General features: G+C 46.5%; 4 protein-coding genes and 1 long non-coding RNA gene across 5 annotated transcripts; 2 read left to right on the top strand and 3 right to left on the bottom strand.

The window, feature by feature from the left end:
• Positions 1-2,639: 2,639 nt before the first annotated feature.
• Positions 2,640-30,801, bottom strand: rassf2a (Ras association domain family member 2a). Its single transcript, XM_055662158.1, has 11 exons — positions 30,645-30,801; positions 25,005-25,078; positions 20,464-20,539; positions 16,894-17,045; positions 15,839-15,933; positions 15,111-15,271; positions 10,444-10,545; positions 8,340-8,391; positions 6,480-6,601; positions 5,486-5,583; positions 2,640-4,960 (listed from the first exon to the last, which is right to left on the bottom strand). Exons 2-11 carry the CDS (start codon positions 25,064-25,066, stop codon positions 4,891-4,893), a joined length of 990 nt encoding a protein of 329 aa, XP_055518133.1. The 5' UTR covers positions 25,067-25,078; positions 30,645-30,801; the 3' UTR covers positions 2,640-4,890.
• Positions 30,802-37,991: 7,190 nt separating this feature from the next.
• Positions 37,992-44,903, top strand: LOC129713231 (uncharacterized). Its single transcript, XR_008726198.1, has 4 exons — positions 37,992-39,034; positions 42,168-42,253; positions 42,963-43,070; positions 44,628-44,903. It is a non-coding gene; the product is annotated as an uncharacterized LOC129713231 (long non-coding RNA).
• A 7,654-nt stretch (positions 44,904-52,557) lies between these two features.
• Positions 52,558-55,405, top strand: LOC129713275 (beta-microseminoprotein-like; the record flags this gene model as incomplete). The annotated part of the gene is made up of 3 exons (XM_055662212.1): positions 52,558-52,696; positions 53,358-53,493; positions 55,169-55,405. Coding segments are annotated over 3 exons (405 nt in total), but the record flags the coding sequence as incomplete, so codon positions are not given.
• A 9,769-nt stretch (positions 55,406-65,174) lies between these two features.
• On the bottom strand, positions 65,175-68,479 carry LOC129713230 (beta-microseminoprotein-like). The gene is made up of 4 exons (XM_055662164.1): positions 68,311-68,479; positions 68,046-68,130; positions 66,273-66,390; positions 65,175-65,736 (listed from the first exon to the last, which is right to left on the bottom strand). Exons 1-4 carry the CDS (start codon positions 68,311-68,313, stop codon positions 65,607-65,609), a joined length of 336 nt encoding a protein of 111 aa, XP_055518139.1. The 5' UTR covers positions 68,314-68,479; the 3' UTR covers positions 65,175-65,606.
• A 9,666-nt stretch (positions 68,480-78,145) lies between these two features.
• Positions 78,146-104,729, bottom strand: LOC129713273 (deleted in malignant brain tumors 1 protein-like). The gene is made up of 16 exons (XM_055662209.1): positions 104,417-104,729; positions 99,422-99,454; positions 98,326-98,640; positions 97,282-97,568; positions 92,572-92,950; positions 89,243-89,557; positions 87,343-87,657; positions 85,954-86,268; positions 85,159-85,476; positions 85,007-85,081; positions 84,058-84,369; positions 82,075-82,206; positions 81,068-81,169; positions 79,720-79,830; positions 79,060-79,191; positions 78,146-78,640 (listed from the first exon to the last, which is right to left on the bottom strand). The coding sequence occupies exons 1-16, from the start codon at positions 104,712-104,714 to the stop codon at positions 78,600-78,602; spliced, it is 3,480 nt and encodes a 1,159-aa protein (XP_055518184.1). The 5' UTR covers positions 104,715-104,729; the 3' UTR covers positions 78,146-78,599.
• Between the last annotated feature and the right edge of the window lie 9,654 nt (positions 104,730-114,383).

Raw genomic sequence — 114,383 nt, 5'->3', positions numbered from 1 at the left:
GAATTCGAAACATAGACACACTAATAGGTGCAGGAGCAGGCCATTCGGCATCTTCAAGCCAGTCCTCCTTTCTCCCCATATCCCTTGATTCCGTAAAGGGGCTGTCCCACTTGGGCCACCTAATCTGCGAGTTCAGGAGAGTGCCTTCGACCTTCAAACTCGCAGCATGGTCGACACGTAGTCCTAGGAGGTCGCTGGAACTCTCCTTCATGCTCGAGGGAAGTTCCCGAATACTCGCGGCCTCAACTAGGTCGGAAAATTTTTCAGCATGTTGAAAAAATATCCGCAAGTAAAATTTGGTCGCCATGGGTCTTTTTAACTCGTAGTGCAGTGGAGTGGGGTTGCTATTTAGTTACAGGCAGTCGAGGGCAGCCGTAAGCCATCTCCTTCGCTGACCGGGCATTTTGATTGTCTCATTGGAGTTTTCAGGACCAAGGAAGACTGCTAAATCCCCACTAAACTTTATTATACTTCTTTAAAGTGTCCACTCCTTCTCCCCCATTCTCTACACCCCACCCCCCACCCCCCCGCGCTGCCGTTTTACCTTCTTCATTGCGGGTGTGAGTTTCAGACAGTGCTCACGCGCTTTCCCTGGCTCCCACCTTTGCGATGTGTGTGCGTGCGCGCAGTCGACCCAGCTTGCAGTTTCAACGCGGATGGTCGATCCAGCTCGAGGCTTTCCACGCGAGTGCCCTCGAGCTTGAAGGTCGAAGACACTCTTCTGGACTTGTGGTCTAGGTCTCCCAAGTGGGACAGCCCCTTTAGAGCTACTGTGTAATTCTCTCTTGAAATTAATTGATTGAAAGACATAGCATGAAAACATGACCTTCAGCCCACCCATCCACATCACTTATATTTTATTCCACTTTCACATCCTACACGCTAGGTTTAATTTAGGGGCTAATTAACCTAAAAATCTACGGGATGTGGGAGGGAACTGGAGCATCCGGATGAAACCCATGCTGTCACAGGGAGAACGTACAAACCTCACACATACAGCACCCGAGATCAGGATTGAAATTAGGTCTCTGGTGCTGTGAGGCAGCAGCTCTACTCCACACCACTGTACCATTCCGGTAATAGTTTGTTAATCTGGAGGTTACAACAGCGAGTAGAAGGGAAGCTGGAATAGTTTTGAAACTAACGTATATATAATTAAGGTTGAGGCATTGCTTAATGATAAACTGATGCAGGTGAACAAGTCCAAGAGTGATGGGTGAATTGGGCTTGGTCTGCATTTGGATACGACCCTGTCATATTGGACGTGCTCACTTCGGGGCTGTGGCGGCATTCCGGCTGCTGCGGCCCGACTTCGGAGGCTCGGCCACGGGCCCAGTGGAACATCGGAAGCCTTGATCGCCTCAGCACAGAGGGAGAACAAGGAGGGAAGAGAAAAATACTTTAGCCTTCCATCACAGTGAGGAGATGCCTGGAGAACGCACTGTTGTGGATGTTAAATTTGTGTTTGTGTGGTTTTGTTATTTTTATTATATGTATGACTGCAAGGCACGAAATTTCGTTCAGACCGAACGGTCTGAATGACAATAAAGGATACTTTGACTTTGTAAGATGGAAGCTGGGAGGCACTGGGAAAATCAAGATGAAACAAAAGCATGAATATGTGTAAGGAGGAACTGCAGATACTTTTTAACTGAAGACACACAAAAAGCTGGAGTAACTCAGCAGGTCAGGCAGCATCTCTGCAGAATTCCCCAAAAATTAATCTGCAAGTCAAATCGGTAGTTAAGAAAACAAATGCAATGCTAGCATTTATTTCGAGAGGGCTAGTATACAAAAACAGGCATGGAATACCAAGCGGAATCCGAGGTGCTGCACCTCCAATTTCTGGTGGTCCTCACTCTGACCATGGAGGCCCAGGTCAGATTCGGAATGGGAGGGGGAGTTGAAGTGCTGAGCCACCGGGAGATCAGGTTTGTTATTGCAAACCGAGCGGAGGTGTTCGGTGAAGCGATCGGCAAACCTACGCTTGGTCTCACCGATTGCACTCCTGTATGGTATTATTTCACTGGATAGCATACAAAGTTTTTGACTATCTTGATCCTGGATGGTAAAGATGGCAAATGCTGCCTGGGTTTTGAGGGTTTCAGCTACAGGGAGGGTTTGTCGTACTTGTATTGTTTTCTGTGGAACCACTCAGAGGTTGAGTGGAGAATTAATAGAAGTATATAAAATTATGAGAGGCATAGATAAGGTAGACAGTCAGAATTTTAATCCCGAGTGGAAATATCCAATACTAGAGGACATAGCTCAATAGATGAGGAGGGGGGGCGGGGAGACTGTTTGATGGAGATATGCAGAGCAAGATTTTTAAAATTATAAGCAAAGGGTGGTAGAGACAGATGCACATTTAAGAGATTTTTTAAGATAGGCACATGGCAGTGCAGGACAGAAGGATATGAATCACATGGCAGGTAGATGTGACCAGTTCGGTAATCATAATGTTTGGCAAAATAAAAGTGGGCTGAAGGGCCCTTTCCTGTGTTTACTGTTCTATTTTCAGCTATTTAAATCAAAATCCATTAGTTCACTATTTATCTTGTTGCTTGCCACAAGGGCCGCAAAATTGTGCGTTCATGACCAAACCCCAACCCATCACAAAGAAGTCAGAGTCACATTGATTAATGTTAATTCATGAAGACTTTATTCAGCTGCATTCTTTTAAAAAATAGCTCCACAGGTTTTAGCTACTGAAATGTGTGTGGAATAGCAAGACAGAAAAATAGATTTTATTCATTTTAAACACCATTTCAACTCGAATAGAATCACTGCCCAGGGACTGAGTCAGCACCAAGACTAGGGCAAATGGCCAATTAATTTGTTCATTCAGGATTAAACATGACACCACTTCAAGACAAGGAACGCAACAATGAAGGAACACAATTACTGAAGTGCAACTACAGCAACTTCTGAAACGGGTACAGCAAAAAAAAAAACGTCAGTCTGCAAGTTTTATACATCCAACTGGGACTTTAGCGCGACACCTTTTTTTTCCCCGCCGGACCAGTGGTGCAAACTCCCTTCACCTCAGGAGCAACTTTGGCCGTTTACATCTGTGCTTTCCGGAATCATCAATGGCAAGACTCAGTGTTTGCCTTGCGAACCTGCACCCTGATAATACAACTGTACCAAAAATTTACCACGGTCATTCTTCAGAATCATACTGCTTCGTTAATGAACTAAAACACGAGCCTGAATATACCTTGCAAATAAAAAAAAAAAATAATGTCCCAAAAAAAGAGGAAATAACCTGACTATTTGCAACCATTTTGTTTTTGAAAATCAGTTTCTGGCTAATTGTGATCAGTTCAGACCCGAATACTTCAAGAACATTTGTTTGTAATCAGATTTCTCCATCTCAAGTCAAACACTGGATCACAAACATCAAAAGTGCAATTGTATTCAGAATGAGACATTGGTGTGCTTTTTACGTGAAGACAGCAATTGGCCGATATCTTAACACTCATATCACTGGCGAAAACCTGTTTACTCTCTATTATACATGGGCACTGAGAGCCAGTGGTACTGAACAGGGCTGTCATCCATTAAATCCATCCCTGCGTCTATAATAATATGAATGAGTGGTAAAGAAGGTGTACAACAGTTATTGGGAGGAGCAAGCCTGTCTTGGGTAATTATTTTACATTACCACAAATGAGAAAAACAAATGCTCATGTACAAGAGAGACAATATGCAAACTTAATGATTCGTTACAAGACCCAAAACCATTTGACTTAGTCGAAATACAGCAACTAACTTAACTCCAACTCCTACCAACAATGGAATAATGATCAGATAACGTTGGTGACCTCGAGTAAGAGATAAAGACTGACCTAGTACACAATAGAGCTCCCATGCTCTTCACAACCATGGAATTTACCTGAGAGAAAGAGAGAGACAAGACCTCATCCAAATGACAATTGGTGCTGGCTCAAAGGGCCAAATGGCCTACTCCTGCACCTATTGTCTATTGACAACACCATCTGATGTGGGACGGGCCCATGGCCTTATGAACCAGGGGTGAGGAAGCAAAGGTCAACTGGACAATATGTAACAATAAAGAATGAAAAGAGCAGGGAGGGCAGACAGATCAACTAGATTTCTTTCATCGATAGTTACAACTTAAACATTTCAAATGCAAGACCAAGAGCATTCTGTCACCACAAGCTGTCGTTGCTGCAAATAATCCTCCAATCTCACTTGTGCTTCCATTTCAATAAAACATTTTTGCTTTTGTAACAGGGATTCACAAATGGTCGTGTTCCAGAGATTCCCAGGCATCTCGCCTGCCCTTAATTATTAAAAATAAACAAATAATTTGTGGGAGGAAAATCCTGGGAAGATTCAGAACTAGAGTTGCCAGCAACAATTGAGATATCTCCTTGGAGGTTCCATCACTGAGAGAGAGCGCTGAAGACCAAATTATCCCACCCTCTTCATGCCACCATTTGGTTACTTGATACATCCATCATCAGGTCTCCCTAGGTTCCCATCTCAATTTGAAACAAGCAGTTTATCTATTCTTTAGTATTTTGTCTGCCCCCAGCTTCTATATTTCTCCAACTAATAAACAAAAATGTGTTAAGAGAAAATTGGAAAAATATTTTAAATGTTTTTTCCTCCCGAGTTTCACTCAGAAGAGTCCTGAAGGTTGTTCATCCAATTTCTTCATCTCCAGGGCAATCCAAGAGGGTTAGCAATGTTATTCTGGAGTCCTTGCACATTATTTTGCCGCAGGGGAGGCTGTGAATGGGGTATGAATACCTCGTTTGAGGGTAGGCATAGTCTCTGTGTGATCACCCAGGTGCCAACAACAATGAACATTGGCCCAAAGCTACTTTGTGGCAATTGTTCCATCGGCTAGAACAAATCTCATATCTGCGCCCAGGACTCAGTCAGCTCCTGTACACGAGTCTCGAGGACTGCTCGCAACACCGAGTATCTGTAAAAGAAAACATCTTAGTCTCCATCTTAGAAACATTGAAAATAGGTGCAGGAGGCGGCCATTTGGCCCATCGAGCCAGCACCGCCATTCATTGTGATCATGGCTGATCGTCCTCAATCAAGAACCCGTGCCTGCCTTCTCCCCATATCCATTGATTTCACTCACCCCTAGAGGTCTATCTAACTCTCTTAAATCCATCCAGTGATTTGGCCTCCACTGCCCTCTGTGGCAGGGAATTCCACAAGTTCACACTTCCTGGGTGAAAAAGATTTTTCTCACCTCAGTCTTAAATGGCCTCCTCTTTATTCTAAGACTGCGGCCCCTGGTACTGGACTCGCCCAACATTGGGAACATTTTTTGCTGCTTGTCCAGTCCTTTTTAGCTTGTCCAGTCCTTTTATACATTTCTATAAGATTCCCCCTCATCCTTCATCCTATGCAAAGACAGTGTCGATAAAAAGATTCCCTGGTGCAGAGGCAACGCTCGATTAATAGAATGCCAGAAAACTTGCATGGAACTCACTTGCGCGTTAACTTTTTTACTTCACGGTCTTCTTCTTCCTTCAGCTTCACGATAAAACTTTGAAGAACTGGCATTTCAAACTTGATGTACTGAGCAACCTGAATAAGAGTGGAGAAGAGGGAAAACTTCAAACCACTGGTCCAGTTAAACAGCTTTCACACCCACCACTCGCCACATCTTCCCATCTCCCCCCATATCTGCCTTCCGCAAAGACCGCTCCCTCCATAACTCCCTTGTCAATTCTTCCCTTCCCTCTCGGTCCACCCCCTCCCCGGGCACTTTCCGTTGCAACCGCAAGAGATGCAACACTTGTCCCTTTACCTCCCCCCTCGACTCCGTTCAAGGACCCAAGCAATCGTTCCAGGTGCGACAGAGGTGTACCTGCATCTCTACCAACCTCATCTATTGCGTCCGCTGCTCTAGATGTCAGCAGATCTATATCGGTGAGACCAAGCGGAGGTTGGGAGATCGTTTCGCCGAACACCTCCGCTCGGTCCGCAATAACCAAGCTGACCTCCCGGTGGCTCAGCACTTCAACTCCCCCTCCCACTCCGTCTCCGACCTCTCTGTCCTGGGTCTCCTCCATGGCCACAGCGAGCAGCACCGGAAATTGGAGGAACAGCACCTCATATTCCGTTTGGGGAGTCTGCACCCCGGGGGCATGAACATCGAATTCTCCCAATTTTGTTAGTCCTTGCTGTCTCCTCCCCTTCCTCAGCCCCCCTGCTGTCTCCTCCCATCCCCCAGCCTTCGGGCTACTCCTCCTTTTCCCTTTCTTGTCCCCACCCACCCCCGCCCCCGATCAGTCTGAAGAAGGGTTTCGGCCCGAAACGTTGCCTATTTCCTTCGCTCCATAGATGCTGCTGCACCCGCTGAGTTTCTCCAGCTTTTTTGTGTAGCTTTCACAATGGGATAGCTGAGGTAATTGCACATGTTCAACTCCAGAGGGCCCCCTTGAGCACAAATTACAGTTCAGGTTGTTGAAGTAACGTACATCATACGTGACCTCTTCTCCCAGGTCCTTCTCCATCAGAAATATTTTGGATATCGCCTCGCACGGCCCCTGAAGAATGCGGGCAATGAGGGGATAGTCCGAATCCTTCAATTTTGTTCTCTCTGCAAAATTCATGAATAGACAAGGTAGAAAAATTACTGAGGCTTTGAGATATTTTTTCCCCCTCAAAAATAATAAAATCTGGTCACAAACATTTATAATGGAAGTACCAGTTAATCAATACATTCCTTCTGCCATCAAAACAATATTCTATTTCTAATGCTTTAATACTCCCAGGAAGTGAATGGGCAGCTGTCACACAGAACTCAGCCCTCAAGCCCAGTGACTGCAGGATATCAGACCTGGTGCTTACAATGCTCAGAATCATACTACATTGAAACAAACCACTCGCACCCATTTTCCACTCCAGCTATCCAGTACTCATTCACACTAATCCAATTTTATTTGTCCACATAACCATTAACCACCAATTTCCACACTTGGGGGGTGATTTACAGCCACTAGTATCTATGTTTCTAAGATGGAGACTAAGATGTTTTATTTTACAGATTGCACTAAGAGGCAGCATTTGTCCTAACTGCACCACTCTCGACTGAAAGCTCATAGAAACATAGAAATTAGGTGCAGGAGTAGGCCATTCGGCCCTTCGAGCCTGCACCGCCATTCAATATGATCATGGCTGATCATCCAACTCAGTATCCCGTACCTGCCTTCTCTCCATACCCTCTGATCCCCTTAGCCACAAGGGCCACATCTAACTCCCTCTTAAATATAGCCAATGAACTGGCCTCGACTGCCCTCTGCGGCAGAGAGTTCCAGAGATTCACTACTCTGTGTGAAAAAAGTTCTCCTCATCTCGGTTTTAAAGGATTTCCCCCTTATCCTTAAGCTGTGACCCCTTGTCCTGGACTTCCCCCAACATCAGGAACAATCTTCCTGCATCTAGCCTGTCCAACCCCTTAAGAATTTTGTAGGTTTCTATAAGATACCCTCTCAATCTCCTAAATTCTAGAGAGTATAAACCAAGTCTATCCAGTCTTTCTTCATAAGACAGTCATGACATCCCAGGAATCAGTCTGGTGAACCTTCTCTGCACTCCCTCTATGGCAATAATGTCCTTCCTCAGATTTGGAGACCAAAACTGTATGCAATACTCCAGGTGTGGTCTCACCAAGACCCTGTACAACTGCAGTAGAACCTCCCTGCTCCTATACTCAAATCATCTTGCTATGAAAGCCAACATACCATTCGCTTTGTTTACTGCCTGCTGCACCTGCATGCCTACCTTCAATGATTGGTGTACCATGACACCCAGGTCTCGCTGCATCTCCCCCATTCCCAATCGGCCACCATTTAGATAATAGTCTGCTTTCCTGTTTTTGCCACCAAAATGGATAACCTCACATTTATCCACATTGTACTGCATCTGCCAAACATTTGCCCACTCACCCAGCCTATCCAAGTCACCTTGCAGTCTCCTAGCATCCTCCTCACAGCTAACACTGCCCCCCAGCTTAGTGTCATCCGCAAACTTGGAGATATTGCCTTCAATTCCCTCATCCAGATCATTAATATATATTGTAAATAGCTGGGGTCCCAGCACTGAGCCTTGCGGTACCCCACTAGTCACTGCCTGCCATTGTGAAAAGGACCCGTTTACTCCTACTCTTTGCTTCCTGTTTGCCAGCCAGTTCTCTATCCACATCAATACTGAACCCCCTATGTATATTCTACATAATAACCACCACTTCAGTCTCTGGGAATGTGTTTACCAGCATAAATACTTGTGCTATTAGAAGACATTTGTTCAGACGGCACAAACATCATCCACCTACTCACCTTCACTGGCGTGAACAACATAAAGTGCAAACTCATCAGAGCTGTTTTCAATCTGAAAACAAATAGAGAGACTGTTGTTTCCAACCAAAATCATTTTCTTCGTCACATTCATAAATATTTGCATTTGTAGAGGGTCTACAAGACTAACTGGAGCTGTTTTTATTTTCTTACTTGGAGGCAAGAGTGTTTTATGGTCATATGCAATGGAAATGAAACAGAATGACTGCAGTTTCACAAGTTATAAGAGTAGAATATATTAAGCCATTCGGCCCATAGAGTCTACTCTGCCATTCTATCATGGCTGATCTCTGCCTCCAAATCGCATTTTCCTGCCTTCTCCCCATAACCCTTGACATCCGTTCTAATCCTGATCACATTAGATGCAACAGCACCAAAATAAATACATTAAATGATTAGTTATTCTAGTGATCTGGACTGTGTTAGTGCAAAAACCAAAGTATGTAGAGCAACTAAAGCAGTGCAAAGTCTGTAGTGGTTTGATGTTGAGATAAGGTTGCGCAGGCTGGTTTAGGAACCTGATGCTTTCAATGAAAGAAGTTATTATTCTGGAGGTAGCAGTTCTCAGACTCTTCCATCTTAGTTCTGATGGTTGTGGTGAGAAGAGAGCGTGGCCATGGTGATGTGGGTCTTACACAATATTGGCCGCCTTTCCTGTAGATCGCCTTAATGGTGGAAGTAATTTGCCATCTTTATATATTCCTCAAAGGATATACTGTTTTTGTTGCGAGTGCATTGAAGGTTCACCAAACTGGCTCCTGGCCGGTAGCTCGTCATGGAGGAGAACAGATGCCTGTATTCTCCAGATTTTAAAAAGAATGAGAAAGATTGAAGTGCAAGTTACAAAATCAAAGGATCACTATGCCACGTGCAGTAGAGATGGTTCCCTGGTTGAGGAACAGGACAAAGAAAAGTTTCAAAATAAAAAGGTAGCCATTTAAGAGTGAAGCATCCTACCACAGCCAGAGAGCAGTGCTGAACCACAATTTACTTCTGTGATAACCCTCAGACTATCCTTGATCAGAGGTACATAAAAATGCTGGAGAAACTCAGCGGGTGCAGCAGCATCTATGGAGTGAAAGATATAGGTGACGTTTCGGGCCAAAACCCTTCTTCAGACTGATGGGGGGGGGGGGGGGGGGGGGGGGGGGGGGGGGGGGGGGGGGGGGGGGGGGGGAAAAAGTAGGAAAGCCCGAGGAGGAGCCCGAGGGCTGAGGGAGGGATAGGAAAGGTGGGGGGGCAGCAAGGCCTAACTAAATTGGGAGAATTCAATATTCATGCCTCCAGGATGCAGACTTCCCAAGCGGAATACAAGGTGCTGTTCCCCCAATTTCCGGTGGTGCTTGCTCTGGCCATGGAAGAGATCCGGGACAGAGAGGTCAGATACGGAATGGGACGGGGAGTTTTAAGTGCTGAGCCACCGGGAGGTTAAGTTGGGTAATGCGGACCGAGCGGAGGTGTTCGGCGAAACAATCGCCAAGCCTCCGCTTGATCTCACCAATGTAGATCAGCTGACATCTAGAGCAGCGGATGCAAGAACTTGATCAGACTTTGTTGACTTTACCTTGCATGTAAAGAGAATGACAGTGCATCTACACATTGCAAATAGATAGATTGTAATCATGTATTGTCTTTCCACTGGCTGGTTAGCATGCAACAAAAAGCGTTTTACTGTACATCGGTGCACGTGATAATAAACTGACCAATCATGTCTTGGAATCACACAGCACACCTTTGCCCACTATGTCCATGATCACCATAAATATACTTTATATGCCAATCCCACTAATCAATACTTGGTCTGTTGTCTATGCATGGAAAATTGTGGTGTTGTCTATAGACAATTGTAAGGGAAGTGTACGCACTGCTTGGTTGTTCCCCACTCGTCAGGAAATTAGCAGGATTAAGAAAACAAATAGGATTGGATACAAGCAGTGGGGTACAGAATAGGCAAGAGTTCATGGAGAATGGAGGCAGATGATGTTAAACAGCCAGCAGTGGCTTCAGGAGTCTCAGGAAAAAAGGGAATAGTGCGTCTCGCCAATATAGACAAAGTCTCAGTTTACAGCCTGATCAACGAGCTTACCTTAAACTTGTTGAGGAGGAGGTTGAGAACCTGAACAGTGCTCATGGTGCTGTTGACACGGACGTTGGTTATAGAGCCAAAAGCCGGGGTGAAGACAGACGTCTGCAAAAGAAAAGTTCCAAGAGAGGCTTTGTGAAGGAGACGCACACTTCCAGCTGGCAGATCACACTATGCCAACCCTGTCTGAGCATCAGTTACCACTTGCACACTTAAGGGACATACAACACAAACTTCAGCCCACCTAATCTGCGCCAACCAACAATCCCCAAACACCAGCACTATCTTTCACACTAGGGACAATTTACTATTTTACTGAAGCTAATTAACCTACAAACCCTTACGTCTTGAGTGTGGGAGGAACCTGGAGCAAACCCCATGCAGTCAGAGAGAATGTACAAATTCGGCAAGGACAGCACCAAAACTAGATCAAACAACACCAAATCAGGATCAAACCTAGGTCTCTGGTGCAGTAAAACAACCCTACCGCTGTGCTGCCCCACAAAGCACCTAGTTACAGACGAGCCTGCTGGAATCATCATGAATGATGAGTATAGAAGTTGGGATGTAATGTTAAAATTGCACAAGGCATTGGTGAGGCCAATTCTGGAGTATGGTGTACAATTTTGGTCGCCTAATTATAGGGAGGATGTCAACAAAATAGAGAGGGTACAGAGGAGATTTACTAGAATGTTGCCTGGGTTTCAGCAACTAAGTTACAGAGAAAGGTTGAACAAGTTAGGTCTTTATTCTTTGGAGCGCAGAAGGTTGAGGGGGGCGGGGGACTTGATAGAGGTCTTTAAAATGATGAGAGGGATAGACAGAGTTGAGATGGATAAGCTTTTCCCACTGAGAGTAGGGAAGATTCAAACAAGAAGACATGACTTGAGAATTAAGGGACAGAAGTTTAGGGGCAACACGAGGGGGAACTTCTTTACTCAGAGAGTGGTAGCTGTGTGGAATGAGCTTCCAGTGGAGGTGGTGGAGGCAGGTTCGATTTTATCATTTAAAAATAAATTGGATAGGTATATGGACAGGAAAGGAATGGAAGGTCACTAAGGAAGACATAAATAATTTGCCGGAAATAGCAGGGGACCGCGGGTCAAAGGAGTTGGGGGAATTGAGTGAAATCCAGGTTAGCTGGGAAGTGGTGTTGGGTAAATTGAATGGATTAAAGGCCGATAAATCCCCAGGCCAGATAGGCTGCATCCCAGAGTACTTAAGGAAGTAGCTCCAGAAATAGTGGATGCATTAGTAATAATCTTTCAAAACTCTTTAGATTCTGGAGTAGTTCCTGAAGATTGGCGGGTAGCAAATGTAACCCCACTTTTTAAGAAGGTAGGGAGAGAGAAAATGGGGAATTACAGACCAGTTAGTCTAACATCGGTAGTGGGGAAACTGCTAGAGTCAGTTATTAAAGATGGGATAGCAGCACATTTGGAAAGTGGTGAAATCATTGGACAAAGTCAGCATGGATTTACGAAAGGTAAATCATGTCTGACGAATCTTATAGATTTTTTCGAGGATGTAACTAGTAGTGTGGATAGGGGAGAACCAGTGGATGTGGTGTATCTGGACTTCCAGAAGGCTTTCGACAAGGTCCCACATAAGAGATTAGTATACAAACTTCAAGCACAAGGCATTGGGGGTTCAGTATTGATGTGGATAGAGAACTGGCTGGCAAACAGGAAGCAAAGAGTAGGAGTAAACGGGTCCTTTTCACAATGGCAGGTAGTGACTAGTGGGGTACCGCAAGGCTCAGTACTGGGACCCCAGCTATTTACAATACATATTAATGATCTGAATGAGGGAATTGAAGGCAATATCTCCAAGTTTGCGGATGACACTAAGCTGGGGGGCAGTGTTAGCTGTGAGGAGGATGCTAGGAGACTGCAGGGTGACTTGGATAGGCTGGGTGAGTGGGCAAATGTTTGGCAGATGCAGTATAATGTGGATAAATGTGAGGTTATCCATTTTGGTGGCAAAAACAGGAAAGCAGACTATTATCTAAATGGTGGCCGATTGGGAACGGGGGAGATGCAGCGAGACCTGGGTGTCATGGTACACCAGTCATTGAAGGTAGGCATGCAGGGGCAGCAGGCAGTAAAGAAAGCGAATGGTATGTTAGCTTTCATTGCAAAAGGATTTGAGTATAGGAGCAGAGAGGTTCTACTGCAGTTGTACAGGGTCTTGGTGAGACCACACCTGGAGTATTGCGTACAGTTTTGGTCTCCAAATCTGAGGAAGGACATTATTGCCATAGAGGGAGTGCAGAGACGGTTCACCAGGCTGATTCCTGGGATGTCAGGACTGTCTTATGAAGAAAGACTGGATAGACTTGGTTTATACTCTCTAGAATTTAGAAGATTGAGAGGGGATCTTATAGAAACTTACAAAATTCTTAAGGGGTTGGACAGGCTAGATGCAGGAAGATTGTTCCCGATGTTGGGGAAGTCCAGGACAAGGGGGTCACAGCTTAAGAATAAAGGGGAAATCCTTTAAAACCGAGATTAGAAGAACTTTTCACACAGAGTGGTGAATCTCTGGAACTCTCTGCCACAGAGGGTAGTTGAGGCCAGTTCATTGGCTATATTTAAGAGGGAGTTAGATGTGGCCCTTGTGGCTAAGGGGATCAGGGGGTATGGAGAGAAGGCAGGTACGGGATACTGAGTTGGATGATCAGCCATGATCATATTGAATGGCGGTGCAGGCTCGAAGGGCCGAATGGCCTACTCCTGCACCTAATTTCTATGTTTCTATGTTATGGTCTGAGTGCAGGTACATGGGACTAGAGGAGAATACGTGTTCGGCACGGACTAGAAGGGCCGAGGTGGCCTGTTTCCGTGCTGTAATTGTTATATGGTGTGGATGCAGTCAGATAGTGTGCCCAAGAGCAATGCAGAAGAGCCTTCAACATCTCAAACTAAAACAATAGCTTGCATTTACTGTATATTGTCAAGCAAAAACTGCAGAAGCCAGTTATCTGAAATGAAATAGGTTGCCAGAACTACTCAGCTGATTAGACTGCATCTGTGAAGTGGCAAACAGTTAACATTTCAGGTCAGAAACCAGGAACTGCGGGTCCTAGTTACAATGGGTGCTGGAGTAACTCAGCGAGTCTGGAGCGAGTCTCTGGAGAGGTGCAGCCTGACCCGCTGAATTATTCGACTTTGTGCCAACATTTCAGTTCAATTACTTTTCAGACTCAAACATTCTCCCAGCTTCTCTCCATCAATGTGTAGAGTCCTAGACTCTGCCCCTGAGAGAAAACACCTGTGGTTCCTCTTCCAGGTCAAGAAGTGTCTGAAGTGAAAAACAATTCAGTCTCTAACCCAGTTCCAATGCCTTACATGTACTAGTTTCCTCCAGAGGGTGGCAGCACTTGCCAGGATTAACCACTCCGGTGAAGCACATGCCCTTCATAAACTGATGGCAATCAATGGTGACTGGCGCACTTCCCCATTGGCTGGCACCAGAACAATGCAGCACAGTAGAACAAAAATATTCACAGAAGTGGTTAGGAAACAGAGGGTGGTGGAAATGTGGAACTCTTCCACGGCTACTCGGAGTTGACAGACTGGAAACTTGCCCACACCAGCCAACATGTCCCATCTGCACTAGTCCCACCTTCCTGCGTTTGGCCCATACCCCTCTAAACCTGTGGTATCCAAATACCCGTCTAAATGTTTTAAACGTTGCGATAGTACGTGCCTCAACTATGTCATCTGGCATCTTGATCCATATACCCATCACCCTTTGTGTTATAATGTTACCCCTCAGGTTCCTACTAAATCTCTTCCACAGCTTCCACCCCCCACCACCCTCCCCTTACAACTGTGTCCCCTCAGGTTCCCCCTAATGTTATCCCTTCAGGTTCCTATTAAATCTCCCCCCCCTAACATTTATGTCCTGTGGTTCTTTATTCTGGGCCTTTGATTCTTGAATCCCCTACTATAGCTAAAACATCTTAATCCATTGCAATTTTATCATCAATACCAGCACAAAGTTGTCAGTTGCTAAGGGGTGAAAGTTAGGGCATGCATGGTACAGCTGGCTGGAGGAGGTATGGAGGGTCAAATTGCCTCATCCTGTTCCAATATCACCAAGACCGTACACCACTCCAGGTGGACTTTCTTCATGGAATAGTGAGCATAAGCAAGTGCCATGTCACAATTTTAATTTGGAGACCCAAGGAATCGCAGATGTTGGAATCTTGAGCAAATCAACCTGCTGGAGGAACTCAGCGGGTCAGGTAGCATCTGTGGAGACACCTTAAACTTCTAACACATTCGGCACATCTAATGTTTCCCCATCAAGGCAGCCCAGTAATTGAGCTGGAGACTTCATCTATGTATGATGTGCTGTAATCTCCCAAGATCTGCAAATTAGTTGGCAGGACCCTACAATGAGGGCCAAAAAAAGTGTAATGAAACAGACAAGGGTTTAAAAAGAAAGCAAACACAAATAGAAAACCATCGCAACACTCAGCACCTGTAGAAAAAAAAAGAAAAGTTAATGTATCATGTCAAAGACTTTCTCAGAAGGATGATATTTGCAGACAGGCTAAAGACTCCAAGAACTCACAAGTCAAGAGGCAGCTCAGTTTCAGATGGCCCTGTGCTCAGTGAACAATGAGGGACAGCTGTAATTGCAGGGAGAGGCACCGTTACCTTGTGGTTGTAGAAGTGGCCGTTGATGGAGAACCGGTGGCGTCTGATCCTCCGCTGGTCACCCGCCGTCCGTAACTTGTCCCTCCGGAGGACGCCAGCGTCGCTCTTTGTCCGCATGAGCTGCGAGCTGCACAGGTCAGTGGAGCCGCTGTCTTGCGCATCTGGTGAAGCAACAGAGTCGGCTTTCACTGGCTCAGAGTGTACAGAGCGTTTTCATCCGTCAGAGTAGAGAAGTCGTGTTGCAGTCCAAGACATTGGTGAGGCCACATTTAGAGTATGGAGTTCAGTTTTGGTCACCACCTCACCAGTGATATTCAGCATGGAACCAGGCCCTCTGCTGGCCCGCATGGGTTGGCAGGTTAAATTACCACCAGCGTGTAGGGTGTGGATCAGATAGGGGATAATAGAGAACAAGTGTCAATTGGTGATTAATGGTCAGTGTGGACTTGGTGGGTTGAAAGACTCGTTTACATGCTGCATCTCTAAACCAAATTTAACTGCAGGAACCAGATTAAACATCAAGGACATCGCAGGTGTCAGAGGTTATGGGGAGAAGGCAGGAGAATGGGGTTAGGAGGGAGGGATATGTCAGCCATGGTTCAATGGCAGAGTTGATTTAATGGGCCAAATGGCCTATTTCTGTTCCCATCACTTATGATCACTCATGATGTCCAGGGTGTGAATGGCAAGTTGACCCAATGCATCCGCTGCATGGCGAGCAGGCTTACCAGCATCATCAGGTGCAGTAGAACCACTGGTCTCAGGTGGACTCTCAGACTCGTCCACCTTGATGTCTGGCAGCACCCACGTCAACTTAGTTGGCCTGAGGGACAGGAAAGCAAAGAGAAGGAAACCAATGATTCAAACAGCCGGCCAGGATCTGGAGTTCAATAAACCACAAAACCAACCCACACCTTCTGTTGCTGCCCTTCCAGGCCCAGAAAGGAACAGACTCTTCTCCTACCACCCCCCACCCCACCTTAGAGATACAGCACGGAAACAGGCCCTTCGGATCACCAATTCAATGCCAACCAGCGATCGAATTGTACCATCCTAAACACTAGGGTCAATTTCCAGAAGCCAATTAACGTCTTTGGAGTGCGGGAGGAAACCCAAGCACCCGGAGAAAACGCACGTGGTCCCAGGGAGAATGTACAAACTGCGTACAGACAGCACCCACAGTCCGGATTGAACCCAGGTCTCCCAGGAGGGACATTATTGCCATAGAGGGAGTGCAGAGAAGGTTCACCAGACTGATTCCTGGGATGTCAGGACTGTCTTATGAAGAAAGACTGGATAGACTTGGTTTATACTCTCTAGAATTTAGGAGATTGAGAGGGGGTCTTATAGAAACGTACAAAATTCTTAAGGGGTTGGACAGGCTAGATGCAGGAAGATTGTTCCCGATGTTGGGGAAGTCCAGGATAAGGGGTCACAGCTTAAGGATAAGGGGGAAATCCTTTAAAACCGAGATGAGAAGAACTTTTTTCACACAGAGAGTGGTGAATCTCTGGAACTCTCTGCTGCAGAGGGTAGTCGAGGCCAGTTCATTGGCTATATTTAAGAGGGAGTTAGATGTGGCCCTTGTGGCTAAGGGGATCAGAGGGTATGGAGAGAAGGCAGGTACGGGATACCGAGTTGGATGATCAGCCATGATCATATTGAATGGCGGCGCAGGCTCGAAGGGGAATGGCCTACTCCTGCACCTAGTTTCTATGTTTCTATGTCTCCAGCTCTGTGGGGCAGCAACTCTACAACTGCGCCACCGTTGTTGAACACCTACCTCTGCGTTTCCACGCTGCACCCAGAGTGCCAGGAGGTTGAAGAGGGCGGGGGCCGGATTCGCTCGTTGTCGTCCTGCATCTGTAACCGGATTGGCCTCCGCAGGCCCCACGAGATATTCAGGAGACCCTCAATGATCAGCTCCTCCTCCTCCTGATGGTGAAGAGCACATTCTTTGTTTCCACAATACTCATTTTCAGAGAATCACCAACTGGACTGAGGCACTAGGAGCATTTGATGCTCTGGGCCTGTACTCACTGGATTTAGGATGACGGGTCTAGTACCAGAGGGCACAGCCTCAGATTAAAAGGGCACCTTTAGAATGGAGAGGAGGAATTTATTTTGCCAGAGGGTGGTGAAACTGTGGAATTCATTGCTACTGACAGTGGTGGAGGCCAAGTCAGAGGGTATTTTTGGCGGAGATTGATAGGTTCATGATTAGCAAGGGTGTTGAAGGTTACAGGGAGAAGGCATGAGAATAGTGTTGACACATTGTCTCCAGCAGCCCCTGGAAGATTTTGCAAGAATAAGAGAGTGTCTCAGTTTTCTTAATTCAATGCATAGACGGAGGTTAGATATAGTGTGAAAACAAGCCCTTTGGTCCAGCAAGTCCACATTGACTATTCACACTATGCTATCCCACTTTTTCCATCCACTCCCCAAACAGCAAATGCAATTTAGAGGTCAATTGACCTACAAAGCTGCACGTCTTTAAGATGTAGGAGGAAACTGGAGCACCCGAAGAAAACCCAATCTAGTCACAGGGGAGAACGTGCAAACTCCACACAGGCAGCAGTTGTGGTCATGATCGAACCTGGGTCTCCAGTGCTGTGAGGTAGCAGCTTTACCACTGAGCTGCCGACTTGAATTGTTAAAGTTACCATCATAGGTAGTAATTTGAGAAGGGGGTGAGAGATGGGGGGGGGGGGGGGGGGGGGGGGGGGGGGGGGGGGGGGGGGGGGGGGGGGGAGAAGGGGGGGGGGGGGGGTGGGGGGGGGGGGGGGGGGGGGGGGGGGGGGGGGGGGGGGAAGAGAGAAAGGGGGAGAGAGGCAAGGAAAATCTGGTAGACAAAAGTGCTGGAGAAACTCAGCGGGTGCAGCAGCATCTATGGAGCGAAGGAGATAGGTAATGGGAATATATATATATATTCCCATTACCTATCTCCTTCGTATATATATATATACACACACATATACACACACACACATATATACATAGGGAAAATCTGGTGCCAGGGAGACTGCCCAGGATGGGAGAGTTGGTATTTAAGAAGGAACTGCAGATGCTGGAAAATCAAAGGTAGACAAAAATGCTGGAGAAACTCAGTGGATGCAGCAGCATCTATGGAGCAATGGAAATAGGCAATGTTTCGGGCCGAAATCCTTCTTCAGACTGATGGGGGAGGAGGGAGGGGGGGGGAAAGAAGAAAGGAAAAAGGAGGATGAGAAGCCCGATTCCTGAGGGAGAGATAGGAAGGGAAGGAGACAGCAGGGGCTAACAAAATTGGGAGAATTCAATGTTCAGTTTTTCACAGGAATGGGGAGGGAGGGGTGCAGTTAGATAGGACGTTGGTAGCCTGGTTTGTACCCATAGTAGGCGAGGCAGCATGGATCTGAGAGGTTTGGGCAAAGTCGTCAGTGGCTTGAAGCTGCTTGTTCTGCTTTTCACCGCAGGCAGCATGTTTAAAATAGAAACCACCACAAATTCACAAGATGCATGTCAGCAGCACAGTGAACAGGAAGCCTTTTTTTTTGCTCAGTTCATCAATTAATTGGCCAAGCTTTGTAACCCTTTCCTTGGATCCTGGCTTAACACTGAAGGAGGCCAAGTGTGGTGCCCTGAACTGGGCACAATACCCCAGTTGAAGCCAAACCAGCATTTCATAAAGGATGGCCATGACTCACTTGCGTTTGCCACTATTCCCAAAGCCAAGGTGCTCTTTCACCTACTTTCTATATGTAGAGTGGTTAAAAATAAATAAAAACACATTTTCAATAATCAAAGTGTTCAGGAACACAGCAGGCAAGGCAGCATCTGTGGAGGGAATGGACTGTTGACTGAAGAGTAATCTGTCTATTACCTCCACAGATGCTACCTAACCCACCGAGTTTCTCCAGCACTTTAGTTTTGCTGAAGATCCTAACATCTGCAGCTTTGCCTCCTCTATATCCCACGACCTCTCTTGTACCTCCATTTGGAATTGGGCCATTTAGTTTCTCCCCCTTCTATGCTTCCCGAAGAATTAAATTAACACCATATTTATATGCATTAAATTTCATTACCGTCCCTCACCCAACCCCCATTCCACCAGCGTGCCGATTTTCTCTTCTATATCCATTCACACTGTGTGCGCAGTTCCCTCTGAACCACTGAGACAGTTAGGAGTCACTCACTCACTTTGAGAGGTGCCCGTGGGAGGACTATGTTCATCGTCTTCATTAACCAAAATTTCAAGGGAATTTAAGAATTGGTCATACTAGGCACTGCTGACAAGGCCAATAGGCAGCATGGTGGTGTGGTCGGGTTCCTGCCTTACACGCGGATTCGATCCCGACTAAGGGTGCTGTCTATACAGAGTTAGTACGTTCTCCCCATGACCCGTGTGAGTTTTCTCCAGGTGCTCTGGTTTCTTCCCATACTCCAAAGATGTACAGGTTTGAAGGCTCATTGGCTTGGTAAAATTGTAAATTGTCCCTAGTGTGTAAGATAATGTTAGTGGATGGGGATTGTTCATCGGCGCTGACCCGGAGAGTCTGTTTCCACTCTGTATCTCTAAACTAAATGAATGAAGTGCAAAGATTCACCAAGTGTGCAAATGCAGGTTAAATACCACACCTCACGGTCATCAATCCAGTCCCCCTTGCATTTAAAGATAGACACTAAATGCTGGAGTAACTCAGCGGGACAGGCAGCATCTCTGGATAAAAGGAACGGGTGACGTTTCGGGTCGAGACGCGTCTTTCGGGTCGAGACTGATTCCTGGGATGTCAGGACTGTTATGAAGAAAGACTGGATAGACTTGGTTTATACTCTCTAGAATTTAGGAGATTGAGAGGGGATCTTATAGAAACTTACAAAATTCTTAAGGGATTGGACAGGCTAGATGCAGGAAGATTGTTCCCGATGTTAGGGAAGTCCAGGACAAGGGGTCACAGCTTAAGGATAAGAGGGAAATCCTTTAAAACTGAGATGAGAAGAACTTTTTTCACACAGAGTGGTGAATCTCTGGAACTCTCTGCCACAGAGGGTAGTTGAGGCCAGTTCATTGGCTATATTTAAGAGGGAGTTAGATGTGGCCCTTGTGGCTAAGGGGATCAGGGGGTATGGAGAGAAGGCAGGTACGGGATACCGAGTTGGATGATCAGCCATGATCATATTGAATGGCGGTGCAGGCTGGAAGGGCCGAATGGCCTACTCCTGCACCTAATTTCTATGTTTCTATGTCTTCAAACTGAATTCAGGGGAGAGGGAGTTGGAGATAAAGTGTAAAAGATAAAAAGAGATGCAATGAAGGAAAATGTAGAATAGACCATTATTAGCTGGGAGAGGGCGAACCGTGCTGAGAGCTTACCTCCCTGTGACGGAGCTGAGCTGTCTGTCCCTCATGGTAATAGTTGTACATCTTCAAGTGGCCCAGGAGCTCCTTCCTAGGAATGAGAAGAAATAGTAACCTTATTTGCTTATTAACTTAGGTTCTAAATTACAGTCCCAGATCTTGTGGTTATATCCCCGTGACCACGATTGTCGTATTGGATGTACACCTTGTGAGGCACAGAGAGAAGGAGGGGGTGGTGAAGAGAGTTACCCAAAGTTGGAGAATTCAGTGTTCATACCATTGGGCACAACCACCGTCTCCCAGCAGCGGTGTCAGCAAATGCCAGCCTCCCTACCAAGAGTAACGTTACTCTCCAGAGACCAGGCATTAACTGTGCAGAACAGAGGGAGTGCAACACCATCAGCAGTGCCTCCGAGGAGCAAAGTTGTGGCCCTGGTGTGCATCTCAGAACAAAGTAAATGAATCATAACACTTCCACGGAACACATCTAGAGTACACCCTGGTGCCCTGGCTAATATTTGTCCAACCGGCACCACAATTAAAAAATAAAGCTTGCCATTATTGAATTATTATGTAAATGCTTGCTCTGTGCAACTTGGGTGGTGTATTACATTATAACAAGAAGTGTCAGTGCTTGGATAGTACTTTGGGACAACCAGAGGCTTGGATAGAGACAGCATCATTGGAAATGTATGTACCCCTTTAATTGTCAGTGTCAGACCCATTTCCCCATGGACCCTGGGTCTCCAGATGACACCAAATACAGTCGAGGAAATGCTTCTATTTCAACATTCACCCCCAATTTTAAAACTGTTCATACCATCATCTCAACAACACGCCAACATTATTCCACACTGTTAGTTCTTTTGTCTTTCGCATCCCAAAGTATAGCAGCACACATCCCAGCTTCACTACTAACCATATGAAGCACAATGTAACCGACTGCAGAAGTGAACAAACAGGTAGATAGAAAATGCTGGATTAACTCAAAACAGGAAGCGTCACTGGAGAGAAGGGAACAGAAGATTTGTACATCCAGCACATACTGCTCTGCACCCAATTATTTAGCCTGGAGAGTTGACAGGGTAGTTTTGTTCACGCATAGACAATAACACATTGTATTCATGTGGTGCCTTGAATGCAGCAAGAGCAAACAAATTGCCAGCCCATTGAAAAAAAAAAAGAATAACTCAGCAGATCAGGCAGCATCTCTGGAATAGTAAAGTTTTGGGTCAGAACATGCATCCAGAAAAAAACCCATGCCAGCTGGAGGAAGGATCTATGTGTGAGCATCATTTGTGGAGGGGGATGGACGGACAACATGTTGGGTCCTGGGCCTTAATGTGGACTGAAAAAGCCGAGGGGAGATGGCCAGTATAAAGTAGTAAGGGGAGGTGCAAATGGATCCCAGCTGAGGGACTGATAGGAGGGATGGGTGGACATAGTAACAGAGGTTGGGTGATAGGTGGAAGCAACAAAGTGCTGTAGATGATGGCATGCAAGAAAGGCAATGCAATGGGTAGACTGGGAAGATCAAGTTGGTATTGGACCCCAAGAAAAGGAATTTGCACAGTGCCTCCACGGTGGTTTCTTTGAGCAGCTTGTAGTGAAGTCGACCAGGGGAAAGGCAATTCTGAGTGTAATGTTGTGTAATTAACCACATTTGACAAGGGAACTCGAGGTAAAGAACCACTAGGAGATTGTGACCACAATACAAGATTTAACCTGCAATTTGAGAGCAGGAGAAGATTAAATTAAATGTGTCAGTATTTTGCAGCTGAGCATGGGGACCTTAGAGGCATGAGGGACGAGCTGGCCAAAGTTGACTGGAAAGGGACCCTAGCAGGGATGATGGTGGAACAGCAATGGCAGCAAAAACAGCACCCATTGTTTTTCTTCAGAGATGCTGTCCAACCTGCTGAGTTATACCAAAGATAGCCACAAAGTGCTGGTGTAATCTAGCACCTGCAGTTCTTTGCTTCTGAATGTTAAACATATCTTTACTCTAGCTGAGCTACAAACAGTTGTGGTCTTCCCACCACAGCAAGGCCACTAATTCCCAGTGTTCTTCTGCACCCATTCACACCACTCATTCCTGTCACACAGCAAATGTTATTCTACTCCACGATTCCCAGTTCAAACAGCAACAATGCATCGAAAACATTTCACATGGGCAGAATCAGATACCAAGGAAATATTAGGAAAGCTGCCATGGTTTTTGGAGACAGTTTCAAAGCTTGGTGTACAGGAGCAGTAAAGACACAGCCACCAGTGGTACAACAATTTAAAATGGGCATGCAAAAAAAAAAAGTCAGGATTACAAGGCATGAATATCAAATGGTTTGTGGTTTCAAGAATTTGTTAAAAGAAGAAACGGTCAAGTCTTTGATGTCAACTGTTGCCATGGAGTCAGGGACCAGACAAAGGGCAGCCTATGGAGTTGCTCGATCAGTTTTCAGTCTGTACTTTGCAAAGGCTTGTCACACGGAGCTCATGATTCAAAAGCACGGGCCTGTGATTACAGATGCCACTGTGAGCTCAGAATGAAAAGGGGAACTGCAAACTCTGCTTTAAGGAACTGGTCCTCACTGTCACAGAAAACAAGTCCCAGAGCAGAGAACCTTGAACAATGACATTAACCCGGTTATAATTAAACAAAGAGCCAGCTGTTCCCCTCCGCTTCAGTGTTCACTGCCTGGGAGAGGTCACACTCCACACGGTCAGAGCTCCAACCTACAAACACCAGAGACCCAGGTTCAATCCCGAATACAGGTGCTCTCTGCACGGAGTTTGCATGTTCCCCCTGTTCTCCCTGGCTGATCCGGTTTCCTCCCACATTCCAAAGATGTGCAGGTTCGTAGGTTAATTGGCTTCAATAAAATTGTAAGTAACCCCTACAGTATGTATGAAAGTGCTAGTACACAGGGATGGCTGATCAGTGTGGACTCAGTGGGCCGAATGGCCTTTTACTGCACTGTATCTAAAGGAAAGTCGTTAAACAGTAGCATGCCCGCCAGAATTTTGTAGATAGTAAGACTAGTGGGATAACTGGGAAGGGGGAGGGGATGGAGAGAGAAAGCACAGGCTATCTGAAGTTAGAGAAGTCCATGTTCATACTCTGGGGTGTAAACTACTCAAGCAAAATACGAGGTGATGTTCCTCCAATTTGCCCACTAGTCTTACTGTGCCCAACTAGGTTCTATCTTTGTCCTGCCCCCTCCCGACATCAGTCCGAGGAAGGGCCTCGACCCGAAACATCACCCATTCCTTCTCTCCAGAGATGATGCCTAACCCGCTGAGCATTTTGTGTCTACCTTCGATTTAACCAGCATCTGCAGTTCTGTCCAAGATAATTGATTTTTGAAAATCTTGCTGGAATTTGTTTTTTGTTATTTTGAATCAGATAGTCCAGCCCCAACTTTCCTGTCAACCCCCCACCCCACCCATTGTCTTCATAATACACTTTTCTATAAGACGTTTCTTAAGATTGCAAACAAGGCATTATAAGAAACAGAGGGGTTTCTCTTCATTGCAACTGTGAGGGACACATCTTTCTCAGTGAGAGACCGAGACCTCATCTCTTAATCCCTCCAATCCAAGGAAACAACTTTACAGTAGCTGGGGCTGAGATGATTCCCAGCTATGGATGTCCATCCAGATACTTGGTAAGGGCAACTGTCACATTCAGGCTCAGCTCAACACCACCCAGGGTAAAGCAAACCTGTTAATTAGGTTCAAGTTTACATTCATTGTCACATGCATCAATTGGTACAGTGAGATTTGAGTTACCATACAGACATACAAATAAAAAACACTACACACGATAGAACATCCCCCATTCAGCAGAATCAACGGTTCCCCCTGTGAGGGAAGGCAATAAACTTCAGTCATCTTCCTCATTGTTCACCCGTGGTCAGGGTCTTTTGAGTCCACCGCAGTCGTTGTTACGGCAGCCCGATGTTCAGGCCCTCTCGCTGGGATGATCAGAACTCCGACGTCAGAATGCAAGAATATTTTCAGCGGCTTGGAGTTTCCGAAACGGCCACTTCTTATGGAAGACCGCGGCTCTCGAAGTCTACAGGCTGAGCTGGGTGGAGATTCAACACTGGCGGCCCTCAGCAAAGGGACCCCAGGACTCTGCAATGTTAAAGTCTCTGGCAGCGCCGTCTCTGGCAGGAAAGGTCGTGCCAATCCGGATGGTAGGCCACGGGGGGGGGGGGGGGGGGGGGGGGGGGGGGGGAGGGGAAACGTAGACTTGACTCGGAGAATGGACGTATCCTCGACCAGGAAGTGACTGAGAAACTTTTTCCCCTTACCCTCCCCATCTCCCCCACATAAAAAGACTAAGAAACCTCCTAAAACATACTTTGCAAACACTCCAAAAATAACAAAAAGACAAAACAGACAGATTGTTGACAGAGGCTGCCATCGTATGACACCCCTGGTGATTAACATTCCATCTATAGCCTCTGTTCGTTCCACCACCCACGCATATACAAATGGCTGCAACACATGGTCAGTAAGCATCGAGCCAACTCTCTGGCCAGGGGACTCACTTGGGAATGTACTTGTCCTCCCCTATCCGCACAGGGTCCTCCATCATGGGTGGGACTGTCATTACGAGCAGGCTCTAGGGAGAAAGACACAAAAGATGGCACTTTGAGAAGTTGGAAACAATGGTGGGCACAGAGCCCCCTGGTCTCTGCCAGTGTGACTTTTCTCTACGAATATCACAACTCTGAATGAGTCTTCCAGGAGCCGATACCATTGTTGAAGATCTCCATTTTAGCAAGCACCAACCTTTCCTTTCACCCTCAGCCCTACATTGTACTGCTCAATGGACCAATGACATTATCAGTGGAGTTTGCACATTCAACCTCTGCCAAACATGATATCACAATCAACACTCATCTCTCTGCATGCAATCCATTTCCCTCCATATCTAAAATGTCCCTTAAATAATGCCAGTCACCATGAATGCATATATCTGCAGATAGGATGTCAAACATAGTATCTCTGGATGGGTGAAATTTCGGTTTGAGACCCTTTTTCAGAAGGGTCTCGACCCGAAATATCACCCACTCCTTCTACCCGGGGATGTTGCCTGTCCCGCTGTGTCTATCTTCGATGCAAACCAGCATCTGCAGTTCTTTCCTACACAACACAGTATCTCTTACACTGCAGCCACCCCTTTCTATCATGGCCAGGTTTGGGTGCTCAAGTGCTGTGAGCAGGACTTGATCCTGCAAACTTGGGTCAGAAGCAAGAAACTAGACATTGTCAGATTGGGGGCAACAGAATGCTGGAAGCACCCTGTAGGTCAGGCGGTACTTATGGAAAGGACAAAGTGCGCTCAGCCAGGAATAATAACTATTTCTCATTCCACAGGTGCTGCTCGACATGCCATTTTCAGTTTGGTTTCAGATTTCCAGCAGCTGTTGTTTGGGATTTTGAGAGCAATTTGCCATAGTCATAAACCTCACAAGAAAAATGATCCAGGCTAGTTACCTCTCCACAATGGCTTTGCACTTCCCGTTGCCTATAGATCTTTGTCAAGGGGACATTTCACTGCATGACCAGCAACTGGGTTCGATCCTGACCACAGGTGGTGTCTGTACAGAGTTTGTGCATTCTCCCCGTGACCATGTGTGGTTTCTCCGGGAGTTCTGCTTTGCTCCCACTCGCCAAAGTCTGAAGAAGGGTTTCCGCCCGAAACGTTGCCCATTTCCTTCGCTCCATAGATGCTGCTGCACCCGCTGAGTTTCCCCAGCTTTGTGTACCTCCAAAGATGTGCAGGTTAATGGGTTAATTGTCTTCTGTAAATTGTGTAGGACGGAACTAATGCGTGGGGTAACGCTGGTCAGTGCGGCCTCGGTGGGCGGAAGGGCCTGTTTCCATGCTGCATTTCTAAACTCAACCAAGTATAATAGCAATCTGTGGCCTTAATATTGACTTTGGCTTAAATGTATTGTTTTTCCTTCTTCCACTCCTCTCCCATTGGGCTGTAGATACAAAAGCTTGTAGACATACCACCAGATGACAGAACAGCTTTTCTCCTACTAGCAACACCCCTCTCTAAGCTTAGGGATGTAGTCTTGATCTTTCAACCTACCTCAAAGTGGCCCTTGTGATTTTGTTTTTAATCTGCTCTTTGCAGTAACTGTAAAACTACAATGTTCGAGCACTATATTCTGCACTCTGGTATTTCTCTTTGTTCCCATGCAAGGCAAAAGTATTGACACAAGTTGGTTCAGCCCCCTGTCCCTTGCCACAGCAAGAGCAGTTCTTTGAATGTTGCAAAAGTTGGGTGTTGACCAAGAAGCCATCCCATGACAGGACCTCGTCAAAATCCACACGAACGATAAACGCAGAGCAGCCTAACCTGCAGACAGCTACGTGTGAAAGGGAAGTAGACATTGCCAACCAGCCCAGCTCTTATTGTCCCTCCTCTGTCTGAGGAAGGGTTTCGACCCGAAGAGTCACCCATTCCTTTTTTCATCATCATCATCCTTTATTGTCATCTTCCAAAGCAACAGTTGTACAGTGCAAAATGAGAAGAAATTTCCCAGGGAATATCGGAACATCCCACATGAAGCTTAAACATTTCACGCATAACATAAAAACGATAAAAAAACAATCCCGTTCCAGATAAAACAATACGAATAGTTTAAAAACAGGTAACAACAGCAACATTAAAATAAAAGTTAAAACAGTAATAAAATGTTCAGGGCAGCTGATTTAAGTGGCCAGAGCCAGTGCCAGAGTTATTACTCAGTGCCATCCTTCTCTCCAGAGATGCTGCCTGTCCTGCTGCGTTCCTCCAGCATGTTGTGTGCATCTTCAGCTCTTATTGACTGTCCCCAAGTCCCTTGAACAGAACGAGTTGCCAGGACCCATTACATTGCTCTGGGCCTGCAGTCACATCAAAGGAATAGCGGATTTTCTTCCATGAAGGACATGTGCAAACCAGATGTATACTGAAGATGATCTAGTTGTCTCATGGCTACTGTTACTGATATTCCAGATTGTGTGTTTCTATTTAAAAAAAAATGTTTTTTTAAACTATCTGAATTTTCCAGCTTTTGTGGAGATTTAAACACTGGCTTAAATTTGCCCAACCCCCTGCAAATCAAGTGACAGAGACACTTTGCTCCCCTGTGCTGCCGTGGCTGGAAGTGTTATGCAGACCACACAACCCAGACTAAAGGAAAGATAAATTAGTTTGGAAAAAGAAAGAACAAAAGGCAAGGGGGCAGGGGGCAGGGGGGGGGGGGGGGGGGGAGGGGAGGGGGGGGGAGAGGGGGGGGGGGGGGCTCAAAACCAGTGGCAGCCTTGCAGTTGGTTTGAGATGGACAAACACTCGAGGCTTTCAGATCCTCATTTGCCAACCATCTTCCGATAATTTAAGGGAAACGGTCGACCTTGCCTCACTGCTGTCGCTCGACTGCTGTTGTAATCCGTTGTCCCAGCTGCGTCTGGCATTCGAGCCAAGGCACGTCCTCCACAGACTCTGAGAACAAGCCTATCTTAGCAGTGCTGACTCCCAGCCCCAATCTGCCAGGGACTTTCAGAGGACTGTGTTCTTCTCCTTAAAGCAGAATCACTACCACCCACCCCCACAAAAAAACCTCCTGCTCAAGTCAGCTCAGTGGAACAGAATTAATTGAGCAAACACTGCCTATCAGACGACATTGAAATGGGACAGCAAGAGTCACGAGGGTGGGGGAGTGGGACCGACTGATGGCTGGAATCCCCAAAGTCATTTGTCATTTCTTGCCTGACATTGAAGTCCTGGCCTGAACACAAGGCATCATTATACGTAGCAGGCAGCCTGTCTTTTTCTGCTGTTTTGTCCCTATTGATTAGTGTGGACTTGCATTCAGTGTGTGTGTGTGTGTGTGTGTGTGTGCATGTGTGCGTGTGCGTGTGCGTGCGTGTGTGCGTGTGTGTCTGATTCTGTGATCTTCCTATGTTTTTTTTAACCTGCTTCCAGACAGAACAAAGTCAGTATTTACTACCCACCCCTCATTGCCCTTGAGAAGGCGAGCCATTGTTGGTGCTACATCCCACACCTTGGGGATGTAGCACAGAGGTGAACAATATGACTACAACCACAGTTGGTAGACAAAAGTGCTGGAGAAACTCAGCGGGTACAGCAGCATCTATGGAGCAAGGTCGGATTCGGAATGGGAGGTGGAGTTGAAGGGCTGAGCCACCGGGAGGTCAGGTTGGTTAAAGCGGACCAAGCGGAGGTTTTCGGCGAAACGATCGCCAAGCCTATGCTTGGTCTCACCAATGTAGATCAGCTGACATCTAGAGCAGCAGATGCATTAGATGAGGTTGGAGGAGATGCAGGTGTATCTCGTCAAGTGTAGCATCTCTTGCGGTTGCATGGGAAAGTGCCCGGGGAGGGAGGGGAGGGTAGAATTGACAAGGGAGTTACGGAGGGAGCGGTCTTTGCGGAAAGCAGACGGGGAGGAGATGGGAGGATGTGGCGAGTGATGGGGTCACGTAGGGTCAGGAAAGCTCACTTGATCCTTCAGTCTGAAGAACCCCGACCTAAAATGTCACCTATGCATGTTGTCCAGGGGTGCTGCCTGATCCATCAAGTTACACCAGCAATATTGGGATCCTCAGTGCAGAGGTGGGGACGGAAGGAACTACAAGTGAAACGTTGGAAAACCCAACACTTCAGATGCTGGAATCATGAAAAAAAGAGCAAAGTGCAGGAGGAACTTGGTGAGGAATTTTTCTGGAGGAAATGGACAGAGGACCGGTTAGGGTCAGACTTATTTAGACTCATTAGAAACATCAGTGTAGAAATAGATAAGAGACAACAGGTGCAGGAGTAGGCCATTCGGCCCTTCGAGCCAGCACCGCTATTCAATGTGATCATCCCCAATCAGTACCCCGCTCCTACCTTTACAAATAAAGGTAATGTATTTAACATAAAGTGCTGGAGTAACTCAGCGGGTCAGGCAGCATCTCTGGAGGACAAGGATCGGTGACGATTCGGTTCGGGCCCCTTCTTTACACTATCCATCAATCGATATCCGAATGCGGCTTCCAACCCTTTTATAAACCAACACCAACCACGGGTCAGGAACGGGACTCGAACGTGCAGATGCAGGCAGATTAAAAAAAGACACAAAGTGCTGGAGTAACTCGCCACCTTTCAAGGGCGCAGTGGGCTGGATGTTTTGGGTGGCTTATCTTTCAATCAACAGAGGCCCTTCTGTGCCCGAAGTACTGGCTCACAATCTCAGGGGCCGCCGCTCAGCTGTCACCACAATGCACCCCCCTCCCCTCCCCTCCCCACGGGAGTCAGTGGGATCTAAGGCGGACAGCAGGCAAGATGCAAATATGCAGCTGCTGCTTTGGGGATAGGGGTTGGGGTTGGGGGTTGGGGGTGGGGGGGGGGGGGGGGGGGGGGGGGGGGGGGGGGGGGTAAATTTCACAGCGCCACCAAAACACAAACAGCCAGTTAGTTCATTTTAATTTATTTTTAAAACAGCGACAGCACTTTTATTTATTTTTAAACTGGGACCAATGCAACATTGGTGGGCTCAACGAATGTTCCCTTAAAATCTCCATGTGCCTAGATTCCCAATTCTCTGCCTCTTCGCCCCAGCGCAGGGGGGCAGTTTTTGTTTGTTTGGCACCAGTAGGTTGCTTGATTTTTTTTTTCTTTAGAATTACTACATATATTATTTGTGCGAGTTCTTGTGTTGCGGGTGTCGCGGGCCTGGTTAAGCCGCAGCAAGCAAGAGCTGCATGGTTCCGCCGCTGCCTGTACTATGCAACCCTTGGGCAACGGACAACCTCCGTTAACCTCAGCTCCACAAAGCAAGAGAGGAGAGAGCATCAGCATCGGGACTGGTTACTGAACGGTTAACTCTTCCTCCCTTCCTCCCAAACCAAAATTAAAACCACCCTTGGTATTTACTGCAGAGCCAGTCAGCTGCAGTTGCTTAACATACAATTTTCAGAAAGCAATAAGTGTTTTTGCAACGGGAGATCTCCTCTTTCCCGAGACCAACGTGAACCAGAGACACACAGAGATGTTAATTTCACAGGGAAACCCGTGACATTAATGCGCGTTCACTTTTTCTCCCTGGGTCCAGACTTCAGCTAAAGACACATCAGTCCTACAGTTAAATCCCAGCGTCAGCAGGGAGACCCCCGTCTTTTATTACCTGGTTGGAAGCCTCTTTATTCTTTCGATGCGCCGAGCCAGCAGTCGCACCTCGATTGATAAGTTGTTTCAAGAATGCCAAGGCACCGCTCCGGCTCCTTTTAAACAGACAGCGGGGGCCGGGCGCGTTGTAGGTGATTGATGAGCAAGGCGAGCAATCAATGCAGCAGACACTGCCTGTAACGGTGACGCCGAGCGACCAATGAACGAGGACTAGAGGAGGGCACCGTTGAGACAGGATGTGTCAGCTGCTATTTAAAGGCACACACTCTCTGTCGAAAATGTGTATAACACGCACACTTAAATATGCACTCAAGAATATGTATTATGTACATTGATGGAAGCATATATACATACAGATACAAGCACGATTGCAGGAATTAATCGGTTAGCATATCATAAAAACATACAAACATCGAAAACTAGGTGCAGGAGTAGGCCATTCGGTCCTTCGAACCAGCACCGCCATTAAATATGATCATGGCTGATCATTTAAAATCAGTATCCCGTTCCTGCTTTTTCCTCATATCCCTTGATTCCTTTAGCCCTAAGGACTAAATCTAACTCCCTCGTGAAAACAGGGATGAGCGTTTGACAGCACTGGAGTTTAGAAGGTTGGAGGGGGGGACCTCATTGAAACTCACAGAATAATGAAAGGCATAGATAGAGTGGATGTGGAGAGGATGTTCCCACTGGTGAAAGAGTCTAAGAATTAAAGGGCGCTCTTTTATAAAGGAGGTGAGGAGGAACTTCTTTAGTCAGAGTGTAGTTAATCTGTGGAACTCATCGCCACAGAGGGACTGTGGGGGCCAAGTCAGTGGATATTTTTAAGGCAAAGATAGACAAATTCTTGATGGGTGTCAAGGAGAAGGCAGGAAAATGGGATTAGGAGGCAGAGATCAGCCATGACTCGATGGACCAAATGGCCGTGAACTTGTGAGCAATAGTCTTCCAGCATGGCCCTTTTCCCCAACTTGCCAAAACCGACCAAGATGCCCCATCTCAATCTGTCCGACCTGCCCATGTTTGGCCCATATCCATCTAATCCATTTCTGTGCATGTTACTGGCCAAATGTTTTTTAAATGTCTGATTTATACTTTATACTTTTATATTATATGCACAAACATATTTATACACGTGCAGTTAGAAATAAATATCTGGAGTAATTCAGCGGGCCAGGCAGCATTTCTGGAGAAAAGGAATAGGTGAAGTTTCAGGTCGAGACCCTTCTTCAGACTGAGAGTTGGGAGAGAGGGAATTGAGAGATATATCAGGTACATAGAACAAATGAATGAAGGATATGCAAAAAGCAACGGTGATCAAGGAAAGGTGGAGCCCACAATGGTCCATTGTTGGCAGTGGTGAAGGTGATAATGAGTGATACAAACAGTGAAACTAGTAGTACAAGTGACTAGACTAGGGGGGGGGGGGGGGGGGGGGATGGACGGAGAGGCAATGCAAGGGTGACTTGAAGTTAGAGAAATCAATATTTATACCGCTGGGTTGTAAGTTGCCCAAGTGAAATATGAGGTGCTGTTCCTCCAATTTGGGTTAGGCCTCACTCTGACAATGAAGGAACCCCAGCACAGAAATGTCAGTCTCTTAAAAAACTGAAAGATTATCCATCAATGTACTGGATTAAAAATGCGGTCCACATGTAAAAGTAAATCATTACTTTGTTTTTTTTTTACAATATACTTTAACTCCTAAAAAGGGGTATAACTTGAGTTAGAATGTTTTTGCAAACTGAATTGCATTTTGGGGAGCAAAGTTTAGCACCCCTGCGTCACTTTCACGTGTTCCTCCGGATTGTATTGTAAACAGCTGTAAACAGCTGCAAGGGTCTGTTGCGAGAGTCATCAGTCACTTCCAGAGGTGGGCACAAAAAATAGACACAAAATGCTGGAGTAACTCAGCGGGACAGGCAGCATCTCTGGAGAGAAGGGACGGGCGACGTTTCGGGTCGAGACCCTTCTTCACACCTTGTGCAGACATGAGCCTTGAGAGAGTCGAGGGCCCTTTGATATTGGACAAGGTGCAACGGGTTAACAGCAAACCCTCACTTAAATTACTATTTAAAAGCCATCGTTCAGTGTTTAACACAAAGCAACACGTGCTCTGCACCGCCCCAGGGGAGGGCGTGGATTATACAGGGAATCTTGTCCATCTGTCTGCCCATCTGTATCAATTTCAGACTGGCACAATACACCAAATATTTCCATAATGGTTGAGCAGTTAGATCTTCCCGGGATCTCACAGGGTGGAGATCCCCTCTGAAGGCCATTACTACAAGAAAACAAATGGAGAGAGCTGCCCCCTGCTGCCGCCCTGTAGTATTGCGGCCCTAAGAAAACCGACACTGTTTCTGAGCTGTATCTCTAATAAAAAAAACTTCAATATTAGAATCTTTTCATGGTCAGCATCCAAGACATTGAAATGAATTGTTGATCAACTTTGGAACCGTGGAGCAACTATCGAAATATCTAGTGTCTATTTGCCATATGAGATTCAACTAAATGATCAGCACTGCATCAACATTTCAGCTCTGCCTGTTCCAGCACCCAAGGCCTCTGAGTTGTTGCATTAGAGAAGCACATTTCGTCCTTCATGACCTGTCAAGTGCACTGCTATTATTCACAATTAGTTCTGATAAAAGATCACTGACATGAAAGTTAAAAGCATCTATCCTGTCACAAATGCATTTCGTTGTCTCTGTACTGTACACTGACAATTAAAATTGAATCTGAATCTGAAATGCTGCCTGACCAGCTGCGTAATTCTGTTTATATTTCACTCAGAGGGTGGTAGGTATATGGGACGAGCTTCTCGAGACCACAGGAAATTGCAGAGAATTGCTGTCACCCCCCAGAGCATCACACAAACCAACCTCCCTTCCAATGACTCCATTTACACCTCACGCTGCCTCGGCAAGGCCACCAGCATAATCAAGGACGTGTCACACCCTCTTCTCCCCTCTCCCATCAGGCAAGAGGTACAGAAGTGTGAAAATGTACACCTCCAGATTCAAGGACAGTTTCTTACCAGCTGTTATCAGGCACTCAACCAACCTACCAACTAGAGCTACCAGTCCTGAGCTGCTATCTACCCCATTGGAGATCCCTGGACTCTATTTAATTGGACTTTATATGACTTTACCCTGTCCTAAACATTATCCACGTTATTCCTTAACACGGATCTGTACACTGTGGATGGCTCTCTTATAACCTTGTGTTGTCTTTCTGCTGACTGGTCAGCATGCAACAGAAGCTATTCGCTGCATCTCAGTATACATGACAATAAATTAATCTCAATTAAACAGAATGTAAAATACATTTGGACAGGTACATGGATAGGAAAGGTTCAGAGGGATATGGGCCAAATATGGGCAAATGGGACTAGCGTTGATGGGGCATCTTAGTCGGCATGGGCAAGGTGGGATAAAGGGCCTGTTTCAATGCTGTATGACTAACTTCTGGCATCTGCGGCATCTTGGGTGTTAAAACTCCACAAGTAGCTTTAATAAGACATTATCTTTTATTTTACACAGCCTATTAGGGAAATAAGGGGTTACACAGAAGCAGCTGAATGCTAGTGTTATTGGATGCAGAGAGACAGTGCATGTGACACCAACACACAGACTAGCTTGAGCTAATTGGCAACAAAGGAGGCCCTGTTATTGTAACGGGGAGACAGGCTGCCCTGTCGACTCGCAAAGAACGCTTGCCTTTTAATGTGAATCAACAACATCCTTGACAAAGTAAAACTAGCACAGAATGCCGTCCATTGAAAGAACCCCTCCAAAACGAGGAACATCCGAAACACAATTGCAACAGATTTATCGTCTGACAGAACGGATCCTCAGCCCAACTGACACAATCCGTGCTTATAAAGCAGCGAAAAGTACATCACGGGAATGTCATCAAAATTTGGAATGAATGAACAAAACTCGAGTCAAGGAAGTAAAGTCTTTCTCAAGGGAGGAGGGAGGCAAAGATATTATTGTATTCATGAGGTACAGTGAAGTAGGTCGTAACCCAAAGAGGCCATGTTCCACATAGGAAGTACGTTCAGCCCATTGCATCTCAAAGAGCAATCTTTAGACTAGAGATACAGCATGGAAACAGGCCCTTCAGCCCTTCAAGTCTGTGCCGACCAGCAATCACCCCGTACAACCATCCCACACACCAGGGAAAATTTTCCAATTTTTCCAAATTACCAAAGCCAATTATCATACAAACCTGTACATCTTTGGAGTGTGAGAGGAAACCAGAGCACCAGGAGAGAACCCACAGGGTCACAGGGAGAATGTACAAAGAACGTGCAGACATCATCCATAGGCAGGATCGAACCTGGGTCTCTGTCTCTGTAAGGCAGCAACTCTACTGTTGCACCACTACGCCCCCTATTACAATCATCACTTCATTTTATTGATTCTCCCCGCAATCTCACAAAGCCTTGCAAATTTTACCATCACGTTAGACAATAGGCAATAGGTGCAGGAGTAGGCCAATTGGCCCTTCGTGCCAGCACCGCCATTCAATGTGGTCATGGCTGATCATCCCCAATCAGTACCCCGTTCCTGCCTTTTCCCCACATCCCCCGACTCCGCTATTTTTAAGAGCCCTATCTAGCTCTCTCTTGAAAACATCCAGAGAACCTGCCTCCACCACCCTCTGAGGCAGATAATTCCACCACTCTCTGTGAGAAAAAGTGCTTCCTCGTCTCCGTTCTAAATGGGTTACTCCTTATTCTTAAACTGTGTACGCAGGGCAATTAACAACATCCAAAGATAACTTTGGACTATAGGAGGAAACGAGAGAATCCGAATGAAATCTACATAGTTACAGGGACAACATACAAACTCCAAACAGGCAGCACTGGAGATCAGGATTGAACCTGGGACGCTGGTGATATGAGGCAGCAATTCCATGAGCTGTCCCATCGGCTAAAGTTTTACAGAAGCTTAAATCACATCATGGCAACCAACTCATTTATGCATCTGGTATAAAAGGCTAGTGTCAGAAATAAAAATACCAGATCGTCATAAAAATACAACTCGCTTTTGCAGATTTGCAAGAAAATCTGTGGGAGGCGCAGTCATTCTGCAGGTGCGTGAACAAATCACGAGAGAGAATTGCAGAACTCATCTGAAGTCACAGCCTCTGAGACTGCTGGGGCAATTCTGTTTTGGAACATTAAGTACAGTACTTGAAAATATTATGTTTGTTTTACATTCACCATTTTGGCTTCCAGCTCAATCAACACAGCAACAGGATGTAGATGAGATTACGAGGTAGATATGAATTGTAGACATTTTGCAGTGGTGGGGGAGTCCATTAAGAATGGCCATCTAGGTATCTTTGGAGGGTATGGGCAGATGTCTTTTTAGGTCAAAACCTTCATATAACATATAACATATAACAATTACAGCACGAAAACAGGCCATCTCGGCCCTTCTAGTCCGTGCCGAACACTTACTCTCACCTAGTCCCATCTACCTGCACTCAGACCATAACCCTCCATTCCTTTCCCATCCATATACCTATCCAATTCATTTTTAAATGATAAAATCGAACCTGCCTCCACCACTTCCACTGGAAGCTCATTTTCAGTTTGTGGAATACACTGGTGTCATGAGTGGAGGAGATAAATTTGTGGAATACTTACGGGTAGGCTGTATGACATTCTTTGGAGCGCAAAAAGGTTAGGGGGACTTGATGGATGGAGGGTGATGAGTGGGAAACGCTTTTCCCACTGAGATATCAAACAGATAATCTGTGAGAATTAAGGGACTGTAGTTGGAACTTCTTTTCAGAAGTCGGCTTCCAGTGAATATCATATAAAATAAATAGATGGATAGAAGCAGAAAGATGCCAATATGGGACTAGGGGAGATTATGTGTTCGGCCCAGGGTCGAGTCTGCTCCGCCATTTGATCATGGTTGATCTATTTTTCCTTCTCAAACCCATTCTCCTGCCTTCTTCGCATAACCTTTGACATTGTTACTATTCAGGGACCTATCACTTTAAAAATACCCTGAAACCTGGCCTCCACAACTGTCCTTGGCAATAAATTCCACAGGTTCACCGCCCACTAACTAAAGAAATTCCTCCTCGTCTCCTTTACTAAAAGATGCCCTTTTATTCTGAGGCCACGCCCTATGGTCCTAGACTCTCCCTCCAATGGAAACATCCTCTCTGCATGCACTCCAGGCCACTTTCCATGTTATGTCTGAAGGTTAATTTTCAAACATTATATTTGAACATTAACCTTGTATGTTTGAACAACTGTGTATGTTTGAAGGCTGACATAAATGCTGGAGAAACTCAGCGGGTGCAGCAGCATCTATGGAGCGAAGGAAAAGGGCAACGTGTCGGGCCGAAACCCTTCTTCAGACCCTTCTTCATGTTTGAAGGCTAATTGGTCTCAGTAGAATTCCCCGTGAATTTGTGGGGAGTGGATGAGAAAGTGGGGTAAGATAGAATTGGCATGAATGGGTGATCACAAGTCGGTGTGGGCTTGATGGGATGAAGGGCTTGTTTCCATGCTGTATCTTTCACTCAAAATCCTAGTTTCAGTCTTCCTTAGTGCAGTTAACAAGAACCAGGTTGTTAATTCAGCTTTCAAGTCCCACTCTCCTTCAGAGCTCGGGACACTCCCTGAGTGGATAGATATATCTGATCTCCCGGTAAGTGTAGAAGCACTAGATAGTCACTAATTCCCATGCTGTGTTTGTATCTGGCACATTACAAAGTTAACAGAAGAATGATAAGGAGGCACAGAGCAGTTTTAGCAGCTCAGACCATCAGAAAGAGCAGATAGACACAAAATGCTGGAGTTACTCAGCGGGACAGGCAGCATCTTTGGAGAGGTGACGTTTTGGATTGAGACTGAAGTCTAAAGAAGGGTCCCGACCCGAAACGCCATCCATTCCTTCTCTCCAGAGATTCTGCCTGTCCCGCTGAGTTACTCCAGCTTTTTGTGCCTGTCTTCGATTTAAACCAGCATCTGCAATTCTTCCCTAGACAATGAGAAAGAGCAGGCTGGGCGGGCATCTGGAACAGTTCATCTGGAAGAGACAGTTCCGTCTACACGATGAGCTATGTAGGAATTTAATTCAAATACAAAAACCCTTGCACTAAGCTGAGTTGAGGCGTCAATCTCTATCCCCCTGCCACTTCACCAGAGGAAGAGCATCACCAAAAAGCCTTTCTCAGTCTGTTGTCAGCGACTCAAACCTTTGATGCTCCTGTGAGCAACAATATCAAGGAACAGCATCTCATATTTTGCTTGGGCTGCTTACAACCTAGCATTAGAAATCTTGATTTCTCTAATTTCAACTAACCCTAGGGACTCTCTATGTCCCTCCCCCACCCTATTCATCCTAATAGTTTCTCCATGATCATGCTTAGTTTCACTGTTTGTATCTAGTCTTTATCTACTTTTCCACAGTCAACAATGGACCATTGTGGACTCCAGCTCTCCTTGATCACTTTGCACCCTTTGATTTGTTATCTGATATTTCTGATTGTCTAGGGAAGAATTGCAGATGCTAGTTTAAATCGAAGACTGCCACAGAAGGTAGTTGAGACCACAGTTCATTGGCTATATTTAAGAGGGAGTTAGATGTGGCCCTTGTGGCTAAAGGGATCAGGGGGTATGGAGTGAAGGCAGGTACAGGATACTGAGTTGGATGATCAGCCATGATCATATTGAATGGCGGTGCAGGCTCGAAGGGCCGAATGGCCTACTCCTGCACCTATTTTCAAACCTTTCATTCATTTGTTCTTTGTACCGTTTCATGCCTGTAGTTTCTCTCTCCCCTCACTCTCAGTCTGAAGGTGAAAAGTCCTGACCCAAAACGTCCCCTGTTCCTTTTCTCGAGAGATGCTGCCTGACCCATTGAGTTGAGTTACCCCAGCATTTCATGTCTACCTTCGGAAAGATTTCTGCCTGACTGACCTTACTGCAGAGATTACAATGTGGGCTGTGTTCCAAACAGGACCTAGGGCAGGCTAAGGCCAGGGAAGATGGTGGGACTGATTGCAACTTTGCTTCTCGGTTCTTTACAGCGCTAATATTCATATCAATTTTGTCATGGATCGAGTCACTCAGCGACTATCTCCTGTCTACATCTGTGGCTGTTGTGGTAAATAGAGTGGTGAGAAGCGGGAACCAGGTTCAGTGTTTAAAAGATCACATCCTGTGTATGTTTTTGGTATTTATGGTCACTGCGTTCGGCTAATCAACCATCAGTCAGCTGCCTGTCCTCCTCTGAACACAGTCCCCTGCTCGTCCAAACCAGCCAGAAGTGAAGCTGAGGTCAGTTCACACACACAAGGCACCAGCTCTCCTTTCAACTGAGCACCGGACACCCTGCTGCAATTATGGTACGTACATCAAATTTAATTGTCAGTGTTGATTTAAATTGAATTGCTTGGGAATTATAGAATGTGATTACTTTTCCATTTGCATTCTTGGCATGCTCCAGCTTTTTCGTAGAGCTTTTCCAGAGAGATTGGCTGAGACCTTGATAGAGTGGATGTTTCCACTAGTGGGAGAGTCTAGGACCAGAGGGCACTGCCTCAGAATAAAAGGACATATCTTTAGAAAGGGAGGAATTTCTGCATTCAGAGGGTGGTGAATCTGTGGAATCTTTTGCCAGAGACAGTGGAGGCCAAGTCATTGGGTATTTTTAAAGTGGCGATTGATAGATTCTTGATTAGTAAGGGTGTCAGGGGTTATGGGAATAAGACAGGAGAATAAGGTTGAAGGAAAGATAGATCAGTCTTGATTGAATGGCGGGGTAGGCTCAATGGGCCGACTGGCCTATTCTGCTCTTATGACGAACTTTAGCTTTTTAAGGCAGTTTTCACAAGGTCCCCTTTCAGCCAAGGGAGGCTGTTTAAAGCACGGGCCATGTAGACAGTGCAATACACATCAGGAGCCCATAGAGAGCAACATGAGAAAGATCACATCATGCTTGTGATTGAGAGATGAAATATCGGCTGGTACACAAGCAAGAGTCACAGGGAGAACATGCAAACTCCCCACAGACAGCTACCAGCTGCTGCACTCTATCAGCTGCTGCACTGTGCTGCCACCACATCCTTCGTACTCTGCTTCTGGGTGTCCTGGTCTCTAATCCATAACCCCCCAAGTCCTTTCCCTTGCTGTTCCAGGTGTACTAGGCTGCAAAGGGTGAACCTCCCTGCCATCATTGAACTCCTGGCAGGCTTGAGCTGTCCATTTCACAGGAGATATTCAAGTCTTCATCAATGCAAATGGAAGGTCACAATGACCACGTCTCCCACAGAATGATGATGTGGTTTCCAAACTTATCACCACAACCCCAACTTGCATTTCGCACCAATGTCTTGCACCAATGTTGCCATTGAGCCTGGTCATGGATGGAGGAAGTTTGATTTGCAAGGGAAAAAAGGAGGATTTGTTCCTCGACAGCATTCCCCGCATCCCTTTCAGAATATCTCATCATGTTTCACAGTCATCTAAATATTTGAGAAGGGTATTCACTGGGAATTTGTCAGAATAAGAAAGCCTAGCTGAGATATACAAACTATCGTTGGACACAAATGAGGTGCCGGATGTCTGGAGGGTGGCTAATGTTGTGCCTCTATTTAAGAAGAACTGCAATGAAAAACCTGGAACCATAGTCCTGTGAGCCGTACATCTGTGGTAGGTGTGTTACAGTAGAAGAATCTGAGGGATAAAACAAACAGGGCAGACATAGAAGGGAATTTTAACTTCGCCAATATAGACTGAGACTGTCATAGTGCCAAGGGCTTAAATGGGGTAGAAATTTTCAAATGTGTTCATGAAAGTTTCCTCAGGCAATTTGTAGAGGGCGTTACAAGGGAGAGGGGCAAGGTTTGGTCTACTCTTAGGAAATTGGGAAAAGCAAATGACTGAAATATCAATGGGCGAGCCTTTTGGGTCCAGCGACCACTGTTCTATTAGCTTTAAAATAGTTATGGAAATAGACAGGGCTTGGCCCATGTTGAAATTCTGAATTGGTAAAGACCAATTTTTATGGTATTAGACAACAACTTCCTAAATTTGATTGGAGTAGGTTGTTTGGGGGCAAAGGGACTTCCAGAAAGTGGGATACTTTTATAAGTGTGATGGCAAGATTTCAAGGCATGCAAGTTCCTGTTAGAGTGAAAGGCAAGGCAGGTGTGAGTCAGGAAGTTTGGATGATGAGTGGCTCTCATTAAAAAAGAGAAGGCATGGGACAGGGATAGGCAGCTGGCATTAAGTATATCCTTAGAGGAGTTTTAGCAACTGAGGAACATTCGTAAGAAGGAAATCGTGTGGGCAGAAAGGGAACAGGAGATAGCTCTGGCAGATAATAGAGGAAATTCCTGAGATGTTGTGTACATTAAGGTCAAGGTGGTTATTAGTGAGAAAGCAGGACCCCACAGAAACCCAAGTGGCTCTATGGAGCCGCAGGAGATGGACAAGGTCCTCAATGAGTATGTATCTTCTTTTTATTTATCTTCTTTTCTTCCTCTGCAAAAAGGCATGAAGACTAGGGAACCTGAGGCAGTTAACGGAGATGTCTTGAGGACACTCGAGGAGGTGCTGGATGTCCTAAGGCATGTGAAGGTAGATTAATATCCTGGACCTGATCAGATATTTCCAAGGACACTGTGGGAAGCTAGAGAAGAAATAACAAGGCCTCTGGCTGTGATATATGAATCATCATTCAACGTGGGTGAGGTGCAGATGTTGACTATGTGGACCTCTGCAAGGTCTTTGATGAGATTCCAACAGGAGGTTGGCTAATGTTATATCTCTGTTTAAGAAGGACCACATTGAAAAAACCTAGGAATTATAGATCAGTGAGCCTAATATCTATGGTAGTTAAGTTATTAGGGAGGATTCTGTAGAATACCTGGACAGACAAGGGTTGATTAGGGATGGTTAGTATGGTTTTGTTTGTGGAAGATTAGGTCCTACGAATTTGATTGAGTTTTTTGAAGAAGTAACCAATTTGATGTGGGCAATGCTGCAGATGTTGACTATGTGGACTTCTGCAAGGTCTTTGATAAGATTCCACGTGGTATGCTGCTCTGGAAGTTTAGATCACATGGGATCCCGGGAGAGGTAGCTGACTGGATTCATGGAGGGAAGCAGAGGGTCATGGTCGAAGGTTGTTTTGGACTGGAGGCCTGTGACTAATGATGCTGCTCAGGGATCACGTCTGGGCCCATTACTGTTTGTGATATATATCAATGATTTGGTTGGGAATGTACATGGCATGATTAGTAAGTTTGCAGATGAGACTAAAGTAGATGGTACAGTGGACGATGAACATGGTTATTGAGAATTACGGCAGGACCTTGATCAACTGCGCAATTGGGCTGAGGAATGGCATTGGAGTTAATATGCATACTGTAAGTATGAAGTGTTACACATTGGATAGTCAAACCAGGGCAGGACTTTCTTCCGTTAATATCTGTTATGACCAAGTGCCCTTAATACATGGTGTGTCCATTTCAGAAGCTCATCATCTGCCTTGCATTGCTCCTGACATCCCTCACAAACGTTGAATCAGCGGTCGTAATCTACAGGAAAGATTCAGGTAGGTTGTTCTCGGGCTATAAACTTCAATTAATTCTGAGGTCTGCGAGAGGACTTCAACCCTCAATCAGAGCAAAGACCCCAAGTTTCTAACTCAATGGTACTTTAATGTCACCTACTAAATGGTAACATAATGAGTTCAGCAGCAAGAAATGAAACATACTATATCCAAGAGCAAAGTTACTCAAATTCTCAACTGTGGATGCAATACAAGCATAAATTTTCAATGACACAACATGCCTTTAATCATGGAACAAAAACGAATTTTAAAGATGAAAGGGCTTGTAGCTCACAGTGCTTTCAAAACTCAATACATTGTGCTACAGTATAATGTAATCAGAGAGTACTATGAGGTGCGTCATAATTGGATAGAGAAAACCATTTTTCACACAGAGAGTGATGAATCTCTGGAACTCTCTGCCACAGAAGGTAGTTGAGGCCAGTTCATTGGCTATATTTAAGAGGGAGTTAGATGTGGCGTTTGTGGCTAAAGGGATCAGGGGGTATAGAGAGAAGGCAGATACAGGATAATGAGTTGGATGATCAGCCATGATCATATTGAATGGCGGTGCAGGCTCGAATTAGCCGACTCCTGCACCTATTTTCTATGTTTCTATGTTTCTACATGTCTAACCATCAGATGATTTGAATCCACTTGGATGAAGTCCACTAGCTTTCCAAATTCTTGAAGCCTTATTTTCTTGCTCTAGGTAGATGCAAGGACGTGATTGATAGAACAATGCACAAGATTGGATCAAAGTGGAGAAACTCTAACTGCCAGCTCTGTAAATGCTTCCATACTGTTGTGGCCTGTTGGGATAGGTTGGTACCATTCTTGCTAGCACCACCACTCATTTGTTGGACCTCAAAGTCATCATTACTTTGGATGTCTGAACCTTAAAATGTGAACACGAAGCACAAAGGTAGAGCAGATGTATGAGCACAAAGCAGATGGTTCTAATGTCTTGTTTCTGTTTTTATTTATTTATTTATTTATTTATTATTATTATTATTATTTTTAATTATATGTATGACTGCAGGGAAACAAAATTTCGTTCAGACCGAAAGGTCTGAATGACAATAAACGAATCTAATCTAATCTAATCTAATCTAATCTAATCTAATCTGTTCTATAACTCTGCGTAATTCTGTTTGTACTCCTACACAGCTTTGACCTTACACCATCCATTTTGCCCATATTGAAGTACAGAATCCTGGTCTTATTCACATATAGTTACAGGGCAGCACAGTGTTACAGTTAGTATAGCTACTACCTCACGCCAACGCAGACCCAGGTTCAAGCCTGACCTCCGGTGCTGTCAATGTGTGGTTTGCGCATCCGGCCTGTGACGGCGTGGGTTTTCTCCGGGTGCTCCGGTTTCATCGCACATCCCAAAGATGTACAGGTCTGTAGGTTAATTAGCCATTGTAAATTTTCCTTAATGTGTAGGGAGTAGATGAAAAAGTGGGATAACATAGATTTAGTTTAAACGGGTGATTGCTGTTTGGCTTGGACTCAGTGGACTGAAGGGCCTATTCCCATGCTCTATCTTCGAAATAATTAATATAGTAGAGGAATTCAAGTAAAGAAAAAATGGGTAGTTTGGTGACTGGATGGTGTTGAACGAATGTGGTTTTACTCATTTGTATGACCCAGACATTCACTATGATGGGTTTATCTGTGGCATATCAAACTGGGTTGATCCTTGCAACAGATGATTCAGGGCGGATAAACATGCAAAGACCTATTGAACAGTGAAGACTAGGTACCTCGATAGCCATGTCACATCACCAGAAATGCCAACACACAGGTTGTCTGGCATTGTTGAACACCAGAATTGTCAGTATCAGAGGAAGAATACACTCGGCGGACAGTGAGGAACTGAAGGGATGTGATAACCAGATTAGACAGAGAGGATGAGGTGGAACAATGGCTTTCAAAGTGGTGGAGCAGAACTGATGAGCCTGTGACATACTCCTCTTTCCATCACCATTCTAAAGCCGCAAATACCTCAGCCCACTCTGTGATGTGTGTGCAATAAAATATAGAGGTTCAGGTAATGGAGAGAATTGGCAACACAGTCTTCAAAATCCAGAACCGTGCTTGTTTAAACCCAAAATACCGCAGTTGCTGGAAATCTGAAATAAATACAGAGATTGCTGGAAAAACTCAGCAACTCAGGCAACATCTGTGAAGAGAGAAAATATGTTAACTTTTTTCAAGTGGATGACCATCCACCACTCATGCCATCTGCTATGCTGAGTATTTCCTGCATTTGCTACACTTTATTCCATACATCATTAACTCTTAAGGACTGCGGCATATTAAACGTCCATGCTGGTTATGATTAGCATTACTTTTACCGGTCTCTGTTACAGCTATTCCGTGCCCAGCAATTACCCAACTGATTGCGTGGCCAGTTTTGAGCGCCAAGGCTGTCGGTATCGAATCCACAAGAGAGACAACCCTTCTGTTGAATGCCCAGTGTGGCCAGTTGGATGGAAATATAGTAACATTGCAATGTAGAAATTTGTCGCTTGGATTAGTCGAAGTGGTGAACGATGTGTCATTTTCTTCAAACAATAAGCATATTCAATAAAGATCATATCTCAGTGTGTGTCACCTTCCTGCTCATTTGGTTCCTGAGAGTCTTGGTCTCTCAGGTTATTGAGGTATTGATGTATTGTGCGGCAATAACTCGGTCGGTCAGGCAGTATCTCTGCAGTACGGTTTCAAATCAGGCACTACTTCAGACTGAATTTGGTGAGGGGTGGGGTCGGGGATAACCAGAGCGGATGGGACATGATAAATAACAGAAGGTAGAAGCGGGGTTCATAGACGGGGAGCAGTGAGCAGTCTCACAGAACTCCCATCGGAGTGAGGAGGAAAACATTTTCAAAGTATGGAATGTATCAGATGCCATCTCAGACGGAGAGCAGTGAGAGAAGGTCTCACAATGGCATTAGAAGACAAACAGGACGGGTCCGTGCATAGAAAAGGTTTAGAGGGACATGGGCCAAATGCAGGCAGGTGAGTCTAGCGTAGATGGGGCATCTTGGTTGGCGTGGACGAGCTGGGCTAAGCGCAAGTTTCGGTGCCGCTTGACTCTATGACTCCAGGGTGATAAGCTGGCTGTGGAGGCCAGTGGGGTGGAAGGTAGGACCTGGGGGACGCCACCTCTCTTCTGCATAGACAGAACATAGGCAGCCGAAGGAACCGGTTCTCGAGTGCGGAGAATACAGTCTGCAGGCGGTGCCAGCGTAATAACAGAGGTTGTCAACTCCGAGGAGAAGCGGAAATCATGGTATGTACGGATCAGCTTTGATTATCTGACTGTTGCTGTGTGTTCAATAAACAACCCGGTGCAGCTTTGAGTCGCTGCACAGCCGCCTTCCGAGGTGACAGTGTCAGGGACATATTTCAGTGTCTAGTTACATGACTACATCGCTCATCAAGCGCTCGCCCTCTCTCTCACCCTCCATCTCTCCGCAGTAATTCCTACTCTGCATCGCCCTGCTGTTCTCGCTGCTCAGCTACCGGAATCCGCCTGCCTCAAGCAGCAACAGGACGCAAGCGGTAATCTATCGATGTGAATCTCACTCTCATGTCCGGCCGGCAGCGGGGACTGTGCAGGACGTCATACTCATGGCGCTAAGCTAAAGCTGGTCGCCCTGGGATCCTCGCCTGGTCCTCGGTCGGGTTGGAGTCTGAGGGTAGTGGAGGTTGATGTCCCGCCCAACACATATGAAGAAAGACTGGATAGACTCGGCTTGTACTCGCTAGTATTTAGAAGATTGAGAGGGGATCTTATAGAAACTTACAAAATTCTTAATGGGTTGGACAGGCTAGATGCAGGAAGATTGTTCCCGATGTTGGGGAAGTCCAGAACAAGGGGTCACAGTTTAAGGATAAGGGGGAAATCTTTTAGGACCGAGATAAAAACATTTTTCACACAGTGAGTGGTGAATCTCTGGAATTCTCTGCCACAGAAGGCAGTTGAGGCCAGTTCATTGGCTATATTTAAGAGGGAGTTAGATGTGGCCCTTGTGGCTAAAGGGATCAGCGGGTATGGAGAGAAGGCAAGTACAGGATACTGAGTTGGATGATCAGCCATGATCATATTGAATGGCGGTGCGGGCTCGAAGGGCCGAATGGCCTTCACCTGCACCTATTGTCTAGTGTCTATAATCCTTAACTGAGGGTGCGTTCTGATGCCGCACTTCAGCGGTGGCACTAAACATTGCCCACGGGTGGATTGCTCAGAATGATTTGGAGCTGCCCCTGATCCATGATCAATATTTGTCTCTCAACTGGTGTTGATAGAACAGGCTAATCACTGGGCTGTGTGGGATCGTGTTGTGTACCCAATGACAGGCCCGCTTCCCTGTAAGAATGGGGCCATATCAAGCGTTGGGTGCGCTTTGCCTGAAAATAGGTTTAGTGCCCCAGGAGTTCCTCCCAAATCAGTGACTGGTCCCGGCACTCACAGCCTGGATGAATATTGGGGAACCCATTGAGTTAGGGGCTCACACAATAACCAGGGGTGACGGCCAAACATACCCAATTATGGAGTGATCTACTGGAAGGGGCTGCTTCTTGCTTTCTGGCTCCACTGCAATCCCACCATCATAATATTTGGGCACCCAGTGCGGAAGGGAGTGGGCAGATCAGAGGATGTCCTGGGTCGGGTTTCTTCAGGGCCAGGCCAACCCGGCCACTAGTTTGGTCGCGGCGCCAGGTGGACGAGCGCTCAACCCAATCCGACTGCCTGCTCGATTTCAGAGGTTACGTTCGCGCCAGGCTGCCCCTGGAAGAAGAACATTCAGTGGCCACTGGCACCATGGAGGAGTTCCGGGACCGTTGGGCGCCGCGGGGGGTTGGGTCTGGTCACTGTAGACGGAACCCGGGTTAAACGGCACCGTGCGGCCAAGTCTGAAGAAGGATCTCGACTCCAAACGTCACCCATTCCTTCTCCCCAGAGATGCTGCCCGTCCCGCTGAGTTACCCCAGACTCTGTTTGTTCTATCCGTGCGGTCAAGTGCCGGGTCCTGGTCAGTATACACTGGGGAAGACCCTGGCTCTTCCCAAAGGTCTGAATGCCTCATTTCCAGGATGCATTGGTATTGAACTAACACCAAGGGACTCCACTCCCTCGGGCCACTTCACTCCCAGACAGGACACTGAGCAGCCGCTCTCTTTATCCTTAACAGCAAAGGGCACATCTTGGCGTCCCCACAAATGCGTCGACTCGGTCGACGGTGCCGTTCATCAACTACCAGAAAGTTGGATGAACTCCAACTGCCAGCACTGCGTGTGTTCGCCCCCGAGGTTGTGAATGCTGTGGACGGTTAAGTAATCCTCCGCCTTCAGAGCTGGGTATCTGACCTCGCCGGCTGAACTGGCAACGCCAGGGCTCGGGTGGGTGACGCCGATCCAAGGGAGTGAGCCGTGTGGGTTGGGATTTGGGCAGAGTAGACGGGATGGACTGGACACCGGCTCTCCCCCATCTTTGTCCCAAACCCGAGACACGGGGAAGCTTGGTCCTGATCTGGTTCTGAGTTGGGGAGGCTTGGCGGAGGGAAGGGGATGGATGGTGAACGGCACACTACAGTCGAAGCAAACCATTGATTTACGCCGCACGGATACGGGCTCTTCAGTTCAGTCCACCGGGTATAAGCCGAACATCAACTACCCCTTTACACGAATCCGACCCGGACCCATTTATTCTTCCTAATATATAGTTTAGTTTGAGAGATATAGCGTGGAGGCAGGCCCTTCGGCCCACCCAGTCCGCGCTGACCAGCGATTACACGTACATGAGTTATTTTCTGCATGCAGTTGCAGTTCACCGTTCACAGTTCACAGTCTGAAGCCAATTTCAATTAACTACAAACCTACACGTCTTTGCAATGTGGTAGGAAACCGGAGCATCGGCGTCAAGCGACTCGGTCACAGGGAGAACGTACAACTCTGTACAGAGAATACCCGTAGTGAGCATCGAACCCAGGTCTCTGGCACTTGCCCCCTGTCCCGGAGGTTGCAGGTGGTTGCCGGAGGTTGCAGGTAGTGGAAGCAGGTAGGGAGACTGACAAAAACCTCCGGGAACCGCACGGAAACCTTGGGTGGGGCGCAAAGTCTCCACAGGTTTCCGTTCAGGTTTCCTAAGTGGGACAGGTGGCAACTCTATTGTTGCGCATATGTGCCGCCCTTGTGTAGACACAATGAACTGCAGGTGCTGGTTTACAACAAAAAAAGGTGCAGGTGGTGGAGTGACGGGAATTGAGACGCAGTTAAGAAGAAATAGGGGTCACATCCGACCAACACCTGATCTGGTGAGGTTTGACATCAACACCACCAACAACCAACACACCTACAGCCACATCGACAACATCAAGTACAACACCAACATCACCACAACACACACAATCTGTAATGTCACCAGATGCCAAGACAAACGAGTTAAAATACGAAGAACACAGAACTGACATAAATACCACATCTACAAGAACCAGAAAGAATATATGGCCACGAGACAGATAATGTGATGCAGATTACAAATAAAGGCAGCGCAAACACTGGATACACAGTATAGAACAAACAGAACTGTCATGTTTTGCAACTGTAATCTTACACTGATTGTTATAAATGTTACACATTTTGTTTAAGAAGGAGAGAATGTTATATTGTTACAATTGAAACTGAGTTGGAACGTGCTAATTAAGTGTATTACGCAGTTAAGTTGAGATCTTTAAAAAAAAATAATCGTTTTTATTTTATGCGTGAAATGTTTAAGGTTTTATGTGCGATGCTCCGGTATTCCCTGGGAAACGTCTTCTCATTTTGCACTGTACAACTGTTGCTTGCAAGATGACAATAAAGGATGATAATAATGCTAATAATGATAATCTAGATCCGTAGAATGGGAAACTTGTAGAACCCTGTATTAGTAAAAGAACTACCATGTAGAGTTCCGGTTCCGTAGTGTCTTTGTCTTGAAGATAGACTCAAGGCAACACAAAATATAACAGCTGATTTAACCAGTCTATTAAAGCATTTCATGATGGCAAGACCATTGGACGGCAGTCAAGTCAAGTCAAGTTTACTCGTCACATACACATACGAGATGTGCAGTGAAATGAAAAGTGGCATGTTGTTAAGGCACGCGGTGTTGCTTTCACACGGCACTGGTCTTCTTGAAGCAAGTGGGCACGTCAGAACGTATGGAGAGATGCAATATGTCGGTGAACAATCATATCATCCTTAAAGACTTAGAGTCATGCAACACCGAAACTGCCGCTACAGGGACCCTTCTTCAGACTGAGCGTGGAGGAGATTGGAAAATATCAGGGACAGGGCAAAGCCTAGCGTGTAGCAGCGGGAATCACATTGGGGGAGCAGTGAGAGAAGGTCTCATGGCATTAAAATATATTTAGACGGGCTCATGGATGGGAAAGGTTGAAAGGGGCATGCACCAAACACATGTAGCGGGGTGTTCAAGAAGGAACTGCCGATGCTGGAAAATCGAAGGTACACAAAAATGCTGGAGAAACTCAGCGGGTGCAGCAGCATCTATGGAGCGAAGGAAATAGGCAACGTTTCAGGCCAAAACCCTTCTTCAGACTGATGGGGGGGGGGGGGGGGGGGGGGGGGGGGGGGGGAGAAAGGAAGAGGAGGAGGATCGGGGACTAGCAATAGTGGGATATGTTGGTCGGCACGGGTAAGTTGGGCTAAGGGGCATTTTCGTTGCTGCATGACTCTATGACTCGAACGCTGATATGGAGGTTGCGGAGGCCAGTGAGTTGAAAGGTGGGACCAGCGAGACTCCGCCTCTATTCATGAAAGCTGAAAGACTGGTTCTCCAAGGCGGAGAATAAAGTCTGCAGGCGGTGCCAGCGCAACAGAGGTTGTCCGCTCAGACACCGGGGAGAAGCAGTGTTTAAGAGGGAACTGCAGATGCTGGAGAATCGAAGGTTACACAAAAAAGCTGGAGAAACTCAGCGGGTGCAGCAGCATCTATGGAGCGAAGGAAATAGGCAACGTTTCGGGCCGAAACCCTTCTTCAGACTGATCGGGGGCGGTGGTGGGCAAAGATCTTATAGCGGAGCAAGATAGGCTACTCCTGCTAAATGCAATGGACTGACGTGTAGTACGCTATGGAGGGGGATCATGGGCATTTTCCACGCCCATTTTAGCAACCTGAGCCTACCTAACCCGACCCGACTCGCACTGTAATCAATGTTGCGGGGCAACAGTTTGTGTGGGTCAGATTCATAAATCTGTCAGTTCAAACTTCTTGTCAAGAATAAAATTTGATTCTGGTAATTGTCTTTTTTAATGTTTTTTAAATCATTTCTTTTTAAATGGCTCACAAGCAGTGTTTGAGTTGATTTTGTAGTAACCGGAACCGACCCAACTCGCAGGGTGATTGACAGGGGGGACTTTTTGTGCGTGATTATAGGGTTAGATTCATAATTCTGTTAGTTCATAATTCTGTTGATTCTTGTTAAGGAATAAAATGTTTATAAACACACATACATGAAAATTATATAAATGTATATAACACACACAATTATATTTATTCTAAACCAATAATGAACTTTATTTCAGACTAGACAAGGGACATTAAATAAGAAACATTGTAAATAAGAAACATTGTCTTGGGGCACTCTCTCTCCCCGCTGCCCCGGGCCCCGCACTCTCTCTCCCCGCTGCCCCGGGCCCCGCACTCCTCTCTCCCCGCTGCCCCGGGCCCCGCACTCTCTCCCCCCGCTGCCCCGGGCCCCGCACTCTCCCTCCCCGCTGCCCCGGGCCCCGCACTCCTTCTCCCCGCTGCCCCGCACTCTCTTCTTCCCGCTGCCTCGGGCCCCTTACTCTCTCCCCCCGCTGCCCCGGGCCCCGCACTCTCTCTCCCCGCTCTCCCTCCCCGCTGCCCCGGGCCCCGCACTCTCTCTCTCCCCGCTGCCCCGGCCCGCACTCTCTCTCCCACTGCCCCCCCCTCTCTCTCTCCCCGCTGCCCCGGGCCCCACACTCTCTCTCCCCGCTGCCCCGGGCCCCGCACTCTCTCTCCCCCGCTGCCGGGCCCCGCACTCTCTCTCCCCGCTGCCCCGGGCCCCGCACCCCTCCCCCCTGCCCCGGGCCCCACACCCCCTCTCCCCGCTGCCCCGGGCCCCGCACTCCCCCTCCCCGCTGCCCCGCACTCTCTCTCCCCGCTGCCCCGGGCCCCGCACTCTCTCTCCCCGCTGCCCCGGGCCCCGCACTCTCTCTCCCCACTGCCCCGGGCCTTGCACTCTCTCTCCCCGCTGCCCCGGGCCTTGCACTCTCTCTCCCCGCTGCACTCTCTCTCCCCGCTGCCCCGGGCCCCGCACTCTCTCTCCCCGCTGCCCCGGGCCCCGCACTCTCTCTCCCCACTGCCCCGGGCCTTGCACTCCTTCTCCTCGCTGCGGATCCAATCTTTGGCCGGAAGCAAGAAGGCGGGAGCAAGATGGCGGAACAAGATGGCGGAGTCAGCTTGCTAAAATGTGTCCTGTAATCACCCATGAAACCGCCCATGAGCGCACCTCACGTTTGCGTGAGAGTAACCTATCTTGCTTCGCTCTAAGATCTTTGGTGGTGGGTGGGGACAAGAAAGGGAAAAGGAGGAGTAGCCAGAAGGCTGGGGGATGGGAGGAGACAGCAGGGGGGCTGAGGAAGGGGAGGAGACAGCAAGGACTAACAAAATTGGGAGAAGCGGAGGTTGGGCGATCGTTTCGCCGAACACCTCCGCTCGGTCCGCAATAACCAAGCTGACCTCCCGGTGGCTCAGCACTTCAACTCCCCCTCCCACTCCGCCTCCGACCTCTCTGTCCTGCGTCTCCTCCATGGCCACAGCGAGCAGCACCGGAAATTGGAGGAACAGCACCCCATATTCCGTTTGGGGAGTCTGCACCCCGGGGGCATGAACATCGAATTCTCCCAATTTTGTTAGTCCTTGCTGCCTCCTCCCCTTCCTCAGCCCCCCTGCTGTCTCCTCCCATCCCCCAGCCTTCGGGCTACTCCTCCTTTTCCCTTTCTTCTTGTCCCCACCCACCCCCGCCCCCGATCAGTCTGAAGAAGGGTTTCGGCCCGAAACGTTGCATATTTCCTTCGCTCCATAGATGCTGCTGCACCCGCTGAGTTTCTCCAGCTTTTTTGTGTAACCGGGGAGAAGCAGCCTGGTTGGGAGATCGTGGTATGTACAGATCAGCTTTGCGCTTCTGGCTGTTGCTGGGTGATCGCTGTACAGCCGCCTTCCGCGGTGATAGTGACAGGGCCATGATGCAGTCTTAGTGACTTAACCACGTCAAACATCAAGCTCCTTATTTCCCTCCCTCCCTGCCTCCGCAGAAACTCGTTCTGTGCATCGCTCTGCTGCTTCTCGCTGCTCAGCTGTCGGAATCCGCCTGCTTCTTTCAGCGACAGATCACAAGAGGTAATCTATCGATGTGAATCTCTCTGAGATCTGGCAGTTCGGCCCACCGACACCGCGTGGACCAACAATCGAGTAGACGAGTTCTACCCCGAGACACGAGGGAAAATTTACATTGCGGGTCCATGTAATGTGGGAGGAAACCGGAGCGCCCGGAGGAAAACCCACGCGGTCACAGGGAGAATGTGCAAACTCCTTAAACACAGCAGCCGTAATCCGGGTTGATCCCGGGTCTCTGGTGCTGTAAGGCAGCAATTCTACCGTTGCGCTGCTGTGCCGCGCCAGGTAGCCATTAGTAGGTCCCGGCGCCAGGCAGACGAGGGCTCCACCCGAGCCGACTGCCTGTCCCCTTTCCGGGGTTACGACGGCGCCCGGCTGTCCCTTGAAAAAGATCACGCAATGGCCACTGGCACCATGTGGCGTTCCAGGAGCGCTGGGCCCGCGGGGGATTGACAGGGGGGGGGGGGGGGGGGGGTGCTAAGTCGGGGTGCTGCAGACTGAACCCGGGTTCAACGGTACCGTATGACCAGCTGGATACTGGCTCTTCCCAAACGTTGGACCGCCTCATTCCATTCGAACACACGAGACACTCTCCCTCCCATGTCCTCGGGTCACTCCACTCCCTGATGGGACACTGACCACCCGCTGTGTTTATCACCAACAGCCAGAGGCAAACCCCGGGTGCGCAATAGGTGCATTGATAAATTCGATGGGACGATTCATCACATCGGAGAAAGTTGGAAAAATTCCAACTGTCTGAACTGCGAGTGTTCGGTTGATGGTTATGAATGCTGTGAGCTGTAAGTAATCTTCCTCTATCGAAAGTTCAGTATCTGACCCCAGCCGTTGAAATGGCACCGTGGGACTAGGGTGGGTATTGGCGATGTCAGTCAGTGAGCAGTGTGCGGTTGGCGATGGATTAGGACTTGATGGGCACTGTCGATGGAACGGCCCGAGCGCCGACTCTCCCCATCTCGGTGCTAAACCCGATACACAGGCTCGGGCCTGAAGCTGGTTTAAGGTTGGGATCGGTGGAGGAGTCTTGGTGGAGGAAGGAAAGGAGGAACTGCATGGGGGACAATAATGTACTGTCGAAGCCAGCCATAGAGGCACACGGCAAGGACACATGCCCTTCAATCCACCGAGCCCATGCCGACCATCAACTACCCATTTTACTCGAATCCCACCCTAACCCATTTAAGTCTAACATGCAGACACATCGAACAGCAGATGCTCGTTTATAAAAAAACCGCATGGGTTGGAGTAACTCAATGGGACAGGCCGCATCTCTGGAGAACATGGGTAAACGACTATTCGGGTTTGGACCCTACCTCAGAGTGACTGCACCTCCGGCCGCTCCCATTCCGGGTCATCGACTGGGACTAATTTGGAAAGTCGCGTAGACAAGAGGGTCAAGAGCCAAGAATGTCTTGTGTAGGAAACAACTGCAGATGCTGGTTTATATCGAAGGGAGACACACAATGCTGGAGTAACTCAGCGGGACAGGCAGCATCTCTGGAGAGAAGGAATGGGTGTTGTTTCGGGTCGAGACCCTTCTGGTTCAAGAGTTTCGTGGTGTCATATCTCCCTGATAGAAAAATGAAATCCATACTTACTTATGTATGATGCACAAGAGTTGCCGTATGAGCCGCTGAGTTACTCCAGCATTTTGCGCCTTTTTCCGAATTATTGTGTACACACACACACACACACGCACACACACACACACACACACCCACCCACACACACACACACACACACACACACACACACACACACACAAAAACACACACACACACAAACACACGCACACACGCACATACATAATACATATACATATATATTTATTTATATATATAAATTATTATATATAAACATATATATAAATATATATACACAGCCAAACACACACACACACATATACATATATCTTTATTTATATATAAATATATATTACACAGACAAACACCAAACACCACACACACACACACACACACACCAACACACAAACACACACATACACCCAAATACACACACACACACAGACAAACACACATACACACACACACACACACCCACACACACACACACACACACACGCACGCACACACACACACACACACACACACACACACACACACACACACAGACACGCACGCACACACACCCACAGACAAACACACACACATATATATATATACCAATTGATCATGAGGCAGTGTCCGTTATTGACGATTGTCCACCATAACCGATTACTAAGGTATACATACAGACAATAATAGCGAAAAGACAGTCAATACCCCCAGGTCTATGTAGTCTGGAGCTCATCTAAAGGTCGTTGTGTTTAATAGCCTGATAGCTGCAGAGAAAAAGCTGGGGGGGGGGGGGGGGGGGGACGCATCCTTTTGGGAGCATCCGTTCTGTGATTTTGACATCTCGAATTGTTTATCATTGAATCTCTGATATGTTCCCCAGGTATTCCACGCCAACTAGTTTCGAAAGTGATTGTACCGTATATTTCGATCGTAAGGCTTGTGAGTTTCGAGTCCGCTTGGATTCCGACCCGTCTGTCGAGTGTCCAGTGCTTGAAGCTGTTGGGAGATGAGCTGCAATAAGCCGGCCACTCCCTTCCAATGTGGAGACATTTCCTCAATGGGAAACAGAAGCGTTGCATCTTGCATGTAATGTCTGCATCACAATAAACATATACCAAACATATTCTGTCGTCATTTTAATAAGGAATGGGGGTGAACATGAGGAGACTGGGAGCATTTGGGAAATTGAGCGTCTGAGAAATTGTCTAAAAGTGTTCCCACGGTAGACTCACGATACACTAAATAATCCTCATCCGTTCAGCGCACAAGCTCTGCGATCGACAGCTGAACCTTCTTTTGAGTGATAGTATCTCCGGCCGCTGCCACGCCGAACCTACCGATTACAACCGATTTATTCATGTTCTCCCGAGATCATGCCTGACTCGCTAGGTTACCCCAGTACTTTGTGTCCTTTGTAAACCCCCCCCTAACTTTACCGCCAGTTCCCTCCACTCACCTGCAAATTCATCACTAATCTACAGGCCCTTGCAAACTCACGCTGTGGAGGGGGGAGCTGTCCAACCTCCACAATACAGTAGCCGAGGTCAGGATTTTTCAACAAAGAGAAGGAGAGAAGATATCGCCCATGTCAACGCCACCCATCCATTAATCCTCTTTTATCATTCCAACATTTCCATCCACTCAACCTAGAACTTACTCTCCGCGTGTACATTCGGGGCAGCTTACAGAAGTCAGTTAAACCTCCTGACCCGCAAATCTCTGGGATGTAGGAGGAAAGCTGAGCATCCATTAAAAAAAACGCACGCAGTCTTAGGGAGAACGCGCAAACTCACACAGACAGGATCTGGTGGAATTCTACAGGAAGATGTAGTGTGACACGGTTAACAACGGCACTAACTTAAAGGGATGGTATGATACGGGAATTGGCTAGAATAGACGGGCAAATAATACTTAAAGGGTTAATGGTGGAGATGCAATGGCAAAGATTTAAAGATCGCATAGACAAATAACAGCAATAGTTCATTCCTGTCTGGCGTAAAAATAAAACGGGGAGGGCGGCTCAACCGTGGCTAACGAGGGAAATTAGGGTTAGTGTTAAATCCAAGGAAGAGGCACATAAATTGGTCAGATGAAGCAGCAAACCGGGGGACTGGGAGAAATTTAGAGTTCAACAGAGACAGACAGAGGGGTTAATGTAGAGGGGGAATAGAGCATGAAAGGAAGCTTGCGGGGTAAAAACTGACTGTAAAAGCTTCTTTAGATATGTGAAGAAGAAAAGATAAGTGAAGCCAAATGTAGATCCCTTACAGCCGCAAACAGGTGAATTTATAATGGGAAACAAGGAAATGGCAAACCTGTTAAACAAGTACTTTGGTTCTGTCTTCACTAAGCAAGTCACAATCTACAAGAAATACTCGGGGACCGGGGCTCTAGTGGAAGGGAGGAACTGAAGAGAATCCACATTAGTCAGGAGATGGTGTTAGGTAGACTGTTAGATCTGAAGGCAGATAAATCCCCAGGCCCTGCATGCCAGAGTGCTCAATGAGGTGACCCTTGAAATCGAGGGAGCATTGGTGATCATTTTCCAATGTTCCACAGACTGGATCCGTTCCTGTGGACTGGTGGGTAGCTAATGTAACCCCACTTTTCAAGAAAGGAGGGAGAGAGAAAACGACGAGTTATAGACTAGTTGGTCTTACACCGGGAGTGGGGGAAGATGCTTGAGTCGATTATTAAATATGTAACAGCAGATCATTTGGAAAGCAGTGATTGGATCGGTCAAAGCCAGCATGGACATTATGAAGGGGAAATCATGCTTGACTAATCATCTGGAATTTTGTGAGGATGTAACACGTAGGGGGTGGGGGGCGAAAGGAAGAGGAGGAGGCAGTAGGGTGTGGGAGCGCTGGGAAGGGGAAGGAAGGAGAAAGCAAGGCCTACCTGAAATTGCAGAAGTCAATGTTCATACTGCTGAGGTGTAAACTACCCAAGCGAAATATGCTGTTCCTCCAATTTGCGGTGGGACTCACTCTGGTCATGGAGGAGGCCCAGGACAGAAAGGTCGGATTCGGAATGGGAGTTGAAGTGCTGAGACACCTGGGGAATCAGGTTAGTTTTTGCGAACTGAGTGGAGGTGTTGGGCGAAGCAATCGCCAAGCCTGCGCTTGGTCTCACCGATGTAGAGCAGTTGACACCTGGAACAGCGGATCCGATAGATGAGGTTGGAGGAGGTGCAAGTGATCTGCCTCACTTGGAAAGACTCTTTGGGTCTTGAGTGCTTTTTATAATTGCTTAAACCTCAATTTAAATTTTCTGAAACACTCATGTTCCCAAACGTGCCTGTCACCTCCCAGAGCCTCCTCGATCTCACACCGCTTTCGTATTGAAGGATGAGCCACAAGACGACGGCAGTATAGGTTTGGTATTTGTTTATTGGGATGCAAGAGTCACGACATTACACTACATGCAAGAGTCAAGGCTCGTTGATGTATGTCTTCACATTGGAAGCTCATTTCCCAACAACGGCATCCAATAGACAGTCGATAGTTGGGTTGTCCTTCTTTTTGAAGCTTAACGCACAATGATGAGTAAGTTAACATGCAATCTTTTGGGTAACCTTTTGGCATGAAATACCTAAGGGACAGATTAGGGAATCAAAGATAAAAACTCGACCCGTGCGCGCTGGGGGAGAGAAATATCTAGGCCCAACCGGCGCATCCAACCCTGATCACGTTGTGATCTCCCTCTCTTTTCCCTACTTTCTCCCTTTTTTCTCTCCCTTTTTCTTTCTTTCTCTTTCTCTCTTCCTCTCCTTCCCTCCCCCCCTCTCTCTCTTTTCTCCTTCCCCCCCTCCCTCCCTCTCCCTCCCCCTCTCCCTCCCTCCCCCCCCCCCCCCCCTCTCTCTCTCTCTCTTTCTCTCTCTCTCTCTTTCTCTCTTCCTCTCCCTCTCTTTCCCTCCCCCTCTCCCCCACTCCCTCTCTTCCTCCCACTCCCTCTCTCCAACCATTTCTCTCTCTCCCAAACCGCCTCTCTCCCACCCCCGCTCTCCCACTCCCTGTCTCTCTCCCACTCTCTCCCCCCCACTCTCTCTCTCCCCCACTCTTTTTTTCCGTTCCAAGGACTTTATACAACAATTGCTCATTACACTGTACCAAAAGTAAAGAAACGTTCAATGGTCACTATACAGTAATCAGTCATTATAATACAACGTTATTACAATGCACTCGACGCACCGCAGCGACCAGCGTTCACGGAAGTCCTCCAGAGTCCATGTGGACACCGCGTGTCTCCAGGGACACGCGAGCACAGAGGTAAGCCCGGAAGAGGGGCAGGCAGGCGACTCTGGTGTGACCATCGACCTCCCGCTGCCTGGATCCGCGAATGGGCATCTTGGCCAGGCCCAGGAGCAAACCAACAGGGAGATCCCACCTTCCCGATTGGCCCTCCCCACTCCCTGCCCCGTGCCCAAACACCAAGATCGTGGGACTGAAATGCAACCAAACCTTGAGGCCCAGCCCCTTCAGATATTCGGACAGGGGCAGCAACCTCTCACTCTCCATACACACGTGGAACACGGTCTCTTACTCGCCGCAGATGTTACAGGCGGCGTGAGTCCGTGAACCGACTCAAATGTTTATTACGCACCACGGCTTGTGCAACACTCTCCCTCTCCTCCCTCTCTGGATGTCGCTCACTCTCTCTGTATGTCTCTCTCCCTCCCTCCCTTCCCCCATCGACCCCCGCCCCCCTGCCCCCCCCCCCCTCTGAGCGTGCAGATGGAGATCTAATATCTAATTCAAACTCTTAGATCCAACCCTGAGCGTGTTGCGATCACATCTGTCCCCCTCCCCCCCCCCCCCCCCTTCCACCCCACCAACTCCCTCTCCGACTCCCCCTTCAGCCAGTTCCGTGATCGGGATCACATCCTGTGAGCTACGTGGGGGTGGGGGTGGGGGTGGGGGGGGGGGTGGGGGTGGGGTGGGGGTTGGGGTGGGGGGATGATTACTTAACGGTCACAACAAATATAACCAATGAGCGAACACACGCACACCCAACAGTTGGAGCTATTCCAATATTCCCCGACTTCATGGTATGTCCCGTCGTGTGTGTCGAAGCAGACGCCCCTCTCTGTTGGTGACAAACACAGCGGGAGGTCATTATCCCGTCAGGGAGTGGAGTTACCCCCGGGCCGTGGTGTTGCCTCAATACTAACTCTCCCTGGAAATGAGCCATTCAGACCATTGGGAAGAGCGTGGGCACTGACCCGGACTTGGCACTTGGCTGCACGGTACCGTTTCAGCCGGGTTCCGACATCAGCACCCTACCCAACGCCGTGTTACTCATCTCGGAGGCCCAACTGGGGAATTGATGTCCAGAACTCAATCCATGTATGTTTCAATAAAATTCAATGTATTCAGCTATTTACAGAATTATTTATGCATGGAACTATATCAAAACACCCACCGCCATAATATTGGACTGTCAATGATCGCAAACAAATATCAAATCACCACGTTCCGATTCAAGAGACAGTCAGACCCTCGCGGCGGCCAGCCGCCCTGGATCGCCTCCCGGATGTCAGTGGACACTAGGTGTTCTTTTTCAAAGGACAAACTGGCGCCAACATAAACTCGGGGAAGATGCGGGCAGTCTGCTAGTGTGGAGCAAATGGCCTGGCCAAGGTTGATAGACACGAGTCCTCCTCTGATCTACCCCCCCCCCCCCCCCCACAAAATGCTGGAGTAACTCTGCGGGTCCGCGGGTGCGGTCTGAAGAAATGTCTGGACCCGAAACGTCACCTATTCCTTTTCTCCAGAAATGCTGCCTGAACCGACGAGTTACCCCAGCATTTTGCGTCTGTCACTCCATAATTGTGTAGGTTTCACAGTTGCCCCTTGACTGCAGTGTGAACCCCTGACCCACTGTGATCCCCAATCTGTGGGTGCTGGGACCAGTAAAAAATGGGGGCACTTTCACCATTTTCGGGCAAAACCCGTGTCGCGGCCAATGAAGGGCCGGTGAGGTGTCGCCGTTGTTGTCGGGAACTGTGGCCACCATTGGGTGCACGGCATGATCCCACACAGCCCAGTGATTGGCTTCTGATGACTAGGTCCATTAACAGCTCTTGAGGGACAAATATTGGTCATTGTAAAAGGGCGGCGGTACTTCATTCTGATGAGATCATTCAATCCACCGCATATTCCGCTTGGGGAGTCTGCATCCTGGGGGCATGAACATTGAATTCTCCCAATTTTGTTAGCCCCTGCTGTCTCCTCCCCTTCCTCAGCCCACGGGCTCCTTCTCCTCCTCCTCATTTTTCCTTTATTCACCCCCCCCCCTCCCCCCCATCAGTCTGAAGAAGGGTTTTGGCCCGAAAGGTTGCCTATTTCCTTCGCTCCACAGATGCAGCTGCACCCGCTGATTTTGTCCAGCATTTTTGTCCACCTGTGGACAAGGTTCAGTGCCTCAGCTGAAGTGGAGCAGAGGAGCGCACCCTCAACTGAGGCTTAGTCGGGGCATCAACCTCCACTACTCTCAGACTCCTACCCGACCGCGGAACAAAGTGTGACGAGCTTTAGTGATGTCCCGCTCAGTCCGTGTTGTCGGCCGAGTCTCACTGCCGGATCTGAGAGTGAGATTCATGTCGATAGATTACCGCTGGTTTGCTGTGGCGTAAATAAGCAGGCGGATTCCAACGGCTGAGCAGCGTGAAGCAGCAGAGCGATGCACAGTAGGTGTTTCTGCAGAGAGAGAGAGAGGGAGAGAGAGATGGAGAGCTTGGTGACCGTCGTGGTCAAGTAACTAATAACACTGCACCCTGTTCCTTTCACTGCCACATCGGAAGGCGGCTGTGCAATGAATCAAAGTTGCGCTGGGTTGTTTATTGAACACACTCGGATGCACAAACCTGATCAGTACATACCATGATCTCCGAACCAGACACTTCTCTTCAGTGTTCAAGAAGGAACTGCAGATGCAGGAAAATCGAAGGTACACAAAAATGCTGGAGAAACTCAGCGGGTGCAGCAGCATCTATGGAGCGAAGGAGATAGGTAACGTTTCGGGCCGAAACCCTTCTTCAGACTCAGACCCTTCTAGACACTTCCCTTCAGTGTCTGAGCGGACAATCACTTCCTGCAGACGTCATTCTCCGCTTTCGAGAATCTGCTTTTGAACCTTGGCTTGTGCCGCCTGCGTTTTATCTATTCAGAAAAGAGGTGGAGTTTCACTGATCCAGGTGACATCCTCCTTCAACCCTTTCAGCTTTCCAATCACCTTCTCCTTAGTAATAGCGACTCCACTAACTCCCAGCCCCTGATGCTCCTAAATTTATGGCACGTTGATGGCGCATTCCACAGTGAAGACTGACGCAAAACTCGTCTGCCAATTCTTTATACCCTTGTCCTGCATTATTTTCCAGCGGCCCAACGTACACTCCTACCTATTTCTTGCACTTTATATAATGGAAACATAGAAACATAGAAACATAGAAATTAGGTGCAGGGGTAGGCCATTCGGCCCTTCGAGCCTGCACCGCCATTCAATATGATCATGGCTGATCATCCAACTCAGTATCCCGTACCTGCCTTCTCTCCATACCCTCTGACCCCCTTAGCCACAAGGGCCACATCTAACTCCCTCTTAAATATAGCCAATGAACAGGCCTCAACTACCCTCTGTCGCAGAGAGTTCCAGAGATTCACCACTCTCTGTGTGAAAAAAAGTTCTTCTCATCTCGGTTTTAAAGGATTTCCCCCTTATCCTTAAGCTGTGACCCCTTGTCCTGGACTTCCCTAACATCGGGAACAATGGAAGAAACTCTTACCACCCTCTTTTATATTATTAGCTACCTTAACTCTTGCTATCCTCTTTGATATTACTAGCTATCTTATTTCATCTTTTCTCCCGTATTGCTTTTTTAGTTACCTTATGTTGACCTTTAACAGCTTCCCAGTCCTCTGGCTTGCCGTTAATCTTTGTAATGTTATATGCCTTCTCTTTCACTGTTATACTGTCCTTGACTTCCCTTGCAGGCTAATGTCGCATCATTCTCCCCCTAGAAACGTTCTTCCTCTTTGCAATTGAAAGATCCTGCACCCTCTGAATAATTCCCAGAAATTCTTGCCACTGCTGTTTCCCAGCATCCCTGCAAGGGTCAGTTTCAAGTCAACGCATTCAACCAGCTCCTCGCTCGTGCATCTGTACTCCCCTTTGCAATGCGATTTCACCGTCTCCATCTCAAATTGCAGGTTAAATCTCATTATATTTTAGTCGCGACCTCTTAGTGGTTCCTTTACCACGAGTTCCCTTATCAAATGCGGTTCATTCAACAACACGTAATTCTGAATTGCATTTTCCCCGGAGGGCTCCACCACAAGCTGCTCTAAAAATCCATCTCGTTTGCACTCGACAGAGGTCTCTTTCTTGGAGTCCAGTGCCAATCTGGTTTTCCTAGTCTACCTGCACATTGAAAGCTCCCATGACTACCGCAGCGTTGCCTTTTTTACATGCCAATTGTACCTCCCGATTTAACGATATCCTGGCTACTATTTGGGGGCCTGTAAATAACTCCCATGAGGGTCTTAATGCCCTAACGATTTTCAGCTCCATCCACACTGACTCTACATCCTCTGATCCTATGTCACCCCTCGCTAAGGACTGAATTTCATTACTTACCATCAAAGCAACCCCACCCCTTCTGCCCACCCGTTTGTCTTTCCGATAGACCGTAGATCCTTCAATAGGAATGGAGGATCTGCTCAGAATTAAGTGCTGCTGCCTCTGTACACTGGCAAATATTTCACCGTCAACTGCTGTTGATGGACCTGGTAATCAGAGACCAATCACTGGACTGGGTGGATCATGCCGTGCATCCAATGGAAGCCACGCTTCCCTACAACAATGGCGACACCTCAACAACTCTTCATCAGCCGCTAGACGAGTTTTGCCTCAGAATGGGGAAAGTGACAGGAGTTCCTCCCAAACCAGTGACTCAGCACTCACAGCCTGGATGAGTATTGGGGATCCCAGTACGCCAGGGGTTCACACTGTAACCAGGGGCAACGACGAAACCGACCATGTATGGAGTGATGCACACGAAATGCTGGAGTAACTCAGCGGTTCCGACAGCATCTCTGGAGAAAAAGAATAGGTGACCGAGACTCATCTTCAGACCTGATCCGGACTCACAGAGATACCCCGGCATTTTGTGTCAATCTTCGTTGTAAACCAGGGTCTGCAGTTTCTTCAGACACAATTACGGAGTGAGCTATTTGAATGGGCTGTGCCTTGATTTATGGCTCCGCTTCCGGCCCACCATCACAATCTGTGTGTACCAAGTGCGGAGGGGAGTGGGTAGATGTGAGGAGCATCAGGTTGGTTTGCTGCCGGGCCATTATCGCGTCAAGACGCCAGGCAGACGAGGGCTCCTCATCGTCGCCCGACTGTCCCTTGAAAAAGAACACGCAGTGGCCACTGGCACAAGGGAGGTGTTCCAGGACCGTTGGCTCCAGCGATGGAATTGACTGTCTCCTGGATCAAGATTGTTGCATAGAAATGTGGCATTTTGGTTGCGATCTTTGACAGTCTGATGGTGGTGGGTGTTTTTGGTCAATGCATAAATAATTATGTAAATTGCTGAATATATTCAATCTCATTTAAAAAAAAATAATGGAGTGAGCGTTGACCACCAATTCCCCAGTTGGGCCTCTGAGATGAGTGAAGTTGGGTGTTGGGTTGGGCGCTGTTATCGGAACCCGGGTGAACCATAGAAAATATGTGCAGAAGTAGGCCATTCGGCCCTTCGAGCTAACACCGCCCATTCTTTATTGAAAAGATGGGTCAGAGGACGCTGGCAGAATGTTGGGTATATGTTTATTGTGACATAAACGTTACATGCAAGAGTTAAGGCTCCTGTATCCCATTGATGAATGCCTCTACATTGGAATGGAGCTGTCTGTTTATTCCAGTTCATTTCCCAACAACTCAATGCACTGGACATTCGACAGGTTCACTCTTGAATCATTCTGAGCTGGGTAACTGTCTGTGGGGAGAGTGCAATGTTCCCGCCACGGCGTGTTTCCACCGTGTGCTCTGGTTACATACAAGGGCCTGCACATTTGTGATGAACTTGCCATTACAGTAGGTAATGAGTATTCGTGGGAGTGGTGGGAACCGGCGGGAATGTGAGGAGATTTTTTTTAAAGACTGGAGTAACTCCGCGGGCCAGGCAGCATCTCTGAACAACACGGACTTGTGACATTTCGAGTCGGTTGCTGTCGGCAGGCCCGTCGTGGGATGCGATCACGGATCCCAAGCCGAATAGTAGCTTGCCCACGATCAACAGGGATGCAGCATGGCGACCTACGTTACTCCCGCCCTTTGTGTCTTGTGGTAGTGGTAAACCATCATCTGCAGTTGCATGTGTCGACATGTTAGGATAATCATCTGCGTCAGGGTAGGATGTTCTCCATGTTCTCCGCAGATGCGGCCTGACCCAGTGGACAAAAGGGCCCGTGTTCGTGCTGTGTGACTCTATGGTTGCTGCCACTGTAATTGATCGTTCCCCGTGCCGAAAGTGAGCATGCTTCTCAAAATCCCCCATCTACGCTAGTTCCATCTGGAAGTGTTTCGCCCACGTTTGTCAAACCAGCTTGCGTTTGGCTCATATACCTCTAAACTTATCCTATACATGTCTATGGTTTCGTAAATATTGCAAATGTTCCTCTTCTGGCTGCTTGTTCCATACACCCTTTGTGTGAACCGGTTATCCCTAAGGTTCCTATTAAATCCTTCTCCCTTCACCTTGAACCCATGTCCTCGGGATCTCCATTCTGCCACTCTACGTAAGAGAATCCGTGCGTCGCCCCGCTTATGATTGTATACACCTTTGTAAGATCACCCCTTCCCGCTCCAATGAATCAACTCCCAGCCTGCTCAACCACTCCCTATTAAATGCCATTAATTCCCATCAACCATTCCTCAGCCCAACTTCCATATCCACACACACCTTTCTCCAGCCCATTTCTTCACTGGTTTGTGAGGGGCCACTAGGCCTCGTACCCCATATTATTGAAAAGACATCAAATCCTTAGGGTTCATCACTTTGCATATTCAGTGACATATTTCACAGTAACATTTTCTACAAATTGCATTTCGGCCAATTTACATTTTGTCAAAAACACTTGTATCTCACGCCCATTTCTTATTGAAATGATGGGTCAGACGATGACAGCAGAATAGGTTTGTTATATGTTTATAGTGGGCTGAAGTCGGTACATTATATTCAAGAGTCAAGGCTCCTGTATCCCATTGATGAATGTCTCCACGATGGAAAGGAGCTGCCTGTTTATTCCCGCTCATTTCCCAATGGCTCCACTCACTGTACATTCGACAGACGGGTCATTCTTCATGAAGACTTGAAACGAACAAGTTTGAATTTGGAAAATTATCATACACTCATCCGGGACACCAAATGGTACGGAATACCTGGGGAACAGATCAGGGAATCAACGATGAACAATTCGGAAGATATGCCCCACAGCGTCATGGTTCGATCCTGACCTCGGCTCATGTCTGTGTGGAGTTTTTCTACGTTCTCCCTGTGACTGCCTGGGTTATTTTTTTAGGGATGCTCAAATTTCATCCCAAGTCCCAGAGACTTGCGGGTCGGGAGGTTAACTGACATTGTTACTTGTCCCGAGCGCGCAGGTGGAGAATAATATGCGGGGTGGATGATGGAGGATTAATGCATGGTCGTAGCTAACTGGGAGTTATGGTCTCTCTCTCCCCTTGTGGAATAATCCTAACCTCGGAGCATTATTTTTTCATGGGCACAGTACTGAAGCAACTTTGAGGCCAAGCAGAACCCCTGGACTTTTTGAGTCGGTCGCAGTCAATGAACCCGGACTGGGAGCGGCTGGAGATGCGGCCACTCGAACGATGGGTCCCAACCTGAGAACACGCTTGGCCAGTTCACCCGTCGGGGTCAGATCATGTGAGCTAAACGGCGGGCGATTACTTACCGTTCGCAGCATTCATAGCCTTTTTGCGCACACACGCAATCCCAGCAGTTGGTGTTCATCCAACTTTCTCCGAATTGATGATGCGTTCCGTCGTTTGTGTCAAAACACGTGCCCGTTCCTGGTGGTGACAAAGACAGCAGGGGATCAGTGTCCAGTCGGGGAGTGGAGAGACCCGAGGGAGTGGTGGGACAGTGGCGTTGACTCAATACAAAAACACCTTGGAAATGAGCCATTCGGACCACTAGGTCCGTCCCCGTGTGTACTGACCCGGACCTGGCACTTGGCTGCACGGTAGACAAAAAGCCGGAGTAACTCAGCGGGACAGGCAGCATCTCTGCAGAGAAGGAATGGGTGACGTTTCGGGTCGAGGCCCTTCTTCTTACTTGGCTGCACGGTCCCGTTTCACCCGGGTTCCGACAACAGCGCCCGACCCAAGACCCAGCATCACTCATCCCGGGGACCCAACAGGGGAATTGGTGGTCAGCGCTCACTCCATATGTTTTAAACTAAAAAGAAACGTACTCAGCTATTTACAGAAGTATTTATGCATGAAATTATAACAAAACACCCATTTACATCAAATGAGTGTGAATGATCACAACCAAATATCAAATTACAATGTTACAATCCTGTTCCAATATACAATCAGTCTCTCGCTGTCCCCATCGGTCCTGGAGCGCCTCCATGGTGCCAGTGGACACGGCGTGTTCTATTCCAGTGAGCGACAGCGCGGGATATAAGCGCCGGAAAGGCGCGTGTAGTCTGCCCTGGCAGAGCAACCGTCTGCCTGGCGCCCTGACCCGATATTGGTCAGCTTGTCCAGGCCCAGGAGCAAACCAACTATGCAATCCCTAAGTAATTTACCCACTCCCTCCGCACGGGCCGCGCAAAGAGTAGTGTGGTGGGACTGAAGTGGAGCCGGGGAGCAAGGAGCAGCCCATTCAAGTAGCTCACTCCATAATGGTGCAAGATGAATCTGCAGGTGTTGCTTTACACCGCAGAATGACACAAAATGCTGGAGTAACTCAGCGGGTCAGCGGATCAGGTCTGAAAAAGGGTCTGGACCTTTCCTCCCGAAATGTTGCCTGAACCGCTGAGTTACTCCGGCCTTTCCAATCAATCAATCAATCAATCAATCAACCAGATGTATTCATCACATACACAATAAAGTGCCGTGAAATGGCCTTCTGTGTCGATCACTTCATAATTGGGAGAGTTTCACCGTGGTTACAATGTGAGCCCCTGACCCGCTGTGATCCCCAATACTCATCCAGGCTGTGGATGCCGGGACCTGTCACTGGTTTGGCAGGGACTCCTGGGGCACTTTCACCAATTTCAGACAAAACCGGTCTCGCGGCCAATGAGGAGCTGGCGAGTTGTCGCCATTGTAGAGACGCGTGGCTTACATTTGGTGCCCCGGAGCGATCCCACACAGCCCAGTGATTGGCCTTTGATGGCCAGTTCTATCAAGAGCAGTTGAGGGACAAATATCGGTCAGGTTTCAGGGCCAGCTGCACTTAATTCTGAGGAGATCCCTCAATCCACCCGTGGACAATGTTTAGTGCCTCAGCTGAATTCCAGAAGAGGAGCGCTCCTTAAACTGGGGTTTGGTCGGGGCATCAATCTGCACTACCCTCAGGCTCCAACCCGACCGCGGAACAGGCGGGGAGCCAAGGGTGACGAGCTTTAGCGTCACGCCATGAGTATAATGTTCCTGCTGTCGGCCCGGTCCCACTGCCGGATCTGAGACTGAGATTCACATCGATAGATTACCGGTTGTGCTCTGTTTCTCAAAGAAGCAGGCGGATTCCGACAGCTGGGCCGCTGGAAGCAGCAGAGCGATGCACAGTAGTAGTTTCTGCAGAGAGACAGAGACAGACAGAGATATATTGTTGAGCGACATAGTCAAGTAATAACACTGCAACATGTCCCTGTCACGGTCACCTCGGCAGGTGACTGTGCAGCGACTCAAAGCTGCGCTGTGTTGTTCATTGAAGAGCAAACACCAGTCAGATGCACAAAGCTGACCCGTACATACCATAATCACCTAACCAGACCGCCTCTCCCCAGTGTCTGCGCGGACAGCCTCTGTATCGCTAGCACCGCCTGCAGACTTCTTTCTCCGCTCGCGAGAATCTGTTTTCCAATCTTGTCTTATGCTGCCCGTGTCCTATATATTCAGATAAGAGGCGGGGTTCCGCTGTCATAGTTAATCATCATAGTCATACAGTCATACATCGCGACAACAGGCTCTCCGGCCTAACTTGCCTACACCGACAAACATGTAATATCTACACTAGTCCCAGCGGCCTATGTTTGCCCCATATCCATGCACTTGTCTAATTGTTTTCTAAATATTGCAATATACCCTACCTCAGCTACCTCCTCTGGCAACTTGTTCCATACACCCATGGTCCTTTGTGTGGACAAAGTTACCCCTCCGGTCCCTATTAACTTTTTCTCCCTTCACCATAAACCTATGTTCTCTGGATCTCCAAATAATTATTTACAATATGTATTAACGATTTAGACGAAAGAATTTAATGTAACATCTCCAAGTTTGCGTATCATACATACCTGGCTGGCAGTGTGAGGATGCTATGAGGCTGCGGCGTGACTTGGATAGGTTGAGTGAGTGGGCAGCTGCATGGAGGCCAATTCAATGGATGTTTTAAAGAGAGTGTTAGATATAGGTCTTAGGGCTAGCGGAATCAAGGGATATGGGCAGAAAGCATGAACGGGCTACAACGTTTGGATGATCAGCCTTGGTCATGTTGAATGGCGGTGCTGGTTCGATGGGCCGAATGGCCTACTCCTGCTCCTATTTTTCATGTTCCTATGTTTCTGTTCCCGCACTCTGAGCGAGAGAACCCGTGCGTCTACCCGATCTATTCATCACACGATTGTACACACCTTTGTTGAGTTATAGTACAGCTACCTCCTCTGGTACTATAACTCAAGGAACCTGAAATCTGGTACATCCAGGTTCATGACCAACTTCTTCCCCGCAGCTATCAGGTTATTTCAATGTGTGTGCTAAATACCCGCTACTCGCCATCAAACAAACTCTGAACTGTAACAGCCTATTGCACTTTATCTGTTTATTACGTGTGTGTGTGTGTATATATATATGGTCTATGCTATATAGACACATTGAACTGTTCTGTATTTATGCTTAGTATAATCTATTGTGCTGCAGCAAGCAAGAATTTCATTGTCTTATCTGGGACACATGACAATAAACTCTCTTGACTTGACTTGAACCAAAACTCTCACGTGCATCTCTCCCAACGTTGCGTGTTCGTTCATCGATCATCATCCAATACAACACAGGAACAGGCTTTCGGCCCACAATGGCTGTGACAAATACTATACCGACATAATCCAATCCTTTCTGCCTACATACGATCAACATCCATTCATTTCCTGCATACACATGCGCCCATCGAAAACATCTTAGAAAACAGAATCAAGGCTGATCCAAACACTTGCCCCTGACACCGGGTTACAGCCACCTAGCGCCCTTTTTGTCTGAGAAACTGGCCCGATATGTCCCTTAACATTATCCCGCCCGACCATTATGCCGCACCTGCAAAAGACTGCTTGGCCCTGCATGGTGATGTGCGAGGAGGAGAAGGGTCTCAGTATTGCAGTGTCTCTGTATGCGGAAAAAATGTACCAAGTGTCAGGAGGAGAGGGTGGGAGGGATGAGCAGATTTGTGAGTCAGGAAGAGTGTGGTCTCCGCGGAAAGCAGAAAGGGCAGGGGAGTGGGTGATTGGGATGGGGATGAGATCCCGTTGGAACTGGCAGAGGTGGATAAGGATGGCGTGCTGCTTGTGGGGGCTATTAGGGTGAAAGGTGGGACCAGAACTACGCCGACCTTATGAGTAAATAGGACACATGGATCTGAAGCTAAAGGTGAAAGTCCGGTTCTCGAGACCGGAGATTAACAGGCAGCATGCGGTACCATTGGGAGGAGGTTGGCCGCTCAGACACTAGTGGCGCGGCCGGGTTGGGAGAGCATGATAGGCCTAACATTTAGCACACACATTGTGGGCCGAAAGCCTGTTTCGGTGTTTGTATTGTTCGATACAAAATGCTGGAGTAATTGGTCGATTTTAGGTGCCACCTTGGGGGAGATGCACGTGCATCGCTGCCACGCCTGAGTTGAGCTGTTTAGGTCTCTGAACGTTGATGAGGAAGGAGGTACAGTTTCAAGTGATGCGCTCCCTAGGTTTGTAGCGAATGTTGCCAAGGTTCAGGTGGGGAGAGTGGGACGAGATGAGCAGACTCGTAAATTAGGAAGAGAATTGTCCATGCAGGAAGCAGGAAGGGGTGGCGATGAGATGGGAAGGCGTGGTTGGTAGCGGGATGGCCTTAGAACCGCCAGATGTGGAGAAGGAAAAAGCACATGAATCTAGGAATGCAGGTCCCCAGTTCCCTGATAGTGGCGTCAAAGGTGGACGGTTAAAAGTCAAGTGGGGTTTCGAATTATTGGCCTTTTTCATTCAAGGTATTGAGTATAGAAGTTAGGATGTTATGTTTCAGTTGCACAACACTTTGCAGAGATCGCGTTTTGTGTATTGTGTCCAGTTTTGGTCATCATTAGGTCAAAGTAAGGATGTCATGAAGCTGAAAATATAGCAGAAACATGTTTTAAGGCCTTTGGCGGGACACGAAGGCCTGAGCTATAAGGGGAGGATGGGCAGGTTAGGACTGTAGGGTTTTGGAGCACAGGAGCTCAACGCGTTTAGTGTGAACGTGTAGAGCTGTATACAATCAAAAGTGGGATAGAATGGATACATAGAGGATTTTACCCAGTAGAGGTATCAAGGACATAGGTTTAAGCCAAAAACTTTCACGAACCTGAGGGCTAAGCCCTTTCCCACAGAGGGCGGTGGGTATATGGAACGAGCTGCCAGATGAGGTAGCTGATATACCGGTAGGATTTGAGTATTCACTGGAATTTAGTCCTAAATTCCAGTGAATATAAGCCCAGTTTTTCGCCATATATGTCCCGCCATCCCGGGAATTAATCAGGTGAACCTACGCTGCACTCCCTCAAGAGCAAGAATGTCCTTCCTCAAATTAGGAAACCAAAATTGCGCACAATACTCCAGGTGCGGTCTCGCCAGGGCACTGTGCAACGGCAGTTGGAGCTCCTTGCTCCTATGCTGAAATCCTCTCGCTATGAACGCCGACATGCATTTGCTTTCTTCACAGCCTGCTGCACCTAGCGTCTGACACACTCCACTGCAAACGTTGATAGATTACCGCTTGCCATCCGTCGCTGAACGAAGCAGGCGGACTCCGACAGCTGAACAGCGAGAAGCAGCAGAACGATGCACATGATGAGGTTCTGCAAGGCGGAGAGGGCGGGAGGGAGGGTGGTGAATAAAGAGAGATTACTTACCGTTCACAGCATGCAGAACCGTCGGACGTACATGCGCAGTTGGAGTTTGTCCATTTATCACTTAATTGATGATGTAATCTCGTCGAATTTATCAATGCACGTGCGGAGCGCCCGGAATATTCCCGCAGCTGTTGCTGATAAAGAGAGCGGTTGGTCAGTGTCCCATCTGGGAATGGAGTGACCCGACGTCGTGGCGAAGCCCTGGTGCTGGCTCAACCAACGCACCCAGGAAATGTGCCATTCGGGTGTTTGGGAAGAGTCAGGGTCTGTCCCAGTGAGCACTGGCCGGGCCTGGTTCTTTGGCGTCACGCTGCCGTTTCACCCGGGTTCTGTCTGAAGCGGCTCGATCTAACACCCAGCCCGCGGCGCCGAGCTGCCCTGGAGCGTCTTCATGGTGCCATTGGGCACAACGCGTTCTTTTGCAATGGACAGTTGGGCGCCGCCGTGACCCCAAAAAGGGACAGGCAGTCGGCTCGGTTAGAACCCTCGAAAATCTGCACCATTGGCTCATTCCCCTATCATCGACGCTGCCAGGCGTATGCCCTTGCATAATTACCGCAGAGGAATATCTCAGCATTTCACTTTCATAAATCTACATTTTCCAAACTGTTTTGTTTCTCCCTCCTTATTCAAGGTGCAAGCTGACATGTGGCACCTTCTAATCTGGGATGCAATCCAGGATTACTTTAAATTTGGATGAGGTTGATCAATGCATCGTACGCTTCTTTCAAGTCTCTGGATCATCGAATACTAAGAATGTAGACCAATACGGGTTCGTTGATTAATTTAATATTTTGTCAAACTAATATGAATTTTATCTACTTGCCCATTTCCCGCCGCACTAATTCTTAGAACTTTTACTTGCACATAGGTCATCTAATGCCTCTGTCCCACTTGGGAAACCTGAACGGAAACCTCTGGAGAATGTGCGCCCCGCCCAAGGTTTCCGTGCGGTTATCGGAGGTTTTTTCAGTCTCCCTACCTGCTTCCACTACCTGCAACCTCCGGCAACCACCTGCAACCTCCGGCAACCACCTGCAACCTCCGGGAACCGCACGGAAACCTTGTGTGGGGCGCATAGTCGCCAGAGATTTCCGTTCAGGGTTCCTAAGTGGGACAGGGGCATGTTACATTCACTCTGACACTCAAGTTCCCAACTGAGCCTCCTCTTTCTCGCGCCCAATTCTAATGGAAAGGATTTCCAATGAAAACGACGCCAGGATCAGTTTGGTATATGTTTATTGAGAGGCAGACATTACATGCAAGTGTTAAGGCCCCTGCATCGCATTGCTGAATGTTTCCACGTTGGAAGGGAGCTGTATGTTTATTCCAACTCATTTCCCAACAGCTCCTTCCGCTGCACGTTCGACAGACGGGGTTTCCTTCGAATGGACTCGCACCTTACAAGTCTGCAGATCGAAAATGACTCTACAATCACCTGTGTAACCCGTTGTCTGGAAATACCTCGAGAACAGAGCAAGGAACCAAAGATATACAACTAAGAAATTCTGCCGCACAGTGCCAGAGACGCGGTTCAATCATAACTCGGGTGCTGGCCGTGTGGAGTTTGCACGTTTTCTGGACACCTAGTGCGTTACTCCCACCACTTGTGTCTTTTGTGGGGGAGGAGGGGAGGGGTGTGGGTAACCCATCATCTTGTGTTCCACGTTTCTACGTGTTTTAGTATACATAAACGAGATTTGGTAAGATTCGAATGGTCGGTACGGACTCGGTGGCCTGAAGGGCCTCTATATCTGCCGTGTGACTGTATGGTTTGCCTCGACTGTATTTTAGTATCCCTCGTGCAATAGCTTATCTCTCTCCCTTCGCCAAAGCTCCCTCACCGATTCCCACACAGAGCCAGATTTCGGGCCAAATCTCCTGTGTCTCGGGTTTGGTACAGAGATGTCGAGAGCCGGTTGTCGTGCCGTTCCGTCTACTGTCCGCATCACTTCCCAAACCATCGCTACCCCACACGTTCCCCTCCCTGGCATCGGCGACACCCATCTATCTAGTTTAGACGCCGGGGTCAGAGCCTGTGCGCTGGACGGCGGAGGATTAATTACTGAGCACAGCATTCATGACCATTAGCCGAACACACGCAGTTGTGGCAACTGGAGTTTATCCAACTCTCGCCTAATTGATGAACAGTCCCGTCGTTTGTGCTAAAGCACGTGCGCATAGCTGTAGGTGAAAAAGGCAGCGGGTGGTCAGTGTGCTGTCGGGGAGTGGAGTGACCCGAGGAGGTTGCGGGGCTGGTTGCATTATTCAAGGAGTTTTGGTTGCATTATTCAACAGAGGAATATTCTGACTTTGGACGAGATTTCTCCCAGAAGAGATTCATTGGGCTGATTCCACGGATGAGGGGGCTGCTCCATTACGAGCAGCTAAAGGTATCTCTAGGATCATGATGGGAATCTAATATCTTTAGTGGACACTAGGCCAGGTGCGGACCCGTTGGGCCAGTCCCGCAAGGCAATATTCCAACGCCGACCCATGGCCCCCAAATGCACAGGCGCGGCTGACAGGTCCCCGTTGTGAAGCGAGTCACGGCATCCCCAACCCCCCCCCCCCCCCCCCCCCCCCCCCCCCCCCCCACACACACACATACATGCGCGAACCGCAGGAGGGAGCGCGACAGCGACGTCTTTATTCAAAATGACAATAACTTGTAAGACATAAGACCAACCTGAAAGTCTCTTCAGTCCCCTATTCCGCTCTTCCATCATCCTCCTTCTCCCCACCCTCCACAAACCCTCCTCTGCTGCCTCCTCTGCTGCCTCCCTCTTCCCCCTCCCCTCTTCCATTATTCCTCTATTGAATAATGCAACCAAAACTCCCCTCTTCCATTACCTCGTCATCCCTCTTCCCACCCCTACCCTCCTCCATTCACCCTCACCCGCCAGCACCGCCCATCCTCTTCCCCACCCTCCCTCTTCTTTGCCCTCCCCTCATTCCCTCCCCCATTCCCTCCCTCTCTGTTCCCCTACCTTCAGTCACTGGAAGAGGGGAGGGGCAGAACGAAGCGCAGCTTGTAGCAGCAGCAATTACAGACGGAGAGTGAGAGATGAGAGGTGTTCGCACAATAGCATTAAAGACATTTGGACGGGTCCGTGAATAGGAAAAGTTTAGACGGACTTGGGCCAAACATTTGCAGGTGGGACTAGCGCAGATATAGTATTTCTTTACGTATGGCACGTTTCGGTGCTTGATGACTTTAAGGATGATACGCTGGTTGCGGAGACCAGTGAAGTGGAAGGTTGGACCACCTCCTTTCTGAATGGATAGGACACAGGCAGCGTAAGCGAAGGTTGGAAAGCAGATTCTCGAGGGCGGGGAATTAAGTCTGCAGGCGGTGGCAGCAGGACAGAGGCTGTCCGCTCATTCACTAGGGCCAAGTGGTCTGGGTCGGAGATCATGGTACGTACGGATTAGCTTTGTGCACCTGACTGTTGCTTGGTTTTCAATAAACAACCCAACGCGGCTTTGAGTCTCTGCACAGCCGCCTTCCGAGGCAGTGTCAGGGACATGTTGCAGTGTTAGTCGCCTGTCAACGTCTCTCTCTTTCCCTTTCTCTCAGCAGAATCTCATACTGTGCATCGCGCTGCTGCTTCTTGGGGCCCAGCTGTCGGAATCCGCCTGCTTCTTTCAGCCCCAGGCCACAGACGGTAATCTATCGATGTGAATCTCTCTCTCGAATCCAACAGCGAGACTCGGCCGATAGCATGGACTGAGCAGGGACATTACACCCATGGATGGCGCTACGCTAAGGCTGGTCACCCTTGGCTCCCCGCCTGCTCCTCGGTCGGGCAGTAGCCTGAGGGTGGTGGAGGTTGATGCCCCGACCATTCCCCAGCTGAAAGCGCGCTCCTCTGCCGCACTTCAGCTGAAGCACTAAACCAACTCCACGGATGGAGTGAAGGGTCTCCTCAGAATGAAGTGCAGCCGCCCATATACATTGGCCAATATTTCACCCTCAACTGGTTTATAGAACTGGTCATCAGAGACTAATCACTGGGCTGTGTGGGATCACATTGGAGATCTTTGTGTACCCAGTGCGGAGGGAGGTGGGTTGATCAGCGGAGGATCTGGTTGGTTTGTTACCGGGCCTGGCCACGGCTCACGGCGCCAGGCAGACGAGGACTCCACCAGAGCCGATTGGCTGCACCTTTGGCGAGCTTAAGTTAGATCCTATAATTGTAAATTGTCCCTCGTCAGTGTCCGGGGATCGCTGGTCGGTGGGCCGAATGGCCTGTTTCCGCGCTGTGAAAGGTGAGGACAAGGGGAACTCTGTGCCTGTTACGACGCCCCACCGGGGAGCAAGAGCGTAGCTGCGGGACATCTAGGTGACCCGTGTGAGGGCCTCGTCTATGATGGAAGAGGGGAACCCCCGTTCCCTATAGAATGACGACATCTCAGATATACTGGTATGGAACACCTCACTTTGGGCCTTGATGCGACGTAGAGAGAGGAATTGGGAGTTGGGGATAGAATCTTTGCAGGAAGATAATCAGATAACGTACAGATTCAGCAGAGGTGGCTGTCTGCTCAAAGTCACACAGTGAGGGTACAAATTGGCGAAAACAGATGTTTCTGTCTTTATTTACACCGTGTATTATTCGATTAATAACACTATGAAAGTACTTCCAGAAACCATCAACGAATTCCTCGGATTCATCTCATGCAAAATCTACATAGAACTTGCAAAAGGCAAAGGTGAATCCTCATAAATACGCGTCTATCGTCATCTGTGGTCACATTGGCAATCCGCACATTTCAGTAGCTGCCTCATAACTTCACCACAAGACACAACCAGAAGAGGGCGCTCTAGGGCCTTCACACGTTTTGGACCAAGCAGGAAGGTGAATTAAGGTGATCGCATTGATAACCAATTGATACTGATCAATGACTTTTAAATGTCATGAGATTTCCCTTTTATATAATCTCCTTTATTAGAATAGTTATTTTTCGAACATAACGCAAAAAACATGGGACAATGCAGCACAAAAACTGACATGTCGGCCCACACGTTCTGTGCCACAACATGATGTCAGGCCAAACCCTTATCTGCCTGCACATAACCCATACCCCACCATTCCCCGCATATCCATGTGCCTATCCAAAAAGCACTTCACCGCCACTATCGTATTTGCCTCCACCAACACATATGACAGCCCGTTCCAAGCTCACCATCCTCCGTGTGAAAACATACTCCTCCCTTAAAAATTGCCACCCTCATCTTCAAACTATGTCCTTAAGTCTGTGACATTTCCGTACTGAGGAAAAGTATCGGACGCTCCACCCTGTCTAAGCCTCACATAGAATTTCCTAACATACGATCACAAACAACGGAGCGATGTGTGGACAACAGATGGTTAGACACTTGTGGGGAGATATTCAACTTTAGCAGGGACTTTCATGGAGAAAACGTGAAACTGGTCCCAGTGGGAGTTGAGCAAACAGAAGAAACAGATGTGGGGTGATTCCTAAAAAATCCAGAGGGGAGACGAGATTTTCTTCACCCCCAGGGGGCGCTATGTTCTAGAATTTGCTCACTGATAGTCCTGTGAATGGGTAATTAACAAAGGCTCCCGAAGAGACATGTTAATTTGGTATAATGCAACAAATTGAAGTATGGTCCGGCTGAGACACAGGTGAGAGATGGCAGAGAAACTGGGGTGTGGGGGAGAATGGGGAGAGAGTGGTAGTTACCTAATATTGGAACATTCAATGTTCATACCGCTGGGTTGGAAGCTACCCAAGCGAATATGTGGGTTGTTCTTTCAGTTTACATGACACCTCACTCTGGCTATGGAGGAGGACCAGGGCAGAAACGTTATTGTGGGAACATGAAGGAGGTTAAAATGGTTAGTCACCGGGAGATCCAGTAGGCCTTGGAGGATTGAGAGCAGTTGTCCGGAAACTGTGGGCGAGACTCTGCTTGGTAAAGTTGATGTACAGGAGGTGGCATCGAGAACACCGGATACAGTAGGTGAGGTTAGAGGAGGTGCACTTGAACATCTGTATTATCTGGGAGGACTGATGCGGTCCCTGGATGAAGGCAAGTGTGGAATAGATTACTGTGGTAGTCAGCTGGTTTGCAGAACACATACGTTTGGCCTTATTTTACTCTCCCTATATGACCACTTGGTTACCGGTTTCATGATTTCCCAATTACCCTCTTGATGCCTATTTCCATGTACTTACTGATGAGAATTGGATTTTGCAAATTCAAAGTAAATCGTATAATCTGACTTATTATCCAATGTACCTTTATCACCCTGGTCTTGATGATGTTTCCCGCTCATTACTAAGCTTTCACAATTAGACTTATGTTCTACAATGTCTAGCCTGTGTCTTTAGCTCACATCTTGAGACCACGGGCAATCAATGTGGTGCTTTGTTTTAGTGTCTATGGGATTTGTATGTATGCTCGGACAAAATATGAACACATTAATATTGAATTCCACCTGGAGTATTTATTATGCTTGTTCAATTCTTACATTGAGCGAGATTGAAACAGTTCATTACGACACCAAAGCAAGGTAAAGCATGATAAGAACAAAGTAACATTCATTTTAACCTGCACAATCTTAAGCATTTACATGGAATGTATAAAAACGCTTACAAATTCAAATTAACACGCGTTTATTGATTAGGAAAAAAAGATCTTTCTTCCAGAAGAAGAATGACGATTAAATATGTTTTTCTACACCTGTCCAGAGAGCAGAGAACATGTTTTCTTCCAAGGTTTAGGGCAAAAAATCAAACCAAGTGGTTTAAAATGAAGTCAAAATTCTGCTTGTGATAAGTTGGCGAGTGATATCAATGCTGTGAAGATCTGCTTGTCGATCTTGCAGGAAGGGTGAAAGGCACGTGCTGTCTGATGAAACGCCGAGCGTTTTCCATCATTTCAAGACAGGCTTTGGAAACAAGGTATCATGCTAGATTCACCTGGGAAAGAAAACAAAGCAAATATTATTGGGCCAGCTAAAATCAAGATTTAACATGAATTGAAAAATGATTTTTGTAATATTCGAGTCATGGAGTCATACAGCCCTGAAACAAGATATTTGACTTAACTCGTCAATTCCAACCAAAGAGCCCACCTTAGATACTCCTACTTGTCCACGTTTGGCTCATATACATTTAACCTAACCTGGTTAGAAGCGGTTACATTGCCAGTCTCAACTACCTCCTGCTCGTTCCACATATCGTCAACCATCTGAAATAAAAGTTTGCCCTGTCACCTTAAATCCACCACTCTCCCCTTAAACCAGCCGCTCAAGTCAAGCCCCCCCCCCCCCACCCGTAATTCCGGCGCAGGTTCATAACGAGGATTGGTGATTCTGGCATGTCAGAGACTGACTCACCATCAATGTCCACGTCACCGCCGGCAACTGTTAGCATCAGAAGGTCATCGGCGCCACCGTCCATCGGGAACTGACCGCCCGGACAATCAATGGCTTTACTCTCAGGATCGTCATGGTCATCCGGATCTAGATCTAGGAGGAAGCATAAACCAGAATGATCTTCCTGAAAACCTAAATTGTTTTGTCAGCTGCAAGGGATGTGAAATAAACACGGAATATTGGAGTAACTCAGCGGGACAGGCAGCATATCTGGATAGAAGTAATTGGTGACGTTTAGAGTCGAGACCCTTCTTCAGACTGAGATGTTGTTGTGTAATTGGTATCTGGACGGAGAGAGGACTGTGTTAGGCCTGTGAACTATTTAACGTTGCTCCAATCCGACGCTATAATTGGTGTTATAGTTCAAGTCCTATCCACATTGAGAATATAAACACACAATGAATGTTTCATTCAATTACACAGCTGGCGGTCGAGAGGTTTATCTTCAAAGTCAAATTGGTGATGTTTTAAATAGAAACCCCTTACAAACCTGCAGGTGCCTGAGATCGCCTCTCTACCATTTCACAGCGAACATGCTTTTACACTTTTTTCCTGATACGTTCTGATTACGAACAAAATGAATTAAAATAGGAGAAAATGGGAAGCAAAACATGCACCAACCTCGAACACTGGAGGAGGTTCCTTCAGGGAGTTCGCTTGTTGAATGAGCACAACCCAGAGGGTCACTGGTGTAATATTCTATTTGATTCATGGAATCAATGGATCCAGAGACTAGAAGTCAACGACAGAGATAGTTATTAGACATTGGGCTAAATTGGGCATTGGAGCAGAAGACACACATTATTCGTCGTCCCAATGAAAATATCGCGGATATGACATATGACATAATGGTGCAATACAGTCAATCTCATGGGCCCCATCTAATCATGTCCATCTATCGGCTTCATTCAACACACTTTTTTTGGAAAAGCACCCTGGCCATGGATTTGAGGCTGATTCCAGAATGGTGCAGATTTCTTGACTCGATCTATCTTCACAAGATCCACCTTGTACATCCCCCTCCCACTAACCACAGGTGATGCAACACCTAGTATTACACCTGCTCCTTTATCTCCATTCAGGGACCTAAACGTCAGTCTCCATTATTCCATTCCGTGCTCTCGATGTACCCTCCTTTACCCACGTGATGCCAAATGCAGACGAGGCAACCAGATTGTGTCCGCCAGGGACAGCTGGATTTCAATTCCATTCCTCATTCCCATTCGCCCTCTCTGTTCTCTGCCTCTTACATTGCCAGATTGAGTTTACATGCAAGCTGGAAGATCAGCACTTCAGGTAACGCTGACAATCCGATGGTGTAAATATTTAATTCTCCAATTGTCACCCCACTTCTCTCTCCTGATAATCAACCCTGACTCTCTCAAACACAACATTCTCTCCACTGAGCCTGTCCCTCGCTTCCCATTTCCTGCCCTCATCTCCACCATCTCCATCAGCTCATAACCGATCCCTATCTGCACAGGGTCCACAATTTCCATCCCATTTTTCCCACCTACCCACCATTATTCCCAAGGTTTCTATATTTCAGTTGTTGACTTTTATTTTCCTATCAGATTCCACCACCTGGAGCTCCTTGTCCTCCCTACAATCACCTCCAACCGTTGTGGTCACCTCCACTCTTCATCCGTCTCCCCAAATGGATGTGTCTACAATTCCACCCCTCGTTGCATACATCCACCTGTCATGTACCAGAAACTTGTGCAGCATTTCCTCTCGCCACTTTCTATCAACCATCTCCGCGCTACTCCAGACATGAAGAAGGGTACGGACACAAACGGTAATCTGTACATTTTCCTTCATAGATTCTGCCCGACCCACTGCGTTGCTCCAACAGTTTGCTTGTGTCCGATGTATCTGTCACAATGTTTTTATTTTTAATCAATGAGCATTAATTGTAGTGGAGGGGATATTTATCGCTGAAGAGCGACTGTCGAGTGCAAATACTCACTTGAATCATCCATCTGACTGAACTTGTTTCCAGGAAGAGTATCGTCAATCTCTTCATAAATTGCTTCGTAAAAGCCAAATCCTCTGGCTCTCAACTCTGCATCTGTTTAAAGGAGAGTGTGGGTTAACTTGTGGATTTACAGGAATAGTATTTAACAGTTAGTATTTTGCGTATAACATGTAAACATTATGCATTGATGCTATTCAAGGTAAAATGTTGATGAGCGTTACCATTGAAGAATTACGCTAGAGGTCTAACGGCTTCTTGCAGAAATTAGCGAATTCTACGAACATCAAGAAGATCACAGCTAGTGTGCATTAGTAGGAAGCAATTCCTCATTTCTGTTCCGCCACGACAATGCTGTTCAAAGCCTGATTGCATTCCCAAATACATACGGATGGTACAAGTGTGGGTGTGTGTGATCAGGAGTTGAAATTTCCACAGGTTTGTCAATTTAGGAAATGGAAGACAGATTGTGTTGCATCAAATAAATGGAAGGAGATGGGGAATAAAGCATTGCAGGAGCATAGAATGTGAGGAAAGAGCAAGCTTGAGATGTGGTGGATATAATCTAATCAGAATGTTCGCATTGAACAGGATGTTGAATGGAATGTTCTTCTTCTTCTTGCGTATGGCGTGCACAGCCTAAAGTTGTCGGACAACTTGTTCTATTTGATCTTATATGATTGTGCACGCCAGGTTGATTGCATTCGTCGATACAGGGCGGACAGAGTGAAGGTTGCAATCTCCCACCCCAATGGAATGTTGAACATCAGTCAAGTGAACAATAGATGGAGGAACCCAAACAATAATCACATTTAACATTCCATGCTATTACGACAAATTGCTCTTTCCAATAGGAACCATGGAATACCTACACGATGCTGCACAGTTGCATTTGTTGCTCAAAATGCAAGAAAGAAAAGAGCACATGGAAAAGCGAATGAAAGTCTCTTCACGCTATGAAATATTGTCTGGAATAATAACGCTGTAACGTTGAACCTCACCTCTTCTTGCTGATTGCCTCCGAGCTATTATCACCAGTGCGACAAATTCAGCGATGAGTAGGATTCCCAGAGTTGTGCAAACCACAACAGCCGTGGAGAGCGGCTTCTTTCTCAACTCTGAAATTGAAATTCCTGGATAAACGGAAAACAGAAGCAGTTGGTCCAAACTGAAAATATTTCTAGGGGCAATTGATGAATTTTAACCGCTGGTTGTGCATCTTGCTTTGCTAGAGATGTTTCCCAAAATCCGGTCATACATTGCACCAGAAGAATGGCTGAGCAGAAAACAATAAAAAGCTCAAGTCTCTATTGTATTGTGCGGAGTGGTATAAATAGAAAATATACTAGAATGTCCTGATTCCTCACTAGTGACACTCTGTATCCAGACAACAGCTGCAATATTATATTCAGGCATAATGTGCATCCACTCTGCTTGCCCCAGACTTCAATGAATAAGACCATTTGGCCCATCAAGTCCACTCCGCCCTCCAATCATGGCCGATCTATCTTCCCCTCTTGAACCCATTCACCTGCCTTCGCCCCATAAGCCCGGACACCCTTTCGGCAACGTCTTGCGAAAGAGCAAGCTCTGTTTTCACTGACTCGACATGCCACCGAACAGAGGAACACTCACAAACAAATTCTTCCAAATTTCACAAATTATCTTGGTTCCTACACATAATAACAGTTAATTAACAGCCATTAATCAAAGGTCAGTAATCCTCACTGAATAGTGCAATATGGTTCCTATTACCAACACTTCCTGAGGAGAAAATACTGCAATGAGTCCAATATCCTGTCTTGTCACAGAGATATCTGTCTGGAGCTGGACATCTGGACAGCAGTATAATATAGATAAATGTGAGGTTATCCACTTTGGCCGCAAAAACAAGGGGGCAGATTATTATCTCAATGGAGTTAGGTTAGGTAAGGGGGAGGTGCAACGAGACCTGGGCGTCCTTGTACACTGGTCATTGAAAGTTGGCTTACAGATACAGCAGGCAGTGAAGAAAGCTAATGCAATGTTGGCCTTCATAACAAGAGGATTTCAGTATAGGAGTTAAGAGGTTCGTCTGCAGTTGTATAGGGTTCTGGTGAGACCACATCTGGAGTATTGTGTACAGTTTGGGTCTCCTAATTTGAGGAAGGACATCCTTGTGATTGAGGCAGTGCAGCGTAGGTTCACGAGATTGATCCCTGGGATGGCGGGACTGTCAAATGAGGAAAGATTGAAAAGACTAGGCTTGTATTCACTGTAGTTTAGAAGGATGAGGGGGATCTTATAGAAACATATAAAATTATAAAAAGGACTGGACAAGCTAGATGCAGGAAAAATGTTCGCAATGTTGGGCGAGTCCAGAACCAGGGGCCACAGTCTTAGAATAAAGGGGAGGTCATTTAAGACTGAGGTGAGAAAAAAACTATTTCACCCAGAGAGTTGTGAATTTATGGAATTCCCTGCCACACATGGCGGTGGAGGCCAAATCACTGGATGGATTTAAGAGAGAGTTAGATTCTAGTGGCTAGTGGAGTCAAGGGATATGGGGAGAAGGTATGCACGGGTTATTGATAGGGGGCGATCAGCCATGATCACAATGAATGGCGGTGCTGCCTCGAAGGGCTGAATGGCCTACTCCTGCACCTATTTTCCATGTTTCTATGTTTCTATGATTTTTTAGAATTTTGCAAGTCCTGTTTCACATACTGAGTCAGCCAATTTGAAAACCATGTTCTCAGCAATTAGCAAACAGTAGCAAGCGAATATCAGCACAGTCAGCATAGTGTGTAAGTGTAATGGTCAATATCGCATGAATAACAAATACCTGAAGTGCAGGAGCCAGAGGGAATCAAAACTGGACGTGGACATTGTAAAGAGTTTTTAACAACGACATCTCTTTAAATTTTCAATTAAAAACACTCAGATATTTTACTTATGAAACTGAAGGTGTGTAGAGATCGGGGAATATGCCGAACGACACATACCAGAACAGGTGACATAGACATCTTCCTTGTGATCACAGTCATGTTGACCGAGCGGTGAAGACGGACAACGGGACAGGAATGATTCCCTTCCCGTGCATTTCACTTCATCCAGCCAGATATCACCTGAGGCCGGGGTAATGGTCGTCGCTCTTGGAGTCCAAAGAGCAGAGCCACAGCCCAACTGTCTGCAGACGACATTGGCATCGGCGAGACCCCAGGAGTCATCACACACCGTCCCCCAGCGGTTATTGAATAATATTTCAACCCTTCCTGAGCAATTGTTGCTGCCGCCATCAACCCGCAGTTGTAGATCTAAGTGAAGTTAAATTAAATACTCAGTTAAAAATACGTGAGTGCTGAAGTAACTCAACGGGTCAGACAGCATCTCTGCATGACGTGTGCAGTGACGTTTCGGATCGGGACCCATCTTTAGACTAATTCTAGTAAGAGGGAGGGGAAGAGGCTGTAACAGAGATGAAGGCGGGTCTAATCTAGGCAAGTGATAGGTGGATTCAGGTGTGGGGGGTGTTCATTGACAGATGGGTGCACAAAGGTTAGATATGAAAAGAGGACAAAAGGCTGTAATATAAGGAATGACGAGGATGAAATATGAATCCAGAGGAAGGGATAAAGGTGGAAACGGGCGGATGGGGTTGTGGGGGGGGGAAGGGAATGTGAGTGGTATATTTCATGTGAAGGAGCGAAGAATGAGGAGTTTGGGGAATGATGCCAGTGCACGTTTGGAAGACGGACTGTTCACAATACTTGAATCAAAGGGCAGACATAGCTGGGATCCATGCAAGGACCCATGGCTACTCGTTTAACGAGAAGGTCGTGAGCGAAGTCTAAAGAGAAGTTGTTGAGGGTTCTCAGCTATTTGTTGATCACTCATTCATCAAACATCCGGTGTTGACGTCACGCTGACGGTGTAAGTAGTAGAATGACTCGCCTGGTAAACGTCGAGATTTAGATTCATTTCCTCCGTCGCAGTCTTTCCCGCGGGTTGTCTCCGGCATTTGAGCATCTGTTGAGAACAGTGAAATGTTGACGGATTTACGCGCGTGTTTAATCTGCCATCGTATGCTGACTTTCCTGTGTTACCTTTACATGAAACGCCTGCATCCTCCCTGTGGTCACAGTTGTGTTTCCCCCACGGGTCAAACTGGCACTGCCAAAGGGCTGACTCATGCGAGTTACATTTCATCTCATCGATCCATATGGGCCCAGAACCTTGTCCATATTTCCTGGTGCCATATTCAATATATTCGAGGGGTCCACATTCTAATTGTTTACAGATCACTTCCGCCTCCACTCTATAGAGCTTCTCGGAGCACACTGTTCCCCATGTCCCGTTGTACCACACTTCCACTCTCCCTTTACACCGCCGGCCTCCGTTCACCAGGCGCATCTCTTTGTGTTCTGTGAAGGGAACAAGAGGTATACAGGTCATCATAATGTATCCATCCCGCAGATAGCAACAAAGAGGCATGAGAAAGATCTGATTCGACAAAAACAGATGTCGCTGGAAAACCCAACAGGGACTGGTAATTGGGAACAGATTGGGTGAAGACAAAAATCGTAAGGTCAGCTGTTTTATCAAGTCACTGAAAGTGGAGAGCAGGGAAATACTTGTGTGACAACTATTGGCGGGACGGGGACCTGTTCCATCCCCCCCCCCCATGTTTTGTGACCTGGGCGCTACAGCCAGTGGTGGTGGGGGGGGGGGAGTTTGGTGTTGGTAAGTAGAAGAGAACCAATGCAGACTGAGAGAAAGGACTTTATTCCATCAACGAGATTCAATGCTCGCATTGTTTGCGATAAACCATTGAATACATCTCTGGAATGAAGGTTCCCACTATAAGCTGCAGAGAATCAGCAGACCGAACGTATCCTTACCAGAACACTTCACTGTCACATCTTCCTTATGACTGCAATCGTGCCGACCCCACGGTGCGGAGGGACAGTTCCAGAGGTATGATTCGTTACCCGAGCATCTTACTTCATCCAACCAAATTTGGCCTTTACTTTGTCCACAGAATCCCGGAATTTTATCTTCCACAGCATATCCGCAACCTAGCTGCCCGCAGACCACGTTAGCGTCATCTAGATCCCAGGAGTCATCACAAACTGTGCCCCAAGACCCATTGTAATAAATCTCCACTCGTCCAGCACATGTACTTCCACCCCCAGACAGCCGTAATTGGAGATGGTCTGTTGAACAATTCCAAGGGGGTTAATCACACAATTGCAATGTACACCCATCACCCCACCTTCGGCCGCGCCTTCTATGCTATCCCTCGGAAATGTACCTTGTGTTGTTCCACACCACATGGAAGTGTTTCTTGTCCAGACTTCTCTCACACACGGCCCCTCACACCCACCATCGCCTGCTCCCTGGACCTGATGGTCTCTTCTGCCGACTGGAAACGGAGAGGACCCATAGTATACGTGGACAATCTCTATACGTGGACAACCTCCCACTTTATACCCAGGTCCTGGGTGGATAATGTTGCAAATGTCTTGCTATGCATTTTGTTTTAGTAGATAATAGACAATAGGTGCAGGAGTAGGCCATTCGGCCCTTCGAGCCAGCACCGCCATTCACTGTGATCATGGCTGATCATCCACATTCAGTACCCCGTTCCTGTCTTCTCCCCATATCCCCTGATCGCTATTTTTAAGAGCCCTATCTCACTTGCTTAGCAGTCTCCTGGGAGCTAACTCTTCAGCGGCGCAGAAGGTAATGCTGTGGTCCCACACTCCCTGAGACTCCGGTTCGATCCTAAACTCAGGTGCTGTCACATCTTCAGGTGTGAGAGTGTGTGTGTGTGTGTGTGTGTGTGTGTGTGTGTGTGTGTGTGTGTGTGTGTGTGTGTGTGTGTGTGTGTGTGTGTTGTGTGTGTGTGTGTGTGTGTGTGTGTGTGTGTGTGTGTGTGTGTGTGTGTGTGTGTGTGTGTGTGTTTGAGTCTGTGTTTGTGTGTTTGTGTGTGTGTGTTGTTCAGAATACTGTTCAGGTATTATTCTCCAACATAGTTTTAAAGAGATCTCAGGTATGTAATATAAATATTTATCAACAAATGATTTAAGTTGGTAAATTAAGAAATATTATTTCGGACCTTTGATTAGATTGACCAGAATGGATAAATAAAACTTCTTCATTTTCCGCGCTGTCCCAATTGACAAGTCGAAAACCCAGATGACAGAAACGCCAAATACAACTCGAAATTGCAAGAGTGACTATCAATCATTACAATGTCTAATTTGAGTATTTCTGCCAATATTCACCTGAGCACAGGACTCCAACACCGATGCTGTCGCTGGATGTCTGATTCAGTGTAAATGTGCTGCAATTTCGGAGCTGCGACTCGTTTCCTTCACAATGAACGTGGTTCACCCACACGGGCAGCTCACTCTCTCCGTACCTTGAGGAGTTGTAGGCGAATATGGCGGAGCCGCAGCCCAACTCTCTGCAGACCACATTGGAATCATTGATGTTCCAGGCGCTATCCTGCACTCTCCCCCATCTACCATTGTGGTAAACCTCCACACGGCCGTCGCAGTGGCTACCCCCATTGCTCAATCTCAGAGACCAAATTTCATCTATAATACAAAACATGTTGGGTTAAACCAGTGAACTGAAGCCAAAATATTCCATAACTTCTCAACATTTACCTGGTCAGCTATTAGTTTTAAGGATTATTTTCTGCATCAATTGTCCACATATCACATTGGCAGATACACTGCATAGAAACATTCTGTCTACGTCTACATAAAACTATCCCGAGAAACCTATGGGCCTCACCAAGAGAAATGGGCCCAGTAACAAGGAATAAACTGGTTATTGAATAAATTATAACCACCCGCTCATGCATTGATCTAAACTGAATGCAATAGGCATGCTGAGACCACCCCAGCGCCTGTTCCTCGTGTCTTCTGAAGTCTCGTTTCACCCTTGTTCTCTTTTTGTAAAGAAATGCATTCCTGGAACCATTCCAATATCCAGAACCAGGGGCCACAGTTTTAGAATAAGTGGTAAGCCATTTAGAACGGAGACGAGGAAACACTTTTTCTCACAGAGATTTGTGGGTCTGTGGAATTCCTTGCATCAGAGGGCGGTGGAGGCAGGTTCTCTCGATACTTTCAAGAGCGAGCTAGGTAATGCTCTTAAAGATAGAGCAGTAAGGGGATATGGGGAGAAGGCAGGAACGGGGTACTGATTGGGGATGATCAGCCATGATCACATTGAATGGCGGTGCTGGCTCGAAGGGCCGAATGGCCTACTCTTGCACCTATTGTCTTTTGTCTTTTGTCTATTATCATGAAAACATTTTCCATTTTTCATTCCATATTGCAGATACTGGTTTAAACACAAAGCTGGAGTAACTCAGTGAGTCAGATCGCATCTCTGGAGAAAAGGAGTAGTTCACTGAAGAAGGGTCTCGACCAGAAACGTCACCCATTCCTTTTCTGACGCTGTCTGACCCGCTGAGTTACTCCTGCTTTTGTGGTCTAACTCTTGAGAGAACCACTAAGCCACTTCAAATTTCAAATCTCATTCTTCCTGCATCCTCTATCTCAGATCTCTGCAGCAGATGTAATTAATTTATATATGTTTATTGCAGTAGTGAACCGAGAATTAGAACCCAAATGTACAAATCGGCATAATTCTCTCTCCTTAATAAACAGTTATTATCCTTTGTACTATCCTTACTATGTTTACTAGCTACATTCTCTCAGTTACTATCCATAGAAATGTTTTTATGAACTGGAGAATTCTGCACTGCATACTCAAATTCACCATATCGATGTATGATAACGTTGGATAACAATTGGCCCCTGTATTCCATCAGTGGGGGAAGGGAAAGACGGCACCTGAAGATAATAGACAATAGACAATAGATCCAGGAGTAGGCCATTCGGCCCATCGAGCCAGCACCGCCAATCAATGTGATCATGGCTGATCACCCCCAATCAGTAGCCCGTTCCTGTCTTCACCCCGTATCCCCTGACTCCGCTATCTTTAACAGCTATATCTAGCTCTCTCTTGAAAGTGTCCTTCTGAAAATAAAATAAAGATGGGCGTCAGGAAACAGCAGATGTTTTCAATGGTTAAAAGAGTCACCGTGTAAACATCTCTACCACTGGGCAACTCTGTTTTTCAGTTCAAGGATATTTGGTGACTCACCTGAGCAGATGAGACCGACGTCGTTTTCGTGTGAACAACTCGTCTGATCCCTGGGTAAGACTGGACAATCAACTAATCGGGACTCGTTCCCCCGACAGTGGTAGTTCTCCTTCCACACGGGGCCGGATCCTCGGCCAAAGTGAGTAACTCCGTGAGTTGTGGCCACTGCACCACAATGTAGTTGTTCACAGACCACGCCGGCATCAAGCAAGCTAAAGTACTGATCGCAAACTGTCCCCCACTCGTCTCCGTGTAGAACCTCCACCCGGCCAGAGCATCTATCCTTCCCACCCACAAGTCGTGGGCCATGGTTCCCTGTTTTATGGGACAAAATGACAGTTCAATACATAATAAGAATAGAAAAAATAATGAAAGTTAGAAATTGTTTGTTTATTTTTCTCATTTTCTAAGCGGCCACCTTCAAAGTGTGTGCGCGCGGTGATATTTCAATACACACAGTGAATGGTTACGGTCTTCAACTCGGCACGTCGGGATCGTCAGTTTCACATTATTTCGTTTAAAGTCCTGACCAAATAAGTTCTGATCTCATCTGTAATACTTGTGGCTTTGGAGCGTTCACCAGAATAGATTGTACACCCGACCTAATTGACGGTCTCGTATAGTGTAGCCTACATTGCTCAACACAGGACTACATATATGCTATATATTTTGCCCACTCGCTTTTCCGTATGTTTTAGAAGGAACTGCAGATGCTGGTGGATGTGTTGCCCAATGCAAATGAAAGACACTGATCCGATCAGGCAACATCACTGGACAATATGGATATGTGACTTTTCGGGTCGGGACCCTTCTTTAGGTTGAAGAGCCCAGACCTGAGACGTCACCTATCCATTTCCACCAGAGATGCTGCCTGACCCACCGACTTACTCCAGCATTTTGTGTATTTTACTGTAAACCAGCATCTGCAGTTCCTTCTTCCAACATCTTGCGTCATGGCATTAGCAATGTTGAATATGTTACTCTTAACAGCACCAGCTAACACCCCCCCCCCCCCTCCCCCCTACCCAGCAACCCATTGATATAGATTGTGTATAGATGGAGTTCAAACATTGATTGCCGTGGCATCCTCTCGACATAACCTGCCAGACTGTTTGGACCCATTCATTCCTCACCCCACCCCCTTGTCAAGAGTGTTTTGTTGTCATTTGTCTCAGATAGAACCATTACATTCTTAATTGCTGCAGCACAACAGAATATGTAAACGTGTTAACTGTCTGTTTGATGCTGATCTGTGTGTGATCTTCAATGTCATTTCTTCTAACCCTATTCAACAAACTCCCCTGTAATACGTATATGAACACGTCCTGAATCATAAGAATACCTTTTCCGAAAATTCCTCTTTATCTGCCGTGAGAAATACACTCACAAATAGTTTCAGTGGATTCGTCAAACATGACTTCACTTTGAGCAATTCAACCCGACGTTACTTATTATTTTCAGTGCTTCAGATGGCACATGTTATTGTGAACTCCACCATTCGTCCAAGGCCGGAACAAATCGGCTGTTCATGTTTTCTCTATCCTTCCTATTTTCAAAGAGTGAATACCGAATGTCTACGCTGCAATCTGCAAGACCCATTGCAGAAACTACACGTTGTTGGATATTGTTGCGAGAGTGCCCTTTGCTTCAATTATAGTATGATGTGGATCTTTGGATCCATGGAATTTTCAGATATTCAGGCTTACTTTCCTCTCTGATATTATTTTGTCACTAATATATTTTATATTCCTTGCTCGTTTTGTGTGGGCGTTTGGTTTTCCAGCATTTAAACACGTTTACTTTTATTTGCTAAGATGAAATCAACATTTAAAAAAAATTAATCGGCTGAATAATTTCCGTATTCCACTGTTTATATTCTCCCTACGTGTGGGTAAGTTGCAGTGTTTTCTTCTCTCACTGTTGTCCCTTTTCATGTCTGTCCTTTGCCGAATTCTAATTGATTTCGTCACCGTTTATTCTGGAAACCTTAACCCATCCCATCAAATTTCCATTTTGCACGGATTACATTTCCCCCGTAAATGTCGGTAAATAGTTGATATTTCCCCTTGCTAATATTTTCCTTTGCTGAATTCTACAATATTGAAATTCATCATGCAGACTGTTGTCATTGAAAAAATATCAGTTTCCCCCACTCGTCCCCCCACCCCCCCCCCCCCCCTCTCCGGACGATTATGTTTGTTCATTTTCCCTGTAATCTAAGATCTATATCTGTTTTCCGTTGCATGTTGGGCGAGGTCGAGGACAGATGAAACCAGGTGTGTGGATGAAACCCATTATGACTTTGTATATTTCTACCTTAAAGGAATTGATTTACTATGTTCTATGTTTCCATTAGTTTACTTCACTCCTGACTCCTGTTGGGTTCGCATCCCCATGACACAGCTTCGTTATGGAGATAAATAAAGTATTCTTGTACCCCATCCTCTCCCCCTGGCAATGCTTTGGGTCTCATTTGTTCAAGAACCGCCAGAGTCTGCAATGTTATCAAGTGCTGCTTCATCTTGCCGTGATACGGTCTCTGATTACACAGGGATGTTCTTCACTCTCAGTGATCAGGATGTTATTTCCTTGTACATTATTGTAAATGCTAATGGGAAGTAAACGCTATGTTCTAATGCACTAATTAGTTCCCCATTTATAATAGGATCATGTGACCAAAAAAATTGTTCCAAACAAAATATTTAAATCATGGGATAAATGTACCTTTATACGTCATGCGTTCTTCTGCCGTCTCTTTCTATCTGTCTTACTGGCAGTTGCATCGTCTTATATAAACCTAGACCTCCTCCCACCACCCCCCCCCCCTCCCCCCCCCCCCCCCCCCCATTCATCCACGTCACCATCCCAATGCCTGGATCCTTGCTTGTACTTTCCATGTGTAATCCTTTACATCTAAAGCCGTCCATGGTTTTCCTTCCTGCAGTGAACTGGCTTTCCACTCAAAATGCTCAAAGGTTTCAGTGAAGAAGTAAATTTGTTTATAAACGACTAATTATTTTACTCTAGGGTAAAATATTAATTGGACAATCGCTGTTGCATCGCATGGATATCACCATCTACAGATACTGTTAGTTTCCTTCTTCTGAACTCCACATTATAAACCATCAATAATGTTGGACTATAGGAAATTATTCACATTATTTCAGCCGATTAAAACGTTTGCCAATATCACATCGAAGTCGTGCGCTGCTCAATTATATTCCACCATTTTATAACCCCATTGATAAAAGTAAATGGCGAGATCTCATCTCTATCTTCCAAGTATAATGAGTGTTTATTAACAATTAGTTTCCAAAGCTGGCACTCACCAGAACAGATCACACTGACATCGCTCGTGTGGTTGCAATGAAGAGTTCCTAAAGAATGCGGACAGTCCCGTAGGCTTGTCTCATTACCCTTACATTCAAATACATCGCTCCGTACAAGGCCCGTTCCCTTTCCAAAATATGCCCCTGTCGGAACAGACACGGCGACTCCACAATGAAGCTGACTGCACACCACATTGGCATCATCCATATCCCAGGCCAGGTCACACACGGTTCCCCAGGTTTCAACATACTGCACTTCAAGTCTTCCCGAGCACTGATCATCTTTGGATACCAATCTTAGCATTCTGTGCTCTGAGAAAAAATATAAAAGATAGTCATGAAAGCCACAATTATGAAGACAATTTACAAAAACATCCCTGAAAGTTCAGCACAAATCTGACGTTGAAATCAGTCCCTTACTAATGATATCTGTGCTCCCCTTCTCCTCCTTCCTCTATCACGATGCGCTAACATGCTGAGTACTATATTCGAAACATAGAAACATAGAAAATAGGTGCAGGAGTAGGCCATTCGGCCCTTCGAGCCTGCACCGCCATTCAATATGATCATGGCTGATCATCAGTATCCTGCTCTCTGTAACTTCCTCTTTACACTATATATTGTATTTGATTATAAATATGCGTTGTGTATCTGATCTGTTTTTCATTCCACCTCAGTAACGTCACAATGATAAACCTAAACCTAATCCTACAAGTCGAATATAATTATTATTTATAGAACATTCCGTTCTGCAGAACTTGACAAACTCCACAGACAAGACTGTGCTAACTGACCCAGTGTATCTGTCTGCTCCTGTCCCATTAAACGAATTCTAAGTACAAACTGTGGAAAAAAGAACCATATACCATTCGGCCCATGTCTACTTCACCGTTAAATCGTGGCTGGTCTAGCTTCCCCTCTCAACCCCTTTCTCCTGCTTTCTCCTCATAACCCCTGACAACCTTATTAAACACGAATCTGTCAATCCCCGCTTTAGGATTATAAGACAATTACAATTACAATTGCATTCATCAATTAACTTGACCTCCACAGCCGTCCGTAGCAATAAATTCTGCAGATTCATTACCCTCCCCACATTCACTCTACCCAGGCCTTTCCTATTTGGTGAGTTTCTATGAGGACCCCTTCATCCTTCTAAACTCTAGTGAATACAGGCCCATTGCCTTTAAACTTATCATATGTTAACCCAGTTCTCGATGGAAACATTCTCGGAAACCTCCTCTGAACATGCTCCAAATTCAACACATCCGTTCCCATTGCCGATTACGGCAGCTGGCCTCCGGTACCTCGATACTATCTAAAAGGCAGCGTTCAGGAATGTCCAGGAAGGCTTTCATGGGTCAACTCTGATAATACTCAGGACGTTTGAGAACAATCAGGGGAAAGCAGTTCACTTCCTGACCCCATATCCAGCACCATAACCGTTTCCTCTAGCATAATCATTCCCTCTGTGACTGCGCCACTTCATTTCGGTACACAGCCTGAACGAATTGCATTGCACTTTATCTGCCGGGTTAATGAAAGTGCAGACCTTCCATAGAAACTTAGACATAGAAACAGAGAAAATAGGTGCAGGAGTAGGTCGTTTGGCCATTCAATATGATCATGGCTGATCATCTAAAATCTAAAGGTAGACGAAACTGCAGGAGCAACTCAGCGGGTGCAGCAGCATCTATGGAGCGAAGGAAGTAGGCAACGTTTCGGGCAGAACCCCTTCTTTTTTTTCTTTTTTTTTCTTTTATTTTTATTAGCAGTACAGTAAATCACATTAATACATCGCATATATCTCATTACATTATGTTGTCCCACTTCATTTTTTGAGCTTTAAAAAAAGATAGAAATAAAAGAAGTAAGGAAAGTAAGCAAGAATCGTGAAGGTGCAGGAAAGTGTTGGGAGAAGAGAACCCCTTAGGGAAGGAATTAGAGAAGGAAGCAAAGAAAAGAAATAAGACCCTAGAAAGAAAAGAAAAAAAAGAAGAAAGGAAAATCAATCGCTCTATTGTAACACAAAACTCCGCAAAAAAGGATATACCAACCGTGTTTTTATTAAAAAATTATTTAATTATTTTATACCCCCCATTACCAGGTCCTGGTAGCCTTTATGTTTTAACGTATTATTGCACCTTATGCTTGTAATAGTTCCATAAATGCAGACCACGTCTTTTGGAAGTGATCTGCTTTGCCTGCCAGGAGGAGTCTCATCTCTTCCAAGTGTAGTGTTTCGAACATGTTTGAAATCCACATTTTTGTTGTTGGTATTGGAGCATTTTTCCAAAATTTAAGTATAAGCTTTTTTCCCATTATTAGCCCATAATTAAGTAAGTTCTTTTGAAACATATTTAATTCTGGGTTACCTTCCGATATTCCAAAAATGATCCATTCTACTTTGGGTAGTAGTTTTGTTTTAAATAATTTTGTGAAGATTTCAAATATTTCGTTCCAGAATTTTTGAATTTTTATACAGAAAACAAAAGAGTGCGCTATGTTAGCTTCTTGTGACTGACAATTATCACAAATGGGTGAGACATTGGGGAAAAGTTTATTTATTTTAGTTTTTGAACAATATAGTCTATGTAATGATTTATATTGGATTAGAGTATGTCGTACGTTGATCGAGCATTTATGCACATATAATAAGTGTTTATCCCAGGTCTCTTTTGAAATTTAAATAGCTAGTTCTTGTTCCCAGTCTCTTCTAATATTATCTGTTGTAGGTGTTTATATATTCAATATAATATTATATAAGTATGATATTAGATTTGCTGATTCAGCCTTTATCTTCATGGCTTCATCTAATAAGTCTGGGGGCATATTATAATAGTCTTTTGTATATTTTTTTCAGATAATCACGGATTTGAAGATATTTAAAATATTGATTATTTTTCAAGTTATATTTCAGTTGTAATTGTTGAAATGGTAATAATTTCCCTAATTCATACAGGTCTCCGAGCGTTTTGATTCCCGTTCTTTCCCATTGTGTAAATGATTTATCTATAATTGAGGGTTTAAACGAAGGGTTATTGGCTATTGGCATTAGCAGAGATAGATTTCTTAATTTTAAGTTCTGTTTTATTTGTTTCCAAGTTCTAATTGTACTATGTATTATTGGATTTTTATTATAATGTTTGTTATTCAAATTCGTTGGTGAGAGGAGAGTCACTCCTGTATTACCAGGAGCGCAGTCCTCTCTCTCCATTATAATCTAATCCACCTGCTGGGCAGAGTTGTCCAGCAGGTGAATCACATTTTTAATATTTACCGCCCAATTATAGTACATAAAGTTAGGGAGCGCTAGACCACCCATCTCTTTTGGTTTACTGAGGTGTGCTCTTTGTATTCTGTGGGATTTATAATCCCATATAAAGTTTGTGATGTCTGAGTCTAATTTTTTGAAAAAACAATTTGGAAGATATATTGGAATTGATTGAAATAAATATAGGATTTATGGTAAAAAAATCATTTTTATAGCATTTATTCGACCTATTAAAGACATCGGCAGCGTTTTCCAGAATTTAATTAGATTGTTTAATTTCTTAAGTAAGGGGCTATAATTAGCATTAAACATACCGTGATAATTTCTAGTGATTTCAATTCCTAAGTATTTAAATTTTTCTGTAGCTATTTTAAAGGGGAATTTCAAAAGATGTGTTGAGTCTTTTGATTTTATCGACATAATTTCGCTTTTGTTCCAGTTTATTCTGTATCCTGAGAAAGATCCGAAATCCTCGATTAGGTTTAATATGTTTGGTATACTGATTTGGGGTTTTGTGATATACAGTAATACATCGTCTGCGTATAAGGATATTTTGTTATTTGAATGTTTTGTATTATAACCATAGATGTCAGGATGTGTTCTAATTTTTTCAGCTAAAGGTTCAATTACCAGAGCGAATAATAGCGGTGATAATGAACACCCTTGTCTATTGCCCCTTGTCAATTGGAATTTCGTAGATAGTATATTATTAGTTAATATTCTAGCCGTGGGTTTGTTATATAATAATTTTATCCATGCCATGAAGCTCTCTCCCACTTGAAATGTTTGCAATACTTTAAACATATAATCCCATTCTACTTGATCAAACGCTTTTTCTGCGTCCAATGAACTGATAGATAACTCTTGTTCTTGAGATTTGTGAGAGTGCATTATGTTAAGCAGACGTCTCAGGTTATTAAATGAGTGTCTAATCCCGTCTGATCCTTATTTATTAATTTACTGACATATTGACAGTCTTCTAGCTAGTATTTTCGCTAATATTTTTTGATCAGTATTTAACAATGCAATAGCTCTGTATGATCCTGGTTCTTCTATATATTTATCATTTTTAAGTATTAGTGTGATCGTTGAGGGCAGAACCCCTTCTGAAGCACTTTTGTCTACCTTCGAATTTCCAGCATTTAAACATCTAAAATCTATACCCCGTTCCTGCTTTTTACCGATATCCCTTGATTTCGTTAGCCCAAAGACCTAAATCTCTCTTGAAAACATCCAGTGAATTGGCCTCCACTGCGTTCTGTGGTAGAGATTTCCACAGATTCACAACTCTCTGGGTGAAAACGTTTTTCCTCATCACAGTCCCAAATGGCCTCCCCTTTCCTCTTAAACTGTGACCCCTGGTTCTGGTCTTCCCCAACATGGGGAACATTTTTCCTGCATCTAGCCACGTTTGTCAGACACAGGGGACCACTGACCGGGAAGGGGGGAGCTGCTGTGCTGGTCTCTGCTCGTCTGCCGGAGAGCAGAGACCGGGAGGATGGAGCCAGTGATGTCCGGGCAAAGGCCAGTTGGAGAGGAAAGGAGAGGAAAGGAGAGGGAACCAGGGTGTGGCTTAACCGCCCTTGTGAGCGGCTGCGGGAGGCACCCTGGGCAACAAAGGACGGGTGAAGAGAGCGACGTGGCTTCCAAGGACGGAGGCGGCTGGAGGCCAGCAACAGCCTGGGACTTGCCTGGAACTGGCACCGCTCGTTAGAACCAGAGACTGGATTGTGAACAAGGCGCCAGGACATGGCTCCTCCTGCATGTGGCTCAGTAGATGATTCCTGTCCACTTGCTAATTGGGGAGCGGGGGTATGGTATTACTCCACTGGACTGTTTGTAAGGAAAATAATTTATCTGTTAACAATTAATATCTGACAATAAAAAGCTCTATTGACGTGAGACGGCAGATGATGGAACCTGGTGCAAAAACAAACTGCTGGAGCATCTCAGCGGGTCGAGCAGCATCTGTGGGGGAGAGGAACTGTGGACGTTCGGGATCGAGTCCCTGCAGCAGGACTGAGAGTGTTGACAATAGGGGAGTTGCATGTAAGGTCATCGGGTCATAGGATCTTTGGTTAACAGTGTGTTCCGAGGCTGCCTTGTCCTCCATGTGGATGGAGCTGCTCCGTGCGTCACGCCCTTTGGCCCGATGACCTTACGTGCCCCTATTCCTCTCTTGCCACCAGTCCCCGACAGTTGCTGCTGCACCAGCTCAGTTCCTCCAGCCGCGTGTTTCTTGTTCCCGTCATTGTACCGGGTGAGAGTATTTAATGCTCCCGGTTTGTGTTTGTTTCATTCAAACCAGAATGTGAGATCCAGAAGCGAAATTTGATTCCAATTGGACAGGAATAAAACGGACAGACACTGGATTTAATTTCACACCACTCGCCGTGGGCGGTCAGTCCGAGTCATTTACATCCAGGGCATCCCGGAAATCACCAAACTGTGGAGCAAAGAGAGAAAAAAATGATCTTTACCTTCGCAGATAACGCCGGCATCTTCGGAGTGTGGATAGGCATAGTCCCTCCATGGCAGTGATCTACACTCCCGTAGAGCGGCCTCGTTCCCGCTGCATTCAACTTCATCCGTCACAATGGGTCCGGACCCCGGTCCAAAGTGAGCATCGCCCGGGGCTTTCACCGCGGCGCCGCAGTCCAGCTCCCGACACACCACCGCCGCGTCCTGCAGGTCCCATTGGTCATCAGACACAGTCCCCCATCTCCCCCTGTAGTGAACCTCCACTCTCCCGGCGCATGGACTGCCCCCGTTCACCAGCCTCAACTTCACGCTTTCTGAAAACAAAAATCAGAAAATAGAAGAACAAACGTTGCCGCCGGTTTGAGCCGCGGGTCAGTCGGCGCCCCGCACACCGCGCTCCCAGCCACCCCTAGCTCCAACCATTCAAAGTCCACATGTACCACGGAATGATCAACGGGAGCGGCAGACCCCGAATGAACGGTTAACAGTGTCAACAATATGCAGTAAGCTGGTAACAGTCGGGAGAACCGGGATTACCCGGTCATTCTTGGGATGAAAGCGGCGCCCGAGCAGGCAGGGTGAGCTGCGGACACAGAGTGCTGGAGTAACTCAGCGGCCACCCACCCATGTTCTCCTGAGATGCTGCCTGTCCAACCCAGTTACTCCAGCACTGTGATTTTTTATTATAAACCAGCATCTACAGTTCCTTGTGTCTCCAAGTTCAGCTGCAGGTTCGTTTTCATTCTCGGGAGAGCGGCTGATGAGCTGCGCGGGTCAATGCCCCGCTGTACTCAAAGCTCATGTGACGGGCAATGGAACCCACACGTGTTAGAGGTGTGAAGGCATTCCTGGAATTGGACGTCAAAGGTGAAAGATCCGGACTGGGACTCCACAGTGGGATGAGCAGTGAGAACACGCTTGGGACCGGGAACCATGTCAGCAGAGTCGACTCCCCACACTGCGCGCTTCAGGGACATTACTGATCGTCTCTCCGTCTGTAGACGGCAGTCACCTCGCAAGTAGCATTAAAGGTCTTCAGTAACAATCAGTCTCAGTAGCCGCACTCTTAACGCAGTGAAAGTTAAGCGAGGTTACCTGAAGGGTCCGCCTGACAATCCCCGGGGCGGCCTGAAATGAGAAATAAAGAATTAAATTTGACTGTGTGACGGGTGGAGTGATGGGGTTGGGATGTTCGAGCGAATGGGTCCATGGGGAGGTGGGCATCTCATTAATGAAACCATCACCGGAAAATGTCCCTACAGTAACCTGGGAGGCACCGTTCCCAACTGCTACAGAGAATTGTTTCACCTTCCCACCTGCTTTTTTAGATGTTACTGTAAATGAGTATCAACAGTCAGAAAATCCTATCGTGTCTCTTTTGCTATGAAATTTATTGTTAGATAAAGAGATCTGGATACAATTTACCGATGTGGAAAATTTGGTCCATGCCGACCAGATTGTCCCATCTAAGCAAGTTCCATTCGCCCATGTTTGGCCCATGTCTCTCTAAAACGTTCCAATGCTTGTACCCGACCAATGAATTTTAAATGCCTTAAATACCTGCCCCAGCTGCCTCCCCTGGCAGCTTGTTCCATATACCCACCAGCCTGTGTGTGGAACAAACGCCCCTCTGGATCCTATTAAATCTTTCCCGTGTCATCTTAAACCTTTAGCCTCTGTTGTTGTAATTTCTCCTATCCTAGTTTAAATTACTCTGTGCCATTCACCTTATTAATTCCTCTTGTGATTATGTGCACCTGCATCGCCCCTTGGTCTCCTGCGCTCCAAGGAATAAAGTCCTAGCTTGCCCAATCTCTCTCTACAGCTCGGGTCCTTAAGTGCTGGAAACGTTCCTGTAAATCTTCACTGCATTCCTCCCACATTTCGGACACATTTTACGTAGCCTTGAAAATACATTGTGTTGCCACTCTAACTGATAATTCGCATGGGAAAATACACAATGCAATAAACCGTGAATAACCCCATCCTTACTCCCCTAGAATAAATCATTTCTTTTTTCTTTTCAGTTTTCGGTGCATATCACAGTTAAAAATAAAACACTCTTGAAATAGCTCCTGTCTGTGAGGTTCACACTGTCACGAGTTCAGATTCTCATTTCAATTTTACTTTCCACAGGCGATACAAAGTGAACTGACCCGTGTGCCAAACTCCATCATTTTAATTGTCTGCGGACAGCCACTCCTTCATTCCCCCTCCAACACAATTTACGATGAAATTCCCTCCGATGCATTTGCAGGATATTTTTTCTTTGTTCAACAGCGTCTACCACATGATGGACATATGACCTAATCCCCGACTACTGAAGATATTCTGCCCCCGATTTCTATACTACTTTCCAGTATCTTAATACAGGTGCGGCGATGCTAATATTTACGACTCTACGACTCTATTTATTTTCAGATTTGCTTATGGAGAATGCTTGAACGATATTCCAACGTTACACGTTGGTTCGTTTGTGCCCTGCGTTGTCCAGCAATAACTGGGCACGACTTGCTCCCACACCTGAGTGCTGTTATCCACTTGGCTCCAGGAACAGATACTGTCTCGCCAGTTGCCATTTTCCTTTAACCGATTTTCAAGAAGTGGGGAAAGTCTATTTACGTTCACAGTTTCAAACCCGCGTTACAATTTGTGAATCTAGATAATGTAATTCAATTCTATGCCTTTCACCGATTGCACAAACTCGGCCCGTGGACAATGCAGTGGATAATTGATCGCATGCACAATAGGCTCATTAATTTAGTGTTATATCTGACGAAGTGATAATAATATAAACAGCACAATCGTGTCTGACGATTTGGGAATCATTAGGATCATATTTTCCCAGACGTGTATTACGATTATTCAAGTATTTAACGCATGTCAGCGTCAATATCCATCGAAGTGAGTGTTCAATGACAAGATTAATGCTGATTTTAACAGTGTTCAATCTACATCTGGATGACTTTTAATGATAGAAAATTAATAAAACCTTTCCAACAACAGGATACTAACTACATTTTATAAATATGCTCAGGTCACAGTGTGACATGGTGGATAAAAAATACCTGCGACTGATCACTATCAGCGACAGGAATGTGTGTGCGGCTTCAGTCAGCAACAGCTGCAGCTTTGGATGCTGTTGTTCACCTCAAGGAGTTTATACTCTCCGGACTCCGATGTACTCTGTCCCAACAGTGACCGCCCTATACCTCTGATCAATTCAGATTAATAATCTATTTCTGAATTGCAGTACACAAGACCCGAGTCTTGCGGGTGGACTGATCTGTGACTGAAGAAAATTCCCGTGGACGAAATATCGCGTTTAAATCTGGTTCCAAAAATCTGAATGGGACGTTAAATGTGTTAATCCTGGCGACATTATCCAAATATATAGCCTATTCCGACGGAATTGTGCGGCTGTTAAACAAGCACTCAAATAGCAAACATTAGAAAATAACTAATTAATTATAGAAAGCAAATAACACATTTCAATATTCCATTCAGCCGTTGTCAAGGTGAATGAGCCTATTGTTTTAATCCACTCTGCTCCTGTGCCCTCATTACAAAACACCCAAAGCCCTGATCTGGACAGGTGGAAAATTCACACGTGAAGACATTTTTCATCACTTTAATAGATCACTATGTATTCATCACAACATTTAGAGATACAGACATAAAGGCTGCAGTAACCCAGCGGGTCGGGCAGCATCAGTTTGAAGAAGGGGGCCGAAATGAAACGTCACCTATCCATGTTCTCAAGAGATGCTGCCTGATGTGTTATTCCAACAAATTGAGTTTTTTTGTCAACCAGCATCTGCAGGCCCTCGTGTCTCCATTCGGAGAAACATATTTTCTGATCGACATATCAAACAGAGACAAACTGAAGTTAGCTGTTAATAGAAAATGCAGGACGTGGAGCAAGTGGAAGCAACTGAAAAACGTATCGGTATTTCATCAAACGCAACTGAATATTCTGCAGAAAATTCAATATAGGCGAATCGATTTCAAAAGAAAGGAGATGTAAAGATTGCCGAAAGTCTACTCGATCAGGCAATGTGCATTTCCCTTTGGTGGAGTTTATAACATAAACCTTAACCAAAACCGTGAACATTGAGAAACTATACGATCTACTGAACGTGGCACTAAATAGAAGCGTCAATGAGGTGGACGGGGATTGAGAAACAACAGCTGAATATGTGCCTGAATTTATCTAGAAAGCAGCAAATGGGAGAAATCTTCAAAACAGAGGTAACACTCTGAAACACTCAGTACCCGTGGAAAGAGAAACAAAGGTGATTTGTTCTCTGCTGTTCTTTCCACAAATTCTGTCCATCAGTCCCAACGTGGACTATTATACTTTCCTCAGCAGCTGCTGCCCCGCCGAAACTTCTGTTTACACGTCTCTCTCCATCTCCCTCTCTCTCTGTCTGTCTGTCTGTGTCTCTCTCTCATTGAGCATTTAACACGAGGTACATGAATGAGATAAAACATCAAGCTGAATTTTATCACGGAAATCTGCACTAAACTTTCAAGCTGAATCGAAGAAGTGAATTTGCAACATCTCACAAATTGCGATTCTCCACATAAACAGAATGGAGAATGCAAAAATGCCCCGAGCAAAATGCGTTGCTGTTTATCGCCGCACACACATAGGAGCAAAGTGAAAACTCAGTTTAATATATAGTGTCACACATTTGAAGATAATTGTAGGCAAATTAAACTCTACCACTGTGTGGAAATGTCGGTGTCAATATCCTTCCAAGCGAGTGATTAAGATCAATGACAAAATGAATGTTAATTTTAGCAGTGTTCATTCTGCCGATGTATGCCTTCTAATGTTGGAAAATTAATAAAACATTTCCCACAACACGATACTAACTGCAATTCATAAATTTGCTCCGCTCACTCTATGATATTTATGGAATTCCATGCCACTGAGGGCAGTGGAGGCCAAGTCACTGGATGGATTCAAGAGAGAGATAGATAGAGCTCTAGGGGCTAGTGGAGTCAAGGGATATGGGGAGAAGACAGGCACGGGTTATTGATAGGGGACGATCAGCCATGATCACAATGAATGGCGGTGCTGATTCGAAGGGCCGAATGGCCTCCTCCTGCATCTATTTTCTATGTTTCTATGTTTCTATATGGGGGATAAAAGAAGCTGCAACTGATCACTATCAGCGGCAAGAATGAGTGTGCGGCTTCAGTCAGCAACAGCCGCAGCTTTGGATGCTGTTGTTCACCTCAAGGAGTTTATACTCTCTGGCCTCCGATGTACTCTGTCCCAACAGTGACCGCCCGATACCTCTGATAAATTCAGATTAATAATCTCTTTCTGAATTGCAGTACACAAGACCCGAGTCTTGCGGGTGGACTGATCTGTGACTGAAGAAAATTCCCGTGGATGAAATTTCACTTTTAAATCTGTTTGACAAAATCGGAATGGGACGTTAAATGTGTTAATCTTGGCGACATTATCCAAACACACACTGTTCCGGCTGAAGTCAGCAACTAGTTACCAAATGGCTCTGTTAGAAAATATTAGAAAATAATGAATTATTTATAAACTTAATTGCCACATTTGAATAGTCCACTTCTCCCGTCATGAATATGAAGTAAATGAACATATTTTCTCATCTCTGCTCCTGTGCTCTCATTATAAAAACACACAAACCCCTGATCTGGACAGGTGGGAATTTCACACGTGGCAGAAATTTATCATCAATTTAATAGATCACTATTTTTTCATCACAACATTTAGTGATCAGCCACAAAGTGCTGGAGTGACTCAGTGGATCAGGCAGCAACAGTGTGAAGAAGGGTCCCGACCCGAAATGTAATATATCCAAGTTCTCCAGACACGCTGCCTGACCCGCTGTGTTATTCCAGCAAATTGTGTCTTTGTTCGTAAAGCAGCATCTGCGGGCCCTTGTGTCTCCATTCAGAGAATAAATATTTTCTACTATCCACAGTCCATACACCACAACGTTCAATTATGTAGCTATAAAGATACGGGAATATGGAGTATAATAATAAATATCATGTTAATTGACCACCGAATACTTTCAACATTCTCAATGAACTCACAGTTCCAAATCTGCAATAGAACCAAAGTCAAGAAGGACCGCAGCATTCTGCCAGCGGCCAATTGCAGCGATGACACCAGGACTTCAACTGAACACCCACTACGGACATAGAGTGGTCTCTCCAAGATCTTCTGAAACACTAACGTATCTGAGTTGATTCTTTGATAACTGTTTTCACAGTAAATGATGTTTTGCTCCAAACAACCAATAGATTTTGAACAAAGTAAGGCGTGAACTGCAGTCTGCTCGAATGCACCAATGAGAATGAACCTGCCCATTAATGGGTTTGTCCCATCCATTTTCTTTCTTTCGCCTTCTCTTGAGAAAGCAATGAAGGGATTAAAAGTAACTTTAACACACTTGCAGATGACACAAAGCTGGGTGGGGGTGTGAACTGTGAGGAGGATGCTATGAGATTGCAGGGTGACTTGGTCAGGTTGGGTGAGTGGGCAGATGCATGGCAGATGCAGTTTAATGTGGATAAATGTGAGGTTATCCACTTAGGTGGCAAAACAGGAAGGCAGATTATTACCTGAATGTTGTCAAGTTGGGAAAAGGGGAAGCACAACGGGATCTTGGGGTCCATGTTCATCAGTCACTGAAGTAAGCATGCAGGTACAGCAGGCAGTGAAGAAAGTGGATGGCAGACTGTCATACGTTGGTAGAATGGAGCGACTGGGGTTGTTTACTCTGGAATTTAGAAGGATGAGAGGGGATCGCATTGAAACATAAGATTATTTAGGGTTTGGACACGCTAGAGGCAGGAAACATGTTCCCTATGTTCGGGGATTCCAGAACCAGGGGCCTCAGTTTAAGAATAAGGGGTAGGCCATTTAGATTGGAGACGAGGAAAAAGTTTTTACCCAGAGCGTTGTGAATCTGTGGAATTCTCTGTCTCAGAAGACAGTGGAGGGCAATTCCCTGGATGCTTTCAAGAGAGAGTTAGATAGAGCTCTGAAAGATAGCAGTGTCAAGGTATATAGTGAGAAGGCTGGAATGGGGTATTGATTGTGGAGGTTCAGCCATGATCCCAGTGAGTTGCGGTGCAGGCTCAAAGGTCCGACTGGCCTACTCCTGCACCTATTGTCTATTGTCTATTGAATTTGAAATGGAAACGAGTCACCGAGCTGATACCTGCATCCAAGAAGCATATAGTTAAGGAAGCTTACCGTCAGAGAGGAGATGGTTGATCCCAGTGTCCACAGTGTGATCCAGACCATGTGGGTGCTCTTCTCATTTCCATCGTTCCTCCACCAGGTGCTTTGGCAATTTGCAAACAGTTCAGAGCACCCAGCCCACCCACACTCTCAGCAGCCGCCTGAAAATACCACACCATGCTGAATGCAGATTTAATTCATTTTTGTTGTACCCTGTATCACAGTCTCCAATGCAGAAGAGAACAAACATATTTCATGTCCTCATGTTTTTATGTTCATGTCATAGGAGCAGAATTAGGCCATTTGGCCCATCGATTCTATTCCACAATTCATTCATGGTTGATCTTTCCCTCTGAATCCCATTCTCCCACCTTCTTCCTCACATTTGTCTTCCTTGATAATTAATAACCTTTCAATCTCTGCTTTACAAATACCCAATCCCTTGGCTTCCACAGTCGTCTGTGGCAATGAATTCCACAAATAAAAACCTCTGGCAAAATAATAGAAACATAGAAACATAGAAAATAGGTGCAGGGGTAGGCCATTCAGCCTTTCGAACCTGCAACGCCATTCAATATGATCATGGCTGATTATCCAACTCAGTATCCTGTACCTGCCTTCTCTCCATACCTTTAACCACAAGGACCACATCTAACTCCCTCTTAAATATAGCGAATGCACTGGCCTCAACTACATTCTGTGGCAGAGAGTTCCAGAGTTTCACCACTCTCTGTGTGAAAAATGTTTTTCTCTCTCGGTCCCCCTCATCCTTAAACTGTGACCACTTGTTCTGGACTTCCCCAACATCGGGAACAATCTTCCTGCATCTAGCCTGTCCAACCCCTTAAGAATTTTGTAAGTTTCTGTAAGATCCCCCCTCAATCTTCTAAATTCTAGCGAGTACAAACGGAGTCTATCCAGTCATTCTTCATATGAAAGTCCTGACATCCCAGGAATCAGTCTGGTGAAACTTCTTTGTACTCCGTCTATGGCAAGAATGTCCTTCCTCAGATTAGGAGACCAAAACTGTACGCAATACTCCAGGTGTGGTCTCACCAAGACCCTGTACAACTGCAGTAGAACCTCCCTGCTCCTATACTCAAATCATTTTGCTATCCTCCTCATCATTGTAACATGATGTCCTTTTATTCCGAGGCTGTGCCCCGTAGTCCTAGATTTTCCCACTACTGGAAACATCCTCTCAGTATCCACTCTGTGTGGTTGTTTCATTATTTAGTAGGTTTCAATGAGATTCCTACTCATCCTTCTAAACACACACGAGTCCAGGCCCAAAGCCCTCACAGGCTTCTCATACATTAACCCACTCCTCCTTGGGATCATTCTCATCAATCTCTTCTGGACTCTCTCCAATGCTAGCCAATCCCTACTCAGATATGTGGACCAAAACTGTTCACAAAACTCCAAATGCAGTCTGACTGGGCATCCTATAAAGCCTCAGCTTTGCTTCCCTGCTTTTATATTCTAGTCCTCTCAAAATGATTGCTAACATGACATTTGCCTTCCTTACTACTGATTTAACTTGCAAATTAATCTTTTGGGACCACTCCACCAGCAGTCCCAAGTCCCTTTGCTCCTTAAATTTCTGAATCCTCTCCCTATTTACAAAATAGTCTATGCCTTTAGTCCAACTATCAAAGTGCATGATTGTACACTTTGCTTCACCGTATTCCATCTTCCACCTCAACCAACCTGTCCAAGTCCTTCTGCAGACTCCCTGCTTCTTCTACATTAGCTACTCCTCCACCTATCTTTGTATCATCTGCCAACGGCCAAATATCCATCAATTTCCTCAAATAAATCATTGATAAACTATGTGAAGAGTAGCGGCCTCAACCCCGACTACAACGGAACACCACAAGTCACCAGTAGCCTATCACAAAATGTCCCTTTTCCCACTCTTGGCCTTCTGCCATTCAGCCAACCTGCTATCCATGCAGGTATCTTCCCACTAATACCTTGCACTCCCATCTTGTTTAGCAGCATCACATGGGGCAAGTTATCCATCTGTCATAGAGTCATACAGCATGGAAACAGGCTCGAGAGCCCCAATTGTCCATGCTCACCAAATTGCCCCATCTGAGCTAGTCTCATTTGCACACATTTGACCCATTTGGTTCTAAACCTTTCCTTTCATGTATCTCTCCATGTGTCTTTTAAATGCTGTTATAGTCCCTGCCACAGCCACTGTACCTCATCTGGCAGCTCGGACCAGAAAACCCACCATTCTCTGAGTAAAAAGATGTCCCTTGGATTTCTAATGAATTTTTCCCTGTCACCTTAAACCTTTGTCATCTGGTTATTGATTTCCCTACTCTAGATAAAAGATTGTGCATTAATGGGAAGGGCGGTGTTTCATATGCTGAGAGGGGTGGGGGCGTGGTGTGGGTCAGGTGCTGTGTGGGGGGGGGGGGTCAAGTTGATTAGTGGATAATGTAAATTATGCGCTTGTGTGTGAGTCTTGTGATTGATTTTTTCTTTCTTGGGTGAATGCAGCGCAGGTGACAGGTAAATTGGTTCAATACTCGTCAATCAGGATATAGGAAGGTAGGAAAACTGCTGGAGACCCTGGCGATTATACCTGTAGATATTGTGTCCAGGTACAGCTTGTAAAGGCCTGTGTTATGAAGTAAGACATGCATCGGGATGACCTTTGGACAATCCACTGTGGCGATGAGTTCCACGGATTAACTGCCCTCTGACTAAACTTCCTCCTCACCTTCTTTCTAAAACAGCGACTTTTAATTCTGATGCTATGACCTCTGGCCCTAGACTCTCCCACCAGTGGGAACATCCACTCTATCGATGCCTTTCATTATTCTGTAAGTTTCAATGAGGTTCCCCCTCCCTCCCCCCCCCCCCCCCCGGCAAACCTTCCAAAATCTCTAAACTCCTGCGAGTAGTGGCCCAGTGCTCATCATATGCAAAGCCACTAATTCCTGGAATCATTCTTGTAAACCTCCTCTGGACCCTCTCCAGAGCCAGCACATCCTTCCTCAGCTCTGGGGCTCAAATGTCTTCAAAACAATTGCCATGATTGCCCTTTGTGGGTAATTGTGGCATTTTGCTGGATATTTGTAGCAGATTTTAAGTTATGAATTCTAATAACACATCCTCTTGCAGAAATGATAATTTTTGCATGCATCAGCAATAACCTATGTACCCTAAGCACAATTAGAAAAGGTCAGACCTGATGGTAAGCTTGAACATTGCCCTTCATATTTTAAACCCTGTATGTAAAATGTACTGGCCACATACTGCAGAGGCACAGCAAGTTTGTGTAAAACCTGCTTGCATGTTGAGCTGGCAGGAAACACCTGGCATAGTGGTGTTTACTGGGCTTATCTCTAAATTGTCATATCCTCTGATTTACCAAAATATACCAAACATTTAGAGATAAATGCTGTACGTATTTCCACAGTACACTGTGCTTTGATTTGAGAAGATTTTGGATCCTATTCTTAATTCAAAATGCTTTGGTCTGTAGAAGGGTCTTGACCCAAAATTGCACCAATTCCTTTTCTCCAGAGATGCTGCCTGACCTGCTGAGTTACTCCAGTTTCTTGCGTTGTCTTTGATTTAAACCAACATCTGCAGTTCCTCCCTACACATTTTGGCTGCTTCACAGCAAAATCTCCTCAAGGTTTGCCTGCTTTGATGAATTTCTCCTCCTCTCTCCAATGAGAGTTCTGCAGCACTCTATTTTACTGCACACCCTCTGTGATCCCTCCACCTTCCTACACATCTGACTGACCCTATATATTCTCCTTCGGCTACAGCAGTTAGTGGGCATCTGCGGCAGTGCCCTGGGATGGTTCAGGTCCTATCTGGCGGGCAGAACCATGTGCGTTAGCCTTGCTGGGTTTGAATCCTCTTCTGCTCCCCTGTCATATGGGGTTCCACAGGGTTCGATTCTGGGGCCCCTGCTTTTCTCGCTGTACATACTTCCTCTGGGTTCCATCCTTAGAAAGCATGGCATCTCTTTCCACTGTTATGCAGATGATACCCAGCTTTATTTGCCGCTGAGGGGGGAAGACGCCTTTTCTGTAAAATCGCTTCTGTCTTGTCTTGATGACATTAAGTCCTGGTAGGCCCTAAACATTCTGGGATTTAATGAAAAGAAGACAGAGGTGATTTTATTTGATCCCAATGGCTGCCGTGAACCTCCATTTGTTGATTTAGGTCCATTGTCAAGGTACGTGAAGCCAACAGTTGTGAACCTGGGTTTTAGGATGGACAGTGACTTTAAATTAGATCGCCAAATATGCGCGGTGGTTAAGTCCAACTTCTTTCACCTAAGGAAGCTGGCGAAGGTGAAGCCCATTCTCGAGCGGCAACATTTTGAGACAGTAACCCATGCCTTTATTACATCTAGGCTGGATTACTGTAACGCGCTTTATTTTGGTGTTGCTCGTTCTTCACTGGCTCGTCTCCAGTTGGTTCAAAATGTTGCTGCTCGCCTTTTAACAGGGACTCGAAAGAGGGAGCACATATCACCAATTCTGGCCTCCCTCCACTGGCTCCTGGTGCACTTTCGCATTCATTTTAAGATACTGTTATTTGTTTTTAAAGCTCTGAATGGGCTCGCCCCACCTTACCTCTCTGAGCCGCTCCACCCATACGCTCCTGCCCGGTCCCTCAGGTCAGCTGGTCAGCTGCTCCTGGAGGTACCGAGGTCTAGTCGGAGGCTCAGAGGGGATAGAGCCTTCTCTGTTGCTGCTCCGGCACTCTGGAACACCCTGCCGTTGCACATCAGACAGGCCCCCTCACTGTCCATCTTCAAATCCAGTGTTAAAACACATTTGTACTCCCTGGCTTTTGACCATGCCTGAGGCGTTGCTTCTGTTTGTGGTGTTTTTTGATGTTTCATTATTTTACATGTCTTTTCCTACTATTTCTTTTGATTGTTATTTTTGTTGTGTATTAACTTTTTTGTCAATGATTAGTGATGTACAGCACTTTGTTGCAGCTATGTTTATTTTTAAAGTGCTCTATAAATAAAATTATTATTATTATTATTATTATTATTTTTATGATCTTACACATCTCTATAACATCACCCCCTTTTACTAGTTTTTTCATTTATACGTGACCTCTTGACCCCCCCCCCCCCCCCCCCCCCCCCCCCCCCCCCCCCCCCCCCACCCACCATCCTCTCTTCTCCGCTGCTTCCCTCCTGAGTGCCTCACCTGGTCTTCCACTTATTCCCCCACTACCTCCCACCCCCCACTCCCCCCCACACTCCACCCCACACTTCATCCCACACTCCCCACCAACTCAGATTCAGATTCAGATTCAATTTTAATTGTCATTGTCAGTGTACAGTACAGAGACAACGAAATGCCGTTAGCATCTCCCTGGAAGAGCGACAGAGTATATGATTTCAATGAATAAATCTATTTACATGAATACAGTCATAGTGTTTTTCCTGTGGGAGGAGTGTCTGGGGGGGTGGGAGTCACCGAGGTACATTGTTGAGTAGTGTGACAGCCGCAGGGAAGAAGCTCCCACCCACACTTCCCCCACCCCCCCCCCCCCACTCCCCACCAACTACCCCCACCCTCCCCCTTACACTCCCCCACCACTTCCCACCCACAACCCCCCATGCCCCCCTCTCTACCCCCAACTCCCCCCCAATCCTCCTCCTCACTCTCCCCTCCCACACTCCCACCACCCCCACCCCCCACCCCCCCCCCCCCCCCCCCCCACTCCCACCTCTCTACTTTCCTCCTTCTGGCTCTACACTCTACAACTCTCCCAACCTGTCTCACACTTCCCTTGCTTATCACTGGCCTTTGTTCCAACCCATCTGAATATCAAACCTCCCTGACCTATGCCGATCAATTACCAACAATGCTCTGTTCCAGCTTTCTTCTAGACACCCCCCCCCCCCCTTCCCCTCCCCCCTACAATCAGTCTGAAGAAGATTCTTGACTGAAATATCACTTATCTGCCTTCTCCAAGATGCTGTGTGTCCCGGTGAGTGTCTCCAGAGATGCTGCCTGACCTGCTGAGATACACCAGCACGTTGCATCCTTTTGTGTATTAACAAGGCATCGGCAGATCTTTTTGACCACGTAACTTCACAACATGACTTCTTCCTGCACAAAACAAGGAATTATTTTCATAGCCAAGTTTTTCCAATGCAAGTAAAACACCAGCTGATAGGATTTCACTTCTGAAGATGGGTCTCAACCCGAATATTCACCCATTCCTTCTCTCCAGAGATGCTGCCGTTCCCGCTGAGTTACTCCAACATTTTGTGTCTATCTTTGTGAATGGAACTCAGCAGGCCAGGTAACGTCTGTGGAGGAAAATGGACAGACTATGTTTTGGATCGACCCAAATGAATGCTTCCTGGCCTGCTGAGTTCCTCTGGAGCTTTTGTTCTTTATTTCCCCCCCAAGATCCAGCACATGCAGACCCTTGCGTCTCTGTATAAACCAGTGAGCTCTAGTAATGGAATTCAACCACTGGTCACTATGTGAAAGGGCAGGAGAGATCAGGCTGAGTTTCTAATCCAAACTGAATTAGTGACCGGCCTGTGAACAAGCGAGCTGCCTGTGACAAGTGGTGAGCCTCAGTGTTCGCTGCTGGGCCCATTGCTGTTTGTCATCTACATCAATGATTTGTATGAGAACGTACATGGCATGATTAGCAAATTTGCAGATGACACAAAAGTGGGTGGAGTTGTAGATAGTGAAGATGGTTGTCAAATATTGCAGCAGGATCTTGATCAGTTCTGCAAGTGGGCTGATGGGATTTACCTCACTAGAGACCCTCGGCTATCTTTGATTGGACTTACTGGACTTTATCTAACACTAAACGTTATTAACATTATTCCCTTCATCGTGTATCTATGGGTGCCTCGATTGTAATCATGTATTGTGGTGCGTGGGTCTCAACAGGAGGCACAAAGTCCAGTGTTTGAGAAGCACCTTTATTGTATTCCTCCCGGTTGAAGGGAAGACGAAACCAGAGGAAGATGGCACCCAAACCCTGCCTTTTAAACCCTCCAGCTGAGGGCCGCCTCCGGACTGCACCACTCCTGTGCCGAGGGGTTCGGCAGTATAATGGCACGACCCTTAGGAGCCGCCACGGTATTGTCTTTCTACCGAATGGTTAGCACGCAACAGAATCTTTCCACTGTACCTCAGTACACGTGAGAATAAACAAAGCTAAACATGGTGACGTTGAGGTAGAGCTACTACCTTACATCACTAGAGACCCGGGATCGATCCTGACTACGGGTGCTGTCTGAACGGAGTTTGTACGTTCTCCCCGTGACCTGCGAGGGTTTTCTTCGAGCTCTTTGGTTTCCTCCCACACTAAAAGGAAGTACAGGTTTGTAAGTTAATAGGCTTGGTATAAATGTAAAATTGTCCCTAGTGTGTGCAGAGTAGTGTTAATATGTGCGGGGATCACTGGTCGGTGCGGACTCAGTTGGCCAAAGGGCCTGTTTCCGCGCTGTATAACTAAACTAAACTGATAGTTTGAAATGCAAACTCCCAGATTCAGGAACAGTTTCATGCCGGCTGTCATCAGGCAACTGAACTATCGTATCACCAATGAGAGAGCAGTCTTGACCACCCATCTACCTTATTGGAGACCCTCGGAGTAACTGTAATCAGATTTTACTGGACTTTATCTTGCACTAAACGTCATTCACCTCGGTACACGTGACAATAAATTAGATTAAACTAAACTAAATTGTGTTTCCATAGGATGATCCCAGACCATCTGCTACCAGGGGGGAGATCTGATCAAACATGTTTTCGCCTTGGCAGCTTGGATAAAGGTTGTGGAGGGTGGTTGTTAACAACAACACAGAAATTAACATGGGAGATGTCACAAAGCCTCCCACCTTCTGAATTGAATGGAGTCACAAATACAGATACCAACCAGGGGATATGGGGAGAAGGGAGGAGAATGGGGCTGAGGGGGGCAGATAGATCAGCCACGATTGAATGCCGAAGTAGACATGATGGGCTGAATGGTCTATTACTGCTTCAATGACTTATGAAGTTATGAACACAATGTCAGGGAGAGATCCTGTTGCTTTCCATAGATTCTCCCCTTATTATCCCCTTGTCATGTATCTGTTCACTGTGAGTTGCAGTTACACTTGCAATTACCTTTTAGTCAGTCCATTTTTAAAGAGAGTTTGCTCCTTTTAAATTCAATATATGACGATAAATTATGAAATGTATTGGAACTTAATGGTCATTCATTCTTCCAAACATCTTTATTAGCGAGCACTTGAGGTCTGCTCTCACAGTCCACATCTGCCCTCCGGTGGTCAATAATGTACCAGCATTTCAAGTCCCGAAAACCAAGACCAGTCACAGGATTTTTACACTAATGATCGTCAACTTCCCAAAAGAGACAAATTAGAGTCATAGAGTGATACAGTGTGGAAACAGGCCCTTCGGCCCAACATGCCCACACTGGCCAACTAGTCCCACCTGCCTGCATTTGGTCCAAATCCCTCCAAACCTGTCCTATCCATGTACCTGTCTCACTGTTTCTTAAACGTTGGGATAGTCACAGCCTGGCAGCTTGTTCCATACACCCACCACCCTCTGTGTGGAAAAGTTACCCCTCAGATTCCTATTAAATCTTTTCCCCTTCACCTTAAACCTTTGTGCTTTGGTCCTCGATTCACCTACTCTGGACCATCTACTCGCTATACCTGATCTTTTCCTCTCATGATTTTATACAGTGTCAGATGATTATGCAAGTGTATTATGAACTATTGTGAACCAGTACATAAACACAACACCCAGCTCATTT

The sequence above is a fragment of the Leucoraja erinacea genome, chromosome 35 (genome assembly GCF_028641065.1).
Source record: "Leucoraja erinacea ecotype New England chromosome 35, Leri_hhj_1, whole genome shotgun sequence".
Classification (NCBI taxonomy): Eukaryota; Metazoa; Chordata; class Chondrichthyes; order Rajiformes; family Rajidae; genus Leucoraja; species Leucoraja erinaceus.
This window is presented reverse-complemented; position numbering and strand designations above follow the sequence as displayed.

Bases quoted from the DNA above. Each gene is read 5' to 3' on its own strand.
- rassf2a (XM_055662158.1), bottom strand. From the start codon at position 25,066: ATGACAGTCCCACCCATGATGGAGGACCCTGTGCGGATAGGGGAGGAC. The intron at 17,046-20,463 runs GTAAGCTCTCAG...CTTCACCATCAG, and splicing joins CTCAGCTCCGTCACAGGGAG to GAGGAGGAGGAGCTGATCAT. The intron at 6,602-8,339 runs GTGAGTAGGTGG...TGAATTTTGCAG, and splicing joins TGTTGTTCACGCCAGTGAAG to AGAGAACAAAATTGAAGGAT.
- LOC129713230 (XM_055662164.1), bottom strand. The intron at 66,391-68,045 runs GTAATCTATCGA...TGTCACCACCAG, and splicing joins TGAGAAACAGAGCACAACCG to GAACGGGCACGTGTTTTGAC. The intron at 65,737-66,272 runs GTAAGTAATCGC...TCTGTTCCCCAG, and splicing joins GGCTATGAATGCTGCGAACG to GTATTCCGTACCATTTGGTG.
- LOC129713273 (XM_055662209.1), bottom strand. From the start codon at position 104,714: ATGGATGGGACAAACCCATTAATGGGCAGGTTCATTCTCATTGGTGCA. The intron at 97,569-98,325 runs GTAAAGATCATT...TTCACAATCCAG, and splicing joins TGCCGGCGTTATCTGCGAAG to TCTCTGGTTCTAACGAGCGG. The intron at 87,658-89,242 runs GTGAGTCACCAA...TTTGTATTATAG, and splicing joins CGTCGGTCTCATCTGCTCAG to ATGAAATTTGGTCTCTGAGA.